Source organism: Necator americanus, chromosome X (assembly GCF_031761385.1).
Source record: "Necator americanus strain Aroian chromosome X, whole genome shotgun sequence".
Taxonomy (NCBI): domain Eukaryota; kingdom Metazoa; phylum Nematoda; class Chromadorea; order Rhabditida; family Ancylostomatidae; genus Necator; species Necator americanus.
In genome coordinates, this window is record NC_087376.1 from 7,155,969 (window position 1) to 7,277,864 (window position 121,896).

General features: G+C 39.8%; 19 protein-coding genes across 29 annotated transcripts in view; 16 read left to right on the plus strand and 3 right to left on the minus strand.

The window, feature by feature from the left end:
* The window catches only part of RB195_021699 (uncharacterized protein), a gene marked incomplete at both ends in the record, with an annotated part of 7,691 nt that extends 5,370 nt beyond the window's left edge, over positions 1-2,321 (plus strand). Inside the window, 2 exons of the mRNA XM_013449009.2 lie at positions 409-538; positions 2,259-2,321. Coding sequence (XP_013304463.2) covers positions 409-538; positions 2,259-2,321 — 193 coding nt within the window. The remainder of the gene's footprint in view (positions 1-408; positions 539-2,258) is intronic.
* A 5,879-nt stretch (positions 2,322-8,200) lies between these two features.
* On the plus strand, positions 8,201-8,506 carry RB195_021700 (uncharacterized protein; the record flags this gene model as incomplete). Its single annotated transcript, XM_064208568.1, has 2 exons — positions 8,201-8,361; positions 8,440-8,506. 2 exons carry the CDS (start codon positions 8,201-8,203, stop codon positions 8,504-8,506), a joined length of 228 nt encoding a protein of 75 aa, XP_064064449.1.
* A 5,460-nt stretch (positions 8,507-13,966) lies between these two features.
* On the plus strand, positions 13,967-28,261 carry RB195_021701 (uncharacterized protein; the record flags this gene model as incomplete). 3 transcript variants are annotated; one of them, XM_064208569.1, is made up of 22 exons in its annotated part: positions 13,967-14,074; positions 14,409-14,489; positions 14,556-14,676; positions 15,822-15,964; positions 16,024-16,167; positions 17,352-17,519; positions 19,081-19,140; positions 19,265-19,363; positions 21,024-21,122; positions 21,699-21,789; positions 23,962-24,068; positions 24,136-24,255; positions 24,775-24,927; positions 24,982-25,104; positions 25,157-25,243; positions 25,299-25,397; positions 25,762-25,836; positions 26,044-26,152; positions 26,397-26,525; positions 26,869-26,934; positions 27,795-27,838; positions 28,178-28,261. In XM_064208569.1, 22 exons carry the CDS (start codon positions 13,967-13,969, stop codon positions 28,259-28,261), a joined length of 2,310 nt encoding a protein of 769 aa, XP_064064450.1. The 3 variants fall into 3 exon arrangements, with proteins under 3 accessions (XP_064064450.1, XP_064064451.1, XP_064064452.1); XM_064208570.1 differs by lacking the exon at positions 21,024-21,122 and adding an exon at positions 27,181-27,270; XM_064208571.1 differs by lacking the exons at positions 21,024-21,122; positions 26,869-26,934.
* Positions 28,262-35,955: 7,694 nt separating this feature from the next.
* Positions 35,956-45,654, plus strand: RB195_021702 (uncharacterized protein; the record flags this gene model as incomplete). Of its 2 annotated transcripts, XM_064208573.1 has the most annotated exons (5): positions 35,956-35,998; positions 36,062-36,072; positions 36,135-36,197; positions 36,541-36,605; positions 45,540-45,654. In XM_064208573.1, 5 exons carry the CDS (start codon positions 35,956-35,958, stop codon positions 45,652-45,654), a joined length of 297 nt encoding a protein of 98 aa, XP_064064453.1. The 2 variants fall into 2 exon arrangements, with proteins under 2 accessions (XP_064064453.1, XP_064064454.1); XM_064208572.1 differs by lacking the exon at positions 45,540-45,654 and adding an exon at positions 36,677-36,767 and having other exon boundaries at positions 35,956-36,072.
* Positions 38,750-41,003, minus strand: RB195_021703 (uncharacterized protein; the record flags this gene model as incomplete). The annotated part of the gene is made up of 6 exons (XM_013449007.2): positions 38,750-38,959; positions 39,693-39,862; positions 39,940-40,082; positions 40,160-40,312; positions 40,399-40,457; positions 40,824-41,003. The coding sequence occupies 6 exons, from the start codon at positions 41,001-41,003 to the stop codon at positions 38,750-38,752; spliced, it is 915 nt and encodes a 304-aa protein (XP_013304461.2).
* Positions 45,655-50,570: 4,916 nt separating the features above from the next.
* RB195_021704 (uncharacterized protein) lies at positions 50,571-51,254 on the plus strand (the record flags this gene model as incomplete). Its single annotated transcript, XM_064208574.1, has 1 exon — positions 50,571-51,254. The coding sequence occupies one exon, from the start codon at positions 50,571-50,573 to the stop codon at positions 51,252-51,254; it is 684 nt and encodes a 227-aa protein (XP_064064455.1).
* Positions 51,255-51,771: 517 nt separating this feature from the next.
* RB195_021705 (uncharacterized protein) lies at positions 51,772-52,197 on the plus strand (the record flags this gene model as incomplete). The annotated part of the gene is made up of 1 exon (XM_064208575.1): positions 51,772-52,197. One exon carries the CDS (start codon positions 51,772-51,774, stop codon positions 52,195-52,197), a length of 426 nt encoding a protein of 141 aa, XP_064064456.1.
* A 511-nt stretch (positions 52,198-52,708) lies between these two features.
* Positions 52,709-53,023, plus strand: RB195_021706 (uncharacterized protein; the record flags this gene model as incomplete). The annotated part of the gene is made up of 1 exon (XM_064208576.1): positions 52,709-53,023. The coding sequence occupies one exon, from the start codon at positions 52,709-52,711 to the stop codon at positions 53,021-53,023; it is 315 nt and encodes a 104-aa protein (XP_064064457.1).
* A 1,680-nt stretch (positions 53,024-54,703) lies between these two features.
* On the plus strand, positions 54,704-57,612 carry RB195_021707 (uncharacterized protein; the record flags this gene model as incomplete). 2 transcript variants are annotated; one of them, XM_064208578.1, is made up of 7 exons in its annotated part: positions 54,704-54,744; positions 55,132-55,296; positions 56,235-56,280; positions 56,346-56,483; positions 56,754-56,870; positions 57,131-57,234; positions 57,465-57,612. In XM_064208578.1, the coding sequence occupies 7 exons, from the start codon at positions 54,704-54,706 to the stop codon at positions 57,610-57,612; spliced, it is 759 nt and encodes a 252-aa protein (XP_064064458.1). The 2 variants fall into 2 exon arrangements, with proteins under 2 accessions (XP_064064458.1, XP_064064459.1); XM_064208577.1 differs by lacking the exons at positions 54,704-54,744; positions 56,235-56,280; positions 56,346-56,483; positions 57,131-57,234 and having other exon boundaries at positions 55,201-55,296; positions 56,754-56,857.
* A 214-nt stretch (positions 57,613-57,826) lies between these two features.
* On the plus strand, positions 57,827-58,144 carry RB195_021708 (uncharacterized protein; the record flags this gene model as incomplete). The annotated part of the gene is made up of 1 exon (XM_064208579.1): positions 57,827-58,144. The coding sequence occupies one exon, from the start codon at positions 57,827-57,829 to the stop codon at positions 58,142-58,144; it is 318 nt and encodes a 105-aa protein (XP_064064460.1).
* Positions 58,145-63,824: 5,680 nt separating this feature from the next.
* RB195_021709 (uncharacterized protein) lies at positions 63,825-76,173 on the minus strand (the record flags this gene model as incomplete). Of its 2 annotated transcripts, XM_064208581.1 has the most annotated exons (23): positions 63,825-64,047; positions 64,638-64,653; positions 64,710-64,771; positions 65,957-66,114; positions 66,173-66,319; positions 66,615-66,720; positions 67,089-67,243; positions 67,302-67,394; positions 68,098-68,203; positions 68,337-68,502; positions 68,680-68,848; positions 68,920-69,027; positions 69,083-69,166; positions 69,233-69,400; positions 69,471-69,561; positions 69,635-69,775; positions 69,981-70,126; positions 71,194-71,272; positions 71,386-71,456; positions 71,563-71,734; positions 74,870-74,994; positions 75,110-75,253; positions 76,114-76,173. In XM_064208581.1, the coding sequence occupies 23 exons, from the start codon at positions 76,171-76,173 to the stop codon at positions 63,825-63,827; spliced, it is 2,790 nt and encodes a 929-aa protein (XP_064064462.1). The 2 variants fall into 2 exon arrangements, with proteins under 2 accessions (XP_064064462.1, XP_064064461.1); XM_064208580.1 differs by lacking the exons at positions 64,638-64,653; positions 64,710-64,771.
* A 16,228-nt stretch (positions 76,174-92,401) lies between these two features.
* Positions 92,402-100,108, plus strand: RB195_021710 (uncharacterized protein; the record flags this gene model as incomplete). 2 transcript variants are annotated; one of them, XM_064208583.1, is made up of 11 exons in its annotated part: positions 92,402-92,488; positions 92,551-92,636; positions 92,782-92,952; positions 94,953-95,052; positions 96,143-96,214; positions 97,716-97,801; positions 97,936-98,063; positions 98,119-98,168; positions 98,677-98,915; positions 98,984-99,441; positions 99,555-100,108. In XM_064208583.1, 11 exons carry the CDS (start codon positions 92,402-92,404, stop codon positions 100,106-100,108), a joined length of 2,031 nt encoding a protein of 676 aa, XP_064064463.1. The 2 variants fall into 2 exon arrangements, with proteins under 2 accessions (XP_064064463.1, XP_064064464.1); XM_064208582.1 differs by lacking the exon at positions 98,677-98,915 and having other exon boundaries at positions 98,937-99,441.
* Positions 100,109-100,143: 35 nt separating this feature from the next.
* Positions 100,144-106,939, plus strand: RB195_021711 (uncharacterized protein; the record flags this gene model as incomplete). Of its 3 annotated transcripts, XM_064208584.1 has the most annotated exons (8): positions 100,243-101,193; positions 101,330-101,409; positions 101,474-101,601; positions 104,486-104,544; positions 105,361-105,442; positions 105,500-105,590; positions 106,735-106,783; positions 106,871-106,939. In XM_064208584.1, the coding sequence occupies 8 exons, from the start codon at positions 100,243-100,245 to the stop codon at positions 106,937-106,939; spliced, it is 1,509 nt and encodes a 502-aa protein (XP_064064466.1). The 3 variants fall into 3 exon arrangements, with proteins under 3 accessions (XP_064064465.1, XP_064064466.1, XP_064064468.1); XM_064208586.1 differs by lacking the exons at positions 100,243-101,193; positions 101,330-101,409; positions 101,474-101,601 and having other exon boundaries at positions 104,491-104,544; XM_064208585.1 differs by lacking the exons at positions 101,330-101,409; positions 101,474-101,601; positions 104,486-104,544; ... (2 more) ...; positions 106,735-106,783; positions 106,871-106,939 and having other exon boundaries at positions 100,144-101,232.
* Positions 101,244-101,621, plus strand: RB195_021712 (uncharacterized protein; the record flags this gene model as incomplete). The annotated part of the gene is made up of 1 exon (XM_064208587.1): positions 101,244-101,621. One exon carries the CDS (start codon positions 101,244-101,246, stop codon positions 101,619-101,621), a length of 378 nt encoding a protein of 125 aa, XP_064064467.1.
* Positions 106,940-110,070: 3,131 nt separating the features above from the next.
* RB195_021713 (uncharacterized protein) lies at positions 110,071-115,726 on the plus strand (the record flags this gene model as incomplete). 2 transcript variants are annotated; one of them, XM_064208588.1, is made up of 3 exons in its annotated part: positions 110,071-110,185; positions 114,139-115,088; positions 115,538-115,726. In XM_064208588.1, the coding sequence occupies 3 exons, from the start codon at positions 110,071-110,073 to the stop codon at positions 115,724-115,726; spliced, it is 1,254 nt and encodes a 417-aa protein (XP_064064469.1). The 2 variants fall into 2 exon arrangements, with proteins under 2 accessions (XP_064064469.1, XP_064064472.1); XM_064208589.1 differs by lacking the exons at positions 110,071-110,185; positions 114,139-115,088 and having other exon boundaries at positions 115,469-115,726.
* Positions 113,582-114,289, plus strand: RB195_021714 (uncharacterized protein; the record flags this gene model as incomplete). The annotated part of the gene is made up of 2 exons (XM_064208590.1): positions 113,582-113,681; positions 113,817-114,289. 2 exons carry the CDS (start codon positions 113,582-113,584, stop codon positions 114,287-114,289), a joined length of 573 nt encoding a protein of 190 aa, XP_064064470.1.
* RB195_021715 (uncharacterized protein) lies at positions 114,312-115,121 on the plus strand (the record flags this gene model as incomplete). The annotated part of the gene is made up of 1 exon (XM_064208591.1): positions 114,312-115,121. The coding sequence occupies one exon, from the start codon at positions 114,312-114,314 to the stop codon at positions 115,119-115,121; it is 810 nt and encodes a 269-aa protein (XP_064064471.1).
* A 1,019-nt stretch (positions 115,727-116,745) lies between the features above and the next one.
* RB195_021716 (uncharacterized protein) lies at positions 116,746-117,087 on the minus strand (the record flags this gene model as incomplete). The annotated part of the gene is made up of 1 exon (XM_064208592.1): positions 116,746-117,087. The coding sequence occupies one exon, from the start codon at positions 117,085-117,087 to the stop codon at positions 116,746-116,748; it is 342 nt and encodes a 113-aa protein (XP_064064473.1).
* Positions 117,088-118,527: 1,440 nt separating this feature from the next.
* Positions 118,528-120,588, plus strand: RB195_021717 (uncharacterized protein; the record flags this gene model as incomplete). 2 transcript variants are annotated; one of them, XM_064208593.1, is made up of 4 exons in its annotated part: positions 118,528-118,688; positions 118,750-119,153; positions 120,129-120,295; positions 120,436-120,588. In XM_064208593.1, the coding sequence occupies 4 exons, from the start codon at positions 118,528-118,530 to the stop codon at positions 120,586-120,588; spliced, it is 885 nt and encodes a 294-aa protein (XP_064064474.1). The 2 variants fall into 2 exon arrangements, with proteins under 2 accessions (XP_064064474.1, XP_064064475.1); XM_064208594.1 differs by lacking the exons at positions 120,129-120,295; positions 120,436-120,588 and having other exon boundaries at positions 118,750-119,233.
* Between the last annotated feature and the right edge of the window lie 1,308 nt (positions 120,589-121,896).

The following is a 121,896-nucleotide window of genomic DNA, read 5'->3' on the forward strand; positions in this document are numbered from 1 at the left end:
TCGATTTCCTGTCCTTTACCAAGCCTCCTCTATCGATCAGTTCGCGCTAATTGGATTTGGTTAACTCCTGGTTTTTTTTTCCTTGTCAGAAAGTGAGAGAATGAACAGATTCAACCATAAAAAGAATGTGCTCCGAATGCGACTGCTTCTCGATTGCTCTTTATTGGTAAATTCGAATTAATTCGAATGTAAATTCGCTAGAGAAGTCGATTATTTGAAAAGTGGAATAAATTAGAAAACTCATCCATTCGATTTAGCGAAATTTTGATCGAACACGAATAGGAAAAAGCCAAATTTCGCCATACTTTTTTTTCTGGTGCCCTGTTATCCCTATCCGATTCAGTCAGTACATACTTGTATTAGTAAGCGAAAAGAATTTTTTTAAAAATCAAATAACACATTTAATAGGTTACCGGTACCACCACGAGCTTTGAACGGATCGGATTATCGTAAAGATGGCGAACGATGGAAAACTCAACCGATTCAAGCGGACAGTAGTTGTAATACTGGAGAAAAGCCACTATGTGGAAGTGCTGAGGTAGGTTATGAAAAAAATTTATTTTTTTGATATTCTCAATTTTATGGAAAAATCTTATCGCGTATAGCTGCTGTTTTCAATGCATCCAACATAATGTAATGCATAATGCACAATATCAGTGAAGCTGTACAGTATGTTAATAATAATGTGTAGTACATTTAATTTTACTACTTTATTTTTAGCTTCTTTAAAATTCTAGAACACTTATTGATTGTTTATTCGCATTCATTTTTTACATTTAAGTATATATATATATATATATTTAGTATATATTATATTTATGTAGTACGTTATATTTATGTATAGTATATTTATTAGTTATTTATTTTATATTTATTAGTATATTTATGTAGTACGTTTTCCAGTCGAATTCAAACTAAATAATTTTTCAAAATATTTCATTCTCATTCAGTGACGGAATCACTTACAATATTAAAAATATTCTGCGGAAGCGTTTGATGAACAGAATTGTTTTTCTTAGATTTATGGAAGATAATCGTCCTTAATTCAGGAAAAATTGACATTGACACGACTGAAAAACTCTGCTTTGTGGTACTCTTAATATCTCAGGAATTTGTAAATAATGAATTTTTGGACTTTTTTCCCAATGTTCCTACGGATAGTCTATTCAATTTGTGTTGCTAAATTGGCACTAACGTACTTGAAATGCATTTGCTGAGCACCACCGCCAACCTTTGGTCTATGGTCGAACGTTTGTGCACTCATGCATCGAATATCAACTGATGTACCTCTTCCGGGCGATAACCTGCCCCAAACATCTTCTGTCGATTGTTCACTTCGAATCGGTGATTGATCGTCGATGTGATCTCTATATTTCATCGTTGAAACTTTACAAAAAAAAATAGGATACGAATTGAAAACGCAATTATGTAGCAGAGTCAAGGGAGTAGAAGAACGATTTGGGCCCTCCGAACATGTTCATCTTTTTAAAATATGCCACTGGTCATGGACCTAACTTAATTTTTGAAACCTATTGCTCCAGGCAGTTGAATTCTTCTTCTAATTTAATTTGCATTAATCGTAGTCCCTCGCCTGAAAGTTCCCATCCATGCTATTTTCAGAGAAAAAGCCTTGCATCCAATTCCGTTCCGTTACACGATACCTTCTTGTCGTTTCTTTTCAACGAACAATAGAATGGTCACTATTCTATTTTATGCTAATTTTTTTCTTTTATACACTTAATAAAACTCGTAATTGCCGAAAAGAATGATTAAATGGAAAATAATAAAATTTTCTCCGTTTCTCACTCTTCGTTTATTCTATCAAAGGGGTCGGTAGGGTGTGGCACGTTATACTAAGTAACCATATTTGATTTATTTCATAGATCTGTAACCTTGTCAAATTACTAGTGAGCTAATTAGTAGTTTTTTGTGTATCCAATAGGTTCTCTTCACCTTTTTGAAAGTGGAGAAGAAGAAATCAGACATGTTGTATAGGTTTCGCATGAATTTTGTGAATGAAACGATAACCAAGCGATCATGAACTCCACAATTTCATGGCGGTAGAATTTTTATCGTTTGCTGGAGTACAGTGACTCGGGGACGTTGAACAGATTTTGAAGTGTGTAGTTTCAGGGTTTCAAGATTTTATAGTAGTTCTAGGGAGTGAAAAATTTTGTAGAATCTCAAATAAAAAATTCAAATACTCACAATCTTTTTTATAATATTTTAGATATTATTTTATACGTGTTTTTTTCCAGGAAATGCACAAACAAGAGCTCCTGAAACATCGACGTACTGGTTCGGCTGGTATAGGAAGATGAGTGCAAAATTTCTGACAAGATTTATGTCCACCGCAAACGAAGCACATCAGTCACTCTATAAATATTTCTTCTTTTAGTGTTGATAATGTGTGCACAAGGATGAGTGGTCGTTTGATTCCGTAACCATGTGTATTAGTTTTGAAATCTGTCGATAAGAAAAAAAAAACATGCAAACTACTCTTTTTTTTTTGCAGAAATCTATTTGACTCACAAATAGCAATCGTACATTTGTGCTTTTCTCTCGTATATCGCGACTTGATGATCACATAAGTTCATGTGATTTTCGCAAAGGTCCTGTTCTTTTTTTTACTGTAGAGAACGATTCGCTGCCGCTTCTACTCATACAGATTATGCAAATATCCACCCTCCCTTCCAATAGATAGTGCAGCTTTTTTTCTCCTATGCAGCAAGAAAAATCTCAATGTGAAGTGGAACGAAGTCTTGCGATTTATCCCCTCTCTCTTTCACATTCATCAAATTCGTTCTGCATCCATATCGTCGTGTCCGTCCATTATCCTGGATCTATTTTTGATCGCTTTAATTGGTATGTTTACAGGTGCAAATTCAGAACTAGATTGTAGAACGTATTTGGTAAAGTGCTGAAAATTATTTCAAATAGTCACAAATATTCCCTATGGGAAAATTCAAACGCACCATGCTACAAAATTGAATAATAATAGAAATAGCGCCTCTCTAAAAGACGTCTCAGTAGAGGAAGAAGAGTAGAACGTGGAATCAATCCAGCAATTATGTTTCTTTTTTTTTCAAATATGTTCAAAGAGCGGTTCTGCTTTCGAAGAAAAGTGCCAAAGAAGAAATCTTAACGTTCCTCTTCCCTCCAATAATCCTCACGAGGTTGGAAAATAACAAATAAGCAATAAACTTTAAGTTCTGTTCGGAATCACTTTAACGATAACGCGGAAAGGTTTACATGAAAATCTCGTAGAGTATTTCTCTACGATGTTCTTTACGTTCACAACGCTAGGAAGAATAGGAGAATAAATTCCAGTGCGAAACAAAGAAACGTCTGCTTCGCAGCGAAACGTCACGGATTTATTTTCCTTGAAACAATTTCCAGTCTTCGTTTGGGAAGTTTTTTCTCATGTTGCGAAATTAGATTATTTTCGGCCGCTCGTTTAATTTAGATTTGGAATTCTTCACAACATATCAAACTGCTAACTGCTCGGCCCAATTGCCTTCCATTCTCATCATGCCCACATCGATATTATTTATGATTCGAATAGTTTTATTGTTCAAGTAATCATTATTACTCAAATAATTATTAATTAGTCACTTGTGTACACCTGTTAAGAGTTTGTTATCCAGGACTCTTCCACAGATTGTTGGAACAGAATTGCTCGATCTTTTTTTTTCCTTTCTAATTTAGACACAACACTTCACATTAGGATTTCGCCAGCGACAGAGATTCGTCCTTTTTATTCTGAACCGGTTTCATATTCAAAAAAGAAAGAACTTTGAATCCGCTTCTCGTTTGGAGTCTCTACATTTCGAAATTGAAAATTCGTCAGCTTTACCAGAATAAATTTCAAAGTTTCAACAAGTGAACTGCTCAATGAACGTATTCATTTCCACTCAGTAAGTTAGGCAGCGAAATGTTTACCAATATAACTCTATCAATATTCTGGATAAAAAAGATATTTTTCGTTGCCTATGTAGCTTTATTACACTTGACTTTTATCTCTTAAAAAGATGTTCTCTGTAAATCAAATCAAATCATCATCAATCAAAGAATAAAAATAAACACAAAAAATTGCTACAATAGCAAATTCCATTTGTAGTCATTGCTTCCGACTATTCCGAGAAACATCTGAGATTACTGAAAGATTACTGTAGAATAATTCATTCAAAATCAAAAAAGAACGTCAGATAAAGGAGAAGTTCTAGGATTTTCATAAATTTCTATTACTGATAAGGAGCTGGCATTCCTGAAGTAAAAAATATGCTATCAACTTTTTATTCTATAGTTAAGCAACACCTTCGTGTTAAATTCTTGAGATAGCGAGAAAATTATGGCTGAGGGGTTTGGAAAAATGTTAGAATGGCTGTCTACTTAAATAATTTTATGGACTCAGTCTACACTACGAGGGTCATAACCACATAGCATATATGTATTCACTTGTGAAAAAAGTGTTTATTTTGTATATTATAATAAATATTATATCGTATATGTTATTTTGCATATTTCGTATAATATTTTTGCACAATTATTATCAGGTATCTGATTGAACGTTCATTAACTCCTCTTCTAATTAATTTACCACTTCATTTGTTTATATCTGCTCTTCCTAAAGAAGATTCAGTGATCTCTTTTTCTTCAGGATTTCTAGTCTTAAAAACTGTTCTTCCTCGGAACAAATATGCTGTCAACCTTTTTTCATCCCATGAATCAACTTACTATGCTAACAATACTATATGTACTAGAACCAGTACCAGAGTTAGTGATAAGAAGGATTAAAAGGTATCACCCCACGAATCTGAGGTGGTGCAGATTTTAGGTGGAGCATTCTTATAAGGGATAGTAGTTTATGGAGAGGATGGTGATTCCGTCCATTTCTTGCTAATTGCCGTAAAAAAACGACCCGGAAGATGCGACGCCGCACAAGGCTGGCGCGCTCCAGTCGAACTCCTTGTGGAAAAAAGTGCGCAAAAATACCCGAAGCCGTATCTTCCGGGCCGTTTTTACGGCAATTAGGAAGAAATGGACAGAACCACTCTCCTCCCCATAATCTACAATGCCGTACATACTGATTACTTCACCTGAAATCCGTACCACCTCAGATTCGTGGAGTGATGTTTTTAATTTTGAGAGGTAAAAATTATTACCTCAGAAAGAGTTCTGGGAAATTAGACTTATGCAATTGTGTGCTGCAGGAAATTTCTCTTCCATTTTTGAAATAATAAAATTTCTTGATTATACCTAAGCAAAAAAGACATCAATTTATTCACTCCACCCTTTCCGTGCTCCCGCTTCTTTTTTTTATTCGACCTAGAATTGAAAATAGTGTTTCTCAAACTCCAGAAGGTATCCAGAAAAAATAAGAATATCAGTGTTTTATTCATTTTCTTAACCTACATATGAGCATATATTGAATGAAATTGACGTTTTTTTCAGTCTTGGTAACACTTTTGTGGTTCCATGGATTTCGGTCTTTCCTGGAAAAATGCACCATATTGTTATCAAATGATATCATTGTTTTGATGTTGTTTTAAACCTACGAAAAATGTTTAGATTTTTCATTTAGTGTCGAAACATTAATGCGTTAAAAGGGAAACTACTTTCTATTTTATTTTAATACTCGTATCATTTAGTCCTAAGAAATTTAAATTGAATTTGAAAGATACTCTCAGATTAGATTTCAGTTACTTGCTCATTCTCATCATTCGAATTTACCTTCCTTCAACCCCTTCCCCCTGCCCTCCCTGAAATTCACATCCTTATTTTCTTGAAAACAACTATAGTAAAATGCTATTTTCTTCACGAGAATAATATTATTCCTTCGTTCTAGATTTCTTTCCCTTGTGTGTTCGTTTTCGGCTGTGTTTTTCTTTGGTTGGCTGTGATTATAAGATTGCCGAATCCCTAGGAAATCTCTGCACTTATGCACTTACGTATTTTAGTATTCCACGAGACAAACAGAACTGCTAGTAGTCGGCTGAATGTACACGAACGAGAACGAGGGAGAGAGAGAGAGGACATAACGTGAAACCACATTCAGCTCGTGTAATTCATTGGTATTACTCTCGTTCGCTAATCACATTACTCTGCTGAAAAGATCTGTCTCCGATTCGCGAGACTCGCTGGGCGGTTAATAAAATCCTGGAATTGTTCTGGAGCTGCAGCCGGTAGCAGTTACGTAGTGAGTGCAAAGCAAAATGAGATGAGATGCGATTTTATCGCACCAGTGATGCACACACGCACACACACACACAGTCCATGGATACACTTATAGGATTCCCGATATAGAGTTGTCGATGTGTGTTGGCGACGACGACGATACCCGCTCTCCCCATGTGCAGTGTGCAACACAGGGATTATGTAAGTGATCCCTGAGGGTTTTCAAATCCAGCTGGCAGCCGGCGGGGGACGATCATTCGTCAATCCGTTCCCATTCCCTCTATCATAACCGCTCAGTTGTCATTCTACTACATACACACACGCGAAATAATTGTTTATCAACACAATTATTTACATATTTCTCAATTAATTCAATTATTTGAGGACTTTTTACATTGTACTGAATGTAATGTGTTTGTCCTTGCCACATCCTTTTTGGCACGCAATTGAACGTAATAAATAGAAAGAGAAATGAGTAAATTCTATTCATTCAACTTACTTATTACTTTAAATATTTTTATATTAAATTAATTAAACTACTATTATTGTTGTTAATTTATTGAATATTATTATTATTAATTTATTGAACCATTATTTTAAAGGAAAATTCATTCAATATTAAAGAAAAACTATTATTCAAGAAAAATTATCACTTCTTCCTCCTCTGCTGCTACATATGTATTATAATTCAACTAAATTAAATTTAATTTTAAATTAATTTAATTTTAATCTAATTTAAGATGAAATAATGTATTTATTTTAAAGGTAAACGTGTTTAAATGGCCTCAGTATGCACCGATCTAAAATATTCGTTCGGAAAACTACTAACAATTTGGAATTTCTGATGAAGTACCAGGCAAACTTATTAAAATTTCCTCCATCCTCATTAAGAGACGAAGAGTTCGAAAGAAATATATTCCATCATTTTTTCGAATCATAATAGCTTATTCGAAATGTTTGGAAAACAGTAATCCTCTGTCAAATAGTATTCTATTCGGCAGTATTCTATCTATTTCTACATGTAGAAACTTCTAGAAATCAGTCGAAAAAAAAAAGAATCTTTCATCCTATGATAATTTCTATAGCTATATTTGATAATTTCTCTGTTAATACTATGTAATTGAAAAAAATATATTTGAGAAATGAGTACCTATGATATTGACGACTTGTATTCACCTGAAAATTGGTGTTGGTCTTTCGCCAAAAGATTTTATCGCCGATTTCACGACCTTCCCGTCGAGGGCAAACGGCGGGGATTCAATTTCCGATTTCCGGTTACGCAGCCGTTCCAGAACTTTTGCATTCGACTAAAGCGCTTCGTCGTAGTTTTTACTAACCTAGGGTTCAACACATATTTCCACTGAAATCATGACTACCGCGGCTCTTCAACAGTTCTAGTCGGTATTATGAACATAAGAGGAAGCAAAAGATTTTGAAAACTCATTCTTTCGCCCTACTTTTTGAAATATGATCATCTCATACCTGTGCGGCTGTTGTTTTTGTGTAGCTGTCAATGTTTGCCGTCATCTCTTTTCGTCAGCACCAAATTAAACATTGACGAATGTCATCAATGAGAAATTACCAAGATGTGCGGGTTCTCTCTCTAAAAGTGAGCAGTTGCGCTGCTCTCGGATCGAGAAGTGCTCGAAGGCGCTCTTCGAGGGCTCTTCCAGAAGAACTTCTTCAATGATGCTCTGTCGGCAGCGTTAGGAAAAAAAACCGCAGCAGCAGATAGCACCAACGAACGCGTGTGGAGCGAGAGAGGGCTGTCACAATTATTCTGAGGGGCAGAACACGATGAAGTTAGCTGTCGCAAAGCCTCTCATCAGGGGCAACAAATCGATGCGTCAGACCGAAGGAGCGAGGCCGAGCCGAGAGGGCAGAGGAGTGCCCTCGCCGCGAATACTTTGTGACGACGACGACCAGCTTTATGTTTTACGTCAATTTGCACACAAACGCACACATATATATACACACACACGCACCCTCCACACCAGAGCATTAAAGCAGACGAACTCATCAAATGAGTTCTGAATCAAATGAGGCATGTGCTGATGGGAATTCGTCACATGCGTCCGCACTTTATTTCACCGAAACGAATCGGAATCGGAGGAAACGCACGCACACTCGCACTAATTCGTCGCCTATCAGATTACTTCAAAATATTTTCTTCGTACGAATAATGTAAGGGATTCCAGTACATTCTTCTAGTTCGGATTATTCCTATATTAGAATCATATCTTAATATATTTCGTCCTTTAGCAAACACTCTTTTGTTATTCTCCTCCGATGCACTTTTGTGCCAAACAAGACCTCCCAGGATTTCTAGTTTGTGCTTTGTGGATTGCGATAAGGGCGAAGAAGAAAAAACTGAACTCTACATGTCAAAACTCTTCAGACAGTTCTCCAATGACTTACATTCTTCCGTCAATTTTGTCTCCTCTATCCTATACCGTTTTTAATTAGAGCTCTAGAAAAATGAAGAAAATATTAAATACACCAACACATTCCAAGTGATGTTACAACCACAGTTATTTTCTTCTCACCCGCAATAGGAGACTTCTCGTTGTTGTTTGTTCTTTTACGATAGAAATAAAAACGTTATTTGAATGATCAAATAAGATAAATAGGTGAAATCTGCGCAGTTACGGTTCTATAATGTTCTTTGTTCGTTTCGCTTGTTTCCTTTCCGGTCTCTTCAAGGTTCCGCCTTCACTTTCAATTCGTTCCTTTCTTTGAAACAATTCCTATGAAGATAGAATAGAACTGCTTCTAATGGAAGTTCTTTTCAGAACTCTCTTGAACTTTTCTCCTCATCATTAAGTGCTTTGTGTTGCAAAACAACGACCGTATTATTGGAATTCCCTTCCAATAGGACAAGTGATATTTGCATGGATTGTAGTTTCTTTTTTTTTGCAGAGTTTTTTCGGATCATATTGCACTTACGAAGTGCTTTTGTAGTGTACATTTTAATGTTTACTGTATGTCTGTGTGTGTGTGTGCAAATGTGGACTACTCCGAACCGGTATTTTGCACTAAATTGTAATGTATTTAGACAGAGACGGAGAGAGAGAAAAGTGTATGACAATTTAGGATAATCTCACTGTTTTCATACAAAATCTTTCACGTGTCTATTTTCCGGAGGAACGGCCTTTATATTTTGCAATCCATTGCTCGGCAATGTCAATAGATAGCCGTCAAACAGTCGATCTTGTTTGCTTATCATCACACGGCAACGGAACTCTTCTAAAATCTAAAGTCCTTAGTCTAAGCGGGTCATAATGCTTTGATTTTTCCTCATTTCATATCTTATGTTATAAATCTAAATTTAAAGAGATAAAAATACAAATAAAGTCTAATAATGATAAAAATACCAATATAGTAACAATAAAAATACTCATAATCGTCTAATTTGTAATGACAAAAATATGAACAAACGTGGATATGAATCCGAAGAATTTGTCTCTTGGCGCATTGTAGAATAAAGCCAGTTCTATTGTCTATTCCCAAGAAGTCCCTTTCATTTTCGCTCATCATTAAAAGACGAAAATTATTGTTCGAATTTGTTTTCGTCGTTTTTTCTCGCTTTACTCAAATACGTTACACGTGAGTAGCCGAATATAAAATCGAATTCTGTCCAGATAAATTTTTAATGGAATATTTCACAAATTCCAAGCAAGCACTAGTTTTAAAAGAATACTCAAATCGTGTAAAGGACTGAATTCTGCTGACAGCGTTGAATCCGACGTTTCGGTACAATTCCATTTACGAACATCTCCACAAACATATCTCCTATGAGTAAAACTTCCCGTCTTCTATCCGAGAAACTGATATCAGTTTTTTCGCCTGTGAATATCTTATCCATGTGCCCTTTACTTTCCTTAAATCGGATACTACTAGCAATATCCGTCGGTGCACTTTTCGTGCCGTGATAGTTACGAGATAAAACCCTTTCACATTTATTACTTGACGGCCGTGACGACGACGACGTACGGATCCGTCGTGCTACGCTACACTAGATTTATAGTCGAGCATAATGTCGGCGTTGTTTCCCGTGAATTTCAGGATATCTTAACATTTCCTTTTGTTTGCGAAAGCAAATGAAACATTGCTCAATGCTCCCACTAAGATATATTGATGTTAGTTTATTTGTTTGTTTTTTTTTCCTTCATCCACACCAATACTCTCACGCTAATCCACTATCCGCATGTGACATGTATGAACGTGTGAAAAACTTATGGGATTGAAGAGTAAATGTATAGTGACAACCTATCCCGGATCGCAAATTTCATGGGTATTCGATTCGATGTGAATCGAATATCACACATCGACACAATCTATTATTATGATCCCGCAAAGCAAAGCCGCTTGAGGCTCAACAGGTTGTCCTCTCACTCAACGCCCGGTCAAAACTCGTATTTCATTCCCTTCACTGCTGTTATTCCTGCTATTCCTAGTGCTGCTGTGGCTCTCTACCACTCTCCGTCCGTTCGTCCGTCTGTCTGCCCGTCCGTCCGTCCGTCCGCTCCGTTGCAAAAGTACAGCCTCCAATTATGGGCGCATAGCCTGGATCCGAACACTTGTCCCTCCCCTCCCTTCAACCCGCCTTTTTTTTCTCTCCGCCATGCCATTTTGCTGATTTCCCTGCTTTCTTTGTTCGATTCGGTACAATTTCGTCACGGGGTTGATTTTCTCTGTTCAATTTTATTTCAACATAGGTTTTTGTTGATGTTTCTAGTTATTTTTCGAATAGTGGGGAAAAATGCACAACACACGTGTTTTATCGAACTTTTTATTGATGAGATATTCTTTTCGTCTCAATTAAACTTTATCAGAATGGGAATTTAGCAGAAACGCAAACAAACATCGTGCCCTTTCATGCTATTCCACCAATTAATCACTAATGTCAACGGCGTAAATCGAAAACGCGGAATGAATCCTTTGAAAGGTTCGCTCCAACAATCGCAGTTTATATCGAACGAACCAACGGTTCAGAATCGATTCATTCATCGTAGCCACCATCTTCGGACATTTGCATATTACGCTCTACAATATCGTGTCAGCTCCGTCAAACGTTCGTCGTCCTTCTTCGACGTACATTGCCTCATCAACCTTAAAAATGAGGAAACGTGATCAAATGAGTAGGTATCTATGCCCAATTCGTCACCGTCGTTTTCGTCGTTCAAACGAACTCTCCAAACTCTTCTCTCGTAAAAACAACCTCGAATTGCTTGCCGATTGATTTGTCCTCTCTTCTCGTCAGCCCTCGAGGCGAGATTCCGTCTTAACCATTAGGGATATGTTCCTCAGATTAATGAGCACTGCTTAGATCGCCTCCGTAACACATCGTCAATCCACTTCTAGTCCTTGATAATACCCTTTCGCTATGACTTATTTCTTCATACTCAACAGGACATAACATTGCATGGATATTAGCTATTAAAGACCGACTAATAGTAGAGACATAAGAGGAGAAGAATGAATTTTCGGGAATGACTGGGTTGTCATTTTAAATGGCAGCAATGAGACCAGCCAGTTGCTGGATGGCTATGAAAAAGCGGAACTCCTCATTCTACGGTTTTTTTTTCTTCTCTCAATCATTCTTAGTCGCGTACCCTTCGACGAAATACATTTCGACACATTCACTTACAGATACGAACTGTTCTCATTATTCTACTTTCTCTGATATTCTCACTTTGTTTTAGAACAATTGTTGATTGCTTTGTGGAAAAAGAATCGCATATTTATTAATCGATAGAGTTCAGAGTTGATCTTATGAGTGAATGTTAGTGCTGGCGATCTTCTTCTACGATATGTTCTTTGCGTTCTGAGTGAGTGTGTGTCTGTTATTTAGGGCAGCTTCTCCCACTACACAAATATGGGAGGATTGAGGAGGTCAACCGGCGAAGAAGTGGATTAGCCAGAAGCATATTTCTTCTCGAACCGCTACTGCTCCCCCCACATCATCTTTCTCGTGCACACGTGACCACCACCACCATAGAAAATTGCTCACAAAAGAAGCCAGTTTAATTATAATCGTTTCGTGCACAACGAACGATTGGCACAGGAAAGGGAGCGAGAGCTGATGGTGGTGGTGGTGGGTTGGGAAAGTGGTAATTTCGAAATCTTGCAATGCTCGCTTATTCTGGATTCGTCAAGCAGACGAATTGGCGTCCACATCTACTTTCTCATCCTTTTTTTTTGTCCCCCTCAACTTCGAAACCCGCTTACATCTTCAGTCTTCACTTCATTTCAGCTGTTTCGGCAAAACGCGAATCGCACGTTCTTTCCCACACGTTCACACTTCCTACTCTTAATTTCAATTGCAAATTTTCTATGGATGTTACTTGCCAGATGTCCCTCTTCTTACTATCAATTCCCAAATTTCGTGCGTTGCATTTCGTGCATCGTTTTCGTAGATAAGAAAGATAGAGCGCTCTTACGTTCTCATGGGTCGTTTTTGTTTAGTGTTTAGATGAAACGGTTTGGCTTATTTATCATGTACATAGTATCCCGTAGCTATGTGCGTACATAGTTCCATTAATGTTCGTTGAATATCGTGTTCCACTTATCGGTACCCACATATATTACTATCATCCTACACTAAACATCCGTGCGAATAGTGTTCTATGATTAATCTCGAATGTTCTATAAATGAATGGCGATCTTTTCGAGGAATAGGGGGGAAGAGGTCAGACATGATGTGTAAGCGACCTCGCCCTTCAGTTTCGCATTAGTGAAAACCACCACCACCCCACCGTCGACGGGCCGTGTCGACCGTCTAATGCAACCCAGACATCGTGGACGTTGATTCCAGTCTCTTTCTCCATAAAACAGATTTCTCACCGTTTCGTCATTTTGAGAAATCTCGACCTCCGCTTTCGGCATTGTGTACGAGACGAGATCGACGGCACAATGCCGTCCCTTTTACGGGGGCGACCGCAAACGCATCAACTCTAACTCTCACCCTCTCTCTCTAACCGTGGAACTCTGACTTTGAGAGTTCCACATCCGATCGTCGCTCGAACTCATCTTCCATATTTCAGCGAGTGCATCGGGTGGTTGTCGCTGCTGATTTCGGTGTTTTGTTTGTATCCCCTGGATCGATTACTTCTTTTTCGGTGGCAGTTTCCGCAAACGCTGTTATGTTCGGGCAATGTGTCGACGAATCCTGGGTATACGCCTCTGTTGCGCAGTTCTTAACGTTTTGTATTCGTGGACTTTCTAGATACTGAGCTACTTTTCGTTCTTTCCCCCTCTCAATTCTAACGATTTCCTATCGCTGAAAATACGCTCCAGCCTTTCGTGGTAATTGTCCTTTTCATAGCGACATTATGAGCAGCTGCGAACATGTCATAGCCAATATATGTGAATATACGTGCAGCCTAATTAGTACTCTTATTTGTTTTCTCAGCTGTGCAATCCGTAGAAATTACGTCCATGATCTACTATTATAACTACCGATCGTATACTTTTCTCACCTTTGATCTATGTCGATAGCACAGATCATCGAGTAGAACAGTGTTTTTTTCCTTTAAATATCGTTTATTTTTCGTTTCTTGTTATACGATAACCTATTCTTCAACTATGATGAGGATTCCGTCAGCTAATCTTCACTACTAGTCTTGATTTTATTGATTATTGTGTTCGTCAAACAACAATTTTGTCAGTATATTATCAATTTGTTTTCTAAAATCTTTGTTTCGTCCTTATCATTTGTTCGAATTCTGGTTAACGTCATTAGCTGCCATTAATCACAGATGTTTTCAAATGTATTCGTATGAACAGGATGACAGCAAAGAGTGTCACTCTAAATGGGGAGAGGGAAAGACCATTTCGTTTCGATCCAGATGATCCCGAATACATTAAGGATTTACAGCGGCCAGCTGTCATTAAGGTATTTAGTGTGAGATATTCAGCTATTTCCAATATTTGTAAATTTTGTGCACCTGTAAGCATCTTACTTTGTATTTTTCTGAAATATCGACGGCATTGATCGATTCGGGTATTTTGTTTGATCAGTTTAATTTCGGGATGCTTTTATGGATTTCCCATTGTTTTCAAGCGTATGGAACCGTATTATTTGTTTTAATGAGCACGTACATTCCGCACATTGATTGGTGGCCCTGGGAAACCGTTCGTAGTTGGTGAAAACCTACAGCTGGATTGTGGATTTTATGGAGAATAAGTCAAGCTGGACATTTTAATGCGATTCGAGCGGAAGATTTCAGGAGGACCTTACAGAAATGGAACGAAGGAAACGAGTGCAACAACTTCTTGAATCGAAGAGCTTTTGTAGAGAATTAGAGGAGGTATTTTATTCGTGTTGTACTGAATTTTCTCCTGATTCTTGCGTGTAATTGAATGCATAAATCCAGGTGATTCGACAAGAGTCTGATAGCTGTCGCAGTGATCCTGAGCATTTAAAAACGATTCAACGGTTATCAGAATTAACTCTTCCCAATGGAGCTATGACATTTGCTAATTTGCATTCTGTTGGTGAGTTACAATACTAATTAAGTGCTAATTCGAATCATATTTTACGTCATAGAAACAGTTCGAGCCTTCAAATCCACGATACCCGACCTCATACTGTCATTTGATGTCAAATCTCATCAATTGTTTAGTATGTAAACACTGTGATGGATGTGAATTGAAATGACATCTATCGATTCTCTGTCTGCAATCTTTACTTGTTTTTACTGTTACTTTTTCTTATGCCCAGTGCTCATTGACGCAAGGGCGAGTTTCTGCACTTCTCCAAACCTCTTCTGAGTACGCACTACATCTTTCGGCAGTAGTCAAAAGAGTATTGACAACCTCTTAAGGATGTCTACACTCATGCATTGCGTAAATTATTAAGCTGTAAATGTTGTTGCATTAGAGAACACCAGATGGGGAATGCCCGAGATGGAAAGCTCTTTTCATGCCGTCGTCCTTCCATCTTCCTCTCTTTGAATGAAGGCTGCAATTATGTGATTTGAGCGTGAAGACCAGTATTCATGGACATTAGTCCTCATGAATCCCTGTGCTGTATATCTTAAGAATTTACGAGTGCTATACTGAAAAGTGTTGTCACTACTATCTTCACAAAGGAGCATTTTAAATGAGAAGCGTTTTCGCAAAAGTGCAAAATACAACGGATGAACGCACTTTTGGTGCTATTAAGCATCGGCTCACTTTGTTTGGAGATTCAGAGGGGTTTTTCTACGTCACTGAAATTTCTAGTAGGCATTATCTCAGCAACAGCTATGAATCTTTCTACTTAAAAATTTTGAATTCAAAGAGCAAAAAATAGATGAAATTTTAGACGAGGCTTGAGTACGAATCCGCCTTCGAGCAAAAAGTTTGCAGTTGATGAGCCACGTCCATCTTTCGTTGTGACTAAAAGTGTGAAGGAGAATATACATTCATTCAAATTAGAAATATTATTGTCTGTGAACATCTGTGAAAAGAAATCCGACCTGCTTCTTGAGATATTTTCTGATAATGTAAAAATTGCTGAAACTAAACTCATTTGTAATAGGGGAAAAGAACAATTTCTTACATCTATTTTCCAGCGGTGATTTTCTTGCATCTTTTTTCTGTAGTTTTTTTTTATGGTGATAGAAATATATAGTGGAGGAAATCCATTGTGATTACAGCTGGCTCTGCAATTCCGATAGCAGATTTGAAAGGTAATGACAATTATACGAGACAGGAGAAACTGTTGAGGAACAAACTTGCATCGCTGTATCGACTAGTAGATTTATTTCAATGGTCACAGGGAATCTACAATCACATTACGGTAATTCAAAGATCTTCCACTTCACAGGAATGCTATGCAAATAGTTTTCATTTTTATAGTTACGTCTGCCACAAGATGACGATCACATTCTCGTGAATCCATTTGGTTTACTTTATCATGAAATTACGGCGAGCAGTCTTGTTAAAGTGAATCTACGAGGTGAAACTGTCGATCCTGGCACAACCAAATTGGGGATCAATCAGGTGAGATTTGGTCGTAAACCAGTTCATTTTGCATGATTTATAGAATGTGCATTTGGTCATCGCGATAAGTATCTAATCGTTGGTCTGAGGTCGATAGTTAATGTTATGGTTGCCCGATTGAGATGTAGTTTTTAAATCGAAAAAAGATGTTACCGTAGTTTGAGTTGAGACGAATATTCGTAGCTTTGTAAGCTTTTTTTTTTCTCATACGATAAGAATCAAAGATACGATAAGAATCAAACAATTCCAACACAGCCACAAAAAGAAAGGATCAGTCTATGTAAAGGACCGTGCTAGAAGTTGTATCATCCATTTTAATAGTGATTCAATAATTTAATTAATTTGATTGATTGAATAATTGTGATAAGTAATAAGAGATTTAACAATTCATATTTCTAAGTCCATTATACAATAAATGCTTACTTTTCTCACTCTATTTTTGAAACCTCTGCTGCTTTTGGCTTCAGTTATGTCATGAAGTAAAAGTCCGCCGATCCAGCAGGAACACTGTAAACTTCTGCTCAAGGTCACGATCACCTAAATTCCGAGTCGTATTCAGGATATAGTTCATCGGTCTAATATAGCTGAGCTGAGCAAACCCGCAAAGCACGACAATTTAGAAATTTGCGCTTTAACGGGGATTTTTGTTGCGAGTATTTTTGTGTTCTTTCGCAATTATATGGCTTTTGCAAGTTCGTCCCTTTTCTCTTTCGCAAGTAACTATTTTCACTAATTCATTTTCACAAGAATTGTCTAGCTAGATAGTAGTTAGATGTATTTGTTTGTTTTGAATTCGAGTAGTAATCTAATTTCTTTAATGAGAAGCGTAAGCTTCACATTTTTCTTTTCTAGGTTTCATCTTTCTTTTTTCTATAAATCTCATCTTATCCTTCATCTAAAAGAGTTTTCGGAATTATTCAAATATCTTATGACATTTATCCGAGAAAAACTCTATCATCGAGCATATGTACGGCAACATTCCATTTGTCTACCAGCAGTCTATGTCCTTGCTACTTTCCAAAACTTCGTTTTCGGGGTTATTATGTATGCAACCGAACTCCCTACTCGTCACTTTTTTTAAAATATTCTTGTTCTAGGCAGTGATTTACTTTATGAAATGCTGCACACTGCGTTTCTCACAACGATAAGAAATAGATTTTCAAAAATTCATAACTTATTTTCAGAATGGATTAATGCTGCATTTGGCTATTCATTCCGCTCGTCCGGATGTACGTTGTATCCTTCACATGCACACAGCGGTAGTATCGGCTGTTGCTAGTATGAAATGTGGATTACTTCCACTCTGTCAGGAAGCTATGGTCATTGGGCCGGTTGCATACCATGATTATCAGGTTAGATTCCTGTCGTTCTTTTTTTGTTCTTTGTTTTCTTTTACTGTAATTGATTTTTGGGTCCTTGGGTGCGCCGCAGCGTTGTTTCGCTTCTTGAAAAAGGAAGTTCTTTGTCATGTTTGAAGGATTGAGTGAGTTTTGAGACGGATATTTTGAGGAAGAGAATTTTTTTAAAATTCTTCTCCTTTTTTTTGCCAGCAGTTTCCTCATAATGCGCATTTCTTCGCACTTATCTCCCAAAATTGAGATCTGTAGAAAATATTAGTAGCTGTGCAAATGGGAATGTAATGAGATTATTGTTGAGGTACATAATTCCGAAACAAACCAACTACCACCACTTTCCAAGAAAAACTTTGAAGATCAGTGAAAATATGATGTGAATTTTTATCTATTATATTTTCGCATTGTTTTGGTGTGATCAAATTCAACTTCTATTCTTTTTTTTTATCACCGGTATATCTTTGTTTCTTTAAAATATCTAGGTTTGCTGAATAATACCGAAATAATCGGTGCGAGAAATGTTATGAGAAAGCTGAGCGCGGACATTTATCATATCGAGGAGATTAACCTATCTCTAGTGTATTTGCATGTTGTGCGGTTGAGTACTGGATGGCGAAATCCCCACGGTATTAAGAAGTGTATTCCGTCTTCGGATGGGAATCTCATTTATCACAGTGGATAGAGCGGTCGTTACGTCGTCGCTCACCCAATTCCAGTTGCACTTAACTCTCAGATTGCCGAAATAATGTATACACACGGAGTATTGAGAAATTAGGGTCTTTTTGCAAATATTTATTTTTATTTATTTGATTTTATCGAGGTGCAAGTATCAGAAAAGTAGGGAACTCGAAAATACATGCAAAAACAGTAGAATTAAGAGATAAATCTTAAAAAAAAGAATGACACGAAGATGAATCTAAGGCGTACTTAACATCCATGTTATTATATTTATTCGCCCTTATTATATTTCAATGAAATCAAGTACTGGTCCATCTCCTAAGAATAAATAGTTAGAGAAATAAAAAGAAATGAAATGCCTGCTAGCGTCTTCTCTTCTACCCAACTTCGTTTTTACTTCCGTTTGCAGTACATGTATAATAAATCCTCTCTTCTGGAGAAAATCCCATAGCACACATTTGTTGGCGCAAGCAGTTCAGACATGTTAGTCAATGTGCAATTTTTTCTACAGTAATATTTGGATATCTTTCAAAGCTGGTGAAGAATTCGGGGACAAAACAAAAAAACGCTAGTGTGAGGTTTATCATTCAACGATTAGATTAATTTTAGTTTGATAACGGTCGTATATGAATTCACTAATGGTAGGGATCCCGGTCCTGGGGTTTTTTTTTTGTGACCTTATGCTTTGTTTTGGCATTTTGCAATCAGCCTCATTAGAAAGGGAGCGCTATAAGATTCTACAAATGAGACAAAGGACACGAAATTCGTCATTGTATTGAGAATAAATTTAGTGCGCAAGTAATCGATAGGAATTCAATATCGCAGTGTATTATCTCCAATTCGAAGTAAAAATTAATGGTGTAATTTCATAATCAATGTTTAGGGTTCGTTGAATGAAGAAGTTGACAGAGAAGCGTTGGTGAAAAGTCTCGGAGATAAAAACGTAAGTATTAGATGAAATAAGCATGTTTTTAATGCATGAACGTTGACAAAGTCGGTTGGTCCGCCGTGGACGTGTGTGGCTTTGCAGTGGCAAACGAATGGCAATTTGGGAATTATCGCTTCAGGTTATGTTATTACGGAATCATGGATTCGTAGTATGTGGACAATCGGTCGAGGATGCTCTACATCTTGCTTTTCACACAGTTGTTGCCTGTGAAACGCAGGCATGCTTTCCTATTCTACTTTTTTTCCCAGTCTCAACGGGGAAACAGAGTGTTCTTGATGTGTCGAAGCACTTGCTGTGAAAATTATGTTGCCGTTTATCCACCGTTCAATTCTTTTTTTTTTCTTTTATGCTAATTATCGGTGGCTTAGTGTGATTCTTATTAATTGATGTGAAGTAGCAGCATGCACGAGACGTTTTTCGATGTAATTATGCTAATACTTTTGAGCTTTGCTCAATGCTTCAAGCACATTTTTACTCCAAAAATGGATCGACACTGACGAAATTTTTGCGTAAGCAACTGCTATCTGATTTGTTCATATTTGTGATTCTCGCTTTAATTTCAACAGTTGCAGTCATCAATTTGCCCTCTCCAATCGTTGTGACACATTATTTCCTCTTTTTCTACATGATATATTCCTTTGACATTCGACAGTAACCATATGAACTGGTCATATAAATACAATTACATTTTTATATTTTGTTATTTACGAGTTTCATACTATACATTTATTTCATTTTGTCCCGAATACATTTTTTTCGTTCACAGAAATGAGATGAGTAGGTCGCTTAGTGATGAGTAGATTTTTTCGAAGGCCTTAGAAAAAAAGCGATTCACTTGAGCTGTTTTCGGAACATTTCTTGAGGATAATGATTACCGTTAAAATCATAATTTTGTTTTAGACGCTTCTTCCTTTACTTTCATTCTGTAACCTTCACACAAAAAAAAATTAATTGCCTAACGATTCAGCTAAATGATAATTTGCATATAAAACTGCGCAATTAATGCATATTATGGTAGATGTATGCCGTATCAAGATCATTATAATATTAATTAATGTGCTGTTATATATTGTATGATTTTATTGCGGAAAACTTACGTATTTGGAGTAGGGATGATTCATGTGGAGAATTTTATTAATCTAGAGATATTTTCTTGTTCTTTGCACGGATTCATCTACAGAAATTAAAAAGCTGTTGGAATAGTGATGCAAAAGTTCTTGTTTGATGATAGTCTATGTTAAACGTATATTCCAGAAGAAATGAGTATTGTTACTATGCGTCCTTGTTATTCTAAGTTCAAATTAACATTCTATTATAGAAACTGACTGCTGTCTTTGTTCTCTTTTCTATCACAGCTTTTAATCTTATTTCGAAAACATTATAAATTTCCCTAATCTTCTTATCCGATATTTGATCGTGCGCAAATATTAGAGGACAGAAATAATAAAACGGATAAATAAAGCCGTTCTTCTCAAATTCTGTGGATCTCTTCCCCCGTAGTTATTCTTTTCTCTCTTTGATTAAATCAGCATCTAATTTAATTCTTTCGAAAGTTTCTCATTAAATCGCTCACTCGTTTCAAATTTTTTGAAACATTCTAATATCATTGTGATTGGATGTTTCGCGCTGGCCAATCATGTGACGCACAGTCACACCAATCATGTAACGTTGGATTTGGTGAGATGACGAGTGTGTGCTCGCTTTGTGACTTCTCCTCATCTATAGCTTACGTTTGCATGGCCTTTACCTCTGTTCGATATATGGACCCGTTTGAAATTATTGCCTTAATTCCGCTTACAACCACGTTTTCGTTAGTTTTACTAGATTTTCTCAAAATTTTCACCAATTCTAACCGTAAATTGTTGGAAAGGGTTCAGATTTTGATCTGGCGAGGTGATGGATGTATCGTCGTTGGAGAAACGGTAGAAGAAGCTGTATATCTGTTGCGGAATCTAGTTTCTGCATGTGATCATCAGGTTTAAACAGCAATTTTTTCCTTTCGCCTTGGTTCTTTTCCGCTAGTTTCTACACATTTGGTTTCGAAAAGGTAACCTTACATTTCTACTATGTCAACACTTCAGTTGATCTTACTACCTTCTTCTGTATTCTAATAATTCACAAGAACAATTCAACCAAAAAAAAAAACTGTTTCTTGAATGCGTCGCATTGTGCTCAGGCGTGCGCTACCACAGGACATAAATGTGCGAAGGGCTCTGTACCTTCGCTATGCGTGTCATGATTTGTTACCTTTCATTATTCCATAAGAATAAACCCACTTATAGCACAGAATATTGGATTAGGTTTAGTAACGTTTTCAGTAGAGTATGCGAGAATTTTGCAGTGCGTCATTGTTCGGCAGCCACCAATCAAACGTTTCCAGAAAGCTCCTTTAGAATTTTACGAACTAACAGCAATAAGGAACATGTTTTTTTCCAGAAGATATTTCTGCTCTTGTACAAAATTTCTTGTACATTTTTTTGCAGCTGCTTTCGACGTGTCAAGTAATGCTCCCCATATCTGCCTCATGTGTTCAATTCAGTCGTTTTTTTTAGATCAGGGCTGCAAGAGCTGGAATAGAGAACCTCGTCATACCTGATGAGAAAGCTATCGAAAAAGCGTACAAGTCCGCACGTGCTGCAGATGGTACGTTTTTGTATATAGATTATTTGTTAGCAAATGGATGAACTTGTTCCTTAGTTTGAATGAAGGGTTAGATAAACCCAATTTTTTCATCATGTTCCCAAAATATGTTATAGTCGGGTTAAATGGACGTGAAACTTGGTTCGGGTACGTAAGCGACTCAGAGCGGTACGGCAGAGCGTAGCGGTTAGGATCCAGGGGACCCTTGCTAGCACCACTCATCGGTAGGAGTTCGCGATCGTCTCACCTCGATCGCAACGGCTTGCTCCACAGCGCCGCTTCGAACGCAACCACTAACGCAACTACACCGAGCTTCATGTCGTTTTTTGACCGGACTATACCAACTATTCAGTACACTATAAAAAAAGCTTGTGATGCCAAATGGCCGATTATTTCTTAAGAACTAGAATTAGCCTATTTTACTTCGTAGTATAGGAAAATGATTAATTCGTAGAAGCACTCTCAAAAAAAAAAATCATGTGGAACTCTTTTTTGAAGCTGAAGCTTTTTTTGAAATGAGGGAATCTGCGATGTCCACATATGTCGGTTAGTGTACTCCACGTTCTACGTTGATGGTGGACAAAACGAGTGAGACTTGCCCAATAGACACTGTTCTGTGCAGTGGTAATAAGATAACGGTCAATTAAATGCTTTCGACACTACCTCTCATCCCGCTTTAGCTCTCTACCTCTGTTCCTTCTTCTTGCTAATATACTGGTCAGCAGACATGTGCCCTGTCCTTGTTTGCATACGAAATATTTTGCGACTCCGTAACGGAGGCCTAATCAGAAATGTGAAGTTCTCTGTCTGAAATTTGTCACTCTTTAGCGGCAAAATTCAAGTTGACCCTATAGTTGTGATTTTGCATTGCGATCAACCTGCTGTCTTGATTAATAAAGGATAAAGAATGGATTTTCTGGCGTTCATCAATCCGCTTGGGATGCACCCCCACAGTCACTTCAATTCAGAATCGTTTGAATTTTACGAACGTGTAACTGGCCTATACAATGACTTGCGGTGGCTAGCCGATGTGTCAAGTCAGTGTTTTTATCCTCCCATACAAGTCTGGCACAAATTTGTCGACCCCTGAGGAATAAAAGGGTTGGTGAGCATTGGGGCGGATTCGAACCCCCGATCGATCGTGCAGACGGCGGAAACTCTTACCGACTGCGCTACACCTAGACAATAAATTTTACTGCTTTTCCTGGAGTAATTCATTTTTCAAATAATGTGTTGATGTAAACTGAATTAATGTTTTTTTTTTTGACGAGGAGGTGTTGGTAGAACCTTGCTTACTATCTGACGTTTCGACAACCTCGTCGTTATGAAAAGTTTAAAAATGGTTCGAGGTTTTTGATGCTATGGATATCTCATCAAACTCCTTTCTACTTTTCTATTAGAACGATATCGAGGCTTAGCAAGGAGAGAGGAGTTTAGTGGAAAATGCATACCATCAAAAACCTCGAACCATTCTCAGGGCTTTGATAAAGACGAGGTTGTCCAAGTCCATAAATAAAGTTTCTTGTCGGCAGAACAAGAAAACATAAATTCAGTTCACAATGCCGATGTTTCAAGAAGAGAGGAGCTGGAGAATGTGATGATGCGTTATAATACGGGAAAATTATGAAAAACAAAGAAGAAATTAGCTCCGAGGAACTTGTCGTGTTCTGGAATGAGGGGCCAGTGAAGGCCTGGACCGAGGCCGCAACGCATAACCCCAATACAACAAGTTTCTCCATATGAACGCTTAGCCAATGTATACAATGTTTCATGTTTGAACAACGGCGCTTTTGATGTTTTTCACGGCAATATGTGCAGAACCTAAAATGCGTTTGTTTTAATAAGAGATTAAGCGTTCCGACAAGCCTAAAGACGAATGTTTGATCGAATACATAGCGACAAAAGAATTGAAAAAGATCTGTTCAAACATCGTAAACAGGGTAGGATCTTCATGTTTAGATAAGCCTAGAGAGTGCTGATTAGCTTTATGAATTCACCTTCGAGTGTATTATAGAAATGGCAACACGTCTTGAGTGACTCTATAGGTTTTCAGAAATAGAAGTCATCCGAGTAAATGATGTTACTTGTTCTATATGTGTGGTTTTCGGACACTTTCGGTTACACATACGCTTATCTCACATATTTATCGAGGAAAAATCACCTATTTTTTTTTAGGTGGTTCAGTAAGTCGATCACCTTTAAAGGATCAGACAGGAAACGTTGTCAATTGGAGGGTTGGCGAACTTGAATGGGAAGCATGGATGCGGGTTTTGGATCATGCTGTACGTTTCATTTACGCTACCTTAGAGCTTTCAATAATTTCTCTTTATATTAAGAGTTGTAATTAAGGGTTTTCGCACGGGTCATATTTACCGTCAACCTTCATTACGACCGAAATCTGCGATGTCACATTCAACCGTGAACAATAATGATGTGGCCGTTCCTCCAAGTGCTTCTGCGTTAGGAATGGTAAGAGTTAAGTCAAGATTTCCTGGATCATATAGTAATGTAGAGCACCACTTCTGATGGAAAAAGCCAGTCAATCTTCTAAAAGCGTAGTTGAGCTTTTTTGATAACAGAATTTGAGTCCTATGCCCTAACGAACAGCAAAAGTTGAATTTTTTTAACTTTATTTACTATTGTCTATCATCATCATCGATCATCGATCTCACGAGGTTTTTTGTTGGTGACAAAAAGAGAAGAAATTACTCATGATTTCGTCCTAGGACGTAACCGCGACCTAATCGCATCACTGCAAACCCTTTAAGCGAAGCGATCTGCAATTTTGTGTGGATGTTCTCATCTAATTAATTTCAATCAGATTGCATATATGTAGGTAAAAAATGGTTTTGTAATTAATTTTCAAAAATTTCCATCTTTTAGCTCACAATTTCTTGCTTCTTTGTGTAAATTTCCATCTTCATCTGTCAACTCGTTGATCATTTCGTTTCCTTTTTGTTGTTTCGTGTTTTATACAGTCTTTTGCAGTTAGATGAATCTGACGCTGAAGCTGTGGCTGCCCACAAGTTGGCCCTTTTACGAAAAGAGCAAGAAAGAAATCGCTGGTTGAATAGCCCAAACGCATATCAAAAAGTCGAAATTCTTGAAACTGGTACGGACAATCCGAAGAAGATCACAAAGGTTGTTCAGGTTGATTGCTTTCTTACTCAGTTATTTTATATTTTCTTCTTTTAGTGGGTTCAAGATGCTACATCTCCATCAGCAAGCGGTACTCCAGTTAAGATTAGTATTCCTCATCACTTCAGTCCAATGTCCAGTAACCCAAAAGAGTTCAAGGATAAACAACGGGCGATAAAGGTACATCATTGAAGTGTTTGAAATTCAGTGGAATAGTTGAGACGTCTTTAAGGAAAGCGGAAGACTTGGAACAACCACCGCTGGTCCTCAAAGTCAAATTCTTGACGGTGTAACGTACGAGGAGATCGCTAGAATGCGGGTTAGCACAGCCGATTTTGTACCGTTTGCCGTTCTTTTTTAAAAATCTCCTTTAGCCTGATGTCGATGGTATCGTTGGTCAAACGGACAGGACGGTGCTTATTGGGACAGCAAGCAAAGGAATCATCGACCGGCAGCATCAACACAATGCCCAAGTGAGTTTTTTTTTTCCTTCTGAAATTTAACGATATTCCAATTTCTAGTGATTTCGAGTTTCTGCTCATTTGACGACTATAGAACTGAGTACTGCAACAGTTTCCCTAAAGGATAATTAGAAACCCAAAAAAAAAAACATTGACATGGGAATGGTAGAGCTTGGATTTAGCAAATTTCTTTCTTACTAGTAACAGGTTATTATGCAAAGGTTCAACTTCGCCATCCGGTTACGTATGTTCTTCTTTAGTTCTGTACTTGTCTAACGATACAGTTTTTTTATAGTGGGAACATTTAACTTCAATAATAAATTAGAACAATAATAAATCAATCTAAAATTTACAGTTGCTATGTAGCTATTTGAAGGTGTATCGCCAACTATACGCTCCTAATCCATTCGCATGTGAAACCGACGAAGATATCAAAAAGTACATGGAAGAGGTATGCGTGTTCTCCTAGGTTTTATGCTATCTTTTTATTTCATTTTTCATAGACTACGTAGCGTTCATTCCGGTCCATACATATCAAGTTCTTACTATGAAACAATGCGTTGAATAGAAAGTTAGCGCTTACATACTTATTTGTCCTGATCCTCGTTATTATTTTCTTCTTCGAAACTGAGTCAAGTAAGATTCTTTTTAATTTGAGGTGGAAATGAAATCACCAAAGTCGCGCACACCGTGCTCATCGGCACGAGACAAATCTTTGGAACGTTCGCAGAGGACGTCAAGTCCATTTGAGGAAGATCCAGGCGCAGGCAAGGATTTTACTTGTTTTAAGCGATTAATATTGTAAGGTCCTTTTCAGCTGACAGCAGTATACATGTGGCTATTTCCCACTTTTCCTGGATTACTTTTCTTTAACATTAGTAGCTTTTTTACCGCCATATTTCGTCACGAAGGCCCTACATTATGATAACATTGCGATCAAAACGTTGCTGCTTGCAAATTATGCCTTTTTTTCATTTCCATTTTTTTATTGATGAAGAAATTGTGTTTCAGATACCGCATCGCTCATGCAAGCTGCTCGAGTTCATCGAAATTCGGATATTCCTAAGGCTAGCGCATCTTCGGATGCTCTCGATATCCCGCCCGACACCACTGCAAATGTAGAAAAATCTATGACAAACGGTTGGTTTTAAGTTCATTCTCTTCAGTTTGACCCTGCAATAAATCCTGTTCAGCTCATTCAAGATCGATTGAACGAGATATTTTGCATATAACGAAAAAAACATTGTTGTATCAAGTAGTTCCCGTTTAACGTTGATCGATCTTGGCTTAGCGGGAATTTGTCACACCTTTCTCGTTCATTAGTTTATTTTATCTTTAAATAATATTGGTTTGCTGCGTGCATGACATTTTTAATTATTACCCTTTTTTAAAAGAGTTTTTCGCTGTTGTGACTCCTATTCTGGTTTCATTTAATCTTCGTTTTTTTTTGTGCAGTATTTAGTTGTTGTGCATGTGTTTTCAGTAAGGAGCATGCCTGAATCGACTCACAATTATTCGCAAAAGGGTAGTCTCACACTCGACATCGATTGTAAGTGTTGTCATCGAGATAGATTTGATTGTTTAGTTTTGATGCTGTATTCATCTTTTTGGACGAATAATGCTTCGCTATGTATACGTCAATTCAGCGAAGCGCTATCTGTCCATCTTCTCTCCGATGCTTTATGGTTGCCCGCTTTTTGTTAACTAGCTTGTGTCTTCGCTTTCATAGTTTTCCGTGCAAGTTCTTAGTGGAATCGTGTATTTTGTGTTGTGATGATTGTTGTGCCAAATGTAGACCTCCAAGCCTCTCAACGACGGAAACCAGACTTTCCTACGTTCTTCCGCCGTACAAAAAGCGAACGTACATCAGCGAGTCTCCCCCTTGGTTGGTTCCTTTTCTTCCCAGAACGATAACGTTGTAATCGTTTTCAGAAGGATCTGCAATGAAAGATAAAATCCTAGATTTTTGAAATATCATTGTTCCGATTAAACCTGTTTTTTTTTTTGGTGCACTTGAATTTAAAATGGTTGAAATTGGTGTGTTCGATACAACTGTGTGAATCTCTCGGGCCTTCAAATCCTTTTTGTTGTAGGAGTTGATTTACTCCTTCTTACCTCGTCGAGGATGTCAGCCATCCTCATTACTTTCGGAGCTTTCCACCCCAGCTCATTTAGTTTTTCTCTCAAATAGGCCCAAATCTAAAAATAATTTCATTGAATTAGAAATATTACGTATTATTTCAGTCTTAGGTTCATTTCCTCGTGAGAATTTAAACACCAAGGAAATTGATCCCATAGTGCAGATCCTTTTGCTAACGAATATTGCTCCTACATGCATGGTTCCCCTCGCTATTTTTCTTTGCTATTGGCGTTTTGCTAATTTTCATTCGAATTTTTCTTAACTTCTAGGCAATTCTTCAGCGCGGTCCAACGCCACCATGTCTGAAGATGAGGTGAGCTTCCACGCTTTGTTACGAGAGTGTTTACACTTTGATCTGTGTCACGTTAGTCAATAGCACATTCGTTTAGCTTACGGCGGAGAGTTGATAAAATTCCAAGTTATTGTTTTCCATAGAATTGAATTAGTTCTAACATTTACTGATGGTTAATAATATCGAGATCGAATTCTTTGGATTCCGTGCTCAGTTCTTTATAAAATTAGGATTAAAACTGAAGTAGCAATTTCTTATCAACTAGTTATTTCAACGTGGAGCAAACGATAAGTGTAAACACCTCTCTGCCTTCTCCTTATCCTAAGTAACAAATTCCTGGAATGATGCTTTAACATTTAGGCTTCATCAAAAGGCGAAAAAAAGAAGAAAAAGAAGAGTTTATTTTCATTTATGAAGAAGAAGGACAAGTCCCCGTCGTCATAGTTGGTTTGTCAGGCGAACTAACCTCGATACGAGTATCTAATGTTCTTCTGTCAATGACTCTGTTGCTTTCTGTATTGTCCCACTTCTATCAGCTTCTGACTCACATGCGTCGTTGTTGTTGCGGAGAACTGTTTTGTTTTTTTTTTTCCTTAAATTTTTTAATGTCTTTTTATTTGTTATTTGTTGATTCTCTCAGATCCTTCTTCACGTCGTCGCGTTCGAGTTGAAACGTACGTCTGAGGTCTGAACAGATGTGTTAGATAGACTCGGTCAATTTCAACGTCGCTAGCTGCACGTTATATGCTATTACAGATTACTTATAGTTATATATTTACTGTTCACAAAACGGTTTTGTTCTGCAATGATCCATTAATGCGTCCTCTTAGCGCTGTCGGCGTCATATCCACTGTAATGGAGTTATTCTCACGTTCTTTTTGGGACCATAGAATAATATTACCACAATAATTTCTTTTTGTTCCTTTCAATTGCTTCTGATAGAAATTTGGGACTTTTCCGAACAATTAAATATGTGCTCCGAAACCTAGAGTTTCTTCACGTGAATAGGTCCTGAAATGAACTGATCATATCGCCAATATGTGGAAGTTCAACGTTAATATTTCTACTTTCACGGTGAAGAAAACGGTGCGCTAAAATTTCTTTGATTAGCTTAGGCTTTTGTGTGCGATTCTCTTTTTGTTGTGATTGATTCATATGAGAAAGAAAACAGCGGAACCGTTTGTTCTCTATTCCGGGTTGGTATTCTGCAGTTTCCCTAGGCATTATTTATTTTCAGCATCGTTTTTTCACATTTATTTATCAGCCTCGCACTTTTGTTTCCTTATGCAGTACTTGCACTTCCATTTTCTTTCGCCTAATATTGAAACAATCCGATTAATATGGGATTAAAAGTTTTATTACAGAAGTTTTACAAGCTTCGGCTTCGCACAGCTTTTACGGATCCTTTAAACTTGGCTCATGTTATTTCACATGATATTTCCCTGTTATTTGTGATATATTTATATCAAAAAGAGATCGTTACCCTCCCCATTCAAAACTTGTGATTTACTAATGTTCTTATCTGAATAGTAGTCGTTGGACCTGCTGGTGCGTTTGTGTGCATTCTATGCGAATGAGCAGATCTTCCAATAAATATTAAGATAAACTGAATGTACGCACATCAAAACATCTTTGAAATCGTTTCTTCGGATCGAAAACATTATCTTCCTGAAGTGTAATGCTTGTCATCCTGCTTTTTTTTTCCTTTTACTTTCGTCAAGAGCTTGTGTGTGTGGGCAACTGGTACGTTGTTAGATGTTTTGAGAACATCTGCTGTATTCTTCAGTTTTCTTCTAGAAACAGTTATATATTGCTATTATGTAAACTATATACTGTATTCGTCACATTCACTGGTTTCTTTCCCTCTCAGCGAACTTTAGTATTTGCAATAGACAACATGTCTAGACGGTAATGTTTTTAAGTAGTAAAAGGACATGTAATTACACTTGAACATGTACTAAGTTATGCGGCACTACAAATTATTATATTTATAGAAGTTTGGCGTTGTATTTTGCTATCTCTAAGATTGACATTCCAACGTATCTGAGTATATAAGGAAAGAGGAGTTTTGCACGTGGTTTTTATTACGTTTTGAGGATTTTGAATCGAAATGGTACTGTTCACTTTGTTTAACAAAGAGCAGTAGAAGGTAGCTCGCTGGTAAATCTTAAGAGCGCAATTGCGTAGGCGGCAGCGCGGTGGAGCTAGCGATTGGAATCGAGGTGGGACCATTGGTAACTGCTGCGTTGAGTGGTGCTAGCAGAGGTCCTCCTTCGATCTTCATCTATTCCGATCTTTACCGCTCCACCGCGCTGCTTCGAGCGCGATCACTTGTGCAATCGCACCAAACTTCAGATCGTTTTGACTCAACTCAACTTTGACTTTGAGGAAGGACGAATTTGTTTCCGGAGATCTATCTCTCATGATTAAATTTTCTGTTATCAACGTCGGTAGTAGCGATCGGTGATGTGGTTGAGCAAAGTTGAAGAGGAATTAAAGAGATGGTGAGTTTGAAATATTAAGAAGTACTTTTACAAAAAGTATTAGTTACGGATTGGAAAACGAAGAAAAAAGAGTAGGACCAAGTGAGAAGGATGAAGAAGAACGTTTGTCTCACCATTTTTTTCTTATTACTTTACTTATTTTGGACCTTAATTTTGGTAGTGATTATTCGGAACCCAAAACAGTATCGTTCGTTATTTTCTTTGACGAATATATATCAATTCTAACTAAATCCAGATGCTTAGTGACCAAACGTTTCCACTTCTGTGGATAGTATCTCTTTTCTAAGTTTGATAAATGGGCAGCACGCGGAATGAAACTCAAAAACTGTTTGGAGAGGCCATACAGCTAATAATTGCTGTCGGTTTCATGTTTCTCACTAATTTTTCCGCATCAAAAGATAAAAAGATGAAGTGGACGGTGTTTATCAAATCCTATGGGAATGCGGCTACGCGTTCGACTTCAATCCAGAATCGTTTGAAGTTTTACGGACGCGCGTGTAGCCTATACAATGGCTTGCTGGGGCGAGCCGATGTGCCAGATCGGTTTTTTTTTTATCTTCCCAGACAAGACTGATACCAATGTATCGTCCCTGGATTGATGAAAGGTTTGGTTGACCCTAGGGCAGTTTCGAACCGGTGATCGTGCAATCACAACCGAACCTCTTGTTGACAGCGCCACATCCACCGAGATACATCGTTCTTTTAGGACAAATGACAACAATTTCAATGTACAAAAGTCGCCTTATGTTGTGGGAACTCTTTATAGTAGCGGTGATGTGGTTAATCGTTAATCAAAAATGCTGGTGTACTTTAAAGCAACGTTGGCAGATGAATTAAACAATTGGCGCGATGGCCGAGTGGTTAAGGCGTTGGACTTAAGTTCCAATGGACGTAAGTCCTCGTGGGTTCGAACCCCACTCGCGTCATATGTTTGCAACCGTCTAGTAACTCTAGAACGGTTTCCGTTTTCCACAATATCACGGCATTTTTGGAGCTTTTTAAAAATTTGGGAAAAATAAACTGTGTAGAAATACAAAAATTTGCATTAATACATGAATAGAAGCAAATTAATAATCTCGAATTTAATTTAAATTAGTTGGGTTATTTATGTAAGTAGTTTTTTTTATTGATTAGGATTGATTGATTAGTGTATCTAGATACTAAACCGCACGATTTTAAGTATATTCCGCGCGTTCGTCAACTCTTGGTTGCAACAGAGCTGCTCAATTCGTGAATCTTTGTGAAACGTCGCTCTACTCTTATCCTAAAAATCTCAAGTATAAGGGAATTGTATAATTGCTCACTATATCGGGGTCAATACAATCATTTCACCGAACTTCCCTCCTTTTTATGATAGTACAGTTTTTTTTTGTCCTTGAAGCGGTATTATTAGGTTGTAGGTTACAGTATGTATCCGTTAACTCAATCCACGTTTGTGGCATTACGTAAGGAGCTGTGTATTATGTTACCCGCACTTATGCAAATATATGTGGATAAGGTGGGAAAGAGAACTGGGTGGAATTGAGTTTCAAGAACTCACGAGGGACTAACGTAAGACTTCTTTTCTGTCGAACAACACAGATTTTATGGCTGATTCTCGAGAAAAATACCATAATTTTTTTCCAGTAACTAATTCTAGTTTTTTTCTATGAGAAGTAGATTATCCATTGATGCTATTTGGATATTTTGAATACTCTACACTGTTATTACTTGCCATACTTACTTATTACAGTTACTCTCTTTTTCGTCTTGTTTAGGTTTATGCTTAGAAACGAGGTATTCGTAAAGAATGAGTGCGAATGAAATGTTTAGGATCTAACTAATCAACATTAATTAGATTTTAAAGGAGAAATCAGTCTGACAGCACGATATGGGGTAAAAATGCGAATCGTAAGAGTTGCGGATTCTGATGTGTTCAATTCTGAATCATAATCATCTATTGAATACATGACTCTCCTATTTTATGACATTTTTCACTTTTCACGATTTTTTCACTTTTTTTCGTTTTGAAGCCTTAATCAGTCCAATTTTTAAAAAGATGCCTTTTCATTTCTCATAGCTGAAGTTGCACTGTCTTATCTTTGAAGTGTTTTGTCGAAGTTAAGCAGTTGTTGAAGCCGACAAAAAATCCTTCCAATCATACATCACAGCATTCTTGGAATACCCTGACGTTTGGGATTGCATTTTTTCCCCGTTACCCAACTACGACCAAATTCAATCACTTCTCTAACGCAATCACTGCAAACAATTTTTAAATACGAGTTTTTGCTGAGCAATACTGTAGCGATCGTTAAGAATTCCTATGAACGACAAATTAGATGGAAAATTAACAATTAACATTGTGAAATTAACATTTTATAAAAGCAATGCCTATAGCCTAAGTACATTTGCGGTAGCGCAGTCTTTTATTCATAGTATACTTTGAATGGATTTAAATAAATAAATAAAAATTGAATAATGCCGAGGTTATGATGTATTCAAATCCCGGCTACGAAATATGCACATTTCCTTTCCCAGCATTCATATTCCCGGTCTTTGGTCATATTTACTGTTTTGTTTACATTCGAATTAATCCACTAATCGTATAGAAAATATGAGATTTGAGATTTATGGTGTTATCACATTGAAAATTGCATAATAAGCTTACAATGTCGGAAGTGGAGTAACTACTATGTAATTAATATCGCTCTAATCTATGTTAATTAATCGATTATCTTGCAGCTAGCAAAGTGCATGTGACGTGACAGAATGTCTCCGTGGATTTTTTTTTTAAGTAGAAATATTTGTAAATATTTTACAAATTATAGCTGTGAAATTTTGTATGATGTAAACGCTATCTAGGAACATTCAGTATTAATAATAATAATAATAATATTAGAATAACCATCCATTTTACTGTGCTTAGAGCTCATGAAATTCTTGATTCCTGTTCATTTCAGGGATTTTATGCGTAGGTGTGGGTGTTTCTTTTGTAATATTTGACCTCAAAAATAACGTAACTTTGACCGCTGTTTGGTTATGTGATTTCTGTGCTACATATAGATGTCTGAATTTTCTCACTTGTGGAAAATCTCTTTCTTGAGAGTGAATCTGGTCCTTATCGAAAGCCATGGAATGAAATTCAGGAGTAGTGATTGATCACCAGTTTGCCCTCTGATATTCCTTGATATCATCTGCTGCTGGTTTCAGAATGTTTCAAGCTAGCTCTATGCTTGTTATATTTTATAATTTTTCACATGAAATGTGTTAAACCAAATCATTTTGTTTCACATAGAAATATGTTAGTTGTAACGTGCTTTTGGATTAGGCACAGGATCCGTCAAAGGTATTACTTGGCCTGACACGTTACATCCTCGCCGAGCCACACTGCTCCCATGCACCCGCTCATGAATAGCACGATAATCGATAGTGCAATGACGCCGATATGTTTTTGAAACCATTTATTCTCCTTTTCTCCTGAAATCTTCTTTCATAACTGTATAAGATTAGGATTAATTTACAGTTGTTTTCGTACCAGTCCTTTTTTGTTAATATTGGTGCTGCTATCGATTTTTGTTTTATCGATTAACAGGTGCAGCAAAGCTAAGTATCCGCTAAGTATAAGTATCCGCTTCCGTGGAGGAATCAACACATGAGCCCCACACGATGTGTTCGCCAGTGCTCTGGCTTCTGTGATGCCTATTCGTGCAGTCCCTTCAAACACCCGCAGCTTATATAAATTATTGGAACTAATTGTGCAACGCTATAGCCCATAGTCATAGAAACTCTAGTAATCGATAATTTCTTCTCTTCTTTGGTTCCAGTACTATTTTATCTTTCTGATCTTAGAATTTGTTGGGCAGCGATAATGTCTACGCAGTTATATCTTGATGGTATTGCTGATCCATCGTACTCTCATCACAAAGAGCTATCATCCTACGAAGCGTCAATTTACACATTTTTGGCAGATGGAATGATTGAAAAATCAAGCAATTAATGAATTGTCACACATGTCATCATGCATCAAACAAATTCTACTACACGAAAGTCATTGCTTTGGGACTTTTGATTCTGGGTAAAGAGTGGGAGATTCTGTGAGGCTAGGGTATGCACTAGAAAATTATTCGTCGCGAACTTGAATCTTTCAATTGACTATGTCTTGCAAAAAAAAGTGGTAAAAACATACATTTCGATTTAGAACGTCACTAAAGGCATCATACCATGAAATCGGCCGTGTTGGGATCTCAACACGAAAAAGAGTGTACATCACGAGTATGAGTGTGATCAAGTTCAATTCCCCTCGATTGCCTTTAAAAACGGCATGAGAAGCGACTTTGTTGAACGAATTCTCCTGCGAGGCACTTAACAACATGTAAGGGATGCGGACTTACGGCCGCCGCCTGCCAGCAACTAGGAAGGAGAGCATCAGCGACACCTATTAATCGTCCGATCGCTGGCGGACGCGACGCATTTGCCTGTGCCCGCTTACGTGGCACCTTGTTAAAGGGAGCATACCACGAATCTGAGGTGGTACGGATTTCAGGTGGAGTATTCGTGTGCGGGATCGTAGATTATGGAGAGAAAGGTGATTCCCTTCATTTCTTTCTAATTGCCGTAAAAAAACGGCCCGGAAGATACGGCTTCGAGCGTGCCGGTGCGCTATTTTCTACAAGGAGTTGGACTGGAGCGCACCAGCCTTGTGCACGCGCCGCATCTTCCGGACCGTTTTTTTAATTATTATTAGCAATTAGGAAGAAACGTACGGAATCACCCCTCTCTCCATAATCTACTATCTCGTATAAGAATACTCCACCTGAAATACGTACCACCTCAGATTCGTGGGGTGATGCCTTTAAGTGTCTTGTAGGAAAATTTGATCGGAACGACTGTCCGCAACGTTTTTCAGGAAAATTAGAGTGAATTGAGCGTAATTGCGCTCATGCTCGTGATCTACATCTCTATCCCTATCGTTTCGTTGAGAAATCACAACATCGTCAATTTCGTGATGGGCTGCGCTAATGGAACGGCCTGCGCGCAAAAATACATAAATTTTGGATCAATTTGATGTGGTGTAAGGATGCGATAGTACCTAGATATCGCTTAACTTGATCTCACGCAATAGTCCGTTATTACAAAGTTGATAGAAATGTAATGGTGTTTTTTTTTATGGATTCGACCATGAATTCCCACAGATTTCATTATTGTCATTATTCACACCATTTTTTTCCCGTGCAATACTCATCAAATGATTTTGAGTGCGCTTACATACCTGGAAAACTTCCGTGGATTCTAGGCTAATTTCGGATGTTTACTTCAGAGGTAAAGAACTCGTATATTTATGGCTTCATTCACATGTTATTGACTCGTTCCGATAAAGTTTATGTACATATGTGCGGCAACGAGGCAACCTGAGACACGTGCACTTGTCTGGATGACGTATGTTGACGCATTGGGCGACCTACGAAAGATCGATACTTGGTGTTGACTTCCATGTTTGTTTACGAGTAATGTGTCCCTGAATAAGTTTTGCGATATCCGGGTACTCGTATAGGATACTAATGTCGATCTCATGTCAAGAAATATCCATTATTAAAGGTTCTTCTTGTTGTGGATCGTGGACGTGGAATAGTCGTCAAGTATTGAACGTTGTTCGAAATGAGCACAAAAATTACTCTGGAAAGTAGACAGAGATTGCCAAGTAAAGTTCAGGATGTTATCTGTGATTCGGCACTAATTATTCAGCACGCAACGAGTGCTTCAGGAAGTAGTGAGGTGCGTGAGGTGGAAATAGTATAATTCCACTTTCTTTTCGAAGCTAAAATGTAATTTTCTAGATGCTCAATTCATGTTCGAAACAGTTTTGCGCTGCTGAGCAATCCATTGGAACCACAAGCACAGTGAGGACATCTTTTTTACGAATATTGAAAGATTCCGGTGTTTGTTTGTTTGGTCGAATTTTATGTGAAATTTTTGGATTTAATTAGGACAATCAGTCAACTTGGTTCAAGGTTCAAGTTAACCTCCCCGAAATAAAATCAACGAGAGAGTCTCTGTTTGATGTAACAGTTTTCTTTTTACCAAAATTCCGTGCAACTCGAGGTCTTCACTTGAAAATTCGAGCTCCACACCTACTTCAGGGAATCTCAGGAAATTGAATATTGATTTGAGCGAACGGCAGCCGGAAACATTTTAATGTTCTATTCTTAATTGATGACTTATATATTTTCTTAAACTTTTTAGTCGCTAAATAAGATGGATTCGTTATTGGATGCGATGCAGCAACAATGTTATGAAGTTGAAAACAGGTAACATAGTGTTAGCTTGGATTTCAGGATTCTTGCAAATTTCGAAAAATGACATAGGAGTTGTTTTCAAGATATGGAGCCTTAATTTACCTTTCACAGAAGTCCCTCGTAGAATGTCCGAATAGTTCTATATGGATAATTAATTTCATGATTGACTCTTGAAAGAGTAACTGGCACCTGAATGATTTATGGCAGCTGACATTCCCCAGCTGCAACAGAAGTCGTGATAAGTTCTAAGAAAGCAGCGAATGCTTATACAGTTTGAAGAAATGGAGCTCTGATGTTTTGAGAAAAAAGAGATAAAGGAATTCAAATTTGAGAGTAAGAATTCCCCTAGGACTTCGCTTCTATGTATCCTTGTAGTCCAGTACGAATTCGTACTTTTTAGAAATGTTTAAGAATAGAAATAAAATGACATATGGGTGAGAGTAGCCGAGGACACATATTTCTTTTCTGACATGTTATCATAAAATTTAAGTGCGAAAAATTGAAAATAAGAATTCCTCAAGAAAATAAGTTTTATGTATTTCTTGCCTAAGAAACAGAATTGTAATAAAATTTTTTCACTTCCTATTTTAGTAAGGTTTTTTTGAAGCCTAAACTATATAAAATTGGATTGTTTTACTGCGTAATAGTATGGCTACCATATCAAATAACATTTTATTACTACGTTACGTCTAATTACGCTATTTTTACTATGATTATTTGTGGACAACAAACTAACATTTGCCTGAAAATCTTAATGGAAAAATTGAGGCAAATGTTAAAATTCGCAGGTATTAAGAAAAAACTGGAATTGCTGAAACACTTATTTGAGTAAAAAAAAGGAGGAAAAGATATATTGTAACTATCTATTTTAGTTATAAATAGTGTGTAATTTGCATTTTTTCTCAGCACATATTTTTTTTTTGCTTTCATCATATGTATTTCCATAGAAATTTGGGAAAAATAAGCCGCGTTGTAATAAGCAAAAATTCACTTGCAAATTATGTCTATCTGGACTTGTTAAAATCACAAAATATTCCATTTTTTCCTGTACATACCCTTTTTCAATGTTTAAATACTATTTACTATAGTACAGTCATGATCTATTATCTTCATAATGAATAGATAGGAGCATAACAGCTAGTACTTTTTTTCGGTCCATTTATTCCCCACAAATCTAGTTTTCCGGTGAATTATCCACGGTTGGTTTCTTCTAAGGTGCTCAATCTTGGCAATTATTTACTTGTTTGTTTGTACATATATTAGAAAATGCGCCATATATGCAAGAAGGAAGGAACATCCGGAGCCAACTGCTCTACCGTATGATATTTAGAGCAAAAATGACTTTTTTCAGTGTGTTGTCAGGTTGTTCTGCTATTTCCTGAATATCCTGCTTCAGCTCATTTTGACTAAATCCTTGAAGAGGAAATTAAATCTATTCCTCGCAATAACATTATGTATAGCTGCTCGAAATCTGTTTAAGACCCAAAAGCTGTCATGCTCAGCTAATGTTCTTGGCATAGCTGCTTAGAAAACATCTCATAGTCGCCTCTCGAAATACATCCTGGATTCAGGATGGATTCTTGGTGCACAAAAAAAAACACGTAGAAATTAACTAGAGCATGAGTAGAGATGCATAAATCCGTCCACTGATCCCATGCTAACGGAACTTATGGTCAGGATTCATAGTGAATTCACCTGTTCATAACTGTTGCGATATTTCTCTATATATTGCCGCTATTTCTTTTATTCTTCGAAATTCGAATATTTTTTCCTTTGAAACAACCTGCAGCATTTTTTATTATTAAATAATACGGTTAGAAGTCTAATGAATGGTACTGGATACCCGGCTTAAAGGCTCTAACAAAGTGCGCAATATATGGTATGGTGCTATACATTGCTAAACAATGCTACCTAATGAATCATTAGATTAAAAACAACAAAAATAAAAACGAACAAACAACGACATTTCCACTATTACAACAGTTGATGTCAATTAAAACACGAAATACAAGAAATATAGAAAAATACATATATATATATGTGCGTAAAAATCCATGAATCTACACGTAATTGGAGCATACGAATGTTTTGATTTTTTATGTGATATGAATAAATAGAGAGAGAGATCGATCAATTGAACAAAGTACACCAAATCATTAGCAAATTTTTTGACTAAAACTTGTTGCTTTATTATAGAATTGTACTGGTGTACATCTTCTGGATGAGTCAATTTCAAGAAGTGAATGGATGATTTCACCTATTTCTTCATTTGTTGTTTCTGGTAGTTCTGGTGGATCATATGCATCATAATTAGCACCAGCTGTGTACAAAAATAGTTTACATAGACAGCATTCATCGAATGGAATCTGAAAAGAATATTGATTTATTTCAATAGGTATCTCAGATTATATTAGTATTTCTGGGATTAATTATGTAGCATGAGTTTTATTATGTCAAGATGTGAAGACGTGAGCGATTACTGAAAATTAATCATATGCTAGGATACACTTTCAGACATAAAAAAATCACTTTTGCCGGTTTTTATTTCGAATTTATACATTTTTCCCATTTGTTCCTCTGTAGGTTCAACTACAGGTAGCTAACAATCTTTAAACATTTAATTTAATCGTTTCCGAAATCCTTTGAGATGGATGAAGGAATGAACTGGTGAACTGCTTGTTTATTAGTGAAAAAAAATGCGGAGTTTTGATATTAAAGTCAGTTTCTTTTCTAAAAGTTTAGCACGAAAATCTTAGGAAACATGAAATTCTCTTTTCGGAAGCTCCAGATTTTCTATTCTTCGCTGTTTCTTGGTTGAAAATTCCTACTTATAGAATAATAGTGAATACTTGTACTCGTTCAAAATTTTAGGAAGTATAGAATTTGCAACTTACAGAACTCCTGAGTAAAATGTTCGTTTAACCTCAAAAAAAAAAAATCCTAGAATCCGAGACTTTGAGTTTTGATTTTCGTGATTGTTCAAAGCTCTTCGCTTAAAACTAATTTTCTTTGAATCGTCTTAATGGATCAAACATCGTTGTGGATATTACTATTAGATTGGGACCACAGAAGAAAAGAGTGTTCTCGAGATGATCTGACCTCTCCAGTGACACACTGATATAGAAGACATCCAATGCTCCACATATCAACTTTCGAATCATATTGGCATGTTTTTAGGAGATTTGCTCCTACTTCAGGAGCCATATAAAATAAAGTTCCTGCTACATTACATAGATCAGGCTCTTCTGTGTCCAAAGTTCGAGCAATACCTGAAAAAGTGAGAAATCCACGAAGTTTCGCGTATTTTTTTAAGATAGAAATGATCATTTAGGTTTCAACGACCCACCGAAATCCGTAATTTTTGCTGATAGAAGTTGTTTGCTTTTACCAACGTATTTGATAAGGATATTTTGTGGTTTAATGTCACGATGAACTATTTTTAAATCGAAAAGATCCTTATAACCACGTGCGATGTTGTCGATAAGGGTTCTAAATATGCAGAGGACGCTAGGTCATTTCACATCCATAATCATCCGCCATGGCATCCGTAAATACTTTTCACTAACCGAAGATTTGTGCTGTTAAGACGTCCAGCATTCGAATTGTATTTGATGTGATATTCCAAATCGCCATCACATAATTCCATAATAAGGCAACATGTTACATCATCTAACATACATATATCCAATACACCTACTAGGTATGCGCTGTTCAATGATCTGAAAAAAGGTGTCCTACACTAAGATCCTGATGAAAAGGAAAAGTGCAAGCAGTCTGAAGCGAAAAAATAGCCATAAAAACTGACCTAATCACCCTAAGCTCGTTCTCTTTCACGTGCACTCGGGACATTTTTTTGATGGCTACCTGGAATGACCGAATATTAACGTTTGCATTAAGGAAATTTAATAAAAATGCTCTAATGGCACGAAAGTGCAATTTATTTCCCAAAACGACATACACACATAAACAAGAAGTGCTTATTTCAAATGACTATTTCTGCGCAATATGCTTTACTACCGTACTACTTTTGTACAGTATACAAACGCTGTACAATTAGTAATATGACAAATATTTTAGGTGTATAAGCTAACGATCACATAAAACGATAAAAACACCTTATAAATAACTATAGAGGTCGTAATTACATTTACTCCCCATGTAATCAAGTAATTCATTCCATATTTTTATCAAATTTAAGTGCAATAGGAATGGAGAAGAAATAAAACTTACTTTTTGACTATCACTTTCATTGTAACCTTTATAGACGACACCAAACGATCCAAGTCCAATCAACGATGTAAGTGAATCATGATAAGTGTATCCATTAGACAATTGTACAATTTCATTGGTGAATTCCGGTAAAGGTATAGCAATCGATCCACGAGGAGTATTATTACATGTTTGAACCATCTGAATTCTCATAGCAATGCAACATTTTAGAACAAGAATACTGTAGAAGCAAAGATAGAGGCGTGGAGTGTGGAGAAATACGCTTTGACGATGCAGGAATAAATTTCAAGAACTTGCTCTAACAGCAGCTGAAACAATCCATGACAATCTGGTGGAATCGGATACAGCTGCGCTGCAAAACACGTTCGTCGCGGATACTTTGAGAGCATGCAACCATCCGGATGAGCTACGTGTTTTTTTTACGGAGTAGAGATCATTGACACCACGACTATTAAATATTCATAGTGATAGCTGGACGAGTAAGAGCAGCACACATCTGCCCTGGTATCCTGAAATTCTCGTCGTGCGCTCCTATGCCCGGAACCGAGTAAAAGAGCTTCCTAGCTGTTGAGTGACGTATGCGAGGTATGACAAAAAAGAGATCGATGCGCTGCAAGACCGCCTTTGCTAATGCGTGGTGACGTTAAGTCAAACGAATCGGCGACGAACAGCTGTCAATTGAATGTGATGGTTGTTTCGTGAAATTTCAGCATAACTATGTTACGATTTGCTGACAGCAATACTTCAATGAGCGATCGGTTTTCGCTGAAGCGACAGTTGGTCCACAAAAACACGAACTAAGATCCGAGATTGCTCCAGGAAACGCGCTAAGTGTTTAGAGGAGAGAGGAAAAACAAAGTTCGAAATCATAGCTCAGGAGTAGCTTACCTAAACAAATAAATTTAACGTGCATGTGTGGGTCACACAAAATGTAGGTTTTTTTTCTTTTTTTCTTTTTTTTTCTGCAAGAGATCTCCAAACTGGTGTTCGCCCTAATAGAAGGAGAATTCAAATCAGCAGACTCGAAAAAAAAAACCCGAGAATTTTGGCTCTTCCAGAAAAAAGTGGGGGGGGGGGGTGGTGTATTTTCTTTTTGTATACATGTTAATTTTCATCCAAAGGAAACTAACCTATCTTTTTCCCGCTTTACGAGAATTACTCGCAAAGCACATGCTGAGCAAATGAAATTCGTGAGAAATGCACGTGCGCATTAAAGCATAGAATGTGCAGGTTTTTACGAAAAAGCCATCGAATAAACCTCATAACCAGCTAACCATCTTGCGCGGAATTCAACCATGATAAGAAGTGAGAGGAGCGATAACATAAGTCAGTGTGCAAAATGCGGAAGTTCAAACAACAGCACTCAGGAATGTGTCCAGGAATGCATTCAATAGGCTGAAGAGAAAGGAAATTATGCATGCAAAGCGTTTGTCCATTTGTTTCGTGTTTCTGAGGGCACTTCCGCTCGTTTTTTTTTTCCTGCGAAATTCAGCAAGAATCTATGTATTTGCTTTTGTATCCACAAAGGTTGATTTCATTCACGTGAATACGTTTGGAATTTGAAAATGATTGCATGCGTGTATATTTACACAGGGTACATAGATGTATTTGTTTTCATTGACGTCATACGTTTGAGGTTTCTGAGAGATTCGGCGGATCCTGGCGAAGTCAAATATGCAGGAGGTGGCAAGAAAAAAAAAACGGCAAGAGTTTGAAAGCAAACAAAAAGAAATAAGGTTGAGGCTAATTTTACAATAAGCAGAAAAGAATACTTGAATGTTTGTGAAAGAAGGATTTATCAGGGGTTTTCGTACGAATGCTTGGCTTGAAGTGGGCAAAGGCATCACGTCAATAGGCTACGACGTTTTGCATCGAAAAACTACTACTTTGTGATGTTTTTTGCTCAGTAGAATGAATAACAAGGCAGGAACGTTGAGTGGAATTGCAAACACAGAACATAGACAACTTTTCTCGTCTGGGAACAACTATTTCCGTATTGTTCATTGGCCGTTATGTGACCAAAAATTATGCATACGGCTTCGCATAGGCGAAATCCCCATGTTCTGTTAGAGAAAGGAAGCATTTCCCTACTTCTAACTCTTAAACAAGAAGAGTGAAGTATAGTGCACGAGGATACAATGATGTTGGGTGTGAGTTTTAAAACGAAAGCGTTAGTCTGAGCCGACTGGGCGGAGCTCCGGAGAACGAGAATCAAGGAATGAGGAACTTGGATGTGGTCATGACTTCATGGCTCACTCATCTCAAGAAATGTACGACGCTACGCGTATTACTTCTTCTATGCTCACGAAATTGTGCGCGCAAATCTTGGAAACAACGGAACGGGGAGAAAAGCGAATTGCACGCAAATCAATGCTTTCCCTGAGGGCTGCCGCAGTAGCGGTTGCGGTCATAAGAGTCGAGGGAAGTCTCTGCATCCGAGCCTAACCAACTTTTTTATGCAATGCTTAGCGGAGTATTTCAATGACAATTTTGGAGAAAAATACTGAATAACTCTTCAAAATAGGCTAGCAGTCGTTAGCCTGAAGCGTCGCGGCCGAGTTTTCTCACTTTTTCCCGCCGACTTCTGTTTTGTTAAGAAATGGCTACAAAATAGGCGGATAAGATTACTTGCTGCCGTTCCTATGATCCTAAGACTCAAAGTACTTTACGGATATAAACAAGTACTTGAATTTGTTGTTCAAATAATTCACTTATTTCTTTATATTAAAATATATAACCTATATTTTCTTGGAATCGCATTAGTTACATTAATCTATTACATCTGATTATGATGCAGTGTTCTTTTCAAAACAGCATATCCAATATTTGTTATATTCCAATATCTGTTTAGCAGTATCCAATATTTTTCTAAAGCTATGTTTTTTCTTCTTAACACTGCTCAATTCCAGAGTGAAATTGGCAAAATAGGAAGTTTTGTAGGAGGCTACAGCACTCAAATCACATGCGTATGTCGAAAATCTTGAAAAATCGATGTCTGCAGATTGTTATTGATCAGTGACGGGATTTTTCTCAAAAGTCGGTATCAATACTAAAGAGGGTATGCAGGTGTTCAGGTTCTTATGTCCATGTGGTTTATATGGATTTTTTCTTCAACATATTAATGAGAGAACATTTTACTGCGAATATGATTGGTTTTCAAGGACATTTGGCAAAATTCAATACTATATTTTCTCGAGTTTTTATGTACCTCTTCAAAATGTTTCTTACCGTAACCTGGAAATTGAAGTTGAAAATTTTGTCGTGTGGTCGACTTTGTTCTCTCAAGTGCTTAGTTTACAGAGCGAAATAGCGTTGCAGGCCGTAGAATCTCTATTTTTAGAACACTTATCTCTTCGATCTTGTAATCATTCTTTTAATAGCTCGTCCTGATGTTGTTAATTCGAGCGCACAGCGATTCGGTTCACGTCATAAAGTCATTTGGTCAGTCACATGATTTTTGCCCGTAAATGTCAATGACTAAACATTTGTTCAATTGGGTTTAGAGGATACTGATTGTTTATGAGCGAATGCGTTATGAGTACCGTTCTTAGATCTTTTCAATTGTAAGTTCTATTCACTAATAAACAGTGTTTGGGAGGTAGCTTTCAAACATGACAGAGACGCCAAGTGCCTTAATAATACTGAAATTGCAGCCATCAGAAACATCTATAGAGCTCAAATCACCCGACGAAGCAACACATTACATCCACCTGGACCGAAATGAAATGAAATGAAATTAGAGCGCATACAATGAATTACTAATATTAGAACGGTAATTTCACTCAATATTGAATTTAGAACAAAATAGACCATCATTTCAAAGCTTATTTATCATTTGTTTTATTTACTCGCAAAGCTGCGATTACGTAAGGGTTGTCTTGAGGGTAAAGTCGTCAAAAATAGTGCATTCAAGTAGCCTTTACAGAAAGTGTTAAAACTCGAAACTGTAACCGCATTAAGGGTTTCGAATGGAGGTTTTTGATGACTCACAACTGTGAGGAGTAAGTTTGATTACCTTGGATATACTGAAAGTACTAAAATTTCGTAAAGATGTAACGTGATAGAATCTTTGTCTTTGATATTTTCTCAGTTTTAGCTGTAGTTGTTGTTGTTCTGGAAATTTGAGACTGCATACTTTCGGATTTTTTTGAGTTTATTTTAAGAATTTAAAGGCATTATATCACGAATCTGAGGTGGTACGGATTTCAAGTGGAGTATTCTTATACGAGATAGTAGATTATGGAGAGGGGGTGATTCCGTCTGTTTCTTCCTAATTCACGTGAAAAACGGTCCGGAAGATGCGGCGCGTGCACAAGGCTGGCGCGCTCCAGTCGAACTCCTTGTAGAAAATAGCGCATCGGCACGCTCGAAGCCGTATCTTCCGGTCCGTTTTTTACGGCAATTAGGAAGAAATGGACGGAATCACCGTTCTCTCAGTAATATACGACCTCGTATACGAATGCTCCACCTGAAATCCGTACCACCTCAGATTCGTGGGGTGGTGCCTTTAATCGACCTTCTGTTCGGCAAGTGAGGAGTACTCCACTAGATTCAAATATATCAGTCCACTTTTCTGAGTCCATGAATCGTTTGTTCATTCTATAATTTCAGTTTGTTCGAAATTATAGAAAATATCTCTGGTTTCTAGTTTTTTATCCTCTTTCTTGGCTGCAATAATAATGTAGTGTAGAAACACTTCATAATTTCTCAATTTAGGATTGGAGTTGTTTCGGATGTGTTGGAAATAATGCAAACCATTGAACGGAATAAGTATTTCACCGAAGAAGGTCTTCGTCCAACATGTGAATCTGATGTTGATAGTACTGCTTAGTGACTTGGATCAGTTTCATCGTTCTTCATATTTGTTCGAGGATATTAAACTGTACTCCTCTACTATAACACTTGTTCTGGGCCATGTAACCATACTGTTTTGCTTTTTTAAAGCTTTCTTCAAATGTAAAGTGCGGACGTAAACATGTCTTTGTTTTTATTTTTTGCTCTATGAAAACGAATTTCTTCTGTTATATATAGCTTAGATCTTGCAGTCCTTCATATTGTAGTTATTTTCATTTGAACCTGTTCTAATTCGTGTTCTACCGTCCCGATAAGGGTACCGTTTTTGACCTTTTTAAAGTGTATAGTGGATCTAGCGATACATAGAAATTTAACAGAAGTATGAGGACCTGTTGAGAATTATTCTACGCAATGAAGCAAACGTTGAGTTCAGAGTTGTATCGGAAATATCTGGCAGAAAAGCAAAGCAATAAGGAGACTGGATGAAATCGGAATATGGGATCCAATAGGCTCTGTTTAACCTTACTGTAGTTAATTTCGACGCTACAGTAAGTTTATTTCAAGGACACAAGAGAGAATATGATCTACACACTGTAATACGAGGACGTAGAGGAGTATTCAAGCAAAAAATTTCGGTCATTCAACGCAATTTCTGGCAGCGAAACAGAGAGCAAATAGCAGATGTTCATGGAAACATGCACGTTACATCAGTTGTTTGGTACGTGAGAAAGACATACTGTAAAGGCATATACTTTAGATGAACGATCGCTCTAAAAAATCATTCTGGGAAAGAGGCAGTTTGTGCTTCGAATCGTATCGCTATGATCTGGAGGAATGTTTTGTTAGCAACCTTAGAGACGCACCAGCACCAGTGCTTGTAATAGCGATTCAGGATATATATATATATATATATATATATATATATACAAATATATGTATATATATACAAATATATATATATATACATGTATACATGTCTGATTGTTACCTGCTCGAGGTGGCCATGCTTTTACTAAACGCAATCAGGAACTTGAGTGTACGCATTGGGAGCGTGCGGACTGTATAACCTGCACTTTTACATGGCAAAAGCTTCCCATACATTGCAAAAAGTTGCTGTCGTCCAGCATCATGCCAGACCCAATACCCTGATAGGTCGAATGCCTGAGGGAAACATAGAATCTTTGGCGAACTGTCGTTCGCTGTCAAGTGAATTCGAACAAGCCGCAGAGTTCACGCACTATTTGCTGCATTGCAGGAAACATACATCAGGGATCGCCCTCTCATCACAATCATACCATTTACTGCGGCGATGCTGATGAAAGGAAAGTAGGAGGCTGCTCAATAGCTCTTAAGAACGATTATAACAACCTTGTGTAGGAGTTTGACTTGTCGTCGTCAAGATGCATCTTCGTACGGTTGCGGGATCACAGAAGACTTAAAGGCATCACCCCACGAATCTGGAGTGGCGCTGGTTTCAGAAGGGTGATGCCTATATGATGTCGTAGATTGTGCCGGCAATTAGGAAGAGATGAACGGAATCACCCTCCTCCCAATAATCTACGACTCTGCATATGCATAACTTACCTGAAACCCGCACCACCCCAGATTCGTGGGGTGATGCCTTTAAACTGTGGGTCATAAGTGTCCAACACCGGAAACCACTGAGGACTACAAGAAAGACGCTTTTCATGATGTATTCGACACGTTGATATCCAAGAAACCCAGTGAACAGACGAATATTGTCGGAGTTGATGCGAATGCAAAAATGGGACTTGAACATCAATCCGATGTGCTTGGAAAATGACTCTATCCTTAGGAGCAGACATTGGAGAACGGAAATTGCCTGATAGACCTTTGCGAGCAGACGAACTTCGTCATTGCATCCACATTTAAGAGGAATCATCGACGCCATCAGCATACGTGGCAAGGTACAACCTCATTAGCGCCAGAAGAGCAGCAAAAGTGGAGGATGCTTACTCTTAAGTTTCAGCTCCATTATCTTCTGACTCGATTATCTAGAGCTGTCTGGAACGTCGTATTCGATTCCGACCACCATCCACTTCTTTTCAGCTTCATGATACGGTTCCATAAACGGAGTCATGAAGCTCAACATCAGCCGAAGCTCGGCTTGGAAGGTCCGAAAACGAGGAACGCAAAAGTAGTTCCGCCAATGAGTGTCGATTAATATTGGACTACGGACCAGGAAGAGAGTGAACAACGCTGACCATTTCTCTGAATGCATTCAGAACTTTGCAAAGAAAACGTTCCCGGATTTTGTAGCGAGGAAAAAAAGGTCGCCTTTACATCTGCGTGGACAATATCCAGTAAAATTATATGTGTGTGAACCGCGCTACTGATGACTTAAGTCATGAGAAGTGCCTGAGAAGGAGGTTGCGTCGTCAGCTAAAACGTGATCGTGAAAACGAATGGACGCCAAGTGCGAAGGAGTTTGAGAAGGCGTGAGAGGACATGAACACAAGAAAAGCCTATACTCTGCTAAGGCAGTATGGAGGCAAGATAAAGAGGTGTTTGCCTGTTCTGAACATGAACATTGCCAACGGAGTCGCTGTCGGCGACGCAACCCTGCCCATCTGGAGGGATCATTTCAACACTTTAGTGGACCGGCAAGTGCCATCAGTCCCTGAACTCGTTCACGTCCAAAGATACACATGCACCACGTCCGTTCAATGGATTGACGAAAGGATTCCTGAGTTGTGGAAACATTCTATTATAATTCCTCTCCATAAAAAGCTATCCGTTACGGGACCCAGTAATTACCGAGGAATATCATTCCTGCGTGTGATGTGCTAGGTTTTGGAGCGGTTCATCTGGGATCGAACAATCTGATCGAACAATTCACAAAGAAACCACCCGTGACGAGCAAACTTGCTTCCCAACAAGCCTGCCAGCGGTGTTCGAAGCCTCTACAGTAGGCATTTTTGGACTTCGAAGCCGCTTTCGACTCTCTTCACCGAAGCCTTCTTCTCAATGCGCTTTGCGCCGATGGAGTTCTGGAAAAATTCGCTTTCCTAATAAACGACATGAATGGAAAAACAACCGCTGCGGTCTTAACACTAGCTGGATGTACTACACCGTTCAAAGTGGAAAGTGGAGTGAGACAAGCGGCTGTGGCGGGACCCTTTCTGTTCAACTTTGTCGTCAAGGACATAATGCCAAGAACAATTGAGCAGTGTCCCACCAATATCATTTAAGCACTTTTTGCACATCCCTTGGATCTCGAGTACGACGACTATGTAGTAATATTCGCTTCCAGCAGCGTAAAGCTACAACAGCTCGTTAACATTTTACCGGAATTAGCAGAAGCCTACGGACTGCGACTCCGCCCTGCTAAATGCAAGCAGACGAGACCCTCAATGGGGATCGGAGTGGTCGGACAACCTATCGGACTCGTGGATGAGTCCTTTCATTTAGGATGTATGGTGAAAAAACATGGTACTTATGAAAGAGATATTCAGCAAGATACGTTAAAGCTAACTCGGCATTCAACTCGTTGACCAAGTGCCTGTGGTCGACTCCCATCGCCAACGAAATCAGGCTACAAGTCTACCTATCAGTAATTCGCACTATCATTATGTACGACGGTGATGGAGAAGCTTGACTACATGAAGAAAAAGCCGTTTAAATGACTGCTACGCTAATTTGACCGTTCATATGCCATAACGAAGAACTTCACTCGGGAGTGGACGTGGATGACACGTGGAAAACGCTAGCATCTTGCCCGGACTTCAGAAGTAGTCATGAGAAACCGCAAAATACCGCCGCTTGTGGAATAGCGACGGATGGGTAGATTCTATGAGAACTCTAGCCGAAGATGGATGGGTTTGGATATGTATAAGGACGACACACCTCGACAAAGATGCGGATAGCCGCGTTAGGCTGTAGCACCCGCCCGCCGATTAAGTCAAGTAGTGCTGAGCTCCCTGATAACTTTTCTGGAACCGTACTTTAAAACTGAGAAGAACTGAACGGTGGTCGGAATCGAATGCGACGTCCCACACAGCTCTAGATTTTTGGATTTCTGACAAAGGAATGTTCTTCGTCAGAACGTAATCGAACTGAAGGCTAGGAGTCGGCTCCTACCGCTTTCGCTGGCCTTCTCTCGTCAAAGGAGTTGTCCCTTGCCACGTAAGCTGATGGCGTCGATGATTCCTCTTAAACAATGATGAGATTCATGCAGTGTGTGCAATGATGAGATTCGTCGGCTCGCAAAGGTCTATCAGAGGACTTCTGTTGTTCGATGTCTGCTCCATGGCATAGAGCCATTTTCCAAACACATCGGATTGTTGTTCAAGTCCCACCTTGGCATTCACTTCAATTCCGACAATTACCGCCTGTTGGTGCTCAGTTCCAACACAAAGATTATCTTTGTAAACATATGAAAAGCGCTATTATGTATTTCTAAGGAATTATTGATTTATAACATTATTTGCAGTCTAGAATTGTAGATGATTTTATTTCTGCACCTATAAGGTATTCAAATAAAACTTTCCTTTTCTTCCATTTTAGTCATCATTCATTTGTTTAAAACGTAACTGAGAGAGGTGGGAATATTTCTAGATAGAATAACATGAACATCCTCCACAATGGTTTACCGCTTCATAGTGGCACCGAGGTGACTCTAGGCGTCGAACTGCGATGCACAGCGGAGGTTCATCCTCCGGCAGGGTCTCCCAAGCTTAGAAGGAGTTCGACACATCCGACATTCCGACTTCTCGGAATCGGAAGCCTAGCTAAGAGTAAATCACTGCTAAGATTCACCACCGTCTCGGCAAAATGTCGCAAGGTGGCTCCTTAATCCATACAGGTTGAGCGACGACCTGTGGTGAAAGCTAAGCTCGCCGTGGCATAACTACTTAGTTTGGGGGAAAGTCTTTTGCAACTCTAGCATATCCACTGCCTCAGTACCCTGCCTGGGCCCTGCCGTCTCACGATATGGCGACCGGTGAGAGGCGATCCAATCCCAGGTTGCTCAGGACGATATCGATTCTGGACCAAGGCGACACACGCACGAACCGCCATGGAGACTGTCTCAGACTGTGTACTTACAACGCGAGAACAGCGTCCACAGACGCTGACCCGCATGCCCTTCTCGGAGCTGCAGAGCGTGTTAAATCTCACGTGATTGCTCTGCAGGAGACCAAGTGCAGAAGGAGCGACGTACGACAAATGAATGACGGTACACTCGTCATTCGTGGAGGGAAGGTTCCGTCACGAAATGTAGGAAGTGCTGGTTTTGTTGTGCACCCATCTGTCGTCTATCTTGCCGATTCTCATGAGATCCTGTCACCATGTCTGGCCATTCTTCGCCTCCGCCCTTTGTGCCAAAAACCCATCAGTATCGTCAACTGCTACTCACCAACATCAGCAGCTAATGAATCCGAATTGGATGCGTTTTACGAGAAGCTGGAGGATGTGATCCGCAACGAGAAGTCCTTCTACAAATTCGTTGTCGAAGACTTCAATGCGAAACTAGGAAAGGCTACGGAAGAAGAATACAGGAACGGAAGATTTGGACTAGGGGACCGGAACGAAAATGGCAATCGTCTCGCCGGTCTGTTATCTGCCGCTCGCCTCTTTCATAGGAGCTCCCTTTTCATGAAGAAAGATCATCGCTGATGGACATGGGAATGGCCCAAAGGCGCGACACGTGCGGAAATCGAGCACATACTCACAAACCGAAGGTGGTGTCCACTCGACGGTTCGGTAGTATTATCCCTTTGGAGGTGGTTCCGATCACGGTCTCCATCGTGCGAAAATACGACATAGCCACACGATGGAAAAGAACGTCTGCTATCGGCAACGAAAGAGAAAATAAGTCGTCTACGACGATTGCGTAGCGTTCCTCGAAGCCTCGGACGACAAACTTGAATCGAAAGACCACTAAGGAATTGTTGGAAAAAAAAGGTCTTTGAGGTTTGATCGGAATGCATCGCACACTGAGCGGTTAGTAGCAAACACCAGCTGCAGAAAAGCGTTGCAGGGGAAGCTTTCGAAATACAGGCAGAAGAAGATTCTGGAAGCAGCACAAAGAAGAACGAGTCTAAAGAAATGCTGCAGGGATCTCCGCGAATATAATACTTGGCTAGCAGCCTTGCTGAGCGAAGACGGGACTCGCACGTCTTCTCATCGTGAGATGGAAATCATTACGGAGAGGTTCTACTGGAACCTTTTCCGTTCATCAACTCCTGTTTCAAGCCCGATCATCCCTACTGGTGAAGCTCCACCACGGATTCTCCATTCGGAAGTACGAGTCGCTATTAAGAACATGAAACCTTGTACAGCCCCCGGACCTGATTTTATATCAGCAGACTTTCTTCGGGCTGGTGGCCATCCACTTCATGTAATCTTAGCAGCGCACATGACATCCTACCTTCAGAAAGAAAAGATCCCAAACCAGTGGAAGACCTCGCGAACCGTTCTCATCCAAAAGAAAGGTGACCGAGAGGACCTTCGGAACTACCGTCCGATATGCTTGCTGAGCATGTCATACAAAGTATTCACCAAGATGATCTTCACGCGTATATCTAAGACCGAAGATCCGGATGAAGTCCAGCCTTAAGAACAAGCCGGATTAAGTCAGGGGTTCAGCTGCTTAGACCACATCCAGACTGTGTCGAGGGTCATAGAAGTTTACCGGTAATACCGCCTGCCCCTTGTTCTATCCTACGTCGACTAAGAGAAAGCCTTTGGCAGCGTAGAAACAAATGCAATACTGTCAGCGCTGGTCGATCAAGGTGTAGGCGCGTCGTATGTGAGGACATTAGTAAACTGCTACGATCGATGCACCACTAAGATACAGCTTTTTCACCGCCCCCTCACCATATCCGTTGGAAAAGGGGTACGACAAGGCGATACTATATCGCGGAAGCTGCATTGCAATGGGTAATGAAATCACTTTCTTGGGAAGAAAGGGGGATACGTGTTGATGGAAGATTTCTCTCGAACCTTCGTTTTGCGGACGACATCGTTCTCTTTCGAGCAGTACAAATGAAGCAGAAACGAAGTTGAACGATTCGAATGAGGCAACGAAGAGAGCAGGACTGCGAATAAAGAGAACGAAGATACAGTTCATGAAGAACGCCTACTGCGAGGACGGAGGAACACAACTTGAAGACTCCCAAATCGTGGAAACTTCGTCATACGTATACCTCGGACGTTCTATGAACATGGAAAACGACTTGAAGGAAGAAATGAGTAGAAGAATGAGAGCAACAAGGGCAGCATTCGCACCCGTCAGGGAAGCTACGGACCAACTGACAGACCAAGATCTTCCTGCCCATCTGTTCGACTCAACAGTTCTCCCAGCGCTCTGTTACGTAGCGGAGACGTGGGCAGACACTGCTGCCACGTCTATGAAGCTACTTACTACCCACAGAGGCCCTTGAGGGATGCCTTCTGAAGTTTAACCGGCGCATACAACAACTAGCCGGTCTTCGTAGCTCCGACTTAAGAAGAATGTCCCGTCTTCGCGACCCAGCGGAATATGTATTGAAAGCAAAACATAGATGGGCCGGTCACATTATGAGAAGAATCGACGATGGATGGACTAAAAGAACGCCAGTATGGATCCCAAGGGACGCTAAACGTCCCCGAGGGGGACCGCCTACGAGATGGGGTGACGTGTTCGCTGCACGGACTAGCTGAGAGCTCAGCTGGATGCGGTTCAGGGACCTCGTCAACGTCACTCACGTAACTTGAGAACGAAACGAGTGGAAGAGATGCTGGGGCCCGCACGTCCAGTGAAGACGGGGCATCTAAGTATCTAAGTAAGTAGATATACCATGCTATATAATAACGGGCTTATTCAGTCACGTGTGTGCGTCACTCACGAAATTCAGAAAAGGGGCTGCGACAGGTTCCACGGCGTAGGATTGGTGCCCCGGGGCCAGATAACTATAAAATGGATTGTGACGGGTTCCGCGGTTTCGAATTGGTTTGCCGGCATCAGATAGCTATAGATGTGTTGGGACGGGACCACTGGTGTCGGATTGAAGCGCCGGCGTCAGATAGCTATAGAAGGTGGCGCTCAACGCCAGATGTCGGTAAAATGGGTTGCGACGGGTCCCGTGACGTTGGATTGGTGCGCCAACGCCAGATAGGTATAAAATGGAGTGCGACGGATCCACCGGCGTCGGAGAGCTCTAAAATGGGTTGCGACGGGTTCCGCGGCGCCGAAATGGTGCGCAATAAATTCGGGTGCATGTCGCTAAAAGTAGGTGGGACGTTGCAGCCGTTTCATAGCCGTGGCCACTATGCGCGTTGCTTTTAAGTCTATGACTTCTCCGCGTGACTATTTCTTTCTTCGTTTGCAAGCTAGTAGCATGATTTCCTCAGAAAGTGGGAACACGCATGCAAAAGGCTGCTTGAATAATAGCGAAGAGTTTACATGATCTGACGTAGAACATTATCTCTATCGGTACGATGATATCTTTCACGTCATTTTATGCCAAAACATCTAAACAATTATTAAAGAAAACAATTGTTGCCAAAACATCATTCTTTAATAACTGTTTGAGAGAAACAGAAGGAAAACTCATATTCCTAGTGATGCTTTTAAATTCCACCTAAAATAAATAGGTAAGGAGTGTTTGAGTCTTAGTTATAATAAAAAAGATGAAGAAAGATTGTCACAGATACACAAGTCTAATTTCACAAAAAACGGCACTAATATTAATTTTCGACGATCTGTGAAGGCGAGCGAAGCGAACTCCACAGAAAGTCTGAGGTCCGGCTTTAGCCGCGCGTTCAGACTGGTATACTTATATATGTATTTACCAAAGATTCCATGTCTTTCTCAGGCATTCGTCCTCTCAGGGTATGGGTTTTAGCATGGTGTTGGATAATATATACTACTTGCAACGTAAGAGGGAAGCTCATGCCAACAGTGCGGGTTAAGTACTTCGTAGTATGTACCTCTCAAACCGTATAATCAAATGCATAATTGCCTTTAGCGAAAGCAGGGCCACCACAAGCACCTAATAATCAGACTTGTGTACGCGGCCCTTATACATAGTCTGGTCAGGGTGACAGGAACTACGGTATAGTCATATGGGCGGTCGCGCAGGATGAACGAGGATTTTGACCGTGAGCGGATGGTCTGCGAACGGTTTGCTTGGCAATTTGTCAAATGTTGCCAAGTGACGTCATACTGAGAAAGTTTTTCTTGCTTTTCTCTCTGATTTCTTCGTCTTCTATTTTTTCTTTTTTCCTATTTTTCTTATGTTTTCTGTATTTCCCTTGTCATATAGATCCTTGGGGCCACGTATACAAGTCTGATTCTTACCTGCTCGTGGTGGCCCAGCTTTTACTAAACGCAATCGGGCATCTGAGCATACGCCACGGGAGCAGTATTACTTGCACTATTACATGGTGCAAGTTTCTCGAACGTTGCAAAAAGGTGGTGTCGTTCAGCACTGTGCCACATCCCGTTCTCTCATAGGTCAAATGCCTAAAGAGAACATGGAATCTTGGGCAACAACCATCCGTCTTGTAGCGCTGAACTGCTGGTCGCTGTCAAGCCCAACGAGCCGATCTGTCCAGACTACTGCGACATCTGTACAGAATGTCTGCTTCATTGCAAGAATCGCGCATCGGAGGACGTCCCGTCATCTGCATCGAAAACTACACCATCTACTGTGGCGATGCAGATGAAAGGAAAGTAGGAGGCTGCGCAATAGCTGCTAGAAACGATTGTAGCAACCTGGAGGAGTTTGGCTCAACATCGTCAAGATGCCACTTTGTACGGTTGCTGGATCACGGAAAACTTAAAGGCATCATCCCACGAATCGTGTTCGTGGGATGATGCCTTTAAGTTGTGGGTATCGGGTGGTGCAGGTTCCAGATGGGTTATGCCTATACGATGTCGTAGATTGTGGGGAGGAGGGTGATTCCGTCCATTTCTTCTTAATTCCCGTAAAAAAGGCCCGACGATGCGGCGCGAGCACAAGGCTGGCGCGCTCCTATCGAAGTGCCCCGGAACGCTCGAGGCCGCTCGAGACTTCCTAATTCCCCTTTTTTACGGCAATTAGGAAGAGATGAACGGAATCGCCCTCCCAATAATCTACTACTCCGCATATGGATAACTTACCTGAAATTCGTACCACTTCAGATTCGTGGGGTGATGCCTTTAAACTGTGGGTCATAAGTGTCCAACACCTGCGGAAACCACTGAGGACTACAAGAAAGACGCTTCTCATGATGTATTCGACACGTTGATATCCAAGAAACCCAGTGAACAGACGAATATTGTCGGAGTTGATGCGAATGCAAAACTGGGACTTGAACAACAATCCCATGTGCCTGGAAATGGCTCTATCCTATAGAGCAGACATCGGTCAACGGAAATTGCCTGATAGACCTTTGCGAGCAGACGAATCTCGTCATTGCGTCCACGTTTAAGAGGATCGCCATCGACGCCATCAGCTTACGTGGCAAGGTACAACCTTATTAGCGCCAGAAGAACAGCGAAAGTGGAAGATGCTTCCTCTCAAGTTTCAGCTCCATTACCTTCCGACTCGATGATCTAGAGTTGTTTGGAACGTTTTATTCGAATCCGACCACCACCCACTTCTTTTCAGCTTTATGATACGGTTCCAGAAAAGGAGTCGTGGAGCTCAACATCAGTCGAAGCTCAAGTTGGAAGGTCTGAAAAACGAGGAATGCAGAAAGAAGTCAGGCCAGCGGATGTCGATAGATATTGGATTATAGACCAAGGAGAGAGCGGATGACACTGACTCTTTCACTAAGTGCATGCATGAGAGAAGCTGTAAAGAAAACGCTCCCGGCTTTAGAACCGAGAAAGATGTTCGTCTTAGCGTCTGCGGAACAAGATACGTGTACAATTCTGTATGTGTGGCCCTCACTACTGGCGATCTGAGCCAGAAGAAGCGTCTGAGGGAAAGATGCGTTGTCAACTGAAACCTCATCGTGAGAGCGAATGTACGTCAAGAGTGTGTGTATGTATTTGCAAGAGCGAAAGAGTTTGAAAATTGCAAGTACTCGGAGAACGCCTATGTGTTAACTGAAACGATGTAGGGGCAAGATGAAAAGATGTTCTCCAATCCTCAACACAAGCAGTGGTGTTACTGTTGGTGAAGCAATACCACCAATTTGTAGGGATCATTTGAAGACTTGAAGGTGAAGCGCCAAGCGCCATCAGCTCTTGGACTTGTGCATATTGATAGACCGAGATATGCGGTTAATGAGGAACCACCTACCAAGTCAGAGGTTCTGGTTTGCATCCAAAAGATGAAGGATGGAAATCTGGCAGTGGCTATAGATTTGACGCAGAAATGCTGAGATATCTTCCTCAGTCTGGGGTTTGTGAGATGACGAAGGTCAACCCTGTCTCGTGGAGAGACACTGTCATAGATCTACCGCTATCGCTTCATAATAAGTTTTCCTTCACGGACCTCAGGAGCTATCGGAGAATCTCACTGTTTTGTGCTATGTACAAAGCATTTAAACGGATTATTCTGGACCGACTTATTAAGCAACGCGAAGAAACAAGGCGCGACGAACAAGCTGACTTTTGTCCTGGCCGATCTACGATTGACCAGGTGTTCAATGTCAAGAGAGTTATCGAAATCTGGCCACGGTATTCAAAGCCAATACAATTAGCGTTTCTGGACTTTGAAGCCGCGTTCGACTTTCCTCACCGAAGCCAACTTCTCAACGCGCTCCGCGTGGAGTACCAGGAAAGTTCGTTCGCTTGCTTGATGATATGAATCAACGAACAATTGCTGCAATTTGAGCATCAGCCAGACAACACCGTTTGAGGTGGTAACTGGAGTAAGATAAGGCAGTGGCAGGACTCTTTCTGTTCAGCTTCGCCATTGACGACATCATGCGAAGAGTAGTCGATCAGTGTCCTGCTTGCATCGTCTTAGCACCATCAGGGTGCCCATTGGCTGATCTCGGGTACGCCGACAATGTTGTTACATTCGTCCCGATAACCGACAAAACTCGTCGATGAGTTTTGTCACTTGGGATGTACACTGAAGAACAACAGCAGCTACGAGAAGGATATTCAGAGAAGATGCGCTAAGCCCATTTCTACATTAAACTCTCTAAAGAAATGCGTGTAGTCGATGCCGATCACCAACTAAGTCAAGCTGAGAGTCTTCTTATCTGTAATTCGCCCCCATCATGATGCACAGATCCGAGATTTGGCAGCACCGTCTGCTGTGATGGAGAGGCTCGACTGCTTGGAGAGGAAGCTGCTCAGACGGATGCTTGGCTACTTTTGGCCGTTTGCATGCCATAACGAAGAGCTTTACTCGGGAGTGGACGTGATGTACCGGAGGATGACACGTGGAAAATTTTTACATTTTTCCCCGCCCTCTGAACTAGTCGCAGAAAAACGTCTTCGCTTTTTTGGCCACATTATAAGGAGACCATCGGATCGCCTTGTCCAAGTTGCCTTGAGATCTGCTCCCAGACGGAGGAGGCCACCCGGACGTAAAACAAAGTTCTGGGCGAAAGTGGTGAAGCAATTGGGAAGGTGAAGTGGTGATTTGAGCGCACTGCCGTGAATAGTCAGTGACCAGCAAAACCGCAGAGCCGCCAGACCGCGCGTCCGCGAGGCTCTGAACTCTCCTGACAGCCTTAAAAAACTTGGCAATGACAGGCAGTTTAGGCGAGAGGCAATGTTTTGCAGATCATGGAACAGTGGCGGATGGATAGATTCTGTGCGAGCTCTAGCGGAACAGGATGGGCTCAAATATGTTCAAGGACGATTCACTTTTTGTTCATGTATTTATTTTGATATTAATGTTCTTTTTTCGTGTAAAGGAGGGTGGGTGGGAGGAGAAACTAAAAAAGGACATTCATATAGAAATACACAATTTTGGACCAAAAAATGCTTGTTTCAAATGTTCAAATGTTCAAATGTTTCGAAACAAAAATGTGAACAAAAGCAATGGAATAACTTAAAAACAATGGTGAACGTAACAAAAACACGGAAAAAGAAACACAAAAGACAAAAAAGAACAGAAAGAAAGGCAAAAAGAATGAAAACAAGCAAAAAAAAGTGCGGCCGATATCGATCCATGAGACGTTGCTTGCCGAAAACCGTGTTGCTCCACTGCGACCGCTCGTGCGGCTACACCATGCTCCATGTCGTTTTGACCCAACTATACGTATATGTGACAGTAGATAGGAGGTTCCGCTGTGACCGCACGGTTGATGATTCGAAACTGTCATAGTGCCAGCCAAACTTTTCATTCCTCATGATTCCTCAGGATTGATAAGTTGGTACCATGCTTGTCTGGGAAGATAAAAACGATGACTTGACACATCAGCTATATCCAGCAAGTCCCTGTATGGGCTAGAGACATGTCAGCAAATCTCTAACCACTCTAAATTGAAGAAAACCTGCTAGCGCACACCTAGCGGATAGATTAAAGGCATCACCCAAGAATCTGAGGTGTACGGATCTGAGGTGTTTCAGGTGGAGTATTCGTATACGTATATCGTAGATTAAGGAGAGGGGGTGACTCCGTCCATTTCTTCTTAATTGCCGTAAAAACGGCCTGGAAGATACGGCTTCGGACGTTCTGGCGCGCTATTTTCTACAAGGAGTTCGATTGGAGCGTGTACTCCATAATCTACGATCCCGTATACGAATACTCCACCTGAAATCCGTACTACCTCAGATTCGTAGGGTGATGCCTTTAACTCCAGGCGCTTCATCCTTTATCTACTTTCCACTAAATATATCATAGATATACACAAATATATACCAATGATTTTTTCAGGCTTCATATGAATGAGATAGGAATAAAGGATGAAGTCTATGGCGTCTTAGTCAGTTTGCTTGGGATGCGCCAACACGTTCACCTCAATTAAAAATCGTTTGAGGTTTATGAACGTCGGGGAAGTCTGGTACAAGTTTATCGATGTCGGCGGGATCGAGGTTTGCTCGGTACCATCGATCAATCGTACAGTTACAGCGGAACATCTTACCTCGCAATCCCCCCTCTCCCTCCTCCTCCTCCTCCTCCTCATTGACGTCTCATAATTAGAAAGACAAGACAACGTTTGTTTTGATCTCCGCAGTCTCGAATCCGTGTAAAGAGGGTTTCTGCAGATTTTCGAGCATGCCCCGATCAAACCTCGGCAGAACAATTAACGAAGGCGTGTACCCTAAAGAAATTCGCTTCGTTGCTCTTTGCTACCTAAAAAGCTGACTCTGCTTACCCACAACTAATCATAAGCTGCATCACCGGGCTAGGATATAATTCATGAGCTACGAAATTGTTTTGGAGAATCAGACACATCCACTGGGGGTATGTGAGAAAAAGATCCATACAATAGTTTCAAATTACGTATATGATAATTTTCGTTAAAAACGGAACACTGCGGCTTTCAAAAGTAACGGGATCGAGGACTATAGTTATTCGGTAAGTCTCAAGCTTTTTTGGAGCCTAATTTATTTTCGGACAAAGGCACCTTCTGTACTTGACTTCTTTAAAAAAAGAGTTCATTTTATAAGATTTCTAGACTTCCGAAGGTAATATCTAGACAAAAATTTTTGCTGTTCTCTTATTAGGATATTAGAAAGTACATATTATTTGGGGGGGCTTATCCCCCCCCCCCCCCCAAATAATATGTACTTTCAACTACATTGTTCTTTAATTTATTCGGTAATTTCGACAACTCACTCCATTTTTGCTCACATATTTCCTTGTAACCGCAGTTCTTTGCATCTATATGCCCAGAATAGCATCTAGAAGGGTCGTCCGCGTTTTCATAGACGACTGGAGCGTAACTTTATCGATCTATGATTAGGTATCTCATGGCATTTCCATTGGACACGTTATGTCTCGGAGGCATTCACGAAGACTCCATCCTCCTTACTGTTCCCCCGCAGTCTTTACAAAATCGATAGGATGGGGGCAAATTGATACAGCAATGAATTCGTGTTGGTCCTTTACATATAACATTAAGGATGACAGTTATGTATGACAATTTTGTCCCATTTAATCAATCACGTCACTATCTTGAATCATTTTTAATCAAAGAACAATGAATTTTGGACATCTAATATCACAGAGCAGTCACAGTAAAATATAAAAGAATAAAACAAAAGTATAGTGTTTAATGTTAGTCAATCCCTTTTGATGCGCCAACGCTTTCGACTTCAGTTCTGAATCGTCAAAGTTTATGGACGCATATATAGCATTTGCAGTGACTTACACAGGCTGATCCATGTATCAAACAAGCGTCTCTATTCTTGCCAAATTTAACCGCTTCGGTATCTCGACACTGGAGGGATGAACTGCTTGGTTGATGTTGGGCGGTCTCGAACCTTCAACATTAGAGAGAACCTCTTGCCACTGTGCTACATCCTCCCACAGTTAAATATGCATCTACTAGACTGCTGCGCACACTTTCGTAGTTGGAGTGCGGATACTCGATGATTGAAGAAGCATCGTGGGAGTGCTGGGGAGGAATAAACCAGAAACGAAACAAGCGTTTGAAAAAAAAAGGGTTTCGAGCTTTCAGAAGCACGTGAAATATACGTCTTAGGCAAAGAAACGCATTTTCATTTAAAAAGAAACATGTAGAAAATCAAGAGCTTCATAATTAAGGAAATAAGCATTGCTAATTGATGAACTTCGAAAGTTTCTTTTTTTTTAACGACTCTGCGCTCTCTGACTTCCTAATTTCCTAACAGGATGAAGTTACTGACTTTTGAAGGGAGAGATAAGTTGCATGGTGACGCAAAGACAAACGTGTTATTCTGTACAATTTAAGAGCAGCAACACTTCAGACCCAGAAAGAAAATAAACACTTAACTTGTAGAAAAAAAAAGAGAAATTGGATCGTTCCTACAAGAAGAAACAAGTAACTCTTCATTATGCACATGTTCAATTCTTATTCTTTCCAACTTTCGATAAAGTGTGGTCAAAACGAAATGAAGCTCGGTGCAGTGGCGTAAACGGCCGAGCTTTGGACGGCGGGGTGTAGTTAGCGGTTAGGATCGAGGTCGGACCATCTCGAACTGCAGTGATGAGTGCTGCTAACGGGGGCCTCCTGTATCCTAACCACTATGCAGCCGTTTACGTAACTGCACCGAGCTTCATGTCGTTTTTACACGACTATAAAGGTTAGAGTGCACAGCGTCGACCAAACCCTATGGAGTAAACGCTACGCGTTCATTTCAACTCAGACTTCGTTCGAGGTTTATGGACGCACGCGCAGCCTAAAAATGACTTGCTTTGGCTGGCCGATATGTCAGGTCAGTGTTTTTTTTTCTTCTAGACAAGTTTGGAACGAATTTATCGACTTCGGAAGGATGAAAGGCTTGGTTGGCAGGGGCGCGGATTCCAACCTACGATTGATCGTGCAGCCACAACGGAACCCCTTACCGACCGCGCAATACCGCCTCTCGATCCGACCATAAAAGCATTAAAATAGAAGAACGCTTGAAGATCACATCAGGACATGCACCTAACAGAAGAACGAAAAGAGGGAGGGACTTCCTCAGTTTGTCATTACGAACAAGACCATTCTTAGGAACTGGGAATTCCAAAAATCTTTTAACTGCTCTGCCTGTGGAAGTTGGACGCCCTAATGAAATAGACCATTGTCAGTGAATGGTTTCGTATGAAGGGCGCCGTTTTGCATGGAATGGGATTACCACCTTTCGAAAAAGATTTTCTTCCATGCGAGGAAAGAGAAGAGGCCGCAGAGATTAAAAAGGAGAGTCCAAGACCACCATTAACTTTATTACTACATTTACTTTGATTTCTTTTTTTTTTCCTTTTTGGTTCTCTAACCGGTTTCAAAACCCATAGAAGTCCCGCCAGTAGTAGGGGATGCAGTTCCACATCTTCGTCGACTTAAAGAAGGTCTCCTTGAAGCAAGCAGTCACAGGAGTTTTGGAAAACCAAGGTGTCCCTACTTGGTACATAAAGGCTCTCTGTGAGCTATAGCAAATTAGCGACCAAAGTAGCTTTATTCTGTAATAACATCAAGTAGACGTGAACAGTAGGGGCCAACAGACTGGTATATATCATAAAATATTCAACGCTACTTATTTGAGGGCAATATAAAAGTTTGGACGGGATAACATGGGAATGAAAGTTGCGGATTGAATGTTGATGAAAAATTGATGCCTCTCTGATGTCCCATTCGCACTCAGCAGAGGAATTTCTTCTAATGCATCAACTCTGTATATTTCGGCTAGAAAATGCATATGATAGACGACATGTCGTTTGAAATGGGCGGCTAGTGGAGCATATAGGATCCTCGATGGCGTAGAGAATAAACCAAAAACATCCGGCTCTGTGCTCACCTCCTTAGAACGATCATTTTTGTGCTTTGCCCTACGTTTCACAAATCTAGCGCGACTTCATAAGCAGGATGATCAGGTGATACGTATCCTGCATCGACACAAGTGAAGGGGTCGATTCAAAGTTCTACCTATGATCGACAATCAGAGGCGTTGCCACATTTGGCAAAAATACGATAAGGTGATACGGATGCGTGCTGAGTTCCAGTGACCGTTGGACCAAAGCTGTGATATCAATGCAGCGATATCAAACGTACTGTAAAGAAACGGCCTAACGGATGCGTTCTCTAGATTTATGTCTGCCTGAGCTAGGAAATGTTTTGTGGGATAGAAAAAAAAGAGTTTAGGAAGACCACTTAGAAGTACAGTCTAACACCGAACAATAAAAATTTGCTTTAATAAAGCTGGAAGAGCAATGTACCAGTAACCTGACTTCAAATCAAATTTGATATACAAACAAATTTTGACAAGAAACATACAAAGATGACGTGAAAAACAGAGTGGTGAGATTAACTGAAAACGCAACACTGAAAGTTGACTAGAACCCCCATGGAAACAAGAGCATGAGATACACGAAAACGCGAGAGAAACTGACATTTTTAGATGAGAAGCATCGGGAGTGAAACAATTAACGATGACATATTACATATATGAAATCACATTTCCATGTGCGATCAAAAAATCACGAATCGATAGATTAATGGGAAGAGGAGTGGCATATTCTTTGTGTGTATGAGTACGTTTTTTTCCCAAATGTAAAAACAAAACTTTAACACATAATTAATCAATATACCTGTTGACTCCTACCAATAACAAATTAAACCAAAGGAAAAAAATACTAATAAATAATAAGGTACACGTTGAAAGAGCTAGGACATGGAACGTTGTCAACTGGGTGTTTTTTGATTAATGTCGGATGACATATTTGGATGTAGATAGACGTCTCGCAGTACTGCACCTACACGGGCTGTTTCATCAAGTTGAGTGTTGTACTGTTCGACGAGTGTTTTGATGAGTTGCTGGGCTTCCGATAATCGTGCTTCTAATATCACATTTTCACTTTCCAATTTTTCAATGATACCGGTTGCTTCGGCGGCTCGAAACGGTGTCCTGAAATTACACACGATTTTCATTGCAAAAACAAAGAGCATGGTTAGGAGCTCAGGAGAAAGTTTCCAGATTTTGCGCACTACAAGGTTTCAATTCGCACATTTCTTTTGCTTTTTTTTTAAACTAAAAGACAGATGGTGACAAATATGAACAGAAGAAAGTCTCATTTTGTGTAGGAAAAAGGTACAGATGAAGCAGTTCACAAATGTTCTCAAAGCTCTCAAATGCAAAGTGCTGCACAGCCAAATTATGTCTTAAAAAGACATTAACACCAACCATGTCACGTTTTACGAAGGAAATATTTCGAAATGCCGCAAATACTTATCATTTTCACTTTGTCAAAAAAAAAAGAAACGCACCAGTAAATAACTGGGAGAGGTACTAAGCTTTAAATACGGCTTCCATAGAATCTATTCTAAATTACGTGTATTTCGGAAATCGTAATGACCACAAAACACGAAACAAACGTCTTATTTAACTTTCACTTTCTAACTTTCATGCAAAAAAGTAAACTGATCAAATTTATTACATTCCAAGAACGCTTACAACTACTTATGCAAGATCATTTCAGGTTGGAAGCTATGCAGTACCTGCGTTTTGGTACTTCTCAATGTTGACTGCATCGGAGATTTTTTAAAAAATCCGTAAGAATTGTCGTTCACCAGATTCGGTGACTCTTGAGAGAAGCTCCCTCGAATCCCGTGATTCCTTTTGAGGCAATAACCTGAACAAGTGATTCTGTCATGCACGCCTCAGCACAAATGGAACTGGGTATTAGCCGAACTTTTGTATTACTCACATCATCCAAAATGCTATTATCTACAGAATGTTAAGCTACACCTTCATCAAAGACTTTCCTTTTTTCCGTTAACATTGTGAAATGTGAGAGTCTTCTCTTTTTCGTAGCTAGCAGCAATGCGAAGAAAGTTCTAAGAAGAGGAAAGAAAGAGAAAACCTTTAGATAGAAATAGCATTCCCGACTTATCGATAACAAAGATGCGAAAGTACACAGCAGAAATTAATGGAATTTGGGTCGCAAGTCAAATTAGCTCAATTAACTACAGAAAATTCCAGGACTGTTTTTCATCGTTTCTTGAAGGACGAAGAAAATTGTCTGAATTCCCTTGGACTAGTGGAAATTTTTCCGCCCTCCTCTTTTGCAAACTATCACATTAGCAATGATACAACTAGCTTTGACCATACGGACGGCACCCACGCTCAGAACACTTATCCAGGTTCTTGCAAGTCAACAACTTCTGATGCGTGAAGCAATCCAAATTCGATATCAGCGAAATACTTCAAAGAACAAAAATAAACTATCGTAAAGAACTCACTGATACTACCTTTTTTGGATATTGACCACATTTATTAATGATTGGCGGTGTTTATTCGTTGTAATAAGTTAAAATTGACGCAATAGTGCACACCTCGGGTGCTATTTCACAGTCTGACTTCCACTTCCACATAACTAGTGATGACCTCTTAAGTGGAGTAAATTACCAAAGCCTAAGTGCACCAATATCGATCAACGTTGTGAGCGTGTGTGCTGTCTTCCAAAGAATATCTAAGTTCAAAAATACGCAGAAACAAAGCGAATGAGAAGGGATTCTCAATGAGAAAGAATCCTCGAAAAAAGTCAATTGCAGGTGTTACCTTTGTTAAGATTTGTGGCTCATGATTAATGTGGAAAGGAATCTTTCCACCAGCCCAATTTAAATCACCTGCAGTAATTAGCTTTTCGTCACCATCTCAAGGTTCTGATGAAGTTGGGAAAAAAGTAGAAAATCACAAAAGAGTACTCCGAAAAGTGGTGCATGCATAAAACTTACGCTGGGTTAAGTATTCGGACTCTAACTTTTGATGATATAATTAAACGAAAATGATGGCAATAGTTTGAAAAAAGTCTAACCGCCTCAAGTCTCCACCGCTGCCCTCACTTCCACCGAGGCTACATTTGTACCTAGAAGATGGCATAGAAAGCAGCATACGCAGTTCTGCCAGCTTGTCCTTTGTTGCTTCCAAACGACCTTTTAGTTTTCGTACCTCTCGCTTCAGAACAATTTTATCCTGTAACATGCGTAACATAATCATGCAACATTATAGAAGACAACTGTAAAGAACGTACATCAGCTAGACTTCCTGCACTTGAGCCAAGATCCTCGATTCCACTCTCTGCCAATGTATGATCACCGATGACAGTGTGGTAGAGTTCACGCAATCTCATTTCAGCCAATTCACATTTTTCACAGCGTCCAACAACGCTCGAGAACGACTGGAACACAAGTGATGAGACTCCTACTTTTGCATCAAACTCAATGCATGCTAGCACAGCTTGCACTGTCTCCCGAAATGAAAACTTGACGCAACGGAATAATGACAAAATAGACGACACAAAAGCATTGGCTAAAGAGACCACGATGTGCGACAACTCACAAAATTTATTCGCTAGTGATGGCCGAATTCAACTAAACAGACATTTGTGCTGACTAATGGCAGCCCAAACAGACTTTCACCCCACCACGTTCAATTAAAGAAAGTAATCCGAACTAACTTTTAAAAAATCTTACCCGCTGGAAAGGATGACCAGTAGGTTGACTACGTTTCTCAACACTTAGCGAAGATCGTGAAGAAACGTATGGCTCGATGGTATTGGATGGTGATGGCCCAGCGTTTCTGAATGAACAAAATCATGCAAGAAAATGCACCGAAAAACATGAAACTTGCTCCGCTTTAGTAACCACTCCTAACACAGTAATACTATACCAAAACTATCAGTGAGCTCGGAATCTGATTTCTAGAGAAATTGGACTAAAAATAAATGGCACTTGCTGACTAGCCGTTCCCATATACTAGAGAAAAAATTTCTTGTTACTTTCAAATGAAAGCATAAGTCAAGCAGATTATCAGCATTACGCTTCTAGTATAATTGGTTTCTAGCTACTGTAACACTTCGCTGTGATGAATGAGGCAAGTTATCAAATGTCTCGGAAAAAAAGACAACAAGAAAAAGAACCAGAATAATGTCAGCTAAAAAAAATCACTTGTATTTTTCCACGAGTGAGAAGAAATTGGGTGTATTGCTTTCGGAGGCATATACGTTGTTATGGGATCGGAGTGAGTTCTTGAAACGTTCCCGAAGTTCCGCCAAACGTCGTTCGTAGCTTTTCTTCTGACTTTCAAGTGAGGATTCGAGAGTCTATAAAGTAAAATCTCTCGAGTTGATTCTCTTTTATATAAAGGCCTTTATAATTTACCTTGATCTGCCGTTTATAATGTTCTGCAGCAGATCCATTCTCCGGCCGGTTAACAATAGAAGAAATACGTTGCAATTCAGCATCGAAGTCTTCCTGACAATATTTTATCTCGTATTCTTGACAATAAGTTTATTCAAAAACCGTTACACGATTTCACACTACTTACAGTGGCTATTAAATGCTCAAGTGGGTTCGACATTGAAGAATACATAGTAATATAAAAGATCAAAACAAAATATCACACTTTATATATTCTTCCATTTCAGGAGATCACAAATGACTACAAAATTTCTTGCAATTTTAGTCCAGAAAATTACAAGAAAATTGTGAAAATTGGGACGCTTGAAATGAGACATTCAGTAACAAACGAAAAGAACCGGATCGAAGGTTTAGTAAACTGTGAGCAGAAAAAGTATAACCCATTGCAAATTTGTCACAGACTACACCATAATAAAGACTCTATTGATAAAGATACAAACGAAAATTATTGCTAGAGAGTTAGCCTTACGACATCAAAAGAAGAAGCAACTGGTAGTTATGAAAGAATTGCCGCTCTATACAAAGTAGAGTCAATACTAAGTTAACCCCGTTTTAACAACGACTATTACAATTGCAAGTTCTCTTTTCATCTGTATGTGATCGCGACGAAGAAGTTATTTCTTTAATTTGCAAAATAACTACGAGCAACTACTCAAGGAACAATTCCAAGATGTTTTGTGGTAACAAAGCATTAGATGCACGAACCGATGAAATGATTTAATTAATTACGAGACAATACAGGACTCCTAGCACAAACCTGCAACCGATTCATTAGCTTCATTTTCTCTTCAGCAAAGTTCTTTTCCAATTGATTCTTCTCACTCACTAGACGCACTTCCCATTGCCGTCGCTCTCGTTCCAACCTTGAAAACCAGTGGTTGTACATTGCTATTTACAGAGATAGATAACAATTACACCAGTGAAATAGATCTTTTTGAGTGAGAACAGGAAGAAAAAGTAATGTCAGAAAATTAAGGAGAATGAAAGCAAACGTACTGCAAATTAAGTTGTTTCTGTTGGTCGTTCAGAGCTTCAGCAAGAGTTTTGGCGGCTGTCTGACGTACGGCAATGAGTTCCTGCTTGTGTTCGTTCCTCAGTCGGTTCAGTTCACTTCCAAATCGACTGCCATCAACGGTGGCTGTTTTAGAAGATTCTGTTTCGTCTAAAATGGAAGAAGCTTATAATAAACTGGAATACAAGTTTATTAGTAGCCCTGGTCAATCAATGTGTAACGAAATAGTGTGGTACGCATTACTAGATGATTTTAATGGTTCCTATATAAGAATAAGAATACAAAATAAATGCAATGCGTATGACTGCAATCTGAACAAAAAAGCACCTGAATCTTGCATAAGAATACGAGAGGCAATTCTTTCGTGTCTCAGCTTTCTTTCCTTTCGTTTTAGAAGTTTTCGCCGACGATGCCGAACAAAAATAGATTCAGGTTCACTTTCCATTTCAGACAATGTGTCGCCCTTGGCTAGCCTTCGTTTTCGTATCAACATCACCTAGGAAAAAAGGAATAATCAAACAGAACCATATTTGAAAACAAGAACATTAAACGGTCTAAGCTACTTACCTGGCTGCGAAATGCACCACTCCATTTCATTGTGAGAGGTTCACCATCGCTAGCCTTAGATTTCTTCTTTTGAGAAGCAGTCAGATCTTGTATTCTCTCCCGTAACCTCTGCAGAAAATTAAATGCATCAATTCTAACCTCTTAAAAAGTAATGTAGATGTACCTTATTATGAGCAACAACAATTTCCAGTTTTTGTTTGTACATGATCAACTGTGTGTTGTCCTCCACAGGTCGAGGCTGCATCGCCTAAACAATAAACGAGGATTAAAGAAAGAAAGGTTACAAGCGATACTTCTATTAAAAAGATACTACCTTGCTCAGTTCTGTCCGAAGTTGCCTGTTGAGCTGCTCCAACTGATTTATAGCTTCAGACTGCTCTCGATTCTCCTCTAGCAATCGGCTATTCTGACGTTCCAACAGCATGGCTTTGTTCTTCGCGGATGTCTCAACCTGTCGCAACCGTGAGATTTCCTCTTCCAACTTAAATGCAGCATTTAAGAGTAAGTGATTGAAATGCATACGGCAACGGCATAAAGATTGTACGGCTCACCTGCTCAACTTCATGTTGAATTTCACGTTTGTCGAGACGAAATTTGTCCTCCATTTGAAGATATCTAGCACGGTATCGTTCCTCCGTCTCTCTGTTTGAAAGAATGATTCGAAATAAACAAAAAAGATCTAGCAGAACAAAATTTCAAATTTAAGCCTCGTTACCTAAGTCTAGCTTCGTAACCCTGCTCGATGCTTATTTGGTTATGCTCAAGTTCTTCAATAAGAAGTGTCCTCCGTTGATTAGCAAGTTGTAGTTGTTTATGGAGATGTTCAGCCCTAGATTCTCCTTCTCGAACCATACATCTGAAGCAAAATTAAAATGGAAGAAGTATTCAACTTTTAAAATGAACAGTTCATTAACGATTCGTATTCAATGCGATAATGCAACGAATCAAACTAAGGAGGCACCTCTACTATAAAATACAAAATGAAACTAAGGTCGTTACAATCTACAGCTAGTAACTTCACATTGAAGACAAACTTAAAATAAATGAATGTACAATAATACCTCAGATTGTCGATACAACAATGCAAAGCGATTATAGCTGCTTTTACCGAGACGGGCGCCTCGGATGTTGATCTTGACAACTCCCGTTCCAGAAAACCGGATAAGTAAACGGCATTTATGCTGCCGCTCATGGGTTGTCCAGACTCCTGCAATTTTCCCATTTCTATAGTTAGGATCTTAAAGGAAAATGGCCGAGATTAGAAATGAAAAATCAAACATTAATTCTAACACATTCCAGCCACGACTAACTTAGGGGCAGCACGAGATAATTGTATCAGACGATTTTGTGTCAATTCTTTGCACTTGTTCAAGTGAAAAACCGGACGGAACATTTGGGATATAAGCATAGTTGACAGCACGACATAGCCACCGTACAATGTACTGTGCAATGTTTCACTGCAATAGAAAGCAGCTTCGATCATATAAAAACTACTTCTTGATAAAAACAGTGACCCTGAAAGTATGGCGCATCCCTTTGATTTCTAAAGAGAGGGTGGTTGGCACATCACTTCTGTGAAGCATAAATAATGACAAGCGGGCAAATAAGAAGAAAATTTTCCGAAAAAAAAACAAGTGTCGGTTAAAACGACTGCACTTAGCATTGTCTGTAGCTTACTTCAACAAAAGCTAAGCGGTAGCTATAAAACCAAGTACAGAATCTAGAAGAAAAAAAAAGATGCGGATCTGCTTGGGAATCTCGTTGTTTTCGATTGTTCCTAAGAGCAGTCCCTCTAACGCATCCAAAGTTGTAATGTATTGTAACTGTCAAAGTCAAAAAGTTTTCACCAAACTTCAAAGTTGACAAGAACAAGGATACTTCTCATTACTGGTAGCAAAGCAAAGGGACCCAAATAGGGGGAAAATGTGCTTAGATGTCCGATTGATTTAATAATTTACTTCGAGAAATAAAGGCGCCACTGAGCCCCCTCCCAACCACATTTTACCCCCAAATACTATCGTTTAATTGATAAAGCAGACTCTCATTATCATTTTGGAATATTTCAATATCATTTTGTCGTTACAGTGTCAATACAATACACCTTTTCGATACAGATGCACATCGCCGCGATCCAGCCGCACAAATTGGGCCATAAAACGTCCTGGCTCGCCGATTCACACAAAACATTCCCAAACGACCTCCGTGGCCTTCGCTTACAGACGCATGTCACCACACCAAAGCACTTCTAACTTGACTTATAACATACGAACTCACCTTAAGTACAGCAATCCCTTCATCTACACGAAGTCCAGCCTTATTCCAGTATTCGAGCAGGTCATGTGAGTCGATAGTGCTTAAATAAGACAAAATACAATATCACTACGAAAGGATAAATATGCAAATATCAAATATATTTGAAAAATAAATCACTCGAAAAGAAAACTAAGCATAAAAAAGATATTTCACCCTGAGTTTGCTGAATCGAGGGCTTCGAACAGATTGAGCGAGGAGACGAACGAATCAGCGATGAAATGAACCTACAAGAAAACCAGTCGACGAAAGTTCGAGGGAATGCACACTCCACCGAACAACGGACGTCCCTAAGAAGTCGATAGAACATAACGTGAAGTAGCGACAACGAACCTCGGCGCTGAGCCGTTTTTGAAGCCGATATTGGGCTAGAAACTGTTGAACAGAAACTCGTCCAGTTCGTTCTACATCCGCTCGCTCGAAAAGGCCATTTATGTCGACGACGGACAGTTGGACAAGGTCTGCTGTGTTCTCGCATAGTAAACGCGTTTCGTAACGGGTCAGCCTGTAAAAGAACTCGTTAACAAGAAAAAAATATGTTATGCGTACATGAAGTAACAAGTGACCGCAAAGGAAAGGTAGTTTCCGAGAAATGATATGTAATGCAGGAAATTTATATAATAGTTTTAGAAGAAGAACCGATACCAAAAACGTTTAGATCTATTTGTTTACAACATCACTTCCCAAATTTATTCCCCTTAACATAATAAAAGACGAATTCGAAAGGAATTGCAGAGCGATCAATTCTAACGTGTATAACCCATGTGAAAACCCTTGAAGAATAAGCAAACTAAGTTTTATCCTTACAGTTTCAGCATCAACAACGTGAAATTTTGAAAAGACATAAACATTCTTGGTATGTGAGATCTTTTCTTATTAATTATTCAAGAACTGAGTTATCGCTGCAAATTTTGATTACTTTCAAGGCTTCCGCTTGCTGCCACAACCGTTCCGCCTTCTAATTATCTTCTTCTGAAGTATACACAAGAAAAAAAACTTAAGCAGCCAATTGCCTATTCGTGATATTTGGAAAGTCAATCATAATTGATCATGTTCAGTTTGCGTCACAAACCAAACTGCACTCATATCGAAACATAATTTCAAATCATACAAGTGATTTTGAGCAATAACTGCTATGAGTTTTAAAAGCATGTGAACTTCAACTTCATTATTTATTTATTTATTATTTAAACTTTAAATTTTATTATTTAAACTTCAACTACAACTTCATTATTTCTTTCTCGAAAAACCCGTCAGAATTAGTGAACGAATCTATTTAAAGAATCCTTGAAAAGATGCTTAAATGAAGACAGATGATATTAATTCGATTCCCATCCACAGAACTGAGTGACAGTAACACTACAATATACATACGCGCTAGTCTGGCGAACAATCCGAACTTCTTAAATTGTCCACTGGACTCGAAGAAAGTTGGGAGTTTGATCATCTCGCATGTTTTAGTGTTAAAAATGATGTATCTACATTGATACATGTAATAAACTGGGTCCAAGGAGTACTGCGAACGCTAATTGGTGCAACCCGATCGAAGAGTTTCTATTTATGGTGTAATACGCCATTAGCATTAACGTACAGAGTTAAACACTTTCTAATCGTGTTTCCTCCTAAGTGCATAAGATTCTCAAATAACTGCACGCGTTTGGAGCGTTTTCTTAATTATTCCATGTCGTTGTGCCGGATGAGTTTAGATCCAGAGAAAGACAGAGAAATTAACGTCCCGCCGCGTGTTTAACACAGAAATGCAACAAAAGACTGCTAAACAACGACGGATTTTTGACCGGGCTGTATTTACGTTGCACAAGTGTAGCAGAGTCAAAACGACATGAAGCACGGTGCAGTTGGGTAAGCAGTTGCGCTTGAAGCAGTGCGGTGTAGCGTAGCGGTTAGGATCGAGTGAGGGCCATTGCAACCACTGCCGCATTGCATTGCAGCTCTTTGCGATAGTCCCACCTCGATTCAAACCGCTCGCTCAACCGCGCCGCTTACTTAGGACAGAAAATTTAAAGTATCGGAACGCGAAGGTACTTCGCAAATCTGCTAATGCATTAACTTCCTTGGCCCCAAAATCTTTCACACCACAGAGCGTTGGAAAAGAACAAAAAGTTAGGAACCCAAAAAGAAAATTTCAAAAAACAAACAGAAGTGAGTTTGTTTGCGGTTCAAGTCGAATACACTCACGAAAATTTACATCATAGAACTCGAACCATCCCAAGACTTAAAGATCTGGAACCAGAAACTAATTTCAAATCAGGAATACAAACTCAACATCATTACCTTTCAGGAAAGCATGCCATACACGTACACACAGTTCCTCGACTGACTTCCACGCCCACAAGAATATAATCCGATCAAAACCAACACAACACGTGCATATGTAAAGTTGGACTAGCTTTTTTCACGAAGAGAGCTCATAACAGAATGCTTCCTCGGTTACAGTTTCTAATAACAACAGAACAAGGGAAAAATAACAAAATGTGGAAGCAGGGTATTGAAGTCAGCCGCTACAATCTTCTAATGCTAAAATACGATACGCTGTCGAAGATTTCTGCATAACACATTATCGGATAAAATGTAGTTAGGGAGGGGGGAGCACTCAGTGGCGCCCTTATTTCTCGAATTGAACAATCAAATCAATCGGGGCCCTAAGGCCTAAGCATTAGTCTTAGAGGATCTATGACATGTAAACTAAAGTTACTAGGAGAAAAAGTAAGTTAGAGCGTCGAGAAGTAAGGGAGTCACTGAGTGCCCCCCTAGCTACATTTTTTTTTTACATTTTTCCCCAAATTATCTACAATACGACCTTCTGGGGTAGGGTTGATAACCTGGGTAGTGCTTACATAGACATTGTACTCCTCTGAAAGGACGTCTGGGATTCAGCACAAAATGATAGTGTAAATACAAATGCACAAAATGATAGTGTGAAAGAAAAAATTGCGTGATTTTCTGATAACGGATCTAATATGATCCTTAAGTAGGGAAATCCGAATATAATGGCGACTATCAGGAATACTGACTGATTTACTGAAGTCGAAGGGCACTGGGACCTTCCAAATTCTGAACTGCACTACTTAGCAAAGAACATTTTAAGCAGCAACTTCAGAAATGCATCACATTCATAGGATTCACTACTAAAGGTTACGCGCGCCCGACGTGGTGCGACGATTCCTGCTGTCATTTCATTTTAAGGATTCCTTCAAAATATGTGGACAGCAGGGTTACGTTGTAATCAACGAATAATGTGAATTGACACAATGATTAAAGCACTAAAAAATATTCTTCGCTTTTTTTAACCACCAACTGAAGAAGTAATGGTTAAAAAAAAACCCTCCTCTTGCCTGTATGAGTTTTTATTTCTTCAAACACAAAAAATTTCTACATATTTGATAGAATGGCTTGAAGGAAAAATGTAAAACCCGATTTCTTCAAGGACTCGTTGTAAAGCAGAACTTTTCTTTAAATTAAATATTTAGACCAAAACGAGTGGTACTCTCCAATTATCTTCAAGCTACAACTACTGTTACGTAGATTTTATACAAAGGGTTCAAAGGAATTTCGAGCGAACTACTCCGTACGAAGGACTGAAAACAGCGGCACTAATAGACTAGATGTAAACATGACAAACCGTTGTCCGTCTCCATAGCCTAATGTTCGTGCTGTATCTTGTGCACGAGCCAGCAATGGATCGACCGTCCCCGATGATACGTCAATTATTTCCGGAAGATACGATACAAATCTTTCTTTAAAGTCCTAAAAGAACGAGGTTAGGAAAATTAGGAATTGCAGAAACGACAGTAAAAAAAAACAGAAATCACACAGCACATTCAGCAAATAACGATGAACATAGAAAAGGAAAATAACTTACGTAAAAATCTACGACATCTGCCCCACATAACACTCTTTCGGTGATGCTCTTTGCGAAAGCGCTAAGCTTCAGCTTTTCGCACAATAAAAAAAGACCATCCGCGTTGAGGCACTGATTCTCGTCTACATTGCTCGAGAGAAATAACTGAAATAAAAAATAAGAGCTTAATGAAAATTAGTATATGAAATAATGCATATAGTATATAATTATGTATGCATGAAATTGATTTCCGTTCATAAATGGGCTACACCTACTACTATTTTGAGAGTGAAAACGAGAGTATGGCCAGGTGAGTGGGAGTTACGTTGAATTAAATGATATTCGTAGATCGATGGTTACAAATTCATCTTTCTTCCCTAAGATTATATTTGACGAGCTATTTTGACTGTAGATAACAATTTGTACTCAAACTCCTAACGAAAGAAGAAAAGCAAAAGTGCAACTATCTATATATCACACTGATTTGAGCATTAAGCTGACATTTTTGTCTCAATCGGATGATAATTTTCTATTGCGGTACGGTACGACAATGATTGATAAAGAAAAATGTATAGTTCTAGTTTGGAAAAAAGTTCATATCTGCCTGTTTTGACAAGTTCATACTTTATAGAGGTGCAGTGAGTAAACTGACCGGTTTTTTTTAAATCATCCCATGCACGAAAATGGAAAAATATTAAATTTCCTAGAAAATATGTAGTCTTATGCTTTTTGGTAATTGCCATGCAACTATTAGTGACTAGAAATGTTTATAACAAGTCCATAGCATCAGTCCATCGTTCTGATAAGTCTCGCGACATTTGCGCAAGCTGTGTACGCTGTTTACACAACACGATGATGATAAGAGTGTTGATGTGTTTGTTCAATGCTGTTCATGGGATGAACGTTGATAGTACGACAGCTGAAGGCTGGTGCTTTTAACACTTCAAAATGGAAAATTATTCGAAATGAGTGAAAAAAAAGACGAATGAGTATCGTGAAAAATCAGCAAATAAATATTGACTAACCCTTTTTAACTCCTGCACATGAGTATTATCATCATCTAGTGTTTGGCTCACTGATGTCATAAGTTAACAAACAGTATATCGGGACATGAGCCGAAGCTGAAAAGAACCCTCAATGACGCTTTATTTAAGATTAATTCGAACGACGAAACAGAACGGGGAAAGAGCTAGCAAATAAAGAGGAAAAACTACCTCTAAAAATGTGATAAGATTAACACTCCGATACGAATTAATTTGGAAAGAAACAAACTAGTAAATGAGGATGTTGTATGTTTGAGTTGAGTTAATAAATGAAATTTTAATTGGTTTCTTGTGATGAATGGGTGAAGTACTTAACTTGTGAACTATGACGGAATTGGAAAAAAAATCAGAAAAATGGGTTAAAGATAATACTGCACCTACTCATAATGACCTCATAATGACATAACATGTAAGAAAACTAAGGTTTTCTTCAAAAATGACGCGATTGTAGTTGAGAAGGTAGTTCCGGATCTATAATTCAGCATCTAGAATAAACTAAGATGTACAGATCTAGAAATGGATACGAAAAAGGTTTCTACGCAAGCTGGTTGGTGCTGAGTCATTTTGCACCTCTAAATGGTCGTATTCAACAGAATAAAAAGAAATCACAATGGTGCAGAAATGCAAAAATCTAATGCAGCAACAGACACGACTGAGAGAGTCAATCGGCCGAATCCAAACGAGGCTGCAATACAGAGGGAGGAGTAAAACTCCGGTCGTACGTACGCATTTACGACCTGCCGCAATCACATAAACCTGCGCACCATCGACCGAACGATTTTTAGAGGGCTCAAAGCAAATCTGTTCAATACATAAACAACTACTTCATAGCGCTTTGATAGGAATTTTGTATTATTTTGAATTCTTCTATAAAGCACACAGAATCTCATCACAATCAAATAGGCATCTGTGGATGTGGAATGTAAAATTGTGTCGATCAATACAGTTACGACAATTGCTTATACCATTGAATACGAAACATCAAAAACACTGCACTTTTTGTTTTATTTTTTAAAAACCAAAAGAAAAGGTGCAAAAATAAAGTATGGACTGACCTAAAGCTGAAACACAAAGAAATTTGACATCATCATTTCATTATCCAAGTGTTTCCTCTGATGTTGACCCAACTTAAGCAAGATCTTTACCACAAAGTTTTAGCCCGTACTATATGATGAAGCATGCAGTTTAAAGTCTCAAAAGATTTATCTACTAGTACATCGTTTAGACTTCTTTCTACGGTAAGAAATCTCTTGAAATTAGCGGACAGAAGAAAAAAAAAGCACATTTTGTGTGAGAATCTCTTGTACGATCCAACATTGACACGCTATGACTCCAATCAAATGGGAACGTCTAGTGTTCTACGACCAATTCGCAGTCTCCGGAATATGTACAGAACGGTTTTACGTCACTTATTTCTACGGACGGGCGGTGTAGTGTATTCGGTGAGAGGTTCCGCTGTGGCTACAATCGATCGGAGGTTCGAATCCGCACTAGTGCCAACCGAGCTTTCATCCCTCCGGAGTCGATAAATTAGTACCAGACTTGTGTTGGAGGATAACACTGATCTGACACATCGACTAGCACCTGGAAGTCATTGTAAGGTTGCATGCGCGTTCATAAACCTCAAACGGAGTCTGACTTGAGGTCAAACGTGTAGGCGCATCCCCATAGGGATTGATCAACGCCCCGCACGTGATCCTTTATCCTTTATTACTACGCAGAAGATGATCAGTCTCTTCTTTGAACAATACTTCTTGAAATAACGAAGCAACAAGACCAAGTCTCAGTAAAACAAACCAACAATTTTTTTTGCTTCACATACGTAGGATTACGAATATGGGATTAGATGTGACATAGAAATAATTTTTGAGCTATGTTTAAGAAATGACGTCCTCTGAAGGAAGATTTTAAAAAATCGACTAGCTGTCATTTACGATGATTAAGTCAATCATAAAAATGGAACAAGAGTTTGTCCGAATTTTAGTATAAACCGAAAACAAATACTATTTACAACACTTCATTCTAATGAATGAATTCTTTCTTGACATCATAATGAAGTTTTGACAAAAATTTGGGTTTACTGAAAGTATACTTCATAACAGTAGGCTGTGTATGTTTAAAGGAACTCGGATTTATCTGAGACATTAAACATAAGGCAAATGAAACCAAACAAAATGTGAAGCGCGGAAATAATGCAGAAACTGGTTGCAACTGGGGGATGTGCGTCATGGTAGCCGACATTCCAAGCTATAAACGGGATGAGATGAAGTGAATCCAGAATACGATTCATATTGGCGATCAATCAAACAAAAAAAGCATAAGTAAACTTGCAATGTATGGATAGAGGTACAGCTGCTGTTTTGAAACTGTATCCGATGAATCGTTGGAAGTGAGCTGACATTTGATGACGAACTAACCGGATTTATGACATAGAGTATAAATACGAGGTAGTTTAACTATACTTACAATACTTAGAAGGTATATAATGTAGCATGATAAGAGGAAATATGGAAAAATAAGGTAATAGTTTCCATGCTAGAAGTTTGGACCGATATGGACGCGGGTAGCGGAGGTTAATTCCACAGTCAACACTGCGAGGTGAGGAGGACTGGTCGGCCGTGACGCAGAGGTCCGAGGGCCGCGCATCTTGTATTTCACAAGATCACACGAGCCGCAAGCGAGCAAAAAAGAAAAAAAAAGAAAACAGAAACACTCGCGAGCCTTGTTTGGAATTTCATGTTACTGTTAGCCAAAGTGATGTCTCATCTTCACGTCATCCTACGAATCGAACTAGCTGTGTGTTTACGTCAACCCTCATGCGCTTAAGCATGCAATGATTCATTCTAAGGAGGAACCAGAAAGAGAGAGATCAGTTGGAAGGTATGAGCTGTCTGTCGATAAGCGAGGCAACGCGATCCACGCATAGGTGCCTTCAAGATTTGCTCTCATTATTTTTCTTATTTCTAAAGGTAGTTTCAGCATTTTAGTGCAGTAAACTAAAGAAAATCAACTATCAGTTTCACAAACAGTGGAATTCTAAAGCAAAAATAAAATAAATCCACAGAACCCCGAACAAAAGTTGAAATCGTACCTAATTTCACAAGACAAGAATATTCAAAGTATTGTAGGTAGTAGTTTTGTAGGTGTCTGATAAACTGAAAACATGTCCCCCACAGTTTCAACAATTTGGTAACATAACTAAATGCATGAAGAATTTTTTGTTGGAATCACATAACTATGAGGTGTTCGCCAATTTTCTGGAGATATTTATGAACGTGCGATGTAGGCTGAACAACTTGATTCAAAAATACAAGTAATTGGTTTTGAAAGACCCAATAAAAGAAAAATGATGTCATACTCCACAACTTCGTTCCTTTTTACAGAAGAATTTCGTCAAGAAAACAATATAAAACTAAAGGGACAAAAATGTGCAGACGAGGATTTGCAACAACGGATATGCGAACTCAAATCAAGCGCTTATGACTAGAAAATCCCTCCTAAATCCAGACAAGCTTCAATTCGATTACTTAATGGAAGTTGTTGCAGATTTCAGATGAATCTTTCTCTACAGATTAATCTTCCATGTTTTAATCAACGTGAAACAATCACAATGTTGGTACATTCCCGAATGGAACAGTACGTTCGGATTGATTCTGATCGTTTATATGCCAAAATGGAGGATAATATTTCAAATTCAATAATAACCCGAATTATACATTGGTCAAAAATTCGCGTTTCTCGTATTTCGTCCCATTATCTCGTTTCTATGTCAAATGCACGACAAGTTACTCATTTAACTCGTCTACTGCAGTAGTATACAGTGAGAAAAGTTTTCATAAGTTTGCAATTGTCAGGAAACAATGTACAATCACAAGAATAAAATGGTGAAAAAACCGTTCACTGATCTGTTTACACCGTGTTGTACCATAAATCAGAAGTTTTCATTGGGCCGTGAAACCTCAACTCAACGACAATATTTATGCCAAAAATAATTCTCTTTCTGGATTTCATTTGATTCCAATCCATCAAATATGTGATATACAATCTTTAAAGGAAGAAGGTTAGCAGAACATCCTGCAAAACCATATATACATTAATAATTAATAAATACATGGTTAGTCCTGCAATATATGATGTAGAATAATAATATTCAAAAAAAAAAATAAAAAGATAAATAGATATCGACGAGTACAAGCATGCATTACCCCCTATTCTATAATATATCCCTATGGTGAGGACCGGATTAGCGATGGTATGAAGTTGGTGTCGCCCTAGTAGAAGAGATTCACATGTCTTGTACGAGCTGTTATTCTAATAATAGCACTTTTTGAGCTGCCCCATCTCGTATTCACCCAATATTTGATACTGGAAATGAAATGAGGGGTTTCAAGCAGTCTTCTAAGATAACGAGCCTAATCTCCAAATTAATTAGTTGAAGTTTCAGTTGGTAAGATAAAAAAGTGGCTGAATTAATAGCCGTCGATTTTCTTTCCAATGATATTGTACCATATGTAATTTCTAGAGAAAGTGGGATCATTATTGGCGCTTTTCAGTTCACAATGAATGAATGAGTGATGAATAAATAATTGAATGAGTGAGTGAATCGATTAGCGAGTGACCGAATGAACGAGCGAATGAATGAACGGATGAAATGCACAGTTTGGAGTGCTACCTAATCTAAACTTGAGAAGGATCATTAGAAATCCAGTCTATCGTAGAAGAAAAACAAACAATTCAAACGTAGATATAGAATGGTCGATTAATTGATTCGATTAGAATTCGCAATGAGTTTCAACTACGAAGTAGAAACAGAAAAAAATATCCCTATTAGTGTCGTATATATGGAAATGCAGCATTATTCGTTGTCGAATAATGCTGCATTTCCATATATACGACACTAATAGGGATATTTTTTTCTTATTTCAGCATATTCGAATCTTTCAGTCTAAAAGAACGTTGTCTTGCCCGTCCTAATGATTTTTTTCTCCTAAATATTCGACCTATACGAAAATGGAAGGAACAATCTTTCCTAGTAATATGATATTCTTCGAGAAACCAAGAACGAATCTTGTGGAATCAATGGAACACGTACAAATGGAGGAGGGGGGAATCTCCTAGAACTTCATTCCCCCCCCCCCCCCCCTCCTAATTCGACATCATAAAGAAAACGATGAATCTCAAGGAACCTTGGCTATGCAGAGTGTGATAAATCATTCTGGGCAACCATCTAAAATTCTACATATTTTAAGTTCGTACGCCTAACATCGCTACAACAAAATTTTCCAACAGACACAGAGAAGCTCTTAAAACCTGTCCTCGTGCTATTCCGTAAATGGTTGTTCGTCCTGAATCCATAGATTTTTTTCTCGTTACATCTACCAGTAAAGTGTGAGTACTGTATAGCAAAACTGTCCCCTTGTTGAACGTTTTCAAGGTCACTTACAGATATTTAACAATCTAGTTTCTATGAGTACTATGAACTGACGATTTGATACTATTAACATCTTCGTTATTACAGTTACACTGAAGTAATACATATGAGTCAAGAGTATTCGCTATCATCTCATTCCTCTCTCGCAGCCCAGAAATAGCTAAAAGGGTGAGCGATTAAAGGTAGAAACATGATGAATGAGTGGCAGCTCACTCTTTTTCAACGTTCTGATCCCCCGTGTGTTGGAGTCTCGTTGCACTCTGAAAATCTTTACCTCTGGATCCTATTCATTTCCCCAACCGTAGAGTCGATTCCCCCATCCTAATCAATACTCAAAAATCTAGTTCACCTCTGCAATCAATATACATCAAACATACATTCTTATTCATGCAGAATAAAAAAAAGAGGAATGTAGGGGTATGGGGACTTTCAGAGTAGACATCAATAGCAATGAAAGAGTACAAGAAAAGCAATGCTGCCAAGAAAGCGAGGAAAAAACGATAAAGCATCAAAGGATAGGCGAAAATGACGGATGACAGACATGAAAGTCATCAATTACAGTAGCTTGGTGCCACAAGAGAAACGATAAAACGGAATGAGAAATTTTTATAAGCATCCGCTTAAAGTGAGAGCTTTTTGTCGATCGTGAAATGAGTATGTAAGTGAAGCGACCATAGAAGTATAGTTAAAGAAAAATAAATATTTTTCCGAAAAAAAATACGAGGATGTTACTGTTACCGTTCAGTATGCAGTTGAAGTACGCCATACCACCTCATCATATACTCGGCCAAGAAGAAAATCAGGCAAAGCATAGTGCCTCCGCTGGGCAAACGAGTTCTACATGATGGTGAATCGCGTGGGGGAGACACGATCGCTGAGTGCGATTCCATAATTCGACGAGGAGCCGAACTAACTCATAGTATTCATGCATCACATGCCATAAGAAAAGAATAAATAAATACCTAAGGAGAAATAGTGAAGATGTAACGAATGTTCTTTTCGCTAAAACTGGTGTGTCGATATTGCTTGACTTGACGGCGGCGGCCGAGTCAAATAACCTTAGTCCTGAGGGAATTGTTGAACATGATTCCATAGCCAATGTTGTTATGCTTATGACTGACTGAGAGTGCACAACAAATATGGGGAATTCAAACGAGCAAACCAGTCTTCTTCCCATTCCACGTCTCTATTCTCCTCGAACTCGATAACTCTGGATATGGTGGCGGTTGACGTAGACGAAAGAACGGAAATAAAACAATGCAATCCTTTAGTGCAATGCATTACCTTAATGTCATCAAGATCTCCTTTTATACGAGAAAAAAAGAAGAACAAGTAACTTTTTCAATTTTTTTTGTATTCTTAAACAACCAATAATGTCACTTTCAAAAAATGGTAGAATACCCGGTTATTCGAACAAAAATTAAATTAGACCAAAATCATGGGAATAGGAAAATGATCATATTTATTTGGTTGAATGCTGTAATTGATCCGAAGGGAACTTCAAACCACAACGAAATTACAATAACACTAAGGTAAAGAAGCTGAATCTAGAGAAAAAGGGTAAAACCCCCATATCATAAATAATGGAATCAAACTGACAGAATTCCGAATCCGAACTCGAAAAGTTCACTGCCTTGAAGCAAATCTCTAGCGGAGCTGTCATAGTTTTTTTTTTCTCACATATGACTCAGTGGCACTAAATATTTATGAAAGGGAGAGACTACGGTGGTTGTTTTTCCTTTCATCAAACTATTTCCGTATTTTTAAAAATATGATGCGCACTAAATTCACGTGTAAAGGCATAAACTGGAAGTAAGCAAAGTAGACAAAAAGTAATTACTAGCATATTTCATCAATGAAAAAGTGAATGACCTCTCCTTATTCCATTGAGTATGGATTAAAACAACAATCTGTGAGAAATAAATAAATGAAAGTAAATAACTACAGCATTATAAGTTACGGATGTTTTCGAATAACTGGTTTCGGGACTTGAACTGTACCAGATGTGGTGCAACCCTTCAGTAATCGGATAAAACGACCACAGCTAGTAGTTCAAATGCTCGTTTATCCGTTTTTACCAACTCTAGAAATTCTGAAATCATATGGAGCCACACAAAAAAATCCGCAAGCCTTCACGACTACCCGCAAATTTTAGCAATTTAGAAAAAGAAAACTTTTCGGTGAAAATAGTGTAATATCAATCATTGTAGCAAATGTTTAGGGCAAACTTGACACTAGTCATCAGAGTAACAGGCAGGTTTCAACGCTAAGTCACTTTTTTCCAGAAGCTATTATTTTTCGGAGATGAGTCACCGTTGATTGCAATGACAGTTTTTGTTGCTAGATATTCGCTAAAAGTATAAAAATTCCCTGCAAATGTTATTTTATAGCAAAAATTCACATTAAATACATTAATCACAAATAATTGTACGTTGTTTTTAGTAGAATACCACTCGCTGTGTTCAACTTGTAATGTATTGACTTATGGAACAGACAACAGTGAATCAACAACACATTTGGATAATGGAAGCATTTTAGGAAGAAGTGTTTGTATGTTCAACGAGAATTGTTGGTTAGGTTTGCGAAATTCGCGAAACTCTTGAAGTTAACTCGAAGAAAGACCGTAAGATGCTAAAACGCGACTAAACCCATCTGGACAGCATCATCAGAAACGGTACCCGTTAATACGATCGTTCAAGAAATGAAGAATCCTTAACGAATGAGAATGTTTTCATGTATATGGGACTGGTTCCAACTACATACACTGTGCATCAGATGATACGAAAAAAAAAGAGATGAAGTTCGTCATTACTCCTTAGCTTCTACGAAAACTTACAGTCGTAAGTTTCAACACATCAAAAGGAAAAGTCCCGATTCCGCTATTAACCTACTTCGGAGCGTGTACTACCACAAGTTTCAGCTTCTCCTTTCGATCGACTCATTCTAGGATTGGATACTCTCGATGTTCGGAAACTAATCCTCCCACGGTCATACGTAATAAAGATCACACAAAACCGAATAAATAGAAAATCCGGATGAAAGTAATTGGAAAGATGGTTCGCTTCCTTGACATGTCATTTATGATCAGTCTCTTCCGAGGCTTTTCAATAGAATGAAGGAACTCAAAATAAAATGAAATAAAAAAATGAAGCCCAAAATTCAAATATGTAAGCCCATTAAGGTAGGTCAGGAAGGAAAGAACATAGCACGTTAAGGAGTAGAAAAGATCCGCGATGAGTATCGAAGAGAAACATCGAGTTCAGAAGTGTGTTACACATACGGAATTGAGGAGATACAACCGGATATAGAAGCAGAATTCACATCTTCTCAGGGAGATGTACAGTGGAATTCTCAGCTAATGCATGTCATTTGCAAATAAAATCATTTCCACTTGACATGCTCGTATTCCTCATTGAGGACACGCCCTTCTCTTTGTGCGCATATATTTCCCTCCAATGCACAAGAGTCAAAGATGATGCAATTCGTCAGTGGAGACGCTCAAGTCATAAGTTATAGCTTAGATTTCATCCAATACTGATGACGATCATCTACAAGATTAATAAGATTTTTGTCAATCTATGTTTATAGTTAGATAACGCGAAGCAAGCTCCTGAAATTGCTGAAAACGAAAGGTTTTAGTAGAAACTCTTCTGGAGCACATTATTTATTAGTATTAAAAAGTTTGATAGAAGAATAAGTTACGAAAGGACAGAATTTTCAGTAATAAGAAGTTTGAATGTTGTACTGTCCCCTCGAATTGACCGTACGATGAGCTCGAAATCTAGGAATTGTTCGGTGACGTCACAGCGATTGATCGATAGACGACAAACCATCGAACAATATGATCAGCTGTTCTCCATGCAAGGATCTATTTGATTTGAGGTCGATCAGTCGATATTTTTCCTCTTTTTTTCAGTCTAGTTATTAAGCACTAGTTCTTTTGGATAACAAAAGTACGTCTTTTCCGTCCTTTTCGTCACGGGAACACGTGACTAAACAACTTTAGAAGACAAGTGTTCCTCATACTACATCACCATTCTTTCAGTTCTTGGAAGAATATCAAAATGATTTCACGGAAAAGTGTTTACGAGTTCCCCATATCTTAGTCTGATGTGTTGATTTTATTCTAGTAAGGTTTACGTACGGATTTACCAAAAACCAAAGTTAAAAAAATAAAATAAAAGAAAAAGCTAGACATAGTGAGTTTAGAGGAACTAACAGTTAAAAGAAAGTGGTAGAGCTTTGACAGAAAGTGAACGGAAAGGAAAAAGATTCTTTTGATCCGAGCATTGCTAACTTCCATCGTATCAAAGCATGTCAAGAAAGCGTTATCAGTGCCAGGTCATATGATTTTTGAGCCGCTCTATTCCAAGATATTGATCCTTCATATATCCAAGTTTTATCCATGATGACCAGTTTCCAAGCGCTTATCGAACACGGTCGACCTCGCTACGCGACCGTTTCATGCAAAACGGATCGATATTACTGGCCGGACAGCCGTCAAGGGCTATTGTGGCAGTTGTGAAGTGTGAGAATATCGTATACGGTCAATAAATCATCCAGTAATATTACGGGAGAAACACTTGATACGTCAACGAACCATAAGTCAACTGGTACCCGGTTGGCACATGCAAACACAATGAAAAAGAGTGGATGAAATCCAGAAAACAAACGTCGTCGTCACAGGCCGTCAAACACGAACATGACTTGAAAAGATGCCGTGTGGAAGGGTTGGACGTCCGAAGAAGGGAAAAAAACGATGAGTAAGTTTATGCAAGAGGCGTGTTTACATTGAGAATAGTAGATTCTTCGCTGGGAAACCTTTTACGGTGGAGAATGCAAGGATTTCTGGCAACGATCGGCCAGCAGAAGTATCTCAACATTCTAGCGATATGTACATGAGGTAGAGATGGAACGAGGACGAATAGCGCGTCTCAGGACGACGACGACCCTCAGGTCCATGTGCCAAAACGCAAAACAATCGGTCGCGCGCGTTGTCGCGCGCCTACGACGCTACGAAGCTACGAGGACCAACTGGCGGTCGTAAGCGATGAGCACCCAGCAGTAACGAAGACGATTCGATTCGATTCGAACTCGACACTCATCGTTCTCATTTATTTTTTACTGTTGCTTAATTGCTACATTGGAATGTGGACCTATTTCGTGTTCGTTTTGCTTCTAGAACGTGTTTTCGTATCGAAAGTTCCAATGACTGGGATTTGTTCCTTTTTTTTCTCTGCCGCTTGGATTCGTTTCGGATTGTCATCTTCTATTGGCCGTTACACTTATTTGCTATTCTATAGCGCTGCAATTTATTCGTCTAAACGCAGATAATCTTCTCGTTTATCGTCATGCAAAGAACGATTTCTATTCTTAGCGCGATAGTATCTGATGTCACTTAAAAACCGGTTCTCGTATACGTAACTTAATCCTGGCTCGATTTCTTTGGTTTTTCTTCATTTTGTATCCACCATTCTTCTATAGTCAATCAATTACTCTTATACAAAACAAATCGGGTGAGCTGGAAAATAAATGCGGTCAACGATTCGAATGCCGCGCTACGTTGCGGTTGGTCTGGTTTTTTTATCGATATGTGATCCTAGGATGGACACGATATAGCGATATAATCCAACCATCGGTACCATATACTTCGCCTCTTTCCTCTACATTTAATTGGTCTCTCTGTTCTCACAATCGAACACAACGATTCGGAGCGATTTCGAGGGGAAGTGATTGTTGTCTCACTGGTTTTTGTTACGTTAAATGTAGAAATAGATGCTTTAGCGTTAACAGTTTAGGGGGAAATGGTTACAAATTAAAAGATATCAGTCCAGAAGTTCTGGAATTATAACTATTATTATTAATTTCCAACAGTATATTTAGAAAAGGAATCAAGAACGAAGCTCCAATTCTGGAACTTGTCACTTTTTCATTCGTGTATGAAGGAAAAAGAAGAAGAAAATGCTTGGAAAAACGTTATCTCATTGACAGATATACTGAAGAAAAAAAGAAGCCCCCTTCACAAGAGTCTGGGATGTTGATCAGATCCAAGAGATCTGTTGATGATAAATTCTGGAAAAGTGCTAACGAAAATCCTCGTGGTTGAGGGGCACCGGCTGATCGTGACGGCTGCCGCCTGCAGCGGTCGCAGCCACGTGCTCAAATCGACGTCAGCGGGGAGAAATGCCAACGGGTTCTCATCTCGTGTGTAGTGCTCGGAAAATCCTGGGACACTGGTTGCGCGTACGTCCCATTCCCGCCCTCGAACACTACCCTCCTCATCTGATTGAGTTAATCTATCTGCACTCATGAAATTTTCTCATAGACTCAAGTGAAGTAGTCAGAAAAGTTTGCTTTCTTTCGTCGATCATTTACGCGATCCGCAAACAACGCCGCTGCCTGAGTTGCGCTCTCTCATTTTCTTCCACGTGTACGTGGTTCCGTCTAACCGATCACGTTAATGTGTTCTGAGAAATCCCGCAATAGTTCTTGTCATTTCTGTTTAGATTTAAAGAAAAAGAGGGAACTTAAAACCGACCCCATCTTAGAGTTTCTTAGAGTTAAAAAAAGTTCTATTCGGAGGATGAAAAACTGTCTGAAATCTTTCAAGGTACTACAGTCAGAAAAACATATTTGCAGGTTGTTAGCTTGAAATTGCATACTACTAATGAAAAAAAAAACCTTCTAAGACTTGCATATCTCATTTTTTCCTTAATTGCAGATGCAAATATTAATCCTTGCATTTTATTGGACATATCTTGATGTACCTAACAAGAGAATAAGCAAATTCACTTTCTTTTCCTTCCAGGACATTTTACACACTTGCGTTCTTAGTTCATCTGGTTTTTGAATCCCTCACGATTTTTGTGAATAAATGTGTCAAAGTTAGACTTAGTGATATCAAGTTTGTCTCTTAATTTTCTAAACATTCTGGCCATCAGATCCGCAGAGAGCTTTCTTCCGAAGTGGAACTTTTTTGGTCACCATTTTTAGAGGATAGTTTCCTACTTTCTCGGCAATTTCGACTGCGAAGCAGGAACAGTGTAAAACGCTAAGCTGTAGACGAGCTCAAGCGTTATTTAGAGTGATTTTAACAGTTTCATTCGGATGTGAGTGATTGGCCACTGGATTGTGGATCTCTCTTTATTGGTTCTTCCCGATGTCTTGGTGCTGATTAATCCATGCTTTGTAGATAACTCTAACAGTAGCTTTTGTTTGTCTTTTTTTTCTGGTTCATATAATTATATTCGTACCAGAAAGCTTACTCATTGCATGGCACCTGAAGGTTTCGCTAACTACTATTTTTAAATCGATCGAACGCCTCACGTTGTTCCGTTTCTACTCACTTTATGAATAATTCAGTAGTAAGGGTTCTCGGTTTCAAAAATTTTATTCCCTTTCTTTTATTCTGCTTTTTGGTCAGGCTTTTTCAACGTTAACTGCCACTTAAACGTTTGACTAATGCGTGCTGTCTGCATGTTAAATTTTTAAATTCAAATTTTTATGCATGATGTGCAAGTGAACGAATAGAATGACTATAGCTATTTTATTTCTAAAATTAGAGAAGCCACGCCATCTGTTCAACACTTGTATCGATCTATCTTGAATTGTTTATGTTTTGTAAAAATGAACGAAGTCTACCGGAAGTGAAGGAATTCTATAAGGACAAATTTCTATTCATCCATAACAGGAATGAACCAGTGTCGGTTGCAGCAATTCCTTTTGCCTTATCAACTAATCACATCAAAGTGTGTTTTTTCACTCGATACAATGAAATGGGGTCCGGATAAGAATGTACGACTCTTTTCCATTTTCTTACAACTAATTTAAAACGACATTAGAGCCGATAGATGATTTAGTGTAATGAACTAAAAAACGATTATGGAAGCTTCCCCATTTCTTGCAATTCTCCTGCAAAATGCTCTCTCCTATCGGGGACAATAGCTAATTTGAAAATTCAACCAATTTTTGTTACGAATGCTCACAACAAAATTATGCGCTTGGCATTTAGAAAAAATAAATAGAATTATTCGAGGACTATTCTGAAGAATAGGAGAAGTTCGTTAAATGTTCTTTTTTTTACAGCAATCGTGCAGCTGAGGAAAATTCTGGTGGCGATGCATCTTTTTGACGTCGCTATCAAACGTCTCTTATTTAACATAAGAAACACATGAAAACATACTGTCGTTCAAGCAACAAGATTCCAATCGTCACGAAATTGTGAACACGTGACTCGGTTACAGTTCTATAAAGAACTATCCTACAAATGTTGCACATATGTTGCCCTTATACTAGATTAGTATCTCGTGGATTAGCTCATCATCGTCACTATGACCCGATTCTGTGACGTCCCTTCGCTGTTTTTCCCCGTCACACCTCGATCATATAAATCAGGGCAACCGCATCGTAATAGCTTATGTGGTAGGGCTACCCACAGGGCAATATTCTACTGCTAAGTAGACAAGTGCGACAGTGAGCGAGCGGTGAACTATAGCACTGGTTGATTATGACCGAAAAAAAAGTGTTTGAAGTAGACGACGTGGATCAAAAATCATCATAATTCGTACTGTAGATGCTTGTAAATATACGTGATCTTTCATATAGGCAGAAGAATTATGAACGCTTATCAACTGATCAGTGGCTAATGTACAGTTATCGATAAGGCGATCTGGACAATGATCTTGCTCATTCCATCCATTTTTCAGATACCGCTTTGGTCCCGGCTTTACAAAATTTGTTATAGAGTTGATTTTTTTTTTTGCGTTTGTGTGCACACCGTTAGTTAAACTGCATAAATAGATCTGAACAGTTCTCGTCCTCTAGTCCCTCGGTTTTTCTCCTAATTGTAATACTAAAAGTAATCTCGTGTATTCGAGTTAATTTTTTTCCTACGCCCCTTCTCGTCCTCAAGATTTAACAAGTTAGAAAGATAAAGTAATCGATGTAGTGAATAGAAGGATTACGTTTTTCTTTTTTCTTATATTCTGGACATTGGTATTCGGGTTCCTTCCAGGATAGTGTTTTTAATTATTTTTCTCTCATTAGTTGTTCACGAAAAGTTCCATTCATCTTTTCTCAGGAATCTGCTCCGTGGTCCTCGTATATGCACAATCCTCAAAGGAATTCAGACGAATATTCGCGCATTCTCCCTATTCTTGTCTACTTACAGTAAATGTACAGATATCAAATATTGATGTTGCGGAATGCTCCATCAGCAACTAAAAATTATTTTTTTTTTCCTCTCGAAAGTAAGTGAGAAGCTCGTAATTTCATCCACAAGCGTTCATTGGCATTTTGGAAAAGACTGAGGATAGTACGTTTATGTACGTGGACATTACACGTGTCCACTTGTTAATATAGTGATTTTAAGCGTATATTTTGTTTTCATCGAATAGAATTCTGCTCAAGAACATCGCAGTACAGTTTTTGTCTGCCTAAACTTTGAGCTAGATTCTCTTCTGATTAATAATAATAATTTCAAAGATGTCGATAATAAAAGAAGAAGATTTGAAAAGAAATTAAAGCAAAGTAAGGAGAATAACGTTGGGATAGACGAAACGGGATTAATTTTATGTTGGATGCGACCAGTAAATATTCGCTTGCTTTCATAAGCGTGATTGATGTCGCTTACATGCACGGAAGAACGTCTTTCACAAGTAAACTACTAGGATTTCTTTGAAAAAATAAAACCGACCGCCATTGCTCGAACATTATACGGTATCACATTGTAAGTCCATATATACATATCGTGACTCATCTAAATCCATGAAAATCTAGATTGTTCGTGTTCCGGTTCGGGTTTAACGAACATACTAGATGCTGCCTTGATTCGATCGTTGAACAAACGTAGAAAACGTGTTGAGAATGGTAAGAACAAGACTGAGGAACCAGAGTTCTACCTGGCCTTGTGAAGCCAACAATCTAATTTTTGTATTTGTTCAGAAATTTATTTATATTTTTAAATTTATTTATTTCTATGGCTCCTTTTTTCTTTGCAAAAAAACGTCTTTAAAGGGTTCAAGACCATTGCGAAGGAATACTTTAAACTTTTTGAAAGGGACATACGAGAGAGGTATTGGACAGATGTGCTTCTTCAACAGGTCCTTTCATTACAACTGATTCAAATCACTTTGAACTTAAGAATATCTAAATAATGTAGATACCTGTCCTGATATATAAACTTGTACATGGGATCTTCCCTCCACGATATTTTCTTACCTATTAGTGAACCTATTCACGAGCACACGTGCACATGGATGCATTAGTTGAAAATCAGTAACAGTAAGTGTTGATACTTTCCTGTTGAACTTGCAACATTTCAGTTTCAAATGAAGTTTTAGTTTTTTTCATCTTTTTGCGAATATGAACGCGGAACTTTCTCTTTATCCCAGTTTATCATCCTTATTTGGAACGATCGATGATACCAACAATTGTCTGAATCTCAGTTCTTTAGCGTGAATTGATCTCGATTTCGGTGTACATTATTTCTTTTATTGTGAACTGTGTCGTATTTTAGATCCAACAAGGAATCATCTGATGCTGGAGTTATCATGGATGCTGAACTTTCGTGAATAGTTGTTCTTTTTCCCTTTTTGCCAGAATTTCCCGTTTGGCTTGTTACGGTTAGATTCTCCCCGCAATACGCATTCGAGAGTGTTAGGGGTTGCCGTTATCAGATCACTTGCTATCTAATCATCTATGCCATTTACATTTTCTCCGCCATCATGGTTCCTTAACAGGAACCACTGAATTCACCTGCACAACATATTTTATTAACCATACCGTAATTTTGTTGGAATTCCTGCTCTTATGCTACTATTTGACGTTTCCTGTTGAAGAATGTCCGAGTTGGTGAAAACGCTTGTGCTAAGACCGGACATCTCCAGACCGAGATGGGATCAGAACACATTCGAAGGCAGATCTAGGGTAATATTTGGGATTTTTTCCGATGATTTTTTTTTGTGCGTACTCTTTAGTTTTTTTTTTAGCACTTTTTCGCAATCACAAACCCTTTAAATCTATTCAACACAGACACTCAGCTCAGAAGATATAGGAGGATAGTGGAAGACTATGGGTAATTTTCCCCATTTTTAATTTAAGTTACATTAATTGCTCATGAACAACTTGCCTATGACCTTCATGCCTTATACTTGACATGCTAAATGCACTAGAGTCCATGGGATAGCTAAAAGGATGAATCAAGGATGTTTTTTTTCCAGGAAAGGCGAAGTCTCAGACACTCTAACGGTTGATCAACTATGGAAAGCTAAACATATTGTTGACTCTGCATATCATCCAACTACAGGCGAAAAAATGACCCTTATCGGTAGGATGTCAGCGCAAGTACCAATGAATATGGCAATCACAGGAGGAATGTTAACTTTTTACAAGTAAGTTGCTGTATGTGTATGTGAAATAGGGTCAGTGCACATAGCCAGTATCAGTTGATTTTAACCCGATGGATGACGGCGACGCGTATGCAGCAACGCACGATCTTTCTCTGCTAACACACAGTTACTCTTCTCTCTGTCCACTTCCAATCGATAGCGCGTGGCTCTCGTCCGGTTGAGCGCATTTGGCGCGTGTTTAACTATACACTTTCTATTCTTTTTGGTAAGAAGTTACTGTGGAAAAAATTATAATGCGATTATTAAGGACGAAAACTAACGGGAAACTCCATTCCTCTTCCTCTTTCTCTCTCTTTCTCTTTCTCTTTCTCTTTCTCCTTCTCTTTCTCTTTCTCCTTCCCTCTTTCTCTTTCTCTTTTTCTCTTTCTCTTTCTCTTTCTCTTTCTCTTTTTCTCTTTCTCTTTTCCTTTTTCTCTTTCTCTTTCTCTTTTTCTCTTTCTCTTTCTCTTTCTCTTTCTCTTTCTCTTTCTCTTTCTCTTTCTCTTTCTCTTTCTCTTTCTCTTTCTCTTTCTCTTTCTCTTTGTGACTAGCACTTCCTTACTTCCTTGATATATATCAAGGATGAAATGTATCTTAATGCTTGGACGTTGCTTTAGAAAAAAGCACCTGGATTTCTTTCGTGCTACTTAGGTAGGTGAGATTAACGATAAAGGTGATTCGCTGGCCGTGTACATATCGAAAAGTTGATTGGCTTGGTATATAGATATTTCCAGAATTAAATTCATTGATTCAAGACAGGAAAAATAACGTGGCTAACGATATCGATATCACAATTCGTGGATCATTTCTATGTATCAGCTAGTCTACATAAATGGGATCGATTGAGATTATCCAGGAGAAAAAGATAAAACATCTCGAAGCGTTAACAGCTGGTGCTATATCACCCGTGAAGGAAACATTGTGGGGATTCTCAGTGTTGAGTTTTTTTTTCGACCATTAGGTAGGGTTTAGAATATAGCTTTTTGAAGCGATCCACTCTCGTCAGTCCAGGGATAAAAGGCTTCACTAGGTACCACCGTCTGGAGGTATCAGCTTACACGACTAGTCAACTTTTTGCACTCGTACGAATGATGTAATGAAACCACGTTAAGTGGATTCCAACACTCGTACGGGTGTAAAGAGTTCGGATAAATTGAGTCATCTGACTCCTGGATTTGTAGTACATGTTCCTCGTTTTTGCTGTCCTTTTTAGGGAACTTTGTTTCGAATCCTATCTGTTAATGGAAACAACCAATATCGGGAATTTTCACGAAAATTGTCTTTAAAGGCATCACCCCACGAATCTGGGGTGATGCGGGTTTCAGGTTGGTTCTGCCTATACTGGATCGTAGATTAGGAAGAGGAGGGCGATTCCGTCCATTTCTCCCCAGTTGCTGTAAAAAACGGCCCGGAAGATGCGGCGCGTACGCAAGGCTGGCGCGCTCCAATCGAAATCGTTGTAGAAAATAGCGCCCTGAACGCTTGAAGCCGCATGTTCCAGCCCGTTTTTTTACGGGAATTAGGAAGAGGTGGACGAAATCACCTTCCTCCCCATAATCTGCGACCCCGTACAAGCATAACCCACCTGAAACCCGCACCACCCCAGATTCGTGAGATGATGCCTTTAATAACGTTTCTAGTCATATCGATCTTTCTTCATATGATCCTTTCAAATCGTATAGTGGAAATTTTAAAATATGCAAGAAATTCAAGCATAGAACACTTGCTCGATGCTTCCAGTAAATCGTTATCCGAAGGATCGGATATCACTTGGTGCATCTAGTGATTCCGTAGTGTGCGCACCTTCGTGTTACACCACATACATACACACATATCCGAATGAAATACGACCTCCGGGATCGCAGTGCATAACATTTGAGAGCATCAATCCTGCATTGATATTAGTGGATATGAATTGAGGGAGCATCGTTGAATTCTGTTAAAAATTGGTTTTTATAAATCATTGGAATCAGTTAGGATAATTTCGATCCGGATCACTTTAGATCACCAGCAGCTGTGATTTTTTGGCAATGGTTGAACCAGTCTTTCAATGCCGTTGTCAACTACACCAATCGTTCTGGAGAGGGTGGCGGTGTTTCGGAGGTATGAGAACTCGAATAGTATTCAATGTTGAGGAAAGAATAGTCCTCAGAATCAAAATAAAGGGGAATTTTTCTATATACAAATTGAACAATGTGTACTACTGTGCAATTATGCGGATATTGAATAAAATTCGTGTTTTGCTTTGCTACAGTAAATCATCCCTCTTGTCCTAGAGTAGAATAGTGCCCTTTTTGAATTTTTGGAGGCAATATTGAAGAAAAACAACAATTCTCTGGTGTCATTGATGACTTCTACTTTGGAGGGAATTTCATTATGATAATAAAAATGTATATTTTAGCGCAAATTTTCTTAATTACAGCAGAATAGGTCCTTTTTTTTGGAAACAATATTGGAGAAAAGTGAATTTGCTTAAAGCTCATATTCTTCAGAGTAGCAAGTTTTGATCTGAAAAGAAATTTTGATGTGGTTCTGGAGTGAATAGATGTTAAAAACAAATTTTCTCGAATAACTGAAGCATTCCAACTTCTTTTTTTCATTGTAGTAATGAGTTTTTGCTATTTAAAGGCATCACCCCACGAATCTGAGGTAGTGCAGATTTCAGGTGGAGTATTCGTATACGAGATGGGAGACTACGGAGAGGGAGGTGATTCCGTCCATTGCTTGCTAATTGCCGTAAAAAACGGCCCGGAAGATGCGGCGCAGCACAAGACTGGCGCGCTCCAATCGAACCTCTTGTACAAAATGGTGCGCTAAAACGAATGAAGCCGTATCTTCCGGGCCGTTTTTTACGGCAATTAGGAAGAAATGGACGGAATCACCCCCCTTTCCGTAGTCTCCCATCCTGTATACGAATACTCCACCTGAAATCTGCACCACCTCAGATTCGTGGGGTGATGCCTTTAAATATATAACTAAATAAGTCTATGTGTATAAGTAAATAAAGTATAAGCAATGTAGATTGGAAAATATTATTAGCTATCTTGTTAAAATATTTATGGGTTTTATTTGTGCAGTTTTTGTACTTTTTCCTGGCTTACCAGATGGTAAATTAATTTCATTTTAGCTTCTTTCTCCTTAAATTAAGCGCACTCGAATGTTTTCGTTTATGATTGATTTCGTCTGCTTCCAGCTGCTCACGTCATATGTTGCTGCCACCGGTGGGGCACTGGTTGCTGCACTTGGTTTGAACTCTTTAGTGAAGGTATGAACAGGTTTTCTTTTTCGCACTGCTCTTATAGAATTCATTGTCATTGTTCTCGGTCTTTCACGACAACGTATACCCACGAATGCATGACTTGGTTTTGTCTATATGACAGCTGCTCATTAAAATGAATGGCAAGCACTATGCGCACGCTGATGCGTCCATGGGCAAATGTTCATGTATGCATGGATAGGTACTATGATGATGGTGGTGGTTGTGGTGGCGCTCAATGAGTCGATTCCCAACTCATGGGAAATATATATCTTTGGATTTCCCATCCCCTGAAGACAGGATCCAAGTGTAAACGATGAGGTTTTAACCACTTACGTAGACACTCTATGCGATAGAGTGTGTTGATCGGAAGAAAAACTTGCCAAACTCACTCATGTCTTCTCGAAATCAAGTTGTTCGAGATATAAAGTGAATCAGAGGAATAAATATTGCTCCTCTTAAAGAATCTAATCCGAAGGGGAAACATCGTATTTTCAGTGTCATGTATTCGTTTTTGACTCAACAGTGCTGATTGCTTCACAGCAAAATATACCATTGATAAAATGGTAAATATACCATATAAACAATAAAATTGTGTTGGAATTTGCTCAAAAATGGCATCTTTCTGAGAAAAACGTTGAAATGTAAAACATAAGAAATTGCCTTATCAGTGGGAATTAGAAGTGTTTTTTTTTTGTTCTGGATACTCCTCCAAATCCTGTCAAACGACCACGAAGTGTTCCGCCTTCCGATTACAATATGAGTTTACGACGCTCAGGTAGTTTTTCCTTCTTGATCGTGGAAAAAGTCGGAAAACGGTCTTAATTAGGCCGTTCTGTTCTGACGGATTCTGCTCAACCTGCTGAGCGCGATGCGCCTCCGATTACTTTTTAGGGCAGTGAGAAGAAGGATTGCGCGTGTAATGGAGAAATTGCGTATGCGTCGAAGTTACTGCGTTGAACACATACGGTGCTGACTATATACCCTCATACATTAGCCTTCGCTTCTGTTCAAGACACTTTGACCTTTGTTACCTTGCCAATAATTCTATTCTTTAAAGGCATCACTCCACGAATCTGAGGTGGTACAGATTTCAGGTGGAGTATTCTTATAAGGGATAGTAGATTGTGGAGAGGAGGGTGATTCTGTCAATTTCTTCCGAACTGCCACGGAGGATACGACTTCAGGCGTTCTGGCGCGCTATTTTCCACAGGGAGTTCGACTGGAGCGCGCCAGCCTTGTGCGGCGCCGCATCTTCTAGCCCGTTTTTTACGGCAATTAGGAAGAAATGGACGGAATCACCCTCCTCTCCATAATCTATTGTCCCTTATAAGAATACTCCACCTGAAATCTGCACCACCTCAGATTCGTGGGGTGATGCCTTTAAACATTGTTGATAAAAAACCTCTGTTTACATTTACGATTTAGGGTTGGTCAAATTTTCAAGCATTGTTCTTACTATACCTTATCCTTGAAAAGAAAATTCACGGTTTTACCACTTCTTCTTTAGACTGCACCTCCTCTTGTTGGACGACTCGTCCCATTTGTTGCTGTATGTGTAGCTAATGCTATCAACATTCCAATGATGAGGAGAGGGTAGGGCTGCTTTTGTAATTTTTTTATTCGAATGATTTCACCAATTTCACCAATCAATTTTTCCTAAAGAAAAAACTTTTTCTTTTAGATTTTCTATTCGATTCCTTTTGCTGAGCATATTTTCTATATTTTAGTGAACTCACAAACGGTATAGACATTGTGGATGCGGACGGTAATAAATTAGGATCAAGCAAATCTGTTGCACGATCAGCAATTGCTCAAGTTCTTGTTTCCCGTATAGGAATGGCTACTCCCACTTTTGGTATGTTCTTTTATCTATACCTTATTGATGCCCTGGATAGCGAATTCTATTCCAGCATTGATTCCTGCCATTGTCAATGCCCTCGAGAAAAAGCCGTACTTCAAGGTAAATTCTTTTGAAGCATTTCTTGGATACTAACATAAATCGTTGATTCCTAGAAATATCGAGTTCTAGGAATATTGAGAATGATTTAAAAAGGAAACATTGTTTTGTCTGTATACTTTCTCAGGACGGTTTTTTCCTAAAACTGAAATTTCTCTTTGGAGCTTAACTAATGCGATAATCACTGGTGATATTATATATATATATATATATATATATATATATATATATATATATATATATATATATAATATATATATAATCTACGCATATATGTGCATATATATATATATATATATATGCGTAGATTGCGGGGCCGCGTATACGAGTCTGATTTCTACCTGCACTGTTATATGGCGAAAGCTTCCCATACATTGCAAAAAGGTGCTGTCGTCCAGCACACCGCCAAAGTCCATAACCTGAAGGGAGCATGGAATCTTTGGCAACAACCAATCGTTTCGTCACGCTGAACTGCCGAACACAGTGAACTCCAACAAACCGCTCTATCCAGACTTCTGCGATATCTCTGTGTGCTTTAGCTGCACTGCAGGAAACACACATGAGGGATCGGCCCGTCATCAGCATCGAAAATTACACCATATACTGCGGCGATGCTGATGAGAATAAAGTAGGTGGCTGCGCGATAGCTGTGAGGAACGATTACAAGAACCTGGTGGAGGACTTGGCTCAACTTCGTCTAGATGCGGCTTTCTACGACTGCGGGATCGCAGACGACGTAAACTCTGGATCGTAAGTGCTCACGCACCTAAGGAAACCGCTGAGGACAACAGTAAGGACGCCTTCTATGATGAAGTCAGTGCGTTGATGTCTAAAATACCAAGCCAGCAGGTGGTCGTTGTCGGAATCGACGCAAATGCGAAGATGGGACTCGAACAGCAATCCGATGTGCTAGGAAAATGGTACTATGCAGCGGAGCGCACATCGGACAACGGTGACCGTCTGGTCGACTTGTGCGAACAGACGGGCCTCATCATCGCTTCCACGTTTAAGAGGAATCATCGACGCCATCAGCTCACGTGGCAGGGGTCAACCCTATTAACGCCTGAGGAGCAGCGCAAGCGGAAGATGAGGACTCTTAAACTTCAGCTCCACTACGTTCTGGCGAGGAACATTCCTCAGTCAGATATCCGAAAATCTAGAGCTGTTTGGGACGTCGCGTTCGACTCTGACCACCGTCCAGTTCTTCTCAGCTTCAAGATACAGTTCCACAAGAGAAACCGAGGAGTTCCTCTTCAACCGAAAATCGACATGGCAGGTCTTAAAGACGATGAATGCAGAAGAAAATTCCGCCAACATGTGTCTATTCATGTTGGAGTGCGGACCAGGAAGAAGCTTAGTGATGCGGAATCCTTCACAAAGTGCATCTAGGACGCTGCAAGGGAAACGCTCCCGGTTCTATTGCCGCGGAAGAAGTTGCCTTTGCATCTGCGGAAACAAAATCCACATACAATTCTGTATTTGTCGCGCGCAGCGCTGGTGACTTCAACCAGGAAAAGCGTCTTAGAAGGAAGCTGCGTTGTCAACTGCAACAAGACCGCGATAACGAGTGGACGTCAAGAGCGATGGAGTTTGAGAAGGCGTGGGAGGACAGGAACCCGCGGAAAGCCTACGCCCTACTAAAACAGTATAGCGGCAAAATGAAAAGATGTTCTCATGTCCTCAGCACTGCTAATGGGGTAGCTGTCGGTGAAGCAACCCTTCCAATTTGGAAGGAACACTTCAAGACCTTGCTGAGCAGGCTAGCACCGTCAGCTCCTGAACTCGGACACGTTCATAGACGTGCGGTTAACGAGGAGCCACCGACCGAGTCGGAGGTCCTGGTCTGTATTCAGAAAATGAAGAATAGAAAATCTGGTGGAGACGACGGGATTAGCGCAGAAATGCTAAAATATCTTCCTCCGTCTGGGATTCGTGAGATGTGAGAAAGATCATCCGTTCAATATGGATGAACGAAAGGATGCCTGATTCGTGGAGACACGCTGTCATAATTCTCCTCCAGAAGAAGTTATCCATCACGGACCCAAGGAATTATCGAGGAATCTCTTTGCTGCGTGTTATGTACAAGGTACTGGAGCGAATTATCCTGGACCGACTCATTAAACATCGCGAAGATACGACGCGCGACGAGCAAGCTGGCTTTCGTCCTGGCCGATCTACGATTGACCAGGTGTTCATCGTCAGGAGAGTGGTCGAAATCTGGCAGCGGTATTCGAAGCCAATGCAACTAGCGTTTCTGGACTTTGAAGCCGTTTTCGACTCTCCTCACCGAGGCCGTCTTATCAACGCGCTTCGCGCCGATGGAGTACCAGGAAAGTTCGTTCGCTTGCTTGATGACATGAATCAACGAACAACTGTTGCAGTTCGAACACCAGCCGGATGTACAACACCGTTTGAAGTGGTAACTGGAGTAAGACAAGGAGCGGTGGCAGGACCCTACCGGTTCAATTTCGCCATCGACGACATTATGCGAAGAACAGTCGACCAGTGTCCTGTCGACATTGGCTTAGCACCATCAGGGTGCCCCTTGACTGACCTCGAGTACGCCGACGATGTTGTTATATTTGCGGAAAGCAGTACGAAACGTCAGCATGTTGTCAACCTTGTATCGAAGCTGGCTGCAGCCTACGGACTACGCCTACGCCCTGATAAATGCAAGCAGATGTGGATCTCTTCGAGACCTCGAACGGGAATCAGGGTGGACGGACAACCGATAGAACTCGTCGATGAGTTCTATTACCTGGGCTGTATGCTGAAGAACAACGGCAGCTACGAGAGAGATGTTCAGCAAAGATGCGCTAAGGCCAAATCTGCATTTAACTCCTTAACGAAATGTCTGTGGTCGACCCCCATCACCAACGAAGTCAAGCTGCGAGTCTACCCATCCGCAATTCGCCCCATCATGATGTACGGATCGGAGACTTGGGCAGCACCATCAACGGTTATGGAGAGGCTTGACGGCACGGAACGGAAGCTGCTTAGACTGCTACTTGGCTACTTTTGGCCTAGGGTATACCACAATGAAAGCCTTACGCGGAAGTCGATGTAGTGTACCGGTGGATGACAAGTGGAAGATATAAACATCTTGCATCGCCATCGAAAGTGGCTAAAGTAAATCGTCTTCGCTTCTTTGGTCATATATTAAGGAGACCGGCAGATCGCCTTGTTCAACGAGTTCTGAGGAGTTCGTCGGGTTCGAGCTGGAAGAAGCCACCTGGCCGAAAACGTGAGTTCTGGACTGAGGCGGTGAAAGAGGACCTGAGGACACTCATCGTGGAGAGGCAGTTCAGGCGAGACGTAAGGTTTCGCAGAGTATGGAATAGCGACGAATGGATTGATTCTGTGCAAGCTCTCGCAGAAGATCGAGAAGGTTGGGCAGAGCTGTGTTTAAGGACGGCACACCTCGGCGAAGATGCGGGTAATCGCGCCAGGCGATGACATCAGTCCACCGATTAAGTCAAGTTAAGTCATGCGTAGATTATATCACCAGTAATAATCACAATAATCACCTATATTCTTTTAATATAAGGCTGGTATGGCGCAGTCGGTTAGAGATCCGTTGTAGCCACATGGACGAGGGTTTGAAACCGCTCTGGTGCAAACCGAGCCCTTAATCCCTCCGGGGTCGATAAATTGGTACCAGACTCGTCTGGGAGGATAAAAACACTGACTTGACCATCGGCTGGCCCCCGCAAGTCACTGTATGGGCCAACACGTTTCAAAACCTCAACGATTACGAATTCCAGTAAAAGGCGTTGGCGCATCCCGAGTGGATTCATACGCCAGTGACTTTATCTTTTATTTTGACTTATAATATCTTTCTAAGTAGTGTTGAATATATGCTTTTTGAGCGTAGTATATCTACTCGCTTCTGATTATAATGTAGTCGGCGCCGAGTGTGCTCAACAGAGTGGACGCCTCGACATCTTCGCCGCCGACTACGCAGCGGCAGATGCGTCGCGCTCACTCGGTGGAACACACCTGGATTTGACTTCCTTCACGTCCACCTATTTCTCTATTCGTCTGTTTATTTTTATTTTACTCTTATTGCTTCAAAATCCCCAGTTATCGAAGAAGTATTGCAACGGAAGCGAGTAAATTCAGAAGAAAGAAAACCTTCATAATGGCGCGTTGAAAACTGTACCTTTTTTGACTACCACGCTCAGAATACTTTCGTCTTTATTTTTAGGCTCGACCTTACCTGTTTGGTCCTCTGCAAACTGTACTTTGTGGAATTATACTCTGTGTATCAACACCGCTTGGTTGTGCATTATTCCCACAGATGACTCCAGTCAAAGTATCGAAACTTGAACCGGAACTACAGGAAAAGATTAAAGCGTTGCCTAATTCACCCTCAGTTGTTTATTGTAACAAGGGTCTGTAATACAAAACGATGAATCTTGTTTTTTTTTTTGCTCACCCATTTTTTTCATTCCTTGGCATCGATGGGAAAGTTTTTGCGAGTTCGTTTATAACATTTTTTTGTCGTCTGTTTGATGTTTTTCACTATTTCCTTACCCTAAATTTCGTACTTAAACGTGTATAAGCACTTTTTTACTGGGCATTCCTTGTAACGTTTTACTTTTTTAATTTCTCGAAGCGTTTGACAAGTCTTTTAAGGAATTTTTGTAAATTAAGTGAGCCTCCATTAACCTTTCATTCTATAGAAAGCTTCAGTACAATTCTACGTCTGATCCAGCATATTCCATTTGCGGTTGTGATAGTCTGAGTTTCGTAATGGGCAGGCATAATAGTACGTACTACCTTGCGAAACTTCCTCTATCGAGATATGCTTTGCGATAGTTTTTATCTTCATTTCATTTTAGCCTTTATTTCATTTTCTAGTGTATCTCAGAGGTTGTTCACATTTCATTCTGCATAGATATTTCTGTAAATTTTATATTCATTGTCATCTATTTGTGATGATCATAACTTATCAGAACCTCGCTATCGTTGTGACATTTTATCCGTTTCGGTGTAAGTGCCTATAAAAAACGTTTTTTTTTTTGCCCATCAGATTCACGCTAGGAAAGTAGAACTCGATAGATGAGGAATAAAAATTTTTTATTCGAGCTTCGACATTCGCTTTAATTAGAGAAATAGTTCAACGTCAAACTAAACATTGAGTAGGTACATGAAAAGAAAGCAGCGCTAATATTAGCATACGAAGTCGACTCAAAATGTCTTAAGCAAGGTCGCCGCGACGCGTCTGACGTAACTCATTCCCTCTGCTTGACAGTACTCTGCTCTAATCAATATGGGATCGTGCTCACAACTGAACACACCGACTGTACATCACACAGATTCCTCATGTGCACAAATAGGACATATATTTCTATTATTAATTGATCGTGTGAAAATGTGTTGATTCATTTGATTCATTAGTTGACGCCACGTCATAAAAGGTTAGGAAAATTTGTCGTAAAGGGAATTGTTCTACTTTGTTAAGACATCCAACCTGCTCGGAATGTTCTGGAAAACAACACCTTTTCCCAACATTGGAAAGAGTCTGCTATTTTCTTGAAACAACTTCACTATAAGACCATTTTTAGAGGGAAATTTCAAGGAGTAACTTCATTTTAGGTCGTTAATCGACCAGGAGTTGAACCACATCAAATGACCTCAAGAACGCAAATACCCCAATTACATAAATTGGAACACAGAATTTCAGAGCATTGAGTCATTTAAAAATTAACCAGAAACTATTTGTATGTTATTTTGAGAAGAACCAAAACTTCTTTTGTCTGTTTTCCTTTTAACATATAAATATTTTGACTGGCTTATAGATGACAAACTTTTGTTTAAAACTAAACATTTTTCGGGATAACATATAAAAAGATGGCATTTTTTAGAAGTGAGCGCATTTCAGATTTCCAGCGTACCAGCCGAATTTCTTAGTTTCTGAATTTGAATTTCTTGTAATTAACAAATTGCGCTGAAATTAAGGCTGAATTCCCACCTACAAATTTTTCTAACAAATAAAATCTTTCCCGCTCTCGCTAATTATTTGCGTATTTTTGACATTGATGGGAAAAGATTTGACGCAAGAAGATTATTATGGTATTGCAAATATCGTGAAAAAAGGAAAAAGAGAATAGTTCCTAGTTCCTGAAAAGAAATAATGTAGTAGATCCACAATCTATTGCTTTTATTTTTTATAGCTTATCGTTTATATAGTGGTTTATTAGAGCCTTCCTCTGCTTCCACTTTTATGAACGAATATTTCACAGATTGTTTGGGAGTACTAAAAGACTAAGAACTGTACTGTATGTGTTTTAATATAACTATGGGTGTATTTTCAGTGAGAATGCACTTTGCACTTTGCTTTGCTTTGGTAGCCATTGTCACTGCCCAAGAACAGGTATGCTTGCTATTATACTAAGTTTTTAAGAAAATCTATGGAAAATGGGAATGGAAAAATTGCTTAACAGTACTATTTTAACACATATTATTATTAAATGTATGTGATGTGTTAAAATTATCAAAATGTCCAAGTTTTCTTGTGAGATTTGCTAACATCAAATTCCATGCGGATATTAATGCTAATAAGTTAGCGCTGTTGTTCCGAGCGACCGCAGCGCAAGTTCAGCTTGCGGAGCGGTCATAGACTATGGCAAATCGGCAATGTGTATATCGGCAATGTGTGGAAGAGACTATAGAGAAACAGAAACAGATGAGACTGAATATATCCTAATCTTTTCGCTCATAACTCCTCTTTTATAGATTATCCCTTTAAAATATAGCATTTACAAACTTTGTATGAGAAACATATTGAGAGAGGAAAACTAAATATCTCAATAATACGTATTTCACTGATTCATTTAAGATCTTTATGAAGTTAAATGCTTTTACCCTTGAGCTTCCTTTAAAATCCGAAACTTGGAGATTTCAGTATACCAAAGATAAACTACGAACAAAAAGTTGTTAAGCTTAACCTCACTGCAAACCTTTCATTTTGAACGGTATCGAAGGCCGTAGAGGTACGAATGAGGAGAAGTAGTTGAGGTGATGAGCAAATAAGATTTCATTGTTCAATCTTACGTAGTCGAATTTGTGAATGAATAATTAATATTCTAATATCAAAACGGATAAATTCGCGAATAGAATTGAACTTAAACGACGACTTTGTACATTCTTGGTCCTTGCTATTGCTCCGGCTCTACGGGATTTCTTCCAGAACAGCAGATTTGATTTTAACGGAGGCCGAGTATTTCAAAACACCGGAATCGTCACTAATGAAAAACTTCCCTGTGGATTCAGTAAGTGCAGTAATGTTTCACATTGAAAAAAACTTCAAAAATTGGTGAATTTTAAAGGCTGTTCTCGAAAAACTGCCGTTTTGACGATGGTGGATGGAGTTTTCTCGCGAGCTGAATGTTCGGACCCAAACGGAGATGTGAGAGCAAGGTTTGCACAGTTGTATCAAAACATTCTGGATTATGGTGCAGTTGCGTATAGTAGGGTCAAAAGTGAAGCACGGTCTAGTCGGGTAAGCAGCGGCGCTCGAAGAGACGTGCGGGACTGTAGCAGTTAGAATCCAGAGGAAACCCTTGCTGACACGAATCCTCGCTGTAGTTCACGGTGGTCCCACATTGGTTCCAACTGCTGTCTGTACTTCGACGCAACTGCACCCTGCCTCATACCGTTTTGACCCTACTGTAGATGACCTTGCGTCCCTCGCTAGCCTCAGCAATGTTGCTGTGTTGAATGGTTTCACCTTCCCTCTCAGCGCAACCGCCTACGCATTTGAAGCACAAGTCAAGTCGTTCTGATTCTATTGTAAACCATATGTTCCTACACATATTATTAAATTTCTGAATGCAGCAATCTCATCAAACGATGTTCTGCCAATTTTGTCAAATTTGCACGAATATGTCTGCGAACACATCGCAATCCGTTACGCACGTGCGCAGCCATTTCACCTGAAGACGTTTTTCAATCAGTCGCATATACTCTGTATGCACATGTTCTCGGACTTTTTCTTTTTTAGGCAAAAAACAAAAACTTTTCAGTTGAAATGTAGGATAGAAATTGACAGTCACCTCAAGGTCTCTTTACGTGCTGCGCCCCAATGTCGCATCTCTATCTTACCCAATACCCTTTACTCAACAGCTGCAATGTAAACAATAAATAAAAATGCGTGCAGTCATATAAAAAACCACGTATTTTCGCTGAAAAAGAAAACAAGATTAGAAAACGCCAAATTTCATAAATAACTGCCTACGTCAGACTGCACCATGAATCAAAATATTTTAGCCGATTTGTATACTTATATAGTCGGGTCAAAACGACATGAAGTGCGGTGCAGTCGCGTAGGCGGTTGCGCTCGAAGTGGTGCGGTGGAGCGTAGCGGTAGGGATCGAGTGGGCACCTCACCTACCACCGTCCAATGAGAGCAGCTCGCGAAAGTCCCACCTCGATTCCAACCGCTACCTCCACCGCGCCGCTTCGAGCGCAACCGCTTGCCACCGTGCCGCTTCGAGTACAACCGCTGGCGCAATTGCACCGTACTTCACGTCGTTTTGACTCTACTATGGTCCCTTACTTTTAGATGTGGGCCGTGTTGTGAAATGAGGGCATTATCTGTGGGATTATCAGCGGTAAGATTTTTATCTTCTGTAAAAAGCGTTATATAGAAGTTCTATATCAAGATCATGAATTTGATTCCGTTTTTCTTTCAAATCTAGCAATCGGCTGCTGGTTTTCTGTCCGTCACTGGAGAATGCGTTTGCTGCTTCGACAATAAGAGCTGTTAATGTTGAGGAGTAGCAGTACAAGTCTGAATAAATTTTTATTGATAGCTCTTTTTTAAAGAGTGATGTTGCAAAGGTTGAAAATTCCGCTTATTCCTAATCCTAAAACAGGCAGAAAAGGCAGAATATCATGAATCTGACGTGTTATGGATTTGTCATAGAAAGCTTCTATACGGGGTCGTAGATTGCGGATAACCACGTGGTTCCGCTCATCTCTCCGTGATCGTCGTAAGGAATGGGATGGGAATCGCTTTAGTTCCTACGAAGTGCGGTGGAGCGCGCCTCTATGTACATGTTCCTTCCTGCTTAGCAGTCATTAGTTTAACTTGAATAGGCTGCTGAGAAGACCGTATTAATCCTCGAAGTGTCGCTCGTTGATGCACATGTGCACAAGGGCGGCGGGTTGCAGTGCAAGCCGTCGTAGAAAACGGCGGCTTCTGGGGTCGTTCTTTTACAGCGACTACGGAGAGATCAGCGGAACCACCTGGTTTTCCACAATCTACGACCCTGTATAGAAGCTTTCCATGAGAAATCCATACCGCGTCAGATCCATGGTATGCTGGCTTTAAAACGACGGTCTGCCCGCAAATATCGTCTTGCAACGTCTGCGCTCAGTACTTGCCTTCTCCACCTAGTTATTATGGTAATTAAATCGTTATTAATGTGCGAAGCATTATCTTCCTTGTGTAACTCACGGAAGTGCATATCTCACTGGCACTGGTGGTTGTTGACGTTCCAGTTCTTAGTGTAATGCTTTACCTTGTTCCGAAACATATCCAGAATGTCCAGGGAACTGAAGACTCATTTGGAAGAGAACACAAACTATGTGATCTACACAACTCCCATTACAAAAATCCTCCTTCTTTCTGTTCACATTTAAACATTTCACATCTGCTCTGTGCAAAATACATACACATACGTGATAACTCAAAACGTTCTCTACCAACATGTCATTAGGCGATTCATTATTTTTCGTATCAACACACACACATAAGCAAACCAGTCTTCTTTTGATCTTTCCCTCTCGCCCGGGCCAATTTGACATGCCGTTCAGCCATTAACGCTGACCGTTCGCAGCCGCTCCGATTATTAAAGGCGTGAAACAGCGATTTTTATGCGAAGCAGCACTGGAAATTCTTCAAAAGAAAGGAAGAAGAAATGAAATTGGATGTTTCCTCCTCGTGCTTGCAAATGTACTCATACTCGTACATAAAGTTCGTAAGTGATTGTAGTTATCTTTTGCACACATTTTTCTTCAATCTTTCTCTTCTTTTCTTCTTCGTGTGACAATCTGAGGCATCTTTTTCTCACTTGTCGATTTTTCTCTGAGAATACTAACCACTACTGAGAGAAGAAACTATCTGTAAAATCTGTCGAGTTTTCTTCAAGTAATTTCTGTTAGTATGCATGACTTTTTCGACGACAACAACGACAACGAGTTCCCTTTGTTGATGAGTCCTGAAAGCATCCTTTTTCCATTCCAGAGTAGATCATTTAGAACTGAAAATCCACAAAAACCACATCATATGCTCACTTTTATCCCTTAACTACATGCATATTCCCTCGGAAACCTTTGGAATTAATTATAAACCGTTTATGTGCACATAATGAAGTGCCATTTGGTGATTATAAGGCGATAAGTGACTATCGTTTGTGAATACCTTTCATGAACACTCTCCCGCCTTCCGAATCATCCAATCTTATCAACACTTATAAACTTTTCGGGATTTGGGTATATGTTCAGATCCGCTCATGTGAAGCAGAAGATTTGTACGAATATGTACCGATATTTGTGCATGTTTCGAATACAATTCCACCTGTTTGATCGATTTCGACCAGGATTTTACACACAGACACTCTGGGCCAAGGTGCCATTAGATGTCATTTTCATGCAGCAGTACTAATATGTCCACTGATCATACTAACTTTATTGATTTGACCATACCTTTGCTCTAAGGACTTTAAAAGCTTACCACTTGAAGTTTTGACATATGCTGACCAGCAATATGATAACCGTTTTGCTTGAAGCGTTCGGTTTTACACATTTCTTCATTTTTTCCTTGTTTCTGTTCAATTAACACAAATATTGACTTCACTTTCTGCCTGGGCTCACTTGAAGTTTTCCAAATGTGGGTCCTACGTGTGCTTACCACTGATATGATTACTTTTGGTTCGAAAAAACTCGACTTCATCGATCCACTGATTTCTCTCTAGTTACTGTAATGTCCATCAGAGAGGTTTCTCCTCTTTGTTTTTGAATTGTTTTAAGCATAATTGATTAGAACTATAACCTATGTTCGTCCAAGTGATTTTATACCCATCCTTTATTTTGACTTTTTGTGAACTCTTTTTCAGACACCTTTGTGGGATTATCCCAACGATTTTCTTCAATCATAAATCGATGATGCTATGAATTGTAAACGAATTGTTGTGTTCAAAATCTCCAAAGAAATCCTCGGACCTCTCCAAATCATTCGAGAAATCCTAGATCCTACTAGCGTCCGCCCAAGTAAAAGCAAATGGAAGAGACTCACACAAATCAAAAGGAAGAATCGATCAGGATGAGTCATTGTCCGATTTGGCAAATTGCGCCTCGCCATTGATTTGATAGATCACGAAATATGACAGGCGCCATTGATTGGTAAATCGTGACCGCCAATGTGATCCTTTTTTTGTTTCCTTTTCTACTATATTTTAAGAAAATCTGAAGCAAAAACGTTTTTGCCAACATCTCATTATCCGACACATAATTTTTCCTATCAACACACATACATAGACAAACCAGTCTTTTTGTGATCTTTCCCTCTTGCCCGGGCCAATTTGACCTGCCGTTCAGCCATTAACGCTGACTGTTCGCAGCCGCTCTGATTATTAAAGGCGGGAAACAGCAATTTTTATGCAAAACAGCACTGGAAATTCTTTAAAAGAAAGGAAGAAGAAATGAAATTGGATGTTTCCTCCTCGTGCTTGCAAATATACTCATACTCAAAAAGAATCCTTCAGTGATCGTAATTGTCTTACACACACACATTTTCTTTAAGCTGTGGAAATCTGAACTAGCTTTTCGCACCTACTGATTTTTTCCCCGCGAATTAATTTACAAAGTCGCTATCTGCAGGACATATAAACTTTTCATGAATGAATTTCTGTTGGAATGTGCGATTTTTCTCGACGACGACGATAACGCTGAGGTTCCGTTTCTTAACGAGATGCGTCAAAAGTCTCCAATTTTGATTCGAAAATGGATAGGTAATTTGGAGCGCCGAACTCACAGAAAGGACTGAACATGTGTTCTTTGGTAGACGTTAAATACGTACTTTTTTCCTAATACGCTTCAAATTAATCAACAAAGTTCTAGAGCAAGTACGTTTGCGCGATTGTAACTTGATAACTGATCATCCTTTCCGGTTCCTCTTTCTCAATAACCTCCCATCCTCTGACGCATCAGATCTTGTCAGCACTGATAAACTTTTCATATTTTGTTTATTTGTTTTCTTCCGCACATGTAAAGCTGTGGAAATATGTACAAACATATGTGGATTTTTGCACATTTTTCGAATACGATACTAGCTACTAAAGTACTTGATCGATTTTCAAAATTCGCAGTCAACTCAATCTTTTGGCCAAACTGCAGATTATAGGCTACTTTTCATGTGCCAATTTTGACAAGTTTATTGGCTGCATCGATTTTATTGATTCGAGTACTATTTTGTTTTAAAGGAATTAAAAGCTTAGCAGATGAGGCCTTGGCATATGCCGACCATTAAAATGACAGACATTTTTCTCGAAACTATCAGTTTTATACATATATTGATTCTTCCATGCTTTTGTTCGTTTAATACATGCACTGATTTCACTTTCTGCGTGAGCTTAGTTGAAGTTTGCCGAATGGAATCCTGGTGTGTTCTGACCGCTGATATGATAACCACTTTCTCCTGAATAATCAACATTGTCAATTCACTGATTTCTCTCTTTAATGATACCGAGCTAAATAAATCTCCACTTAATGGTATTGTCAATGACCGTCTTGAGCAAATTTTCAAAAGGCAGAGTATCACAAGTTGACGTAGTACGGAAAGCTCAGGGAGAGTTTATATAGAGTTTGGGTTGTAGGTTACGGAAACGAGCGTGGCACCGTTCATCTCCCCCTAATCGTCGTAAAAAAAAAAAGACGGCTTGGAAGACAGCGTTCTTTACTATGAAATCAACTCTCACCGTTGATCCACGGTCATTTCAGTAATCTAGAACTCGATTTCAAGGTTTTCTCTTCACTTGCCGTACCACCTCAGTTTCGTGATACGCTGCTTTTAATTTGTAGCGAGCAGCATAAGGCGGAAACGGGTAGTAAGCTCTGTAAACTCTTTCAAATATTTTCAAATATAAGATCATAAAAATTGAGGAAAAAAAACATGTTCAGCGTACCCAGGTAATATACTGAATAGTCGTCGATTATCAAGAAAAAGACCTCAACAGATATTGCGAAGACGTTTAAACATGCTAAGATAAATATTCATAAATTAATTGGACAGGAACGAAACACTAATGTGTTGCGTTACTACTGCAATTTCTACCTATAATGATGAACCAAAAAAACAGAACAAAGACGAAGTAGTTGAGGTAGTAAGGATTAATAGAATTAAACTGGTATGATATCGCGCTCAACGTCTTAGAGCATGTCTTTTCGGAGTGAAAATTGCCTCGTCAACTTCCGATTTTTCTTCGTCGTATATGTCCTGCCTGCAATAAACGGTGTTTAAGTGGAAATATGTGTGTAGGAAAGAAACATCTTTATTCTTTTCGGCATCACTAATGGAGTTATGCCGTGGTTATGAAGTGAGTAAAAAGTGTTGTTTAATCCTATCCAATAATATTTTCAGTATAAACAGAAATTAATTCAAATCCCGAATATCGTAGAAGCAAAATAAAATTCTATGAAATTTCCAATAGATTCTTTACAACAACTCGGAATTTTTTATTTCGCGTGGAAGAGCCTTGTCTCTTGTGGCACGAGATCGGTTTGTCGCTGCTTCGACTGCATCCATAAGGAAACCCAGGAAAAAATAACCAAATAAACAATTCATCTTAGATTTTCTTGGTCTATTCACACAATTACAACGATATTAGTGATCTTTAGCATTAGTTTTAAGTTTCTTAAACCGTTTGAGGCGGCATTTTGTTAATAAGGTAAAGTTGACAATCACTGGTAATTAATTAGACATTAAAATGCATTGGTTTGAGAGAAGAAAAAGGAATCAAAGATTTGTCAGTACACAAGATATTGTCTGATAAGGAAGGTGGAAATATTCCAAAGAAATAATGCGCAATCAAAGAGATTTTGCTGTTTGGCACAATTCTAGCGAGAATGCTCCATGCTGCCCAGAAGAAAGAGTGAAACATCCATTCAACCTTGGAAAGAAAGATTTAGTGTTATAGGATGTTCGCATATTTTTTTTCAGAAAATATTATACTGACGAAGTTGGTTAGGTGGTATCATGAGAAAATGTAATATAAAGCTATGAAGTTGTTGCAACAAGTTCCACTCATTCGACACTGGCAAATTTACTCGTCTATGACTTGAAAGTGATGCATTTTAGAAATTAAAATTCAATTTTAATGGTCATTCTATCAGTGGAACTATGGGATCTTTCCTGGATGTGCATAGATATCCAGATATTCGTCTTGGTATAACGGTATTTTCGTGGAAGTCAATGCGATATTTCCCATAATGAATCATCGTAACAAACAGAATCGGCTTGGACATTTTAACTAACAAAGTCCTTAATCTGGAAGAAATTCTTCAAATTTTTATTCTGGTTCATTTTTGATGTGTGACTTGCATATTCTTAATAACTTCCTTGAAACTTGTTCTTTCTACTTTCTCTATTCTCTTTCTATATCTTTCTTCTCTTGTTCTTTCTCTATAACACCTACATGACGTCATCTTTGAAAAATTGGAATGAGAGCCCAAGAAGATTCGAGAAGATGAACGACTTTGACCATTTTCATGGGAAGTTCCTTCGTCTAACTACTTCGTAACTACTTAGAGAGTAATGTTAATAGCAGAGTGGAACTACCCTTCTAAATGTCTTCAAAAAAGTAAGGCTCCCCGTACTCCTTAACGAAAAATTATTGCGATTAGGGCAAAATAAAAGTTAATGTCTATTTATTTACAGTAAGCACGATCCACAAACAGAGAGAGGCGGGAGAGCGATTTAGTATTGAATAAAGTCTAACATACCTCTGCAACGGTTTACCGCCTCGTAGTGGCGTGGAGGAGACTCTGGACGTCGAAATTAAATGCACAGCGGAGGTTCTTCCTCTGACAGGGTCTCCCAAGCTGAGAAGGAGTTCGACACATTCGAAATTCCTACTTTTCGGAATCGGAAGATTAGCTAAGAGTAAATCACTGCTAAGATTCACCACCGTCTTGGCAAAATGTCGCAAGGTGGCTCCCTGATCCATATACGTTGGGCGGCGACCTGTGGTGAAAGCTAACCTCGCCGGTGAAGGGCTGCTTACTTTGGGGAAAAGTCTTTTTGCCACTCCAGCATATTCACTGCCTTAGTACCCTGCACACCCTGCACACTGGGCCCTGTCGTGATTGCTCTGAAGGAGACGAAATGCAGAAGGAGCGACGTACGACAGATGAATGACGGTAGACTCGTCATTCGTGGAGAGAAGGTTCCGTCGCAAAATGTAGGCGGTGTTGGTTTTGCTGTGCACCCATCTTTCGTCCATCTTGTCGGTTCTCACAAGATCCTGTCACCTCGTCTGGCCATTCTTCACCTCCGCCCTCTGCGCCAAAAACCCACCACTATCAATCATCAACAGTTACTCACCAACAGCAGCTGATGAATCCGAAATGGACGCGTTTTACGAGGAGCTGGAGGAAGTGATCCGCAACGAGAAGTCTTCTACAAATTCGTTGTCAGAGACTTCAATGCAAAACTAGGAAAGGCTACAGAAGAGGAATACAGGAACGGAAGATTTGGACTAGGGGACCGGAACGAAAATGGCAATAGTCTTTCCGGGTTGTTGTCCGCCGGTTACCTCTCTCATGGGAACTCTCTTTTCATGAAGAAAGATCATCGTCGGTGGGCACGGAAATCGCCCAATGGCGCGACTCGTGCGGAGATCGACCACATACTCATCAACCGGAGGTGGTGTCTACTTGACGTCTTAGTAGTACCACCCTTTTGTAGTGGTTCTGATCACCGTCTCCCTCGTGCGACAATACGACTTAGCCACACGATGGAAAAGAACATCTGCTATCGGGAACGAAAGAGAAAAGAAGTCGTCTACGACGATTACGCACTCGAGGACTCCTTATCTCAAGGTGACTGGCACATGTGAGGACCCAAATGTGGACTACGAAATGCTGCTCAGAGGATTACGAACTTGTGCTGATCGTGTTTCGAAGTCACGCACGACAAACTTGGACCGAATTTCGAAGACCACCAAGAAATTGTTGGAAAGAAAAAGGTCTTTGAGTTTCGATCCGATTGCATCGCACACTGAGCGGTTAGTAGCAAACACCAGCTGTAGAAATGCGTTGCATGAAGATCTTCCGAAATACAGGCAGAAAATGATTCTGGAAGCAACACAAAGAAGAACGAGTTTAAAGAAGTGCCGCAGCGATCTCTGCGAATATAATGTTCCGCTAGCAGCCTTGATGAGCAAAGACGAGACTCGCACGTCTTCTCGTCGTGAGATGGAAATCATTACGGAGAGGTTCTACTCGAACCTTTTCCGTTCATCAACTCTTGTGTCAAACCCGATCATCTGCACTGGTGAAGCTCCACCACGGATTCTTCCTTCGGAAGTACGAGTTGCTACCAAAAACAGGAAATCTGGTACGGCTCCCGGGCCTGTTTTTATATCAGTAGACTCCTACCTTCAGAAAGAAAGGATCACAAAGTGGTGGAAGACCTCGCGAACCGTTCTTATCCATAAGAAAGGTGACCGAGAGGACCTTCGGAACTACCGTCCGATATGCTTGCTGAGCGTGTTATACAAAGTATTCACAAAGATCATCCTCACGCGCATATCTAGGACGCTGGATGAAGCGCAGCCTCAAGAACAAGCTGGATTCCGTCAGGGGTTCAGTTGCATAGACCACATCCAGACCGTGTCGAGGGTCTGGATTGCAGAGGTTAGCAGGGAATACCGCCTCCCCTTGTTCTAACTATTGTCGACTATGAGAAAGTCTTCAACATCGTAGAAGCGAATGCAATACTGACAGCGCTGGTCGATCAAGCTGTAGACGCGTCCTATGTGAGGACATTAGTAAACTGCTACGATCGATGCACCACTAAGATTCAGCTTTACCACCGCCCCCTCACCATATCCATTGGGAAAGGGGTACGACAAGGTGATACTATATCGCCGAAGCTGTTCACGGCTGCATTGCAATTGATAATAAAATCACTCTCCTGGGAAGAAAGGGGCACTAGTGTTGATTGAAGATTTCTCTCGATCCTCCGTTTTGCGGTCGACATAGTTTTCTTTTCGAGCAGTAAAAATTAAGCAAAAATGAAACTGAACGAATTGAACAAGGCAAGGAAGGGTGTAGGACTGCGAATAAACAGAAAGAAGATGCAGTTCATGATGGACGCCTACTGCGAGGACGAAGGAGTACAACTTGAAGGCTCCCAAATCGTGGAAACTTCGTCATACGTATACCTCGAACGTTCTATGAACATGGAAAACGAGTTGAAGGAAGAACTGAATAGAAAAATGAGAGCAGCAAGTTCAGCATTCGTTCCGTCAGGGAAACTACGGAGCAACTGAAGGACCAAGATCTTCGCGCCCACCTGTTTCGCTCGACAGTTCTTTCAGCGCTCTCTTACGCAGCAGAGACGTGGGTAGACACCGCTGCCACATCAAGGAAGCTAATTACTACCCACAGGGCCCTTGAGAACTGTCTCCTGAAGCTTAACCGGCGCACACAACACCTAGCCGGTCTTCGCAGCTCCGAATTAAGAGGAATGTCCCGTTTTTGCGACCCAGCCGAATATATATCGAAAGTAAAGCATAGATGGGCCGGTCACATTATGAGAAGAATCGACGATAGATGGACTAAAAGAACGCCAGCATGGATCCCAGCAGATGCTAAACGCCCTCGAGGGAGACCGCAATGGTCCTATTCTCTTCCCTGCTTCGCTCAATTCGTTGAGCATCGTTTCTGCTTCGTCGGTACTGCTCGAAAAGAGAACGATGTCGTCCGCGAAACGAAGGTTCGAGAGAAATCTTCCATCAACACGTATGCTCCTTTCTTCCCAGGAAAGGGATTTCATTATCCATTGCAATGCAGCCGTAAACAGCTTAGGCGATATAGTATCGCCTTGTCGTACCCCCTTTCCAATGGGTATGGTGAGAGGGCGGTGAAAAAACTGTATCTTAGTCGTACATCGATAGTAGCAATTGGCTAATGTCCTCACATACGACGCGTCTACACCTTGATCGACCAGCGCTGACAGTATTGCATTCATTTATACGCTGTCAAAGGCTTTCTCATAGTCGACGAAGGTTAGAACAAGAAGCAGGCGGTATTCCCGGCAAATCTCTATGACCCTCGACACGGTATGGATGTGGTCTATGCAACTGAACCCCTCACGGAATCCAGCTTGTTCTTGAGGCTGAGCTTCATCCAGCGTCCTAGATATGCGCGTGAGGATGATCTTTGTGAATACCTTGTATAACACGCTCAGCAAGCATATCGGACGGTAGTTCCGAAGGTCCTCTCGGTCACCTTTCTTATGGATAAAAACGATTCGCGAGGTCTTCCATTGGTCTGGGATCCCTTCTTTCTAAAGGTAGGATGTCATGTGCGCTGCTAAGATTACATGAAGCGGATGGCCACCAGCCCGAAGAAAGTCTGCTGATATTAAATCAGGTCCGGGGGCTGTGCCAGGTTTCATGCTCTTGATAGCGTCTCGTACTTCCGAAGGGAGAATCCGTGGTGAAGCTTCACCAGTGGGGATGATCGGGTTTGACAGAGGAGTTGATGAACGGAAAAGGTTCGAGTAGAACCTTTCCGTTATGATTTCCATCTCACGACGAGAAGATGTGCGAGTCCCGTCTTCGCTCAGCAAGGTTCCTATCGGAATATTATATTCGCGGAGATCCCTGCGGCACTTCTTTAGACTCATTCTTCTTTGTGCTGATTCCAGAGTCTTCTTCTGCCTGTACTTCAAAAGATCCTCCTGCAACGCTTTTCTCCAGCTAGTGTTGCTACTAACCGCTCAATGTGCGATACATTCGGATCAAGCCTCAAATCCCTTCTTCTTTCCAACAATTCCTTGGTGGTCTACGGAATTTGATGGTGTCTAATTCCGCGCGGTTCTTGACAGTTCGGCAACTTCGTTCAATGGCCGCAGGAACGACCTTTGACGTGTCGAGTTACACTTCTAGAGATTGAGATTCGAAAGTGAATAGCGCCTGCTTCATGATCGTCCTACCGTTCGTTGATGAATTCTTGATTTAAACGTCCACTGGGCGCTCAATCGACCACCCGCTTTCGGACGACGCACGTAAGAATTCGAATTCAGAATTCGACCCGAACAGAGAACGAGAAGAGGCTGGGCACCGGCGCCGTTAATTAAAGGTATCACCCACAAATCTGGGGTGGTGCCTGTTTCAGGTGGGTTATGCCAATAAGGGGTCGTAGATTATGGGGAGGAGAGTGATTCCGTCCATTTCTTCCTAATTGCCGTAAAAAACGGCCCGAAAGATGCGGCTTCGAGCGTTCCGGGCGCTACTTTCCACAACAAGTCCGATTGGAGCGCGCCAGCCTTCCGCGCGCGCCGCATCTTCCAGTTGCCTTTAATGGGCGCTCTTGTCATCATTAGTGATACTGGTAACGGTAATGGCTGAATAAATGACCCATGCGGCTGCGGGGGCTCGAAAAGCGCATGGCGCGCGGAACATTGTCGCGAGTTTGGGCAGAGACAAAGTCGCTGAGAGGAAACTCTCAGCTCCGAAGGGAAACCGTTACCGATTAATGGCACCCTTCGAAGGCTAATCGGAGGTTGTTGACGATATCTGGGCCGCGTCCGGTTACCACCCGCAGTACGGTCTTGTTATACGTGTGTCCACAGCCGTAGTGCGAGAGTATGCGAGAGTAGCACGTCGAACCAGCGCGTGTTATTCCAGAGATTCACTGCTTATTTATCTGTAGACATACAATGTAATTCGCGGTGGTCTGTCGTGCCCCGGTATGAAAAAGTCCTTGGCGTCCACAATCATTCCTTCCCCGTGGCCGTTAGCAATCACTAGGTACAGCCCAGGGGATGTGTGGTTTAGTCGCATAGGATACACCAGCAACGGCGGACTCTTTCTGGTGCTCGAGAGAAGTTGGGATCCGTAAACCTTTAACGGGGCTCGAGAACATCCTGAATAATATCTCTGTAGATAATACTCGCTGCCTTCTTCCAGCAACACTTGGCACTCGCTGCTCCTCCAATCGCCATAATTTTTCGCGTGAACACAGAATGCACTGAAGCAAATATTTACCCTTATAGATTTTCTCAACATACCCGCGTTTCCTCATTTCTGTTCACCACGTCTTTCCAATATCTTTCTGACCCATCATGTATCTGCCGGACATTCTTATTGCATTACAATCTTCCCCGAGAGTATTAAACAAGGACAATCAAAACCTCACCTTGGCTTCCCCTTCCGCAGACTTCCGCACCTACAGCCTGATCTGCACTTGCCATTTTTCCGTCACCATGGTAGCTCGTGCATTCCGGTCATATACATGGTCTCCACTGGAATGCTAGTCATTTGCAGTGAATCCTAATCTTCTACAGGCCTGATGCCCATTGGCGTGCCTTAAAAGGGATACTTCCACCTGAAAGCAGAAATATCTCTTCCCTAGACGAGTTGGAAGATGGCCCAACGATGCAAGGTCGAGATGCGAAGATGTTTCCCGACACAGGTACACTAGCGATTGCACAGGTGGGAACCGATACGCGACCTACTACTGCTCTATTGGCTCGTCGGATCAACAGTGGTAATTTCGCCATCAAAGACGAATGGAAGACGAATGCCCGCGGAAGACAGCTGATCGAAAACAACGTCTTCTTTCCGGAGCGAACGCTATTCTCAACTGATGAGGAACGCGAGGAGTACCGGGTTGCAGAGGAGCAAATTTCCGACGTGACAGCGGAAGCGGTCGTAATCATGTTTCGCGTGCGACGACTCGCTATCATCTGTATGTCACTAACGCGTCATTCCTCAACGCGACATCCAAATTGGGGATCCTCATTGTTTACCTCCCGGAGTGCCATATGATCATAGTCGATAAAGTGTCGCAGATACCTGAGCTCGCGTTTCTTGCGCTCATCACGCGCTTATACCACCCCTATCACATCTACATTGAGGATATGAGCCAGTTGAAGCCTCATGTACGGTACCCGCGCTCTACCAAAACGGCTATCTTTGGCGCCGCGGAAACGACGAAGTTATTGCTCCGCAAAGGACTCCCTTGGCACTTCCGGCGGCTAAGTTTTGGGCATATCCGAGAGCAACATCCTCCCAAAACGTTCTACAAAGAACAGTGTAGCCTGATGGAGCACTATGCTTCGCAGCAAGGAACGGCCCCCCATACACTCCGTTCAAGGACGGGAGACAGTCATCACCATCCTGTTGACGATTCATACGGACGTCGATCCCACCCGGACCATGTTCTTGGACGGCAAATTACAGATGAGAGTCGCAATTACTCTGTGTCGACACGGACAGTCTGAAATGGGAAGAGTGAGCGTGTTGGAAAAGCAACCGTACTGGGGACGACTTTTGTGAGCCGACGAGGGAGATGTGATGGTCAGCACCACGGGCCTGCCAGATTTCCTCGAGTAACAGTGAGTTATTCCTCCTTTTCCTAGGCTACTTCAAACCTGCCCTTGTTTCGAAATTATTTTGAAACCAGTTTCAGCCAATGTTTGGATTGCATTTCCAGTGTTTCATTTTGTTGGTTTTTTCGTTGTTATGCTTGAATTTGATTGATTTTCAAGGGAAATATCTTTATCTTGAGATGAGTGACCGAAAATCAGTGATTAGGGCATGGTTGCTGTACGACTTCAAAGAGGGCAAGACGGGCGCCGATTGTTACCGCTTACTTCCACAGTAACTCGCATTTGGACAAGACGTTATTTCCAGCCGCCAGTGCTTTGGTTCCAGCGTTTAGCTAACAGAAACGAATCCCTCGAAGACGAAGAACACGGTAGGCGCCCAGTCGTCGTCGATAACCAAACGCTGCTAGCCGCAATCGAGGAGTATCACACTCAGACTGTTCGCTTAATTGCGAGTACTTGGGATGCTTCAAAGATACCATCTATCGTCACCGTAATAATCGTAATATTTGAATCATAACGTTAAAACTCGCATTTCTTTTGAGACAGTCTAATATATGCTTCGTCCGAGGACGGACGTATTTTGAAATCGGCATACTAGTAGATGAAAGCTACGGCATAATGAAAGATGAAAGATTTCAGGCACCGGAGGAATCGACGCGGCGCATAACGGCGGTCGTTGCAGTGCCGAGTAAAGGAAGCAGAGCGCAAGGAGTGAAGTTCTTCTCACAACTTAGTACCGTTCTTCTCTGTAGACGATGTCAGCTATCCAATATTATGCTGATAATATGTTGATAAATATTAAAGCATAATCTGTGTTCGCCGTCCATAGATTCATCCATATTATCTCGCTCCTATCTGGAGTGATGTACTGACCGAAGGCGCACCCAACTTGTCAACGATTTATGAACATGGGAAAATCAGAATAAGTAATGAAAAACAGGTTGCTACTTTGGCAGCAAAAAAAAACAGAGAAAGTTCTATTGAGCTAGGAACTCGAGAGACAACTGCACCCTCAGAACAAAGAGATTTCTTGTTGATTCTGGAAGGAAAAAAGTTCGGGCTGGCGGAAAAAAGGAAAAAAAAACTTGTTACTTTAGTAAAAGTTTCACAATCTTCACAGTCATAGAATTATAGCTCTTAGAGATACCAGAATGTTCGAAATAAAATATACATTACGAATGTGTAACTATCATTCAACTTTTAAAACAATATCTTCACGTCCAAAATCATATATATTTGAGGAGCAGTTAACTTGGACTCAGCCTTACTAATGTGTGCCCATAGGTAAATTTTTCAAAACGTATTTTAATAGTAGGTTTTAAGAGTTCTAATTACATCCACTCGAAAGAGCTCGCACATACGAATTCGTTCATATGCAGATTTTACAATACAGATCAACTGAGGTGAGCATTGAAAAAAAGACAAAAAAAAAACGTGGATGCGTGTTTTTTCGCCTTCTGTTGGAGAATTAGCTATCCTACTTCAATTTTCCCCACCCATTAACATCACTGTTTCCATCTTATATGTCGCTGCAGGTTAATATCTGAATCAATGAATATGCTAAGTAGTGAAACGTTTTTCCATTTCACCGCCAAAAACTTTTTGGAATGCCTGATTCACGAATTGCGAGATGGGATGCAGTCCTATGCACATTCTCTATATTTCGTTTAAGCCTCGCGAAAAAAAAGGAACTATTTTCTCTTTCGAGAAAAAACGTTCGTACAGTATCAGAACAGTGAAACCATTTCCAGCTGTTCTTAGAATGGTTATTTGCAGTGAAGTCATGAATCGAAGGGACTTCTGTGGTAGGTTTTCAGAATTTCTTATAAATAACGGATATGAAAACGATTATCACTAACAGAAGGATCAGTAAATAAAGAAGTAAGTAAGTAAAAATAAGTGAATAGTATAAGTATGTAGTAGTAAGTAGTAGAAGTGAAATTGAAGAAATAAGAAAATGAGTTAAGCAATATCGTTGGTACCTGCTGTAACGGCCTCGTTGTTTAAATTTTGAACGTTAATAACATTTTAGTGAATATTCGTCTTATTTCCATGAAATAACCGCCGATAATCTCTGATTATTCTCACACTTTACTTTGA